The sequence below is a fragment of the Homo sapiens genome, chromosome 11 (assembly GCF_000001405.40).
Source record: "Homo sapiens chromosome 11, GRCh38.p14 Primary Assembly".
Classification (NCBI taxonomy): Eukaryota; Metazoa; Chordata; class Mammalia; order Primates; family Hominidae; genus Homo; species Homo sapiens.
Genome location: NC_000011.10, coordinates 134,711,281 through 134,827,241, shown reverse-complemented (window position 1 = coordinate 134,827,241; position 115,961 = coordinate 134,711,281). Strand labels below are relative to the sequence as shown.

The 115,961-nt window shown below is 45.2% G+C and overlaps 2 long non-coding RNA genes across 3 annotated transcripts, besides 5 other annotated features; both read right to left on the bottom strand.

Moving 5' to 3' along the window:
• Positions 24,978-25,478: an enhancer, noted in NCBI's record as "H3K4me1 hESC enhancer chr11:134671658-134672158 (GRCh37/hg19 assembly coordinates)". NCBI's record gives its function as "activates a minimal SCP1, AML or CMV promoter by ChIP-STARR-seq in naive H9 embryonic stem cells {active_cell/tissue: H9 hESC(naive)}" and the evidence as "EXISTENCE:reporter gene assay evidence [ECO:0000049][PMID:30033119]".
• On the bottom strand, positions 63,431-91,297 carry LINC02714 (long intergenic non-protein coding RNA 2714). Its single transcript, NR_147836.1, has 2 exons — positions 90,700-91,297; positions 63,431-66,168 (listed from the first exon to the last, which is right to left on the bottom strand). It is a non-coding gene; the product is annotated as a long intergenic non-protein coding RNA 2714 (long non-coding RNA).
• Positions 77,473-78,154: an enhancer, noted in NCBI's record as "NANOG hESC enhancer chr11:134618982-134619663 (GRCh37/hg19 assembly coordinates)". NCBI's record gives its function as "activates a minimal SCP1, AML or CMV promoter by ChIP-STARR-seq in naive H9 embryonic stem cells {active_cell/tissue: H9 hESC(naive)}" and the evidence as "EXISTENCE:reporter gene assay evidence [ECO:0000049][PMID:30033119]".
• Positions 78,191-79,390: an enhancer, noted in NCBI's record as "BRD4-independent group 4 enhancer chr11:134617746-134618945 (GRCh37/hg19 assembly coordinates)". NCBI's record gives its function as "activates an origin of replication core promoter dependent on BRD2, P300/CBP, MED14 and CDK7 cofactors, and independent of BRD4, by STARR-seq in HCT116 cells {active_cell/tissue: HCT116}" and the evidence as "EXISTENCE:reporter gene assay evidence [ECO:0000049][PMID:35650434]".
• Positions 83,953-84,247: an enhancer, noted in NCBI's record as "tiled region #2456; HepG2 Activating DNase matched - State 5:Enh". NCBI's record gives its function as "activates a minimal TATA promoter and a strong SV40 promoter by Sharpr-MPRA in HepG2 cells {active_cell/tissue: HepG2}" and the evidence as "EXISTENCE:reporter gene assay evidence [ECO:0000049][PMID:27701403]".
• Positions 97,250-97,866: an enhancer, noted in NCBI's record as "H3K4me1 hESC enhancer chr11:134599270-134599886 (GRCh37/hg19 assembly coordinates)". NCBI's record gives its function as "activates a minimal SCP1, AML or CMV promoter by ChIP-STARR-seq in primed H9 embryonic stem cells {active_cell/tissue: H9 hESC(primed)}" and the evidence as "EXISTENCE:reporter gene assay evidence [ECO:0000049][PMID:30033119]".
• On the bottom strand, positions 111,316-114,816 carry LINC02706 (long intergenic non-protein coding RNA 2706). 2 transcript variants are annotated; one of them, NR_183642.1, is made up of 2 exons: positions 112,462-114,816; positions 111,316-111,535 (listed from the first exon to the last, which is right to left on the bottom strand). It is a non-coding gene; the product is annotated as a long intergenic non-protein coding RNA 2706 (long non-coding RNA). The 2 variants fall into 2 exon arrangements; NR_183643.1 differs by having other exon boundaries at positions 114,465-114,816.
• Between the last annotated feature and the right edge of the window lie 1,145 nt (positions 114,817-115,961).

Below are 115,961 nucleotides of genomic sequence, written 5' to 3'. Positions count from 1 at the left end.
CTCACTCCTCTCCCCAACACATACAAACACAACTGTGGGAGTTCAGAAAAAAAGAAAAATCACTTTATTCACACACAAAAAAAAAACACAACTGTAGGAGTTCAGGAAAAAAGAAAAATTCACTTAATTTGAGGAGAGTAGCCATTTTGGCAGGACTTGAAGATAGTTTCTGAGTGCACAGAGAAGGGAAATTTGCAGGCAAGGGGATGGGAGGTGATAAGTAGGGTGACCACATAATGCACTCTAAAAACTGAGAGTGAAAGGGCCCACTCTGGGTAATTACACTCAGATGCAATCTGGACTATCAGGATCCTAAAGGGGCACATGTGTGTTCTCTGCAGAAGCAGCTTTGCTTGTGTGGTAGAGTGTGTGGGAAAATAGTATCCTCTCTGTTGAGAAATATTCTTGATCTCCATATTAGAAGAGGCTGTGCTTCTCTCAGGAAAAATAAATAATCTTGTGGACACCATGAAAAATATTCAGATTCCCATCTTTGCTGTAGCTTCTAGAAATCTTGGAGCCAAAGGTGGGCCAACACACAGGAAATACACAGGAGTATCCAGATACGAGCTCCACAGGCTTTGTATTCCACACCTAATTTCCCTCCTACCCTTCCCTTAGGTTTCCTACCCTTATTTTCTCTGTGTACATCTTTTTTATCCCAATAATTTAAATTTTAATTTAACTCGTTGAACTATGTGCATGTTTATTGGCTGCCTTAAATTGTTTCACGAATAAGTCAGGCTATAAACAAGTACATAAATGAGGCAGACAGGCTAGTGGATAAATTATAAGACTAATAATGGATTTTGACCTCATTTTACAAGGTTGCCACAATACTACCTTGTGGATCTGTCTACAGTGAAAGACAGACAAAGAATTTTGACTTATTAAGTTCTATAATCAAGGAACTGTGCTTGCTGTTTTTCTCATTATTCTGCTTAATCCACACAGCAACCCATGAGTTGGATATTCATTTCCCTAAGTTACAAATGAGAGCACCAAAGCAGTATATAATCTGGTTAAAAACAGCAGGCTTTGAAGTCAAAGAAACCTGGATTCAAAACCCAGCTCTCACACTCACTAGCTTGACCAGCCTAAGTTCCACTCACTTCTGTGAGACTCAGTTTCGGTCTGCATAAAATGGGGATACTGTTCTCCCTATTTTGAGGATTGTTCTGAGAGTTTAATTGCATGCTAAGTTTTTCTCCCTTCCACAAGATCACATCACTAAGTGGTGTCAGGATGTGAGTCCACTCTGTGCCCCTACCCTCCCTTTCCATAATTGCACTAGATTCCAGAAATCACGCCACAGCAATGAGACCCAGGACCAGTGAATTGTAAGTGCCAGCCCTACTGCATAATTGATGAATTTATTGCAAAGTATTTATGGGGCACGTACTATGGACTGAGCAACACTGGCTGACCTGACTGTCCTAACTCCCTCAGTGCCAGATGTTTTGCACATCCTCCCCAAAGAGGCGTGGGGTGGGCAGTGGCATTAAGATAGGACTTTGCTTCAGCAAAGAGATGATCCCTCCTAATTCCTAGGGGAAGCTAGACTGTTTTCCAATCCAGAACCTCAGAAATCATATCATAGACCAGTAGATTGTCAGCTCATTTATTGCACCTGTGGTGGTTAATACTGAGTGTCAACTTGATTAGATTGAAGGATACAAAGTATTGATCTTGGGTGTGTCTGTGAGGGTGTTGCCAAACGAGTATTGATCCTGGGTGTGTCTGTGAGGGTGTTACCAAACGAGTATTGATCCTGGGTGTGTCTGGGAGGGTGTTACCAAACGAGTATTGATCCTGGGTGTGTCTGTGAGGGTGTTGCCAAACGAGTTTAACATTCAAGTCAGTGGGCCGGGAGAGGCAGGCCCACCCTTCATCTGGTTGAGAACAATCTAATCAGCGGCCAGTGCGGCTAGAATATAAACAGGCAGAAAAATGTGAAAAGATCCTGGCCTAGACTTCCCACCTACATCTTTCTCCTCTGTTGGATGCTTCCTGTCCTCGAACATCGGACTCCAAGTTCTTCAGTTTTGGGACTTGGACTGGCTCTCCGTGCTCCTCAGCCTGCAGATGGCCTATTGTGGGACCTTGTGATTGTGTGAGTTAATACTTAATAAACTCATATATATATATATATATATATATATATATATATATATATATATATGTGGAATATATATATAGTATATATAATATATATAATATTCCATTAGGTCTGTCCTGCCAGAGGACCCTAATACAACCTGCATTTGTGGAACACACACTGTGTAGTAAGCAGGCCCCTAGGGAGCAGGTGTAAGGGGATATGTCCTAAATCCAGATGCCTCCTGGGCTACTTCCCACTTCACAGCTGCAGGAATAGATGTTTTTTCAGGGAGAGTTTTGGGACGAGCAAAGATCTGAAGACTCCCAAGGGTATTCCTCACCTCTTCTGGGCTACTTCGTTCTGATCATTAACTCCTCCAGGTCACGGCCTCCCGCTCACTCCATGCTTCCTGCTCGTTACCTCCCTTCTGGGAGGTGTGTGTGTTTCTACCTCAGAGGCAGCTGGAATAGTCACTTATGGCCTCATTTGGTGTGGTTAATTGGTGGAAATGATGATGCCTCTCATTAGTGAGCACCCAGCAGCCCTGGAGCATCAGAGGAGAGGGGCAGGAAAGTCTGAGGCTGAAGCAGGGGCACCTGGCCACTGGATCATGTCTACAGTTGACTTGTTGCTAGAAGTAGGAGGGGATCCTTCATCTCTGCAGTCTCCCAGTTACTGGGGAATGGCTGTTACCAACTAGCGAGAGAGTGAAGATTAGAGCATGGAGTTTAATTAGGAAATCCACTGGAATAGTTCTCACACATGCCAGCCACTCAGGAGTCTCTCTGTGTGTCTTCCACTCCCTACTCTACCTGTGCACTACCTACACTCAGAAACCTCTGTCTGGGAGAAGCCTCCGTGCTCTGAGTAGAATGCAAAGGGGAAGATTCAGAGACCATAATCCCCTCAACTGCAGAAGGGCTGGAGTATGCAGAGCTCAGCTGAGGATTCAACAAGGTGGGAAGGAATGGCCTGTGTGTGTGTGGATGTGTGCACATCCCTGGTGGTGAGCAGCCACTCATGCCATGCCTGGACCTTGCAGAGCTCAGGTTAGGTCAGAAATGGTCAGCAAACAAGATGAATGTGCAGAACAGGCCCAGGTGTAGCTCCGAAGTGTGCATTTAGCCGATTTCTTTGTGAGGATCTGTGAGCAGAGAGCGAAAAAAGTCATTCCTTGATCAAGGGATCCCTCAGTTCAAGTACAGGAGACACCACTCATGCCGTGCAGGAAGTTCCGGGTAATGAAGGCAGCATGGAGAAGGGGATCATTACATAGAGGGTGGGAGAGGTCCAGGAAGAACAGAGGGAAGGGGATGCTCCATGTGAGTTCCTGGGGCAGCAGAGGAGAAAAGGGCAGCCTGGACAGACGAGGGGCCTGGTTGGGGGGCAGGAGGCTCTCATTACAGCTGGGGTTCCAAGTGGTCCAAGATAAAACTGGAAACATCCTCAAGTATGAAGAGGCCGAATGACTCATTTAAAATGTTTTTGACTTTCATTTTTCAGCCACCAGGTTCACCTGAAGTGGCCTCAGCCCTGAAAGCAGGGATTTGCTCTCTAGCCTGAGTCATCCTTCAGCTTCTTCCAGATCACTGTGGGCTCAACCTCAAAGGAAGATGCTCGTGGCTGATGCCACCAAGACCAGGAGGGAAGCACGTGTCCCAAAGTCCCTAAGTGGTTGGCAAGCTTGCCGGTGGCAGGGCAGACTTCCCCATGGAAAAAGAGCCTCCCAGGGCAGCATCTGTAGCTCCAGTGCTGCTGACCAAGGGCTGGAGATGGCTGCAGTGTCCTGAAATGGACATTGAGGAAACCCTCTGCCCCCTTGTCCCTGGGGAGAGGGGCTGCCTGAATGCTGTGGCATGGGTGGGTAGGGGAGAGGCTTCTCAGCAAAGCTAATGAAATTTCAGAGTAAATTTCCCCCCACGACTGTATTTCGTTCCAGAGCCATTAGGATGCTGCTTCCATTCTTTCCATGCCAGTGGCACCTCTGCCTCATTTGCATGTCCTGCGAGCTCCTCCGCTCTGGTGCTGAGAAATTGCTCTGTCAGTAAAAGATGCTTTGAAAGGAATCAGCATAAAGCCATTTGCCAAAGCCAGACAAGGAACCGTCTGGTTCCTCTTCTCCACTCATCAGGGCCCTCCCCAGGCAGGGAGCTCTTTGGGAAGTCGAAGTGCTCACCACTCACACCAGTTAACCCCGGATTGATGTAAGATAGGGTCGCTTTTAAATAAATCAAACACAATCAAAGCACAGAGATCCAAAAAGGCCCACAGCTGGGAGCTGTGTACCTAGGGAGGCCCCTGTAAGGTCAGACTTAGAAGAAGGAGCTCAGGCTTGGTGTCAATTGTCAGAAACAAAATGAGTTCAAGCCCTACCTCAGCAACTCACTGGAGGTGTGAAATTCCCTGATTCTTCCTTTCCTCATCTATAAAGTGAGGATGGCCATTTCTGTCCCCTTTGCATTGCAGAATTACTCAGGATCAATTGAGAGAATGTAGAGCTGAGTAAACTGCAAATTCTGCAACAAATACTGAGTATCAAATGAGTTTGAATCCTAGGTGTACTGCTGGTGGGCTGTGTAGTCTTAAATGATCTCTTTATTTCTCTGTGCCTTGGTTTTAATGCAAATAAACATTACTAGTATAAATATTTGATAAGGATAAGTGCATAATATATGTGGTACCTGGTTCATGCTCAGTGATTTGTACATATTTGCTGTTGTCACTGTTGTTGTTATCGTCATGGTCCTGAAGACAGAAATTCCTGCCAGCCCCTCCCTCTAGTAGCTTATGGTCCCCAAGTCATCATGGGTGCAGGATCCTAGCACTTCCTTCCTGGTATATTGATGGCGTCACACGATGCTGGAATTGAAAGGGACAGTAGTAATCTACCACCTACACTGTGCCAGGTTGTGTGCTAATCCTCTCAGCAACATTTTGAGATCCGGTATTATCAACTCTGTTATAAATGAAGAAACTCTCTCAAGAAGATCAACAAAAAGACACAATGACCTAGTGCAGAGACACAGAGATAAGAATTGCAGAAAGTAGCTTCAATCTCCAGGGCAGAGAATAGCATAGAGATAAGCTGGGGTGACTAGAACCTAGAAGGGTGAAGGAGGCACCTAGCAGAGCTGGCTGGGCTCTGCCTTCTGAGGCTGAGGCTGTGCCGCACCTCTGGGGCTCAGAGGAGGGACCATGAGGGTTGAAACCCACCTCTGGGGAGGGTATGCTTGTCCCTCTGAAGAAGAGTGAAGAGACTGGCCCTGGGAGAGCTGGTAGGAGCAGGAGACCAGGACCCGTGGCTACTGCAGGCAGCCACTGCTGAGGGACCACCTGCAACTCCTGGAGGGAAGAATTAACTCTGGGCAGAGCTGGCAGGGCGGCAGCTGAAAAGGAAGGACCAAAAGCAAGCTAGCAAAGGAAGAAGGTTATTGGCAGAGCTCTGTCCCCAGCATGACATCACAAAGTGGCCTGGAGCAAGGTTGGTTTAAAGCTGCCAGTTGAGAGCTTAGCAACTGCAGTCCCACCTCGGCTGCATAGCGGCCAGGCAAATCAAATGACCACTAGGAAGTTCAGTGAGCAACAGTAACACCCTGAGGCATTCTCCAGGCAAGATGCAATATCCCTTCATAAAATGAAGATGCACTGATTCTCACCTCAAAATGGGACTTAAAATGCAAAATAATCATCGTCTTCACATTTGATGACAGCTCAGGTATCCATCTCTGAGTGATGTTAGTTATTCTCAAATTTAGTCAAAATAATCTGAATATCATTTAATCTATAGACTAAATTATGAAAAAAATAAAAACTTGTAACCCAAATGCTTTTTTAAAATAATTAGGGAAGAAACAGGAGAGGATGAGAAATTTGTAAATAAATACATTATGTACACACAAACACACACACCACTCAAATGAGGTATATGTTGCTTCCAAAATGCAAAAATATTACCAAGAGCAGTCTGCCATGTGTACTGGTCTCTTTATGGTTTTTTGTGTGTTTGTTTGTTTGTTTTGAGATGAAGTCTCGCTCTGTCACCCAGGCTGGAGTACAGTGGCACGATCTTGGCTCACTGTAACCTCCTTGAACTCCCAGTTTCAAATAATTCTCCTGCCTCAGCCTTCTGAGTAGCTGGGATTACCCGCATGCCACCATGCCCTGCTAATTTTTGTATTTTTAATGGAAATGGGGTTTCACCATTTTAGCCAGGCTGGTCTTGAGCTCCTGGCCTCAAGTGATCCACCTGCCTTGGCCTCCCAAAGTGCTGGGAATACAGGCGTGAGCCACTGCGCCCAGTGTGCCCATTTATGTATTTATTATTATTATTATTATTTTAGTAGTAGGTCATGCAAAATGATCTAACTTGACTTTCACCTTGAAGATGAGGCGACAATGTACTTCAGCACTGTAGATGCTCAGGAAGTACATGCAGTGTCAGGCCCATGATTTTTTTAAGCCTTCTTATTTTGAGATAATTTTAGACTTTCATAAGAGTTGTGAAAACAGTAGACAGAATTCCCATACACTTATCACCCAGCTTCGTCTTATGTCATCAATTTACATAGCAACAGGAGAAATATCAAACCTAGAAAATTAACCTTTACCTAACACTATTGTTTAAACTAACGAACATATTTAGATTTTATCAGCTTTTCAGTTTGCACTGTTGTCAGTTTTTTCCATTTCAGGATCCAGGATCACACATTTCACAGTTGTTATGTCTGTAAGTGTCCTCCAATCTGTGATGTTTTCTCAATCTCCCTTTACTTCATAACCTTGACACTTTTGAAGAGTACTGGTTAGTTATTTTACAGACATCCCTCCGTTTGAGTTTGTCTGGAGTTTTCCTGTGATTAAATAATGTGGTGTGCAGTCTTTCTCAGAGCAATGGTATCAGGGATACCTAAAGTCAGTATGTCCTTACTAATGATGTCGACCTTGATTGCTTGGTTAAGACAATGTCTGGTAGGGTTCCATGCTGTAAAGGTGTTATTTTTTTCTTTTTAAGTTGCTAAATGTTCCGGGGGAGATAGCTTTAAGCCATGTAAACACCAGTTGTATCTTAGACTTTTGCCCACTAAATTTAGCATTCATTGGTGGATCTTGCCTGCAGCAATGATTTTTCATCTGTCCCTCCTCTTGTAGCTGAAGATAGCATGGTACTGATAGAAGATTCGGAGCTCAGAACTGTTTTCTCCCCTTCCTCTCAGGGTAGAGGATTTCTCTCTCTCTCTCTCTCTCGCTCTGTCTCTCTCAACAATGAGTCTTTACCAGTACCTTGAGGGTGACAAGATTTGAGAGAGGGGTCTGCGCAGGGGGTCCAGGCTTCCAGACTCCCCACAGCCAAGTTGACACTTCTTCCACACCTGCACCACTGCAGGAGGCTCTCTCTGTGCCTCCACCAACCCCCATCTTTCTCCTGAAAGGCGAGATTCATGAGAAAGAGCCTGCGCCTGTGTGGGTTCCCAGGGCCTCGATGCTCACACTCAGCCTTTATAGGTTTATTAACACCATCGCTGATTTCTCACCCTTTCCTCTTGGCTGCCACCCCTTCCTCCCAGGTTGCACCTTCCTGTTCACCTCTTTTTGGGGCCAAGGAGATTCTCCTCCTTTGCATTCCAGATGAGCTTGTTGCCTCACACCCTCAGCTTTCTGATGGATTTAACACAAGTTTTGGTTTTACGTACAGGCTTTCCAGCTTTCTCTCAAGGCTAGGGTGGGAGAGAGACTCCTTCCACGTCTGCATCTTGGCTCTCCAAGGGCACATGAATTCATTTCCCATGGCTGCCATAAAAATTGGCACACACCGGGTGTATTAAAACAATAAAAATTCATTCTTTCACAGTTCTGGACGCCAGAAACCCCAGATCAAGATGTCAGCAGGCCAAGGCCAGTGCTCCCTCTGCAGGCTCTACGGGAGAAGCTTTCCTTGCTTCCGACAGCTTCTGCTGGCTCCAAGGGTCTCTTGAAGTGTGGCTGCATCATTCCAGCCTCTGCATCTGTGTTCACGTGGACGTCTCATCTGAGTCTTAAATCCTCTGCCTTTCTCTTATAAGAGCACTTTTCACTGGATTTAGGTTTCACTTGGATAATCCAGGATGATCTCATCTCAATTTTTAAAATTTAGTTACGTCTGCCATGACTCTTTCACTAAACAAAACAAGGTCACGTTCACAGGTTCCAGGGTTTTGACGTGGAAAAGTCCTTTGGGGGACTTGTAGCCCCCACATCTGAGAACAGGTTGGGCCTTTGTGTTGGTAACTTCTGTCCCTCAGTGGATATCAGGGAGGAGCACAGCAAGCACTAAACTCCAGGATCCCAAACGGTTTGCTTCCTCCTCAACAGCCTGTGCACAGCAGAGGTCTACACCTCCGTCTCAGCCTTTCCTGTGCAGGTCGCCCTATCTGCCCATTCCTATCCCGGGCAGTCACAGGCCCTGAGGCAAGACACATTCCTGACCTTTGTTCTCACTGCTGGTTTTTTTTTTTTTGAAACTTCTCCTAGATGTCTCCCTGTGTCAGCCTTTCTAGTTATTCCACTATCTGCTCAAACTTTACCTCCTTGGAGGGCCTCCCTGAATACACTGTGTACAACAGCACCTCTGTCCTCACCACTCGCTCTGCCCCCCACTCCTGCTTTGTCTTTGCAGCACTTGTCATTATCTGTCACTATATTCTCTGTGTTTGATATTTACTGGTTGATTGTCTCTTCTCCAATAGAATGTAAGTTCTAAGTGGGTAGGGAATTTGTTTTGTGCATGGCTTTCTATTATATTCAATACTTAATGAAGTGTCCAGGACATACTTGGTGCTCAAAAAATATTCATTGAATCAGCTAATCAATTGATCCATGCCATAGCCAAGTGCATGCCATCCTTCAGAGTGGACACACTGGAAGGTATATGGTCATTTCAATAATGTGAAGATGATGTTAAGATAGTTTAATACTATTTCCCATTTATGGTGCATCTGCTATGGGCAAGAAATATGCACACAAGCTCACACACACACACCATTCTCTATTCATCAAGTGACATTGCAAGGAAAGTCGTTTCATTCTGATTTTGATGTTAAAAAGCCAAAACTTTAAAAAAGTTAAGTAACTCATCCTAAGCCCAGTTTTCCTTGGAATGGGAAATTTATCCTCAGCCTTACATGATGTTATTACCTAGTTTCGATATCAGAGTTATGCTGACCTCCTAAGTTAGGAAGGGTACCTTTTCCTTTATTTTTACGTAATTTTTGCAGGATTGGTATTTTATTTTCTTAAATGCCTGATAGATTTTACTAGTGAAGCCCTCTGAGCCTGGGGCTTTCTTTTGGGAAGATTTTTAATTAGGAATTTAATTTGTTTAACTAACATAAATCTAGTCAAATTCCCTATTACTCTTTTCTATGTGTTTTAGTAAATACCGTTTTTAAAAGTGTCCCTTCCTCTATGTTGCAAAAAAATAATGTGGCATACATTTGTTCATAACATTCTCCTGTTTGTCATTTAATACCTGTAAGGTCTGTAGTCATAGCTCCCTTTTTCAATGACTATATAAATAATCTGTTCCTTCCCTTTTTCTTGATTATATCAGACAGAAAGTTTATCAATTTTATTGAATCTTTTCAAAAGAGTAAGTTTTTAAAAATTTTTCTCTAACATTTGTTTGATATCTGTTTCATTGATTTTGGCTTCTCTCTTTTTTTTTTTTCTACTTTGTTTAATGTGGATTTTTTCTTGTTAACCTAATTAGGTGAAAACTTAGATTGCTGATTTTAATATGTCCTATTTTTACTGTAAACTTTTAAAGTTATATACTTTAAAGTATTGTTTTAGCTGTCTTCCACAAATGTGGATATATGTGGTTTATAATTTAGTTCAAGTGTGTTCTCATTTTCATTATAATTTATTTTCTGACTAGTGAGTTCTTTAGAAATGTCTGGCTTAAATTTTGAATATTTGAGAAATACCTGGATATATTTTTCTTGTTGATTTTCTAATTTTATTTCATTGTGGTCCTGAATAGCCTCTCTGTCATGTGAACCCCATGAAATTTATTGACTTTGTGGCTCAATATATGGTCAATATTGTCACAACATTGTGTCTATGTACTCTCAATTAAAATGTCCATTTTGTGGCTACTGAGTGTCATGTTTTCTAAGTTTTAACTACTGAATGTGATTTCATAATACTCTTCAGAATGTATACATCACTACTCATTTTTAGTACAATAGTTCCATTAATTACTGAGAATGAAAATTAAAATCTCAAGTTGTAATTGTAAATTTTTCTGTCTGCCTTTTCTTGTGTCAGATTTTCTTCATCTACTTTGAAACTTTGTCAGTTGAACATACATTTAGAATTTTTTGTTTTCATGAGTTAACCTCTTATCTTTAGGAGAGGTCTAATCTCTATCTCTACATAATACATTGCCTGAAAGGAATACTTTTACAGATATTAATATAGCTTTTCCAGAATTTTTACAATTAGTGCTTGTATGGTATAGCTTTTCTTTTTCCTTTTCCTTTTAGCACATCAGTATTTATATTTAAAATCCATCTTTTTTAATCAATATATACTCAGGCTTGACTCTTTAACGCAGTATAACAAAACATTTTTAATTTGAGTGTTTAGTCCATTTATATCTAATACAAATATTGATATTGGTCCTTGCAAAATCCTTCTAACTTGACATTGTCCTGAAATATCTAGGCAATCTCAAGGACATATAACATATGAGGTTGGTTGATCAACCCATTTTCAAAGCCCATACTCTAACCCACATCTCTATTACTAGCTTAAACTATAGAGACTAATGAGTCAGATACTGCCTTTTCCAGCTTTTCTTGTACTCAGGAATACTTTTGACCGGACTCTGTATAATTAGAGGTTAAAAAAAATCATTTGAGTTTCTAGGGCAACCTATATTTTTGGTAGGAGTAAGAAACTGAACATAGGCTGGGTGCGGTTGCTCACGCCTGTAATCCCAACACTTTGGGAGGCTGAGGAAGGCAGAGCACGAGGTCAGGAGTTCAAGACCATCCTTGCTAACACAGTGAAACCCCATCTCTACTGAAAACACAAAAAATTAGCCAGGCGTGGTGGTGGGCACCTGTAATCCCAGCTACATGGGAGGCTGAGGCAGGAGAATCTCATGAACCTGGGAGGTGGAGGTTGCAGTGAGTCTAGATCACACCACTGCACTCCAGCCTGGGCAACAGAGCAAGACTCCATCTCAAAAAAAAAAAAAAAAGAAAAAAAGAAAAAGAAAAGAAACGAAACATAAAGCATTATTCCTCCACCTCCTTTTTCTGCATTAATTGTGGACTTAGTGATGTGTACTGTGGCAACCATGCATGACCAAGAGAGAAGGGACAAGAGACTTTTAGGTAGCTGCTCCTAAATCATTGATTCAGCAGCTACCTATTTCCAGACTTCTTATTCTGGAGAAAGATAAACCTACAAGCCGCTGAAAGGATTCTTGACTGATTCACCTACACCCCCTCAAAACTGTTGTTTATTTATTACTCACCATTGCCACCAGTGAGTAAGAGCGGTCTGGATGAAACACTGAGAGGTCCCCTTCTACCTGCCACTGAGTGTCAGCCACCACACAGCAATAAGAACCACTCCCCTCAAGTCCTCAATTCTGTTTCTGAGCCTAACCAGGGTACTTCTTCACTTATGGTAGGGGTTGAGGTGGGAGAAAGGGTCTCCCTCTTTCATTTGAAGGGAGCAGCTCTCACTTCCAATGCCCTGGAAGGGCCTCTTCCTTAGAAAGTGTGAAGATTGACTCTGAGGCAAGAAACGTAATGTTGGCACTGTTCATGTCACATTATGTGTAAATTACAATGCCTCAGCTCTTCCTTCTAGCCTTCCCAGCTTCCATCAGAACCGCACCAGGACCTCTCAGTTGTGCACATTGCCTACAGCCCTCTTGCAAAACAGTTCAGGAGTTAATTTCCCCTCATATCTCTCTGACTCCAGTGTACGCTGCAGCATGCATGCTTTTGCAGAGGGGCACCGCTGACCTTCCTGTATTGAGCTCATCTGAGTCCCTGCGCTAGTCCAGGACCTTCATGTGATGATGTCAGTTCCCCAAGCTTGGAGTTACTTCTTAGACTGCGGAGATGCTCCATTAATATTGGTTAGCTTAAAGAAGTTTGAAATGAAGGCTCATAGAAGTCATTTGCTAAAAGACTTTTTATGTTGATGAAAGATTCTGGGAACTTCTGCCCAGCCTGATTCAGGAGTGCCTCAAAGACCCAGAGCAACATGGAAGTCCAAGTCATGAAGGCAGAGGCTTCCAGGGCCAACCTCTGTTTCAGAAGACTCAGAAACCCAGAAGTGGCTACTTATGATGGCAGAGATCTCCAGGATGCTAATTAGCTGTTGACAGGACCCCACCCCAGCTGGAAATCAGGAGGAGCTGCCAGACTGGTAGTACCATTAGGGCAAAGGGTTGGCAGGCTGCTGTTGATCTGTTCCTTCCAGAAGTGGGCCATGGAGGGTATATGACCATCTACTCCCAGCCCTTGTCCCCTCTCTGGCCTGTGGAACTGCTAAAGTCTTTCTTCATTGAGGGCTCAGAGCAGCTGGGGAGACTCAGTCCTCCTAACTTCAGCTGTTTTTCTCTGTTTTTGTTTTCTGTGCTTATTTGGTTTCAACATTTAGCCAACATTAACCAGTCCTAGCATCTCCCAACAATCAGACACTGCAGTTAGAATCCTCCTAATTCTTTCCTAGCAGGTTGCAGCACAGTGTCCCTGCATACACTGGTCCTCATCTTGCCCATGAGTGATACTCTGATAATTTAAACATCTTCCTGAATTTTTCTCCCATGCTTCAGCCTTAGCTGTGAAGGGCTGAGCCATCTTTTCAAATTCTGCTGTCTCACTGACTTTTGGGGGTTTCTGTTTCCTTCCCCAAGTCCCTGTGCACATAGACCTTGCACACCTTACCCCTGAGCAAATTGTTGCATGAAAGCTCTGGGTCCAGATGTCTACTCATTATTATCAGTGGAGCAGAAAAGTCATGTGCTCTTGGTCCCAATATGTGGAATGCAGGAGAGACGGGGAACCAGATGGGGCTGCCTCTGTCCAGGTCAGGACCCTTTATTATGACATTCTCATTATTTCTCCTTCCTGCTCCAATCTGCCCCAATAAAGCAGCACTATATATACACCTATCTAGTCTTGGAAAACCCCTGCAAAACAAAAGACCCATGAAAGGCATCTGGAGATGAAAAGATAAGGAGAGAAGAGATTCTTGAGGACTTGCCTTCCAGATCCTATGTTTAGGTTTCTACAAGAACTTCAAAAAACTGCCATCAAGCTGTGTGTACTCCACAGAGTATAAATGTGGGGTCATAAAGGTTGAACACAAAGGCATGCTTTTCAAGGCCCAAGGCACTGGTGATACTAATAGGATATTCACCATTTCAGAGAATTGGTGGGTCTCGGCTTCCAAAGGGTCAACTTAGCTTGGCAGTGCAAGAAATGTCACTGTGAGCAAACATATAGCAGAAAACTCAAGTGAACATAATTATTACAGTTATAAAAATTTAGGTCAGCATTTCATATCAATATAGATCCTAGGATGTAGGCAAAAACGAACCCTGAACACATGCAAAGAGAGCAATATAACAAAAGGAAGCAAATTTCCAGCCCTTTCCCTCTCTGTCTCTTTCTCTCTCTCTCTCTCTCTCTCTATATATATATATATACACACACACACCTATATAATATAGTAGATATATATAAAATAGTATACATATACACACACATATATCATGTAATGGATATATATAAAATATTATACACACACACACACATATATATATATAGCTATCAACTTAATGCCAGAGACAGTCCTCTGAGACAAGCACACCCAAAAACTATTGGTGAGAGTATCATAAATTTTTATAACCTTTCTGAAAACAACTAGGCATTTATGTCAAGAACCATAAAAACATTTATATTTTTACCCACAATTATCATATTATTGCACTCAGAAATTATTAGAGATGTTTCAGAATATATTTAAAGTGGGGTTAAATAGAATTAAATGGCATAAAGAAGAGGCTAAAGGGAAATGTTTACATAAATTACAGTGAAACCACAAACTATTTGAAATGGTAATTTCTGCAAATGTTTAATAACAGAAAAAATAACTATAATTAATATTACGTCCAATGAACAGGATACAAAACTATAGATACAGAGTGATCTCAACTACCAAATGCATGTTTATTTTTGTTTGTTAGTATGTTTTTCTTGAGACAGGGTCTTACCCTGTTGCCCAGGCTGGAGTGCAGTGGTGCAATCATGGCTCACCGCAGCCTTGACCTCCCTGGGCTCAAGGATTTCTCCCATCTCAGCTTCTCAAGTAGCTGGGACCATAGGCGCACACCACCATGCCCAAATAATTTTTTAAATTATTTGTAGAGATAAGGTCTCCCTATGTTGCCCAGGCTGGTCTTAAAACTCCTGGACTCAAGCAATTCTCTTGCCTTGGCCTCCCAAAGTGCTGGGATTACTGGCATGAGTCACCATGCCCAGCCTGAAGTACATGTTTTTGCTTTTTGTTTTTGTTTTTGTTTTTTGGAGACAGAGTCTTGCTCTGTTGCCCAGGCTGGAGTGCAGTGGCATGATCTTGGGTTCTGCAGCCTCCACCTCCTGGGTTCAAGCAATTCTCTGCCTCAGCCTCCCAAGTATCTGGGACTACAGGCACATGCCGCCACAGCCAGCTAATTGTTTGTATTTTAGTTAGACGGAGTTTCACCGTGTTGCCCAGGCTGGTCTCAGGCTCCCGAGCTCTGGCAGTCCGCCCACCTTGGCCTCCCAATTGCTAGGAGGACAGGCGTGAGCCACCTCACCGGCCAGTACATGTTCTTTATGATAAAAACTTGATGTACATGCACCCAGCCACTAAGCATCGTCCTCTCTTGGCAAGATTATGCGGGGCTTATTTTCTTCATTATCCTTTAAGAATTATCGGATTTTCTAAAGTATGTGTGCATTATTAAAACTCAACTTACCATTTGGTCTGGAGAAACGACTAACCTCTAAGAATACCCCTAAGGCCATCGAGTAAGAGGACATTCACCATTCTATTGGCAGTGTTCCCAGCTGCATTTTTCAGAAAGATGGGGACAGTCTTCACGTAACCGTTGCGTGTATTGACAAATCATTGACAGAGTCAAGGAGCATGGCACCAAGGCTGGCTGTGTGGAGGCGTTTCTATGAAGGGTGACTAAGCTCTGGCCCTAAGACATCGCTTTGCCTGTTTGGAACGCTCGTGATTGTCATGTGGTTGGCTTTGGTAGAAGGAAGCCAGGTCTCTGCAGTTTCATCTTAACCTGATGATATTGGAAACTCACGACCAATGAATGCCCTGGTCTTCCTGTCTTCAGGTGGAGAGCTCAGTCTCTGACCCCTCAGCTCCACCCCATGCAGTCCGCTCCTGCCACCCTCATCTCCCACATCCCTCCTCCTCCAATTCACTCTCATTTGCTTTATCTCCTTGACAAGGCCTTCATATGCCAAGGGAAGTAAAAAGAAAATTAGCTTTAGTTTAAATTACCTAGAGAACTTCTGACAAGGACTATTTCTGAAAATAAGGCATACACCCTCCCTCTCCCCCAAGCTTGCCCCTCTATTGTCTGTTTATTCAATGCATTTATGTAAACCTTTTGCTGGTCACAGGATATATATGTGCATATTTGTATACATACATGTACTTACATAAACACAAACATATTACTGCAAATAAACATGTTAATCAATAAATGTATGCACATACATCTTACATGTGCAAGCATATACCCACAAACACATACACTTAAAACTGTGCATGTACCTACTCGTTGGCACATCCAGCACATCCAGTGCCCCCTGCATAACAACTTCTACCCTGAGTATATATTTGGAGAAGCTGTAATTCATATGGTGAAAGCCAGTATAGTATTCTGATTAAGAGTTCAGGCTCTAGAATAAGACTATAACAGCTCAAATTTCGACTCTGCCATTTGTTACCTGGAAAATAGTATGTAAACTCTCTGCACTTTTAATATGAGGCTCATTATACTATTATACCATAGGCTTGTTATGAGGCACAACCGAACGAACATATAAAAACCCCTTAGCAGGCTGTGCCACATAGTAAGTGCTCAATAAGTGTTTCCCATATATAGAAACCTTCTGAATGGAGCTTAACATATAACCCATGATGACATGCTTATGGCTCTACTAATGACTCAGTTTACCCCATCTCGTATGCAAGGCCATACATGGTATAATGTGAATCCACAAGTCTCCAAAGCGAGGTCTGCAGTGGAGAGATGTTCTGCTGTCTGACAGCAGGTCCATGGCCCAGCTGAACTCCTCCTCATATGAAGTACAGTCTCTATGAGGTAAAATCAGTGCTAAGAGTTCCAGTGGATGGAAGAGTGACCTTTCTCTAAAGAGCAACTCAGTCACTTTCAATTTTTTAGAGAAGAAAAGTTTTGCTTAGTAAGAGGCCCTCGATGCTGGGAGTCAGAAACTCAATAATAAGCCAAGAATTCTAAAAGCAAATAATCCCATTGAGCAGACCAAACAGATCAGGGATGTCATGTTAACTTTATACTAGAAATCAAATTTATTTATTCTTATTCTAAGAAGAAGGTCAACAACCTCATCTTCAGCAATTCACTTTCATTCAAGAGACATAAGTCTGTAGCCACAGCCATGAAGCCTGGGGAAGAGACCCATAGAGACATAGTGAACAAAACAATCCCTAGAACATGTCATGTTTCAATTTAGTTCTGTAATATATTTTAAACATTCAACAAATAAGCATTTTTCAGTACTGTAGTAGATTTAGACATTTCTGAGGCTAAGGGATGTCTTGCTCCATTAATGAAGAAAAGACAAATATATATATAATTCTCATGCTTTTTATATATCTGTTGGCAGTGGTCTCAAAGGACAATGAACATGCGGAATTATCTATCCCATTAATATGACTTGGAGGATTTTAGATTAGGTCAAACGTCATCTAGAGCTTTGAGGAATTAGTCCTATTTCTCATATTCACAAAAAGTGGACCAAGCCCAATACATTCACCTGCAGAGGGTACGAAGGAGGCCTGGATGGAACAGTGAGGCCTCCTGCCTCCTTCAGCTGGGTGCAGTTCCAGTGGCCTCCCACTGAGGTCTATACTTGTAAAGAAATAATGGCAGCCAGGCATGGTGGCTCATGCCTATAATCCCAGCATTTCGGGAGGCCGAGGCGGGCAGATCACTTGAGGCCGAGAGTTCGAGACCAGCCTGGCCAACATGGTGAAGCCCCATCTCTACTAAAAATACAAAAATTATCCAGGCATGGTGGCATACACTTGTAAGCCCAGCTATTCAGGAGGCTGAGGTGGGAGGATTGCTTGAACCCAGGAGGTGGATGTTGCAGTAAATAAATTGTGCCACTGCACTCCAGCCTGGGTGACGGAGAGAGCAAGACTCTTTCTCAAAAAAAAAAAAAAAAAAAAAAAAAAAAAGTAGCCAGAGGTGGGGGAAAGACATAATGCTTACAGGGAATACGTACATACATATATAGGAATCACATCAGATTTATCCTTAGAAACAAGGGTTTCTTTAGGGTCCAGAGTATACATTTTCAGCCAATCCCAGTCTTCCCTCAATTAATATATTACTTCAGTAATAGTATAAAAGCCATATGACAATATTCTTCTCTCTAACCTTTAAAGTGAGTTGACGATGTTTTGTATTTAACCACATATTTACAGTTCCCTGTAATCTTCAGTCCCTTGTGTTGATCCAGATTTCCAGCTGTTATCATTTTACTTCTGTCAGAAGAATTTACTTTAATATTTCTTGCAATGAAGTTCTCCTAGAATTGAATTCTTTTAGCTTTTATATATCAGGAAATATCTTTGTTTTTGAAAGCTGGTTTTCAAGGGTATGGAATTCTTAGCTGACGGATTATTTTCCTTCAGTAGTTTAAAAATGTTTTTGCATGGGCTTGAGGTGAAGGAAGGAGGGATGACCAGGTGGAGCACACGAGATTTGGGGGCAGTGAGATTATTCTGTATGATCCGTTGACCCTTGAACCATGTGGATTTGACCTGTGTGGATCCCCTTATACATGGATTTTTTTAAAAACAAATATAGTGGGCCTCTGTATTTGTGGGCTCCACATCCACAGCCAGATGCTGATTGAATTTACAGTGTTCTCAGGCAGAAACACCTGCCCATAAGAAAGGCCGGCTTTCTAGACCCCTCGGTTTCCCGGGGCCAGCTGCAGGCTTGAGTGTACATGGTTTGGGTATCAGTGGGAGGACTTGGAACCGATCCTCACAGGTACCAAGACCATGTAATAGCAGATACATGTCATTATGTATTTGTCAAAACCCATAGAATGCATAACACAAAGTGACCCCTAGTGTAAACCATGGGCTTTTGTTAATAACGTGTCACCATTGGCTCATTGCTTGTAACAAATGTACCACATTAATACAAGATAGTCAGGGAAGGTTGAACCATCTTGCATAGTGAAGGAGGTATATGGAAACCCTAAACTTCCCACTCAATTTTTCCGTATGCCTAGAACTGATCTAATAAATAAAAGCTATTAACTTCTGAAAGGGTTTGCACCTTGCCATGATTCCAGAGGGAGTGCTCAGTAGAAGAGCATTTCCCCATCTTGCTGTCCAGCCTGATGAGTTATTTATTGCTAATTCAAAGCTATTGTCAGGACTAATGATCTCTCAAGTTTTCCTCAGGAACTCTCGTGCCTAATATACTTTGGGCTCCTTAAGTTCTTGATCTGATTCTGCTTGTGTAGGGTCTATTCTAACCAAGCTCTTTTTTATCTGTTGCTTGCTTAGTCGTGGATGAGGAGCGCAGGTGCTCCATGTGGAAATGCCCAGAGCTGCTCCCTCCACTTGGTTGTGAGCTCCCCACAGATGGCTATCCTTATGGAGCCCAGTCATCCTTGGTTCTAATTAGCAAATCTGGAGACCTAGTTGATGCTCAGTGACAGCAGTGACATGCTCATCAGTGGATGTGCTTAGTAACACTCACTCCTCGAGTTATCTCTGATTCTATTTATCAATCATATTATAATCAGTTATTATCTGCTTTGTTTTCATTTCTTTAAGATGCTGTTAAACATTTGGGTGTGTGGTACATACACATATTAAATATGCTAATTAAATATCATTAGTAATTTATGCAAAGCCCTAGGCTCAATTTCTCTAAATGTTGTGGCATCTGATGTAGGTGGATAGAAATACATAAGGTCATCCAATCTTCCTCTTATTGCTTTTCCCAGAACTCTTCTTAATGGCATCAGACAAGACACTGATTTGCAGAAATTGCCAAGGTTCTTTGTGAAGCAAGGATAATGCATTTTATAAACAGCCACAGTAATTTTAACTAGAATTGTGAAAACTATTTTACCTCAAGTTAAACAAACTTAGAGAAAGGATCCCAGAGTGAATGCAATCTGAAAAGTAAATTAGGGGCAAACTAGCTGCTGGCAGAGGTCACTGGAGAAAAGTGACAATCAGAATGTCCTTCCTGGGCCATTCCCTTTGCCTAAATGAGAGGCCATCTCCAGTTTGATGGGATTCTCTACCAGAAATCAGAGCTGTGACTACAGCTACATTTCAGAGCTGGAGGAAAATTAAGGACATGGAATTCATACAGAACACGATCAGATCACCTCCTCCTCTCTATCTCCAGTGCCTCCTGTCTTCCTCTTGAAAGGACTGTTGTGATTATCTGGGCACACTTGTATAATCTAGAATAATCTCTACATCTCAAAGTTCTTGAATTTATCACACCTGCAGTGTCCCTTTTGCCATATATTATAAAATAGCATTCACAGATTAATTCACAGGGATTAAGACATGAACATCTCTTTTTCAGCCTATTACAAAAGCTGTATTTATAATGACCTGAATGTCCATCAACAACGCATGGATAAACAAATGTATATTCAAACAATGGAATACCATTCAGCCATAAAAGGAATTACTATCTGACATTTTGAGAACAATGACTTGACCTGGTAATAGAATAGCACTCCAGTTACAGCCAAGAAGTTTTTGAAGTCCACACTCTGTCTTCCTAATTTTGGCCCTCACAGCTACTCCAGTCCCCTAATCATAAACATTGCACCTGAGGATTCTCAGAACCACCTTCCCAGAGAGCAGCTGGGTTGTCCTCCTCAATCCAAGAAAATATTCATTATCCTGAGCAGCCACTGAGAGGAGGCCTCTATCCTGAAGGTTCCAGATTCTCAAGAAAGAAGAAAAAGTTGACATTTCTGGAGATGAGGAGGCTATTAATGAAAATTCAGTAAGAAAAACTGTAAGAGGATTCAAAAGCTATCCATCCACTCGGAGATGCTCTTTACAGGTAGCAAGTTGAGAAGGGAGGAGTGGAACAGCTGTGCCTCCATCAACAGCATCTCCTCGCTGCTCACACCCACCGTTCCCCAGGGCACGTCCGTGTGGCAGGATGGGAGGAAGGATCTCAGTCGCTGATCATGCCATGGCATCCAACATCCCTGTAGGTCAGCCTCCAAGGCCTTCACCCCCCTCCTTTCCTTCTCTCTACCATTTCCATTGCTTGGTCCTTTGCTTCTTCTCCTTAAGCTCCTTGAGCGCTTGCTGCTACAGCTGCTTTGATACATGTAGGGATATGTAGGGCTATGTAGGGCTGAAGTTCATTCAGCCAGGACCAAGTTTCTCTGACTTTACAAGAGGAGGCACTTTCTGGGGTGGGAGCCTGGAAGCTCAACTGAGTCCTGACAGGGAGATCCAGCTCTGTGTGTTGGCCATCACCCCTGTATCCTTTCCCAGTCACTGGGAGCGTGGGAAGAGGGCAGCACCAGGGAGGGCTCCTGACACCTGTGACTCTCACACAGGTCACTCAGCGGTTCCCATTATTTACTTCTGGTCAGGAGCCTGGGTCAGCATGGAGAGAAGGGAAAGACGTGACAAATGCTTTTGTGTTATTATGATTTGGGGCAGTTCGGTAATGTATTAAAATAATTACCTGTGAGAATATCACTGTAGATCATGCGAGCATTAGGAGAATAAGGAAATACCATGAACAGCTCTAGACACAGAAATTGAAAAATTAGATCAAATGAATCAATCCTCATAAAGCGCAAGCTTCCCTAACATGAAATAGATATTTGAAAGTGCGTAAATTACTTAGGAAACTGGGTTCATAATTTAAAACTCAAAATCTCCAGACCCAAATGGCTTCACTTAAGAATTTCACCAAACATTTAAAGAAGAATTAATACCACTTACATGTAGTCTTCTCCAGAAAGTAGAAGTGAAGGAACACTTCTTCCTAATTCCTAATTTCCTTTTCTGAAGCCTCAGATCTCCAAATCAAATAAAACAATACAAAATAGCTCATAAATAAAGATGTAAAAATCCTTAACAAAACAATAGAAAATAGAATCCATTTATTTGTTTGCTTATTCATTTATACACAATAACCATGGGATGCAAGACTAAAGAGCAATTACATGACTATGTCAAACACTGGACAAAAATCAGTACCAATTAAATTCGTAAAAAAAAAAAACTCACAATTACATGACTATGTCAAACACTGGACAAAAATCAGTACCAATTAAATTCGTAAAAAAAAAAAAAACTCAGAAAGCTGGAACTAGAAGGCAACTCCTATCACTTGATAAAGATCATCTCCAAAATTCCACAGCTGACAGGACACTGAATAGTGAATGCTGAATGCATCCCACTCCCATCAAGAGCGAGGTTAGGGTGTTTGCTCTCACCATTCTCATTCCACTTGCTACTGGAACTTCTAGCCATAAGTGGCATACAGATCAGAAAGGAGGAAATAAAACTCTCTCTACTTGCAAATCACATGATCACCTCAATAGAAAATCCCAAGGAATTTAAAACCCCGAAACAAAACAAACCCCCAAGAACGAGTAAGTAATTTCAGCATGGTTACAAGGTTAGCCATACAAAAATCAATTGCATTTCTATATACTAGCAATGCACACATGGAAAGAAAAATTTAAAATACAAAACCACTTATAATCACCAAAGACATGAAACACCTAGATGTAAATCTAATAAATCATACATGCAAATCATATGACGATAACTACAGCATACTGATGAAAAATTTAAAACACGTTTAAACACATGGAGACATGCTGTGTTCCTGGATTGGAATACTCAGCATAATAAAGATGTCAATTCTCCTCAAATTGGTATACAAGTTTAATGTCATTGCCAACAAATTCTAATTCTCAGCAAGCTATTTTGTGGATATAGAAAAGATTGTTATAAAATGTATATGAAAATGAAAAAATACTAGAATAGCTAAAACACTTTTGAAAAACAGTGGGAGGAGTCATTCTATCTGAAGTTAACACCTACAATATACAGATGATCCCCGACTTATGATGGCTTGACCTAGGATGTTTCAGCTTTACAATGGTGCAAAACCAATATGCATTCAGTAGAAACAGCACTTCAAATTTTGAATTTCTATCTTTTCCTGTGCTAGTGATATGCCCTGTGATACAGGGCTGGGCAGCAGCAGGGAGCCTCAGCTCCAGTCAGCCTCGAGATCACGAGGGTAAGCAACCGATACTGATTCGTGACATCTTCCTGAGGAACACGATTCCTGCTAAACCACCAATAAGTGTAGGTGCCCTAGAGCCTTCCAGCAGCAATTCCCAAGCCATATCAGAAAAGAGAGAGGTTGGTGACCCTGCAGCACAACCATCGTCCAGCAGTTAATTTTAGTTCAGGGCTTTGAACGTTCTTCAGGCCCAGCACGCTTCCAGCTGTGTATGTTGATGGTGAGAACCCATGCAACCATCTTGCTTTTCCTTTCAGTACGGTTTTCAATAAATTGCATAACATATTCAATACTTTATTATGAAATAGGCTTTGTGTTAGATAATATTGCCCAAACATAAGTCTTCAGAGTATGTTTAAGGTAGGCGAGGCTAAGCTCTGATGTTTGATAGGTTAGGTGTCAACTTACGATATTTTTAATTTATATTAGAGTTATTGGGAGAAAACCGCATCAACAACTGAGGAGCATCTTCGTCTGTAGTAATCAAGAAAGGGTGATACTGGACAAAAGACAGATCAATGAAACAGAAATGGAACCATGCAGATATGCTCATTTGAGTTTTTACTAAGTTGCAAAAGCAGCTACTGGAGGGAGGAGGGTCTTTCCAGCCAGTGATGCTTGACCAATAAACAGCATCGGGGAAAAATGAACCTCAACCTAAACCACACTCTTTACACAAAAATTACCTGAAAATGGATCATGAATAGAATTGTAAATTGAAAAACTATAAAAACTTTAGGAGAAAACAAAGAAAATTTTTAAAACCAAGAGCTTGGTAAAGAATTCTTAGATATGGCACCAGGACCCTGATCTGTTAAAAAAAATCAATAAATTGGACTTTATCAATATTTAAAACTTTTAATCTACAAGTGACCGTGTCAAAAGAAATAAAATACAACCTACAGGTTGTGAGAAAACATGTGTAAAACACATACATGACAGTGGACTACTATCCAGAGTATATAAGGAACTCTCTAAACTCACCATAAAAATAGAAACAGCTCAATTAACTAGTTAGCGAAAACATAGATATTTCACTGAAGAAGAGGTACAAATCAAAAATAAGTACATGAAAAGATGTTCAGTATAACTAGCCATCAGAGAAATGCAAATTCAGACCATAATGAGCTATCACTAAATACCCACCAAAAGAACAAAAATTAGCTACAATAACACTTGCTGCTGAGGATGTGATTTCTCATACATTGCTGGTGGGGTTATAACATGGTACTGTGGAGTACAGTTTGGAAATTAAAAAAAACTAACATATACTTACCATATAATCCAGCAATTGCACACCTGGAGAGAGAATTGAAAACCTATGTTCACACAAAACACAGAATGTAAGTGCTTATATTATATTAATTTGCAATAGTCAAACACTGAAAACTATCAAAATACCCTACAATAAGATAATGGTTAAACAAATTGTGGTACATCCGTACCATTACTGAGAATTACAAATAAAAGAAAGTTTTGATACATACAACCAGTTGGATGCCTCTCAGGGGCACAATTCTGAGTGAATAAAAGCCAATCTTTAAGGGTCACATAGAGATTCTATAACATTCTTGAAGTTATAAAAGTGTAGATATGGAGAAAAAATTAATGTTGATGAGGATTCGGGATTGTGGGGGGCAGGAGGCTGAATATGACCGTAAATGAATAAGACTAGAGAGATCACAAAGAGTGATGATGCAATGAGTCTACATCTTGATTCAGTGGCAATTACACAAATCTACACATATGATAAATGAACAGAGAACTATACGCACAGCATTCCAATGTTAATTTCTTGCTTTTTATATGGTGTGTAGTTGTATAAAATCCAACTTTTGAATAATACAGGGAAACTCTCTGGATTGTATTTTTGCCACTTCCTGTGAATCTATAATATTTCAAATTTTGTTAAAGATTAAAAATAGTCTTCTGTGAATCACTTATTTCGTGAGTCAGGTGGAGATCAACATCAGCACAAAGAATGAGCCTCCCTCGTCTTCGTGTACCTCCACGGACTTCACTCCCTTAACAAAGGCTGGTGGAATGACATTCTAAGCAAGTAACAGACAACAGCCTGCAGGCACCAGTGCCCTTCCAGCATCCTCTAGTGAGGAGCAGGAGATTCCAGACAAAAGAGAAGTCTGCTGCACACTAGCCACGGGTCTTCAGAGGAATGTGACACAGCACAACTGCCAGAGCTGGAGGAGGCTGTGTCACCGCACAGCAGCAAGCAGGCTGGAGCCTGTGGGGCTGAGGAGCTATGCAATGCGCTGACATGCAGGTTGATTGAAAGGCTTCATTCACAGGGTATTGTATAACCCAGTAAGGTACAGCAATGGAGACTCTGTTCAAATTGAAAATAGAGAAGAGCACTAGGGTCAGAGAAAAACTTTTCATCAGAAGGAAATGACATTCTTTGGTCCGTAGGAGCTGGGGGCCAGGGGATGAAACAATGAGGATAGACGGCCGCAAACATGCATTTCTCTTTGTATTTGCAGGTTGCTAATGAGCTCATGGCATTGCTGCTGTGTTTGTGTACAGATTGTGAATTTCTCAGTATCATATATGCTGTAATTGATTTTATCTGCCTGGGTCCACTTTTATTTGAGGGTATGCAAATCACATGCCCCAGACAAAAGCTCGTCTCCTTCTCCTCTTAGCCACCCCACCTCTCACATGTCCTCCACCACGTCTCTCTCCTCTCCCTCTCCTTTTCTTTCTCCCGTCTCTTGAGCTCATCCTCTTTTTTTTGCTTCCTGTCCAACCCCTTCCCCCACCCCACCCGCATCCCTCTCTTCCCCTCCCTCCCTTCCTCCTGCCCTGTTTCCTTCCCTTTCTCTGCCCTGACTTGCTGACTGGCCCATGTTCTCGAGTCCTCACTGCCTCAGCCTTCTCCCATTCTGGACCTGTAGGAAACATGGTCTTGTTGCTCCCATATCTCTTATTTTATAATCGTGTACCTCAAGCCAAAGAGGAGAACCAGGAAGCTTGAAAAGCACACGGGCATTTAGACTGGTTCTCCAGCCTGGCAGGTTCATTACTGTGAGAACTGGTAACTGAATTGCATCTGAAGTGGCCAAAGAGAGTGTGATCTGGACACAGCCTCCTGCCAGCATCGGCGGGGAGGCAGTGCTGCTGGTGTCGCTCGCTGCTTCCAGTCGGTCATTTTGTCTCCCTCACTTATTTGCATCACCTCATTTAGGAAATAAAGTTAACATTTCAGGGCTCACATCTAAGTCTTCTGTTTCTCTCATTCCTGCTGCAGCTGCTTCCACCGCAGACCTGGTGCAGACACTTGGGGCCACCCTGGATAAGGGGCCAGCGTCCCTCTCGCCCGCAGCTGTCTGTGAGGGAGGAATCCGTGACACTGGGCTCCCCAATTGCTCTGAAGTTAGTACTGCCCATTCTCATGAAAATCACGCAGGCACTCCATACTGAGCTCCTGAAAAATGTCAGTCTCCAAGCGCCCACTGCCCACTCAGTGAATCCAACCATTCCCCAGGGCTTCAGCTTCCGACAGCTGGTGCACGCAGCGCTGTCTTCCCTCCCACTCGCTGCTGTCAGCCAAATGCTCACAGACACAGAGGGCAATTTCAGACAGCCCCTTGGACCCTGCAGAGAAACTTAGACTTGGATAGGCCTCTTGATTAAAATTTTCACCCACGAAGTCCCCATTTTACAAGGTAACTGCTGAGGCACCATGGGGCCCTTTGTACACACAGCAGGTGCCCACACAGTGATGCTGGGAGTGAAAACATCTCTTATTATTCTGAATTCAGACCCGTGAAGGCTGCCTGTCTCAATTCTCTCATATAAGGGAAGGGTGCCGGGTCAGAAGAGGCACAGAGGCTTTCCCAGAGGTGGAAGGAGAGGCGGCGGCTCCATGGGAAGCAACCCCGGCCCTGCATCCTGGTCAGAGCTTCTTTCCCCAACTCCACAGCAAAGCTGCTCACTCACAAACATGATGAGTGAAAACAAGAGAAATCCATGGTTGTGATTTGTGAGGTGACAGGAAAATCCAGGTCTAGACGCCGTGGGAGAGGGCACAGAGACCTGCGCTGTGGCCTCCCTCGAGGTGACAGGCACCTGGGCTCTGAAAGAGGAGACGGGAAAGCCAGCGGGAGGTGGGGACCCAGGCTGTGTCCAGCAGGGTGGACAGCACGTTTCAGTCCTGAGGCAGGAAAGCACTGCAATCCAAGAGACCAAGAGCAGGCCACGGTGGCTGAGGGAGGTCAGCAGAGAGCAGCTGGCAGAGAGCAGCGGGGGGCAGCCGCGCCACACGGCCACGTTGACCGGGTTGGGGCTCCGGGCTTAGCGTGTTGATAAGAAGAGACTGACGAGTCTTCAGCAAAGAAGTAAATGGTATCTATGTATCTATCTATCTATCTGTGTGTAAAATATACGTATATATATGTATGTATATATGTGTATTATACACACATAATATATATACATACATATATATTTATATAAATATAAATTTATATATATATAGAGAGAGAGATAGAGAGAGAGAGACAAAGCCTCCTTCTATCACCCAGGCTGTAATGCAGTGGCAGGATCATGGCTCACTGCAGCGTTGACCTCCTGGGGCTCAAGTGATCGTCCTGTCTCAGCCTCCCGAGTTAACGTATACTTTGAAAGATCACACTGGATTTTCTATGGTGAATGAGTTAGAGGAAGATAAGGTTGGAATCAGGAGGAGCAGTGAAGGAACTATGCTTAGATTTGGCTAGGCCTCACAGCGGGAGCTGTGGTCTGCCGTGAAGGATGACTGTGGCTCAGGTCCTGACGGTGGCTGTGAAGGCACAGAGGGAAGGGAGTCTATTTTGGAGGTGGAAATGACAGAAATTGCTTATGGATTAGAAGTGAGGAGAAAGGAAAAGGAGGCGTCAAAGTGACTCTTACATTTCTGATGAGCAATTTCTGGCTTCAGTTCTTACATTTCTGGCTTGGTGTGATTTTTGGAGATAATGAAGGCTGAAGTAGGAACAGATCGATGAGGGAAGGAGGACGTGGATCAAGGCTTGCATTTGTGTGCTTTACGTTTGGAATGGCAGTGAGTTATTCTGGTGAGGCTGTCACATAAAGAGCCCGCAGCTCAGAAGATGGGTCTGGGCTGGGGTGAGGCTGCCACGTGGGTGGGCAGGGGCTGGGATCACCCAGGAGAGGCGGGGGTGGGATATGAGCAGGGGGCTGGGATCACCCAGGAGAAGTGAGGGTGGGATGTGAACCTGTGCTGTCCTCCCAGAATGCTCTGCAGAGCTCCACACTTTACCTTGGAAAAGCTTATTAGCCCTCCGCCTCCTGAAACAGAATGCCAATTATTTATCAGATCAGCATTGGTCTCAGGTCTCGAGGGCTCATCCTATAGGAACCTGCTGGCCCATCTCACTCTTTCCATCTGCAGGAGAGGAAAGAGGCAGGAAACAGGGTGGAAAGGGACCTCTGCTTATCAATGCTAACGACCTACACCTGGCTGCAACAATCAGTTTATTAAGGAAAGGAAAAGCAACTTTTAGAGTGACTGGGCGCATGGCTGTGTTAATCACATTTGCATATTGTGCTCTATTTCAGAAGACTCCAACGCAATAACTCACAGCAATCCATATTTATGATTTGAAAATTGCTGACTGAATAATTATACATTAAGTAACTTCTGTTTCCTTGTATATTATTGTTTCTAATTAGCAATGGGGGAAAATAAAGTCATTATTATTTATGGATACAGCTTAGGCTTGGCATTTCTACCAGGCTTGCAGTCTTCACATCAGTCTCCAGCTCCTGCTGGGCTCCTCCGTGCAGCCTCCAGGAGCTGGCCGGCCAGGGCAGGCAGGTTCCATCCTCCCTCCTTCGCTCCCCCTCTGTTCCTCTCCCCTAAGAGTTTGTTCATGGCCGGGCGCAATGGCTCACACCTGCAACCCCAGAATTTTGGGAGGCCAAGGCGGGCAGATCACGAGGTCAGGAGATCGAGACCATCCTGGCTAACATGGTGAAACCCCGCCTCTACTAAAAATACAAAAAAATTAGCCAGGTTTGGTGGCACGTGCCTGTAGTCCATGCTACTAGGGAGGCTGAGGCGGGAGAATTGCTTGAACCCAGGAGGTGGAGGTTGCAGTGAGCTGAGACTGTGCCATTGCACTCCAGCCTGGGCAACAGAGTGAGACTCTGTCTAAAAAAAAAGAGTTTGTTCGTACAGACCACAGCGTTCCTCCATCCACGTGGTCCACACCCCCATCCAACACCATCCTTATGGCCTTTGACTATAGTTTCCTGTGCCATGAGAAAGTCCTCGTTCTGAAGTTTAACTCTCCAACACTGTCACATGAAACTTGCTCATCACAGTGGACTAGTCCCTCCGTTTGCCATTGTTGCTCCAGAGAACCATTTGCTGGAGCCTTGGCTAAATAGACCGCATGGCCTCTCTAGCCCCTGCTCTTTAGACCCATGCAGGGTAAACAATACGCCTTAAGTGAAACACAGAATTTATCTATTTAATTAAAAAAAGAAAAGCCAGAGGGCGTCAGCTGGCCACACAGTGATTAAGCCCAGCCGCGGAGGCCCCGCACTGACACAGCAGCCTGCCCCCCGCTCGCCTCTCCACAGCTGCCCAGTTATGTGGCCGTTCCCTTTCAGCCACAGCACCTCTGAGGCATGTGGCTGGAAAATTCCGGTCCATTCGGCTGTCGCATAATAAATATTGCACAACACACTTTACCTGGTTCAGTTTACACTTAAATAAAGACTTTTGGCTTAAATCAATGGGTCTTCACCTGGGGTTGCATCAAATTCACCAGTGAAATTATTGATAATACACAGGTATCCTGGCCTCACCACCAGAAATCAGGGCTTGATGGACCTGAAGCGGTCCCGGGCGGTAGGAGAGTTGAAAAGTTTCATGGGAGTTTCTGATGTCACTAAGGTTAAGATACTTTGGTAATCTAGAAGCTTCTCACGTTTGGCTTCAAAATGGCATCACCGAGGCTGGGGGCAGACTATACTCCAGGCAAGTTAAACAGAATGTCCAAGCATGGGATTGGGCCTCACTGGTTTTTGTTTTATTTTAGCTCTCCAGGTATTTGCAATATGAAGCTAATGTCCTAATTACCATTCCATTCTGAAAGATCCTAAAGTACCTTATGATTCTCTGATTCTGAGAGTACAATCAAGACAAATTTTTTTAAAAGAAAAAAATCTAAATAAGTACATAACTAGAGAGCCTGTCTGATAGCAAGATCTGAGGTTCCAGTGTTCAAATGGAGAAAGGAAAGTTGTATAGCCTCTGGCTCTAGTCTAAGTCCCCTCAGTAGAGAAAAAAAATTCCCTATGTATTCCATTCCATACTTCTGAATTCAGGCTTGCAAGAAAGGCTCCAGCTAAGAATAAAATGTTACTTTTTTTTCTTGCTCCTGTGAACCCATGCAGATATTTTCTTTAGAGAACTTACGAGGAAGAAGAATAGGTAAAAACAAGGGATTTGTATATTTCTACATTTCTGGTACAAAACACCATCGGGATGGTATCAGTGGAGATGGTATCAACAGAGGGGTCCTCTGTAGGCATGCAGCCTGTCTTCAAGGTTACTGGATCCTCCCCCACAGCCCCGTGGAGAGACTTCACAAAGGATCCCAGCCCTATGCATCCTTCAGCCTGCACTCCCCTGATGCCGACAGGGAGAGACAAACACAGATCCCTCCAGCTGGAAGTTCTAAGATAACCTGATGGATACCTGAAGGAGACAGAGCTTCCAGGGTAGAGCTTTCAGGAGCACAGATGGAATTTACAACAAAAAGACAAATTCACTCACGCGTCGCTTTACAACGGGGGTGCATTCTGCAGAATGCAGAGACAGGTGACTTCATGGTTGTGAGAACACCGTAAAGTATACATATACACACCTGGATGGCATAGCCTCCACACCTAGGCTGCGTAGTGTGGCCTACAGTTCCTAGGCTACAGGCCTGCACAGCACATGACTGTGCTGAATACTGCAGGCAGCTGTAACACAATGCTAAGTATTTGTGTATCTAAACATAGAGCGGGGGCCGGGTGTGGTGGCTCATGCCTGTAATCCCAGCACTTTGGGAGGCCATGGTGGGTGGATCTCTTGAGGTCAGGAGTTCAAGACCAGCCTGGCCAACATGGTGAAACCCTGTTTCTACTAAAAATACAAAAAAATTAGCTGGGTGTGGTGGCAGGCGCCTGTAGTCCCAGCTACTTGGGAGGCTGATGCAGGAGAATTGCTTGAATCTGGGAGGTAGAGGTTGCAGTGAGCTGATATCACGCCACTCCACTCCAGCTTGGGTGACAGACCAAGACTCTGTCTCCCAAAAAAATAAAAAATAAAAATAAAAAATAAACATAGAAGAGGTATTGTTAAAAAAAAAAGATGGTATTAAATCTTATAGGACCACCCTCACGTATCCCATCCACCATTGAGGGAAACATCATAAGTGACAGATGACTGTAATATTCAGACAAACAGCCTGTGCCTTTCATTTCTCTCCAGAAGACAATACTCCCCCTCCAGAAGACAATACTCCTCCTCCAGAAAGAAGATAATACTCCCCCTCCGGAAGATAATACTCCCCCTCTAGAAGATAATACTCCCCCTCCGGAAGATAATACTCCCCCTCCAGAAGGAAGATAATACTCCTCCTCCAGAAGATAATACTCCCCCTCCAGAAGATAATACTCCCCCTCTCCTCCTCCAGAAGATAATACTCCCCCTCCAGAAGATAATACTCCCCCTCCAGAAGATAATACTCCCCCTCCAGAGGATAATACTCCCCCTCCAGAAGATAATACTCCTCCTCCAGAAGATGATAATACTCCTCCTCCAGAAGATAATACTCCTCCTCCAGAAGATGATAATACTCCTCCTCCAGAAGATAATACTCCTCCTCCAGAAGATAATACTCCCCCTCCAGAAGATAATACTCCTCCTCCAGAAGATAATACTCCTCCTCTACAAGATGATAATACTCCTCCTCCAGAAGATAATACTCCTCCTCTACAAGATAATACTCCTCCTCCAGAAGATAATACTCCTCCTCTAGAAGATAATAATACTCCTCCTGTAAATGTGCTCAGGCACTGGGAAGGATGTTAAAGTCGTGGGGACAAGAGGCAGCTGTGATACTCCTATCTCTAAACTGGAGACCAGGCTGGGCAGGAGGGTGAGGGCACACCCGGGATCTGTCCTGGGAGCTGCAGAGGGGGAGGGCTGCCTCTCCACGCATTCCCTGTCTCTGCAGGGGCAGATGGCAGACAACCAGGCCCCTCCACCCAGCACCCGGGTCAGTCAAGTTCTGCATTCAGAGGGGGCGATGGCAGCAACCACGTCCCTCTGCATGGCTGCTGGCTTCAAGGGGATATGTACATGTCAGTTCTCCTCTGGAAGGCATGTCCTCCACCCCAACCTGTGCCCTCTGTCAGCCTCCTGGGCCCAGGAAACAGTCAGAGAAAGGAACGGGTGGACAGAAGAGCGCCATGCCTGTATCTGAGCTGCCAGATGGGTCTGTGGGCTGGAGACATTTCCCTGCCCCACCTACCCTGATCCAGGATGGGGAACCCACCATCAGTGCTATGCTTCCCAAAGCAGCAGATTTTAGTTTGTACTTAAATGAAATCCAATGATGACAATTTCTAAATAATATACATCACCAATGCCACATTATAATAATTTTTGCAATGAATATATCCCATTGTTTTATCTTCTACACTGGGGGAAAATAAATGAGAGACCCAAATGTCACACATCAGCTAGAGCAAATTCGGGTCCCCAGAAAGACAACACAGGAGAGGCCAGGGAGCATCACTGAGAGTGTGAATTGCTGGGCTTCCTGTTTATTTCAGCAGGAATCTGGAATCATGCCTGCCCCGGTTAGGATTTTTCCCCTCTGCTCTCCAGACTCAGTTTATGATGAAGCCTCCTAGAGATCCTGTCTACTTGTTGAGGATGCGGCTCTGCCTCTGCTGACGACAGCCTGGCGAACAACAGTTCTACTGGACAGCCTTGGAGAGAGGAACCCGTGCTGCTGGGCTTGGGCAGAGCCTTTCCTAGACCCCTGTGCCAGAGCTGCTGGCAACGGGGGCCAAGTGGCACCCCCTGGATAGCCCTGAACCCCGGTGATCACGTGGCTCATTTGCAGTGGAGACTGGCAGGGGCTGCCCATCCCCATAGGGCCACCATGTAGCACTTCTCCAAACATCTACCATTTTCAGTGAGTTATCGTGTTACTTAATTATGAAAACACTTTTGTAATAACCACTCATTCTGATGAGTTGGCTGCGAGCAGTGCATGGTGCTAATGGCCCATGAGACACTTCAGAGGGACTGAGCACACCAGCCCTGCCTCCTCCAGGTAAACAGAGCTGCTCCCACCTTCAAGCAGTAGGTCTCACCTGGCAGGAAAGGCAATTGACGTGTGCCCTGGAGAAATGAACTATCTTTTCCTCCAAAAAGTACAATGACAAGGATATGACTTCAGGCCAGATTCATAACATCAAAGCCGTGCTGATTCCACCCTGAGCTGCACCTCAGAAACCCAGATGAGCAGAGAGTGATTAGGGAGTAAGGAGCCTAATTACCAGTTACTGTAGCAGCTGATGGGAAAGGGAGGCCTGGATTCTGAAGACCCCACTCTCCATGTTTATGATAGGAATAAAGCACCTTCGGAGGTAAGAAAGCTTGGCTGGCCAGGCACGGTGGCTCACTCCTGTAATCCCAGCACTTTGGGAGGCCAAGGCGGGAGGATCACCTGAGGTCAGGAGTTTGAGACCAACCTGGCCAACATAGTGAAACCCTGTCTCTACTACAAATACAAAAATTAGCCAGGCTTGGTGTTGGGCACCTATAATTCCAATTCAGGACACTGAGGCAGGAGAATCGCTTGAACCCAGAGGCAGAGGTTGCAGTGAGCCAAGATTGTTACAGAAAAGTAAACAAATTATTTCAATAAAATTAACCCTCCTCTCTGCCTCAGACTAGGCTGGAACAGGCCAGGAACCATGGGAAGGGTGGATCTGAAGTCCCCTGGAGTCCCACCTGGAGTCCTTCTGAGAGTCTTGGGAAGGAGAGTGGATGCAGAGGCTGGAACCAGGCAGGGCTGGAGGCCTGAAAGCAAGGGGTTGGCATTTAGACCCAGAAAGTTTGGCTACAGCTGCTGGGCCTCAATTCCTCATCCCAGAGTGTCCCGATATCCTTCAAGCCACGGCCAGTGGGGACAAGATTCTCCTGAGCCCAGGAGCCAAGCCTCTCGGACCAGCCAGCACAGGTGTGACCCTCGGAGTTCTAAGCTGTCTTTACAGTCGGCGTTTCCCTCACAGCCTCAGCTTTGACACGGCATTCACATCCCACAGCCTGGTCACTCTCAGCCAAATATTTTATGTTTTTTACATTTCTCTTAAAAGGTGGCACCCACCTTCAATAGTAAAATGTGATTTTTAAAAGGATTATTTTTCTGCTTAATTTCTTTAAAGTACATGTGACGCTTACAGCAAGAATCACACTGTTATACCGTAAGGCTTATAAGTATTCAGATGTAACACACGGACCATTGCAGCAGAATGGGAACATGACCTTTCTTAATACCTTGTGACACTCGGCAGGAGAGCCAGCTAAGCTGCTTCCTAAACAAGCAGTGTTAACTAATCCCATAAAGCAATTCAGAAACAAAATAGCACATGCATAGTATAGGCTTTTTTTAAAACACAATGAAGAAACCTGAGGGAAGAAATCATAGTGACCCTGGGATCCAGCAGGGCAAATTCAAGCCACACCCTCCAGGTAATGGTGAGGTGCCTGTGAGCAGCCGGTAATGGGTGCAGGTTAATGGACCTTGGGTGTCTATGAACTTGTTACTCTGAGAATATTAATGGGAAATCAAATAGCAAGTCAATTCAAAATTAGCTTTAATTATATTTTGAGATAGAAGCTGCCTCTCAAATCTTCCTAATGCAGATATTTCGAAACAAGAACAATACTAATTTTTAGCAAGTGCTGTTAAGATATGTTTAAATATCATTTCTCATCTGACAACCCTGTTTCAGAAGACTTGGGCAATTCACCTAAGTCACACGTGAAGACAGGAAAAGATGAAAACTTGGTGTATGGGTTTGAAAATATTAACCTCACCCGACAGCGCCCCATCATGCTGTCCCCAGAAAGAGCAGCTTCTGCAGAGGGCAGGAGGAGCCAACCCCATCAGTCATTGCTACTGCCCGTGTCATCGATGTTGTTATCACTAAGTATGACTCGCTGCATCTGTGTGCTGTGTTACAGGCTGGGAGAGGCTCAGGGCCAAACCACAGGTTTGCCAGGCCTGATGGTAAACCAGGCAGATTCAGCTCAAAAGCACAGGGAATCTGACACCTGCAGGGGCAACCCTCAGCCGGGGGAGACAGCAGCTGGTGTGTAAATCCCCACCTCTCCTCTCCTTCAGGTAAACAGCTCTGGCGTCGTACTGTAAGGGTCTCAGAGGCCCCTACAGAGAAGACCCCACGGTCCACTGCAGCTATCATTAGGGCACACCCTTGGTTGGCTTTTTAAAATCAACCTGAGTTAGTTCTAACTTTCGTCTGATTATGCACAGCCATGCACTGTGACGTGGTTTGATAAACGTACACCTGTGTGACCACCACCCGGTACAGAGCCTTCTCCTCACCCTGAAAAGTTCCTCATGCCCTTTGCAGCCCATTTCTCCCTATTCCTATTCATGCTCCAGGTAATTGTAGATGAGTTTTTCAAACCCTAAAATTTTACACAAACAAATCAGTATGAATTGATTAGTTCATACATCCCAACATACTGTTTTTGGGATTCATCCATGTCATTTTGTGTATCGGTGTGTTCCTTTTTTTATTACCAAGCAGTATATCGGTGTACGAATATATCGTTTTTCACCATTTGCCAGTTTATGGATATTTGGGTTGTTTCCAAGTTTGGCTGTGATGAGTAAAACTGCCTTGAATAGTCACATATCAATGTGATCTTGACAACAATTTGTGTCAAATTGAAATTCAGATTTTTCATCTATAGGAAAGTTAGATAATTATCATAGGTACATTTCAGGGTTATTGTAAAGAGTAAATAGAATAATGCATTCCACATATCTGGAACCTGGCCTGTGCCTTTTTCTTCCCACTATACAGGGACCTGGAATCTTTCAGGAAATGTCAGCTTCTAGGTCTGAGCAAGGAATGTACAAGATAAGCCTGGAAGCTATTATTGTGCCAGAAAGGATAAAGATGAATGAGCCTGTTAGTGTCATGTCAGAAAAGACACAAAATATGCTTAACGTTTCTCAAAATAAAATGTTTGAAAACAAAAAGACACAGTCATTTGCTGAAGAAAGCACCGCTGGCCTAAGATGTAACAATTTGACCATAAGATGAATAATGCCTGCAACAGATTGAAACACATCAAATTATCAAATATACAAATCCAGGAATTCTTAATAAATTATTTAAGTGTTTGATGGACCCAGTCATTATAAAATGAACACATTAATACAAAATTTGAAAACTAAAAATAATCTTTATTACACACATTTATGCTTTACAAGTTTAAACTTTACAAGTTTGTATTTCAAATTAGCCATAGTTGAAGAAAAATTTTCCTTTTTACAAATGTTTCATGTACTCACTTGTACCCACGAACTAAACCCATCAATCTCAAGGAGGTAGAGAGTGGAAGAATAGAATAGTGGGTACCAGAGACCGGGAAGGGTGGTGGGGGAAGGGGGAGAGATGAAAAGAGGTTGGTTAATGAGTACAAAATTATAGCTAGATAGAAGGATTAGGTTCTAGTGTTTCACAGCACAATAGGGCAACTATGGTTAACAATAATTTACTGTACTTTTCAAAAATAGCTAGAAGAGAATATTTGGGATGTTTCCAACAAGAAAGGATAAATGTTTAAAATGATGGAGATCCCATTTACCCTGGTGTGATCACTGCAAATTGTATGCGTGTATCAAAATATCACATGTACCCCATAAATATGTACAACTATTATGTATCAATACAAAGCTATTCTTTCTAAAGAAATACAATCTATGAATACAGAAGTAAAGTATAGAATTGGAAAATCAACATTTTGAAACTTCAAATAAAATAATACCCATTGATGGATGTTAAAACCACTAGTGGAAAAAACGATGGAATTTTTTAATGGAGAGAGCAGAGAAACACGGAGCACACTGATCTTTTTTTTTATTTTTTTAAAGGAATCAGTCTTTGAGTCACTGAAAGTGATACAAGCAGACAGCAGCTGGCTTACTGTGTGATGAGAGAGGAAGGTCCCAGCACCACCACGATGGCATCCCTGCCCTCGAAAATGGAGACTGAGTAGAGCCGGTCTAGCTCCAATGATCCGATTATAATAACTGCAGGGCTGAAAACACGAGTTGGTACACTACACAGCAAAGCAAACCACCAAATCCAGAGTGTGAGACCTTCTACATGGAAAATGATGCATTTCTCCAATAAAGCAGCAACAAAGAAAAAAACAGAGAGGAGTCAGGGACCGTCTCAGAGGGAGAGAGATTGAAGAGGTAGATGGTCAAATGCAGTTGGTGGGCTTTGGGCGCTGCTAAGAAACCAACTGCAGAAAGGCACCTCTGAGACAATCAGGGAAATTTGAACAGGGGCTGGTATCAGATTATATATTTATAATTAAAATGTTCATTTAGGAATTAAAGTTGATAATTATAAATTTATAATTAAAAATTGAAGTGTTACAATGGAAAGGAGTTTATGGGGAAATATTATGATTAGTTAGAGATACCTGGTGATGTACTTACAGAACAAATGATAGAATGTTTGGGGATTTGCTTTCAAATACCGCAGAAAAAGAAAAGTGGAGATGTCAATTAAATTTGGCAAATTTAATTGACAATTTAATTGGCAAATATGGAGAATTTGGATAAACTGTTGAAGCTCTGTGATAAGTACAAGAAGATTCACTGTTCTGTTCACCCTCTTTTTGTGTGTATTTTTAAAATCTTACATCATACAAAGTTCAAAAAATGAAAAAATCCTGTTATGAGTGCACCTTGCAGAGCAGGCACCCTGCACACATCACTGGAGGGCTGAGCATCGGGGACTTCTGCCCTTGACAGTCCCCTGATTGGAGCCAGGTGAGTGGCCTCTCTCCTAAAGATTCCGTCGCTCTCCTGCCTCCCAGGTGGTGATCCACAATGCTCAGCCCTAGGCTGGGAGCGAGATAAAAGCCCGGTGCTCACCACGCTCCCACTCTACTGATTGTCCAGCTTGGGAAGTGGTGGCTCAGTGCCGTGGTCCTTTCGAGCTCTCATAGTTGCCTGCGGCCATGATTTGAGGCCACTCTTCCAGGGCTAACAAGAATTCTGGACAGAAATATCGTTGTAATTAAAAATTCATCAGGTTGCACTTTGACCTGCTTCCTTGTAATTGAAAGCCACTTAGTATATAGTTTATTAGTATCATGTTCTACAATATATCGATCATTTTGAAGCAAATCACACCATTTTATTTGGAAGTATTTTTGTTATATAGCTCTAAAAGATAGAAAGATCTTCTTTCAATTATTATTAAAAAAACAAACATACACATGCATATAATCATGTATCTAAAGTATGTGAAAATCAAGAACACACATCAGGACAAGTTGGCCCTCAATGTGCCAGCATCTGTCTCCTAAACACAAGTGTTACAATACATACTCACACTTCAGTGGTTCCATTTAAGAAGCTTAACACTGATGTCTACTTACTATCCATATTCACGCTTTCCCAATTTTTCCAAAAATGTTAGCAAGAGCCTGTCTTACAAACATAACTACAGTACCATTACCACACCTGAAATTGTTAACAGTAATTTATTGAAATCATCAATTAACTCATCAGTTTCATATTTTCCACATAACCTCTTTTTTTTTTTTTTTTTTTTTTTTGAGACGGAGTCTCGCTCTGTCACCCAGGCTGGAGTGCAGTGGCACCATCTCTGCTCACTGCAAGCTCCACCTCCTGAGTTGACGCCATTCTCCTGCCTCAGCCTCCCGAGTAGCTGGGACTACAGGCGCCCGCCACCACGCCTGGCTAATTTTTTGTATTTTTTTTTTTAGTAGAGGGTTTCACCGTGTTAGCCAGGATGGTCTCGATCTCCTGACCTCGAGATCTGCCCGCCTCGGCCTCCCAAAGTGCTGGGATTACAGGCATGAGCCACTGCGCCTGGCCCACCTCTTTAATCTTCTCAAATTCTCTCTCTAATCCCCTCAATTTATTTGTAGAAGAAACCTGCAAATTTGTCCTGCAGTTTCTCAAAGTGTAGATTTTCTTGAGTGTTTCCTGATGGTCTGTTTTTGAAATATATTTCTCCATCTCTGTATTTTGAAGATATTAGTAGATATAACTCAAGGCTTGAAAAATAAGATTCAGTTTTCAGTAACCCTACTTTACAGGCAATGCTAAGTACATCAGTCATGTAGCACAAAATGTCTGACTGTCCTTGATTTGGGATCTGACCAGCTGTTACCTAGTTCCACTAATTTATTAGGAAGTTGCAAAATAGTAATATTCTACATATATCATTCCTTCATAATCTACCAACAATAACACTGTTAGGAAGGTTTCTAAAAGTCCTCATTATCTATTACATTAAATTATGCCATAACTATCATATATTATATTTAACCATTTTATACAATGGTTTATACAGAAAAAAAATAAATGCTTGGTTAGTGCTAGTTTTCAAAATAATGAAATTATTTTGTTTGTTCACAAACATCCTCCACTGGCAACAATTAGTTTTCCTAATATTCTTTTTAACATTTCATTACAAAATAACGAAGTCGAATATATTTGCTGGGTTTCATTCATTATGGTTATTAAATTTAATGATGTTTAAATTGTCCCATCTTCAGCTGGTGGGAGCCTCTAATGTTGCCTCCTGAGCCTTTCTGACACGATCTTATTATTCTGTAATCTCTTCCTTGCTTTCTAGTAGGACAAAATGTTTCAGGCTGAAATTGTACATTCCCTGCCTGAGACCTACAATCAGCCATTTTTCCAAGGAGCCCTGGGTCCGTTTGATGATAAATGATTTATAATGATCACAATTTGGATGTCACAGGTTTTCATCACTACTGAATTGTCCATTGTTTCTAGCTTCCAGTAGATGGAGATAGATAATATGCATTTATAAATTACAGGGTTTTTACCTCACTTCATCAGTCTTACATCTGATTCTTCTTTATCTTATGCTGAGAATGCTGGTTCTCAATGACACCACTTTAATTGATCATTTTCTTCTTATCACAATCAGTCACAAAACAGTCACACACGGCAACCTTAAATAACAATACCAGAATTAGGAAAAAATATGATTCTTGACTACAGGTGAAAATCTGATTTCAGTTCTTTTTTTCCTGTGTTGTATTCCATGAGACATATGTGGTAAAAATGCTGAGGCTCAAAGCCACTTGGAATAGTCCCTTCCTTCGATGCCACTATCTCAACGTCTACGACACACATGCCACCTTCCCCATCAGCAAACCCAGCAAACCCAAGGCTCCTTAAGTAAACTACATGGAGGAGACTGTCTGTATATTTTTCTCCTAATCAAAATCACAAGAGGAAGGATGACCATCTGTTCCTTTTGTGAGCATCTGCTGAGCTAGTGATGCTGGGAGCTGCTGGTCCTCTGCAAGCCTTTCGAGGCCCCAGTTTTGGCTGGACAGCAACCCTTGGCTGGTCAGAGCACCTGCCCGTCAGTGGTCCCCTCTCTGAGCTACATCAGATATAGTAGCTACTTCATATATTTCTTAACGTAACTGAGGATTTTTGTTCAGAGGTGTGACATGAAAAATAGGAACATCACTTTGGAAGAGGTGAGTGTTGAATTCAAGAACCAACGCATGGAGATATTTACTTTTCTTCTCAGGTTGAAGACCAAATGCCTGTTTGTGGCCAATGGAGCTGAGTTTGGTGACTATGCTGAAAATCTGCCATCCGCTGCTCCTGAGTACGGTCTGTATGCCATGTCCTTTAGCCTTGGTGCAGCTGAAAGCTGCAGATCTGGAGACAGGCATGGGAAAGGCTGGGATCTCAGGAATAATCTGAAGATCAGTGAGGCAGTGGCGTAAATGGGTGGAGAAAAACGCAGAGGGCTCCCCTGACGATGTCCATGCTGTGAGGAGGAGCACAGTGGGAAAGAACCAGGGTAGGGGGTGGGAAGCAGGTGCCATCTGTCCAGGCACAGGTGGGGGGAAGACCTGCAAGCCACCTTCCTGCAGCATGGCAGCCTTTTTCCCACTAAGGCTGGACTCCAGGAACCCTCTCAAAGTTGACAGGAAGAGGGCTGGCAGTCTGAGATGCAGGAGGAAGGGGGGCACATGCTGGGGTCCTGAGGGACCCACTCCGGTGAGCAATCTGGTCCACCTTGGGAGCCCCTGGACTCGGGTGAACTCATTTTGGGAAGAGGTACCTTTTCCTCAAGGCACCCGCAGGCCCCGTCATTAAGCCGATGTGGAGCCGAACACAGCGTCCTGCTGATACTGTGGAAAGTGCCAGAGTGAACATTTTTATCAAATGCTGGTCTCAAGAACTTATTTCAGCCTTGGAGGAATCAACCGACTAGCACCAACGAAGGAGGTGACTAACAGACTTCTGGTCGACCACAGGCATGCTGTCTGATGTGCAGCCTGCCCTGCCCTGGGAGTGACAAAGTGAGAACCGCGGCCCCCAGGAGGCTGCCTCTCCCTTCAGAAGGAAAAACCCAGCTGACCCGCCAGGACACAGGTGCATGGGGCAGAGGGCTTTCCTCTCCTCAAACTCTCCCTACCGGTCAGTTTTGTTTGGGATCACACCCACAGATTGAATGACAAGAACATCAATGATAATAACCAAACGAAGTGGTTTGAAGGCTGAAGGCCCAGGCCCAAGTCCCGGGGTCTCTCTGGACCTTGACACCTGTATTTTTAAATGGACATAATGATAATAGCTACCTTAGCAGGTCATGTCAGCGTTAAATGTGAAGTGCTGGAAAATACTTGCTCAGTGGCCTACACATTACAGATGCGCACGGAGTTGTGGGAGTCGTTACAATCACCATGTTCAAGACACAGAACTCACAAAGGTCAGAAAACCAACACTGTTCCCTCCTGCCAGCAGCCTTCAGTTCATGGCTTTACTCAGGTCAGGAAATTGACAAAGCATCTCTTAATTGACAGCCTGAATATTATTGACCCTGGCCAGGGTGCCCATCCCCAGCCCCCGATAGTGACACCATCCAGCCTCAGTGTGACATGATGGCAGCTGTGAGGACTGGACTCTGGGCTTCTGAAAACCTTCCCGGTGGTGAAGGCTGTCTTTGGTGGACTTGGTAAGCCATACTTTGCAGTTCAAGCCCCATTTTAGCATCAAAGGGACTCAGAACCCTTTAAAAAGCACACACTCACTCACTTCTACTTGAAGTTGAATTTTGAGCTGAGAAAACTCTGATCCTTTGGAAATTGGAAATAATTTATGTCCAAACAATCAATTAAAAAGGTCATAAAGCTCCATTCTATTCAAGGACTTCATTAGCATTGCTTAGGAAAAATTAAAATGAATGTTCCGGAGGTTTTTTTTAGACTTGCAAGAATTTTCAGACTGTATAAACATCAATGGGAAAATTATATTAGTGAGTGAGCATGTTGAATACATTTGCATTTTATGAATGAAAAGTGTTTCCTGAAATTACCATCAAACTTGAAATATGAAGAAGATAAACATGTTGTCGGAGGCCCACAAGGAAGGCAGAGAGGAGGGAAGCAGCGGGAGAGAGGATAGCTGAGCTCCCCTCAGCAACCCGTTTTCCCTCTTACTTGCTAATGCTGGAAGTCAGCTGGGGTGGGTGCAAGCCATCTGGCTGAGCTGGGTGAGATTGACCTAGGTTGGGAATATGTAAGAAAGTGACAGAAATAAAGGACTCTGCCTTGTCCATGAAGCTGGTTTTGTCATATGGTTTTGGGGAGAAAGAGGAAAGGTGTGTTTCTAAAGGCCACTCATGTATGTAATAGATGTAAACGTCAAAAGTCTGTGTTAACTGCCACCCCTCTCTCTCTATCTTGTGGAGACCTCTGCCCCTTAAAGCTCCTGCCTACAGACCCTCCAAAGCCCTGCCTTCCCCATCCTCACTGTTGTCATTCATTGTCATCCTACCCCACCCCCACATGGTGAAGCCCCAGCACCTGCTCACTGCATCCTCTTCATCCCAGATCCAGTTGTCATTCTTGGTCCTTCACCATCTACAGGATGCACGTGCTCCCTGGCCCCTCATGCCTGAAGCTCCATCTCCAGGCACCTTGGCTCCCACTCTGTAGAGGTTGCCCTCCCATCTCGTGGCCTATTCTGTCACCAGGGACAGCTTTGGTCCCAAGATGAAGTCCCATAGCCAAGTTGAACCACAAGCAGGTGTCCACCTACTTATGGAAGCTGACTGAAACCATTCTTCCACCTCATCACAATTTTCAGCCCACCAAACCTAAAACTTATATCCTACTTGTTCAGGCCATCTACTGTTTGTTTTCTTCATTATCTTCATTAAATCAAGCATTACCATTGCCTCCTCATAATTAAGATCAATACCCTTGCCCCACTCGATGTCCTTTGTAGTTATTTTGCTAAACTTTGGATCCTGGAAGAGCCCCACTGTCTACCTTCTTCATAACTTTCTCTCAGTGTGACCAAGAGAAAAATCCTGTGGAATAGACCCCAATCCACGATCACTATCCTAAAATAGTCTGGGAACCTGCTGCAGGTCTCGCTTAGCTCATTCTATCACGCCTCTTGGCACCCAGTCCTGGGACCTTCCTTCTACTTCGATTCCCAGTTTTACCACAGTTGTCCCGGCCTGGAACCAGCTCACACTGTTGCCTCTAAACTCTTGAGAAAATAAAATTTGTCAGTCAGAAATTCCCTCAGTCTCAAAGTGAGGGAAATGTATAAACTTAAACAAAATTCCTACTCCTAATAAAATAGAGGAAGCATAATTCCTTTTGCTAAAAGTAGTGGAATTTCTGGGGCCTCTGCCAAATGCCAGGCTCTAGTCTCAGCACTTAATTTTTTTTTATCTCATTAAATCATCACAACAGTAGGCAGACGTTTTTTAACTCTAGAAGAAGCCATGGCACAGAGAAGTTAAGAAATCTGCTCAGAAGGTACACTAGTGGTTCCCACGGCTGGAGGGGCGGATACTTAAGATACTATTCCCCCAGTTTCAGGGTATTCCAGTCCTGCCCTGGAAGGGAGAGTATATACATATCCTAAGTCATCACCTCCGGACAATACGGTTTACTCTACACACCTGCTTCACTTTGTCGCAAAGAGGACTAAGGAAAAGATGGTGCCACCTGAACCCATGCCTGCTGCAGCCAACAATTGTCACAGGCATGTCCCCCTCAGGGCAGCAGGAGCTCTTTCCGAACCTTGGGGAGTGATGGGAAGAAGGTGAGAAGCAAATCTTTAGTCGCATCATATTTGTTCAGAGAAAATATAAATCTTACACTTAATTTTAAGATCTTGGCAAACTCTCAAAGCCTAAAATAATTCCAGTAGTTCTCACGATGAGTAAGGACTAGACTGGGACCTGTCTTTGAGAGATGGAGGGGGAAGAACAGTCAGCATTCCCTGATGAACCCAGGCCCAGTGGTGTGCTATAGCCCCGGGCCCTTCGCACGTTAAGCTCCAGCCAGGGCTTCTCATGGGGCCACATGCCGGGGAATTGACTTCCCCTTCTCTGTCCTCAATTCATACTCTGATTTTAATACTGATGGAAAATGGAGACAAAAGAGGCATAGGAAGCATTGAAAACTAGAAGTGGGCTAGACTGGCAAACTAGGATCATGGGCTAGTAGACTGGAAGAGTCTGGGGGTCGTCTCATTCACCCTTGCCATTGTACAGTCAAGGAAACTGGGGTCCAGAGAAGTCACATAACTGTCCAGGTATGCACAGGGCCCAGGCTAGGACAGGTCGGGATGCCAGGTTCACTGGCCCACCCTGTCTCCCCTAACTTCAGGTTTCCATGAAAGACTCTGCTGTTCAAAGCTGTCTCATGCTCTTGTACTGTGCGGAAACTGGGCCCATTGCATGTTGAAGAAGATGCTAAAGAAAGCAGCTGGATATATTCAGTCTTGATTTTGATGTCATTGATTATTGTTGTTCTCTGGCAAATTTATCCCTGAGAAACAAAAGTGGCTTCCATAAAAGTGCACAATGCCAAGGATTGGGGCAATAATCTTTCACCCAACTCAAATACAGGTATTTTTAGTGGAACGTGATATTTAGCAAGAATGTCTGTTCTTCAATGCCCCTTAGAATTATCCAGGAAGGCAAGGGAATTTCCTTCCCTAAGATTCATCATTGGGAAGGAGGCTCCAGCCTTCATTCCCTCCTCTTCCAGGATAGGTCAGGCTGTTGGAGGTAGAGTGACCAATCACACAAATTCTGGAGGCCAGAGCCATCTTCTTGACAAGCAGAGTCTCCCAACCAAGCCTCCTTGAAGGGGGCTCTGCTGGCACAGCATGGCCTCCCTCTGTAGATCCGACAGAACCGAGCCCAGCCTCCCCTCTGCTCTCCACCCAGCACCTGCCAATCAATCACTGCCATTTCCAAGGACTGGTTAATCCCCAATGAGGGCTTTATACTGTAATTGAACCTGCTACCCCTTGGGTCATTTACGTTATTTCTCTGTTCCCTTGTCAGGGGCCTCTAATTATTCTCTCCCTGGAGTCAGGCCACAAATCTGGACATGCTCATTAAAGTGTCAGCGAGTTGAGGAGCATGGTGCTAAGTGGGATGAATTGATGACATAGCTCTCTGCTGTCTTGCACCTGGGTGGTGACTTATATCAGCAGAGGAGCAATTTCTCCTATGCCTACTTAGTCTCCATACCCAGGGAGCTTTGTCAAGGAGTTGGTCACATCTTGGCCGGGCTCTGCAAGTGGAAAAGAGGAAAGAAGAGGGCCAAAAGCAGACAGGGCTACCACCCCAGTGTCCTGGAGGCTCTGGCACTCTGCACTGACCACAGCTGGCTGCAGCTGCAGTCCCAGCAGTCAAGTTCTCAGCCTGTGTTTGTTCTCTGTGGAATTCCTGCCTGTCTCCTGTTGAGTTCACATTGATTTCAAGATGATTTTTCTGAACAAAGGAGAAACATTTCTCTGCCCTAGCATTTTGTATTCACAGAAAGGACAGAAATTTGGCCTGGGTGGGTCACATTTTTACCATAATTTCCAGTGCATTTGGTCTTACTTGCAAGTGGGACAGTCACTTTTCTCTGTTTTCCAAGCTTGATGTGAGGAACAAGTGAAATATGTATAAAAAAATTTGAAATATGTATAAAAAATGTTTTTTGTTCTCAGCATAAGAAACATTAATGAAAGAGTCATTTCTGAGGCAATTTTTATCATTGTCATTTCCATTTTTCTTTGATTTGTTGCATGTGGGAGTGGAATGAATGGATTCGGAGCAGAAGATCAATGAAGTCAGTGTCAGACCAAAGCAGCCTGCCGGAAATCCACAGCACTGCAAGGCTTCTCAGCTGCACTGTGGCTGGAGTCGCCTGGTGAGTCTGTTGAGAGGTCTGACCAGGGAGTTCTGGGTGGAGCCCAGTCTTCTGAATCTCTAGCAAGTTCACAGGAATTGCTGAGGCTGCTGATCCAGGAACTTCACATTGACTAGTGAAGACTGAGAAGTCTGGTTTTGAGAATGTCCTAAACTTACCTCCAGTGGGTAAGAAATCCCCTAAAGAAAGAGAAGAAGGAGAAAGAGGAGGGAGGGGAAGAGGAGGAGGAGGAAGAGCAGGAGGAGACCAAAAGAGGAGGAGGAGGAGGACAAAAAAGAGTGAGGAGGAGGAGGAGGGTGAAGAGGAGCCATCATTTATTAAGTGTTTCCTGTGCCCCAGACAAGGTTCTAAGTGCTTTCTTCACAATATCTCATTGAATTTTCAACCAAACCCATCAAATGAGATACCGAATCTAGAAAAAGAAAATGAACCAGCTTCCATCAGTTAATGAAAAGAGAATCAGGATTTATTCTTAAGCAGTCCGAACCCAGAACCTGGGCTATTATCCATTTCATTTATTTTTCTAAAGAGGAAACATTTAAAAATAAAATAAGAGACATAGAAAATAAGGAGCTGTTGGTGATTTGACCTCTCCAAATGTGGAAAAAAAAATGCTATTTAAAGCAAGTGTTACTAGCTAATGTTTGACCTGCTCCTTTTCAGCCACGAACAAAGTAGACATCAAATCACAACCCTGATTACTCCAAAACCAGCAGTGCCCCAAAAGTAGATTGTTCAGTCATTCATCGCCACATGCATCCACATTGTCTCCTTTACCAGTCCTCCATCAGCCAATGTCCCTCCCACTTCTACTCTTTGCTTTCAAACTTATCCTATCCTTTGAAAACAAAACCAAACGAACAAATGAACAAGCCACAAACCTCCCTGAATGAATCCCATATCCTCTTCACCAAAAGCATCATTCAGTTACTGTCCTCTTCTGAAATCCATTTATCTCCCATGGCATGGCCAGTGCTCTCCTCTACGCTTCTCCGCCAGAGAATGTCTCTTCCCACACACCGGATTTTCTCAGGCCAAAGCAGCACTGACAGCCACAGGCCTTGTTCTCCTTGAAATAGGGCATCAACATTATGAGTTTATTTCTATTTCCAACGCTTACGTATTTCGCTCAGGATGTCTGAAGTGCTTGAACCAGTTGACTCTGTTGTCCAGGAAATTTGACTCCCCTTTTCTCTTCACCCCCACAGCATTACTCTCTCCTCGATCTCGTTCTTGCCTGTTGTGAATGCTTCCACTGTTTACTTTTATTGTGATAAATTTACAAAACATAAAATTTACCATCTTAACCATTTTTAGTGTATGAATTAGCAGCATTAAGTATGTTCACAATATCATATGATCATCACCACTATTCATTCTCAGAACTTTTTCATCATCCCAAAAAGAAAGTCCGTACCCATTAAACAATAACCCTTGTCAAATAAAATCTCTAGGAGGCCACCGATTTGGACTGAGCTCCTGCACTAGGTGCAACAGACTAAGCCAGAATTGAGTCACCCAGGCTGAAGTTCCGAGCCAACCGGCTGAAACCAGATTGTTTATCTGACCTTCTTAGAAATCAAGAAAAAGAGAGATAATAGCCAAATTTCAAAACAGGCAAGTTATAGCCAGCATGATAAACAAGTCTGCTTTAACCTTTACAAGGAAAGTGACTTTGAGGTTACCAAATTGCTTTTTGTTCTGTTTCTGCTTTCTTCAGCTCTTTTCTGCCTGTAAAGACAACCTCTTCTGCTTAGCTTATTCCAACAGTCATTCTATATTATAGAATGTGGTATTGCCTGATTCTAGACTTGCAAATAAAAGCCAATTACACCTTTAAACTAAATTTGTTGTACCTTTGTCTTTTAACAACCCCCAAAATAATTAATAACTTTAAACAATATCTCATCTCACCCCCTGTCCCTAGTAATTTCTATTTTACTTTCTATCTCTATGGATTTGACTATTCTAGGCATCTTACGTAGGTGGAATCATACAATATTTGTGCTTTGTGCTGACTTATTTGACTTAGCATAATGTTTTCATGTTTCATCCATGTTGGAGCACTATCAGAATTACACTGTGTTTAAGGATCAACAGTATTTCATTGGATGTATAGACCGTATTTCGTTTATCTATTCATCTGTCAATGAACATTGAGGTTGTTCTTTGGCTATAATAAATAACACTGCAATGAATATTAGTGTACAAGTATCTGTTTGAGACCCCGATTTCAATTCTTCGGGGTATATACATAAGATTAGATATAGTAACTGTTTACTTTTTTGAAGAATTGCCAAACTTTTCTACAGCAGCCGTGTTAATTTAAATTCCTGCCAGCAATACACAAAGGTTCTAATTTCTTCACATCTCCACCAACACTTGTTACTTTCTTTCCTTGCTTTTTTATTTTTATTTTTTAAGAGCCATCCAAATGGATGTGAAGTTGTATCTTTTCATGTAGTCTTGATTTGCATTTGACTAATGATAAGTCATGCTGAGAATCTTTTCATGTGCTTTTTAGCCATTTGTATATTTTCTTTGGAGAAATACCTGTTCAAGTCCTTGGTTCATTTTTCTTTTTTTTTTGAATTGGGCTATTTGTTTTTTGTTGTTGAGTTGTAGAAGTTATTTATATGTTCTGAATATTAATTCCTCAGCAGGTATATGATTTGCAAATGTTTTCAATCATCCTGTGAGCTGTCATTTTATTCTGTTGATAGTGTCATTTGATGCAGGATAGTTCTTCACATTAAAGTCCAATTTATCTATTTTTTGTTGTTGTTTGTGCTTTTGGTATCATATCCAACACATAATTGCCTAATGCAATGCCATGAAGATATTCTCCTACTTTTTCTTCTAAGAGTTTTATATTTTTAACTCATGTTTGGATCTTTGATAAATTTCAAATAAATTTTTGTATGTGGTATAAGGTAAGGGTCTAACTTCATTCTTTTGCCTGTGGCTAACCAGTTTCCTCAGCATAATTTGTTGAAAAAATGATTGTTTTCCCATTGAATGGTCTTACTACCCTGGACAAATATTAATTAACCATGTATGCAAGAGTTTATTTCTGGGTTCTCTATTCTACTCTATTTTTCTAAATTTCTGTACTTGTGCCCATGACACCTTGTTTTGATTGCTGTAGCATTGTAGTAAGTTTTCAAGTCAGGAAGTGTGAGGCCTCCAACTTTGTTCCTTTGTAAAATTGTTTTGCTAGTCAGGGTCCCCTGAGATTCCATATACATTTTAGAATTTGTTTTAATTTCTGTAAAATGTATGCCATTAGGATTTAATACGGATTGCATGGAATCTGCGATTACTTTGGATAGCATGGGTATCTTAACAATATTCATCTGATCCATGAACCTAGAACGTCTTCTCATTTACTTTTGTCTTATTAAATTTTCTTTTAACATTGTTTTGTCATTTTCAGTGTGCAAGTCTTTCACCTCCTTGGTTAAATGTATTCCTAAGTATATTGTATTTTGATGCTTTTGTATTTATGGAAATTTTTTTAATTTTCCTTGTGAAATGGTCATTGATAATGTGTAGGATTGCAACTGATTCTTCTGTGATGAGTTTCTATTCTGCAACTTTGCTGATTTCACGTATTTACCTGTGTTTTTGTGCATGGAACTTTTAGTATTCATGTATGACCATGTTATCTGCAACAAATATAATTTTGCTTCTTTCTTTTCAATTTGGATGCCTTTTATTTATTTTTCTTTCCTAATTACTCTGCTTAAAACTTCCAATACTATGTTGAATACAAATAGCAAAAGCAAGCATCTTGTCTGGCTCTTGATCATGGGGAGAAAGGTCCAGTCTTTCACTATTAAATACAATGTTAGCTGTGGAATGTTCACTTATGTTGAGAAAATTACCTTATATTCTTATTTATTGAGTATTTTTTATTACTAAAGAATTTGTACTTTGTCAAATGCTTTTATTGCATTGATTGAGATGATTGGGTTTTATTGCTTTAGTCTATTTATGTGGTTGATTTTCATGTTTACACAAGTTTGTGTTTGGATAAATCCCACCTGGTCATTGTCTGAGTCTATTTTCTGTCACTAAAAGAGAATGCCTGAGGCTGAGTAATTTATAAAGAGAAGAGATCTACTTAGCTCATGGCTCTGCAGACTGTGTGAGAAGCATGGTGCTGGCAGCTGCTCAACTTCTGGTGAGAACCTTTGCACTGAGTGTAAATATAGTAAATACTGTATAATAACCCATTCTCCCAGAAACTAGTCCATTCCCCCAAGAACCAATCCTGTCACACCAGAGTGAGAACTCACTCATCATCACAGGGAGAAGGTCACCAAGACATTCATGAGGGATCTGCCCCTGAATCCAAACCCCTCTCAGCAAGCCCCACCTCCCAATACCACCATACGAGGCATTAAAATTTTAACATAAGATTTGGAGGGGACAGAGCCTATCCAAGCCATAGCAGTCATCAGACATAATCCTTTTCACATTCTGTTGGATTTATTTTGCTGGTATTTTGTTGAAAATGTTTTTGCATCCTTATTCATAAGGGATATTGGCCTATAGATTTTTTAATGAAACCCTTATCTAGCTGTGGAATCAGAATAATACTAGCCTCAGAATGAGTTAGGAAGTGTTTCTTCCTCTTCTATTTTTTAGAAGAATTTGAAGGATTGGTGTTAATTATTTTTAAAATATGTGGTAGAATTTATCATTGGAGCCATCTGGTCTCTGACTTAACGTTTGTTGGAGATTTTTGATAACTGATTCAATCTCTTGTTTTAGTTGTTTATATTTTCTGTTTATTCCTGGGTCAATTTTGACAGTTTTTGTCTTTTTAGGACTTTGCTATTCCATCAGATTATCTAATTTATTTCCATACAATTGCACAATGTGTCCTCTTAGAATCTTTTGGAGTCTGCGAGGTGAATAGTGTTGTCCCCACAGTCATTTCTCGTTTTAGGAATTTGAGTCTGCTCTGATTTTTTTCTAGTCTAGTTAAAGTTTTCTCAGTTTTATACATCTCTTCAAAACATCGACTTTTGGCTTGATTGATTCTGTTGTTTTTCTATTCGCTATTTCACTAATCTCCACTTTAATCTTTATTATTTCTTTCTTTCTGCTGCTTTGGGGTTTTATTTGCTTTTTTCCCAGTTTCTTAGATGTAAAGTTAGGTTATTGACTGGAGATCTTTATCTATCTATCTATCTATCTGCATGTATGTGTATGTGTGTATGTATGTATGTATTTTGGAAAGGGAAATCAAGGTTAAAGAAGGTGGAGTCCTAATCTCATATGACTAGTATGCTATAAAATGAGGAAGACACCAGAGACCTCTCTCTGCATGGACACAGAGAAAAGGCCATGTTAAGACACAGTGAGAAGATGGCCATCTTCAAACAGAATAGGCCTCACCAGAAGTGACCCTGATGGCACCTTAATCTTCAACATCTAGGCTCCACACTGTGAGAAAACAATACATTTGTTTTTTGGTTTTCTGTTGTTGTTGTTGTTATGGCAGCCCTAGCAGAATAACACATCGTTCTTCCTTAACTTGCTTGAGTTTTATTCTTACTGTTTTTAATGTACACATTTATAATTATAGATTTTACTCTGTGCACTGTGTTTGTCACATCCCATAGTTCTGGCATGCTTTGTTTTCATTTCTATTAAAGTATTTTGCAATTTACCTTGTGATTCTTCTTTGAGCCACTAATTGAGAGTATTTTGTTTAATTGCTACATATTTGTGAATTTCCAGTTTTCCCTCAGTTTTGTGTTTCTAGTTGCATTTAATCGTGGTTGGAGAAAATCATTTATCACTTCTCGGCCTTTTGGCTAAGATCAAGTGTGTGAGAAAATCATTTGTATAAGCTCAATCTTTTTAAAATTTTATGGAGACTTATTTGGGGCCTAACACGTAGTCTATACTGAAGAATATACCATGTATGCTGGAGAAAGTGTGTATTCTACTGTTGGTTGGACTGTTCTGTAGTTGTCTATTAGGTCTAACGGTTTAAAATGTTGCTCAAGTCTTCTGTTTCCTTGTTGATCCTCTGTCTGGTTGTTCTGTTTGTTATTGAAATGGAGTGTTAAAGACTCCAACGATTATGTTAAAACTGCCTATTTTATGCTTCAATTTTTGCTTCCTATATATATGCCTCTGTTGTTAGGGTCATATATGTTTATAATTGTCATAAGTTCTTATTAATTAGTCCTTTCATGAACGTATAATGTTCTTCTTTGTCTCTGGTAACAAACTTTGAATTAAAGTCCATTTTGCTTCACCTATTAGTATAGTTACCCTAGATTTCCTTTACTTTAATTTTTTTTATAGATGTGGTCTCACTATGCTTCCCAGGCTGGTCTCAAAACTCCTGGCCTCAAGCGATGCTCCCACCTTGGCCTCACAAAGTGTTGGGATTACGGGCATGAGTTACCTTGCCTGGTTCCTAAATGTCTTCTAGTTGCTTTTTGCATGGAATATTTTTTTACATCCTATTACTTTCAACATATTTGTGGCTTTGATCTAAACTGAATCTCTTGTAGCTAGCATACAGTTAGACAATGTTTTCTTTTTATTCATTCTGCCAGTTCTGCCTTTAATTTGAGTTTATTCCATTTACATTTTAAGTAATTACTAATAAGGCCTTGCTTCTGCCATTTTTCTGTTTGTGTTCTACATGTCTTATGGATTTTGGTTGCTCATTTCCTCCATCTTCCCTTCTTTGGTGCATAATTGATTTTTTATAGTGTGCCATTTTTATTCTCTTCTAAATTTCATCTCTAGAGGTTTTCATTATTTTCTTTGTGGTTACCTTGGGGTTGCAGTGAATTACTTCTAATGATCCACCTTGGATTAGTAGAACATAGCCTCAAAAGTATATAAAGCTGGCTTCTACTCACCTGTGTATGCCACCCCCTATGTGGGTAATGTCACAATTACCAATGTATAACATGCCACTTGTGACATTACAATGTCACAAATATTGATATCACAAGTAATGATAATGTATATCATTATACCTTTATACCAATTTGCAATGATTACATTATGTTTGCTTTCTTTAAATTACCAAGAACAAAAGGGTTACAAACCAAAATTAAATATGGCTTTTATGTTTATCTATGTAGTTATCTTCACTGATGATCTTTATTTCTTCATGTGGCTTCATAATACTTTCCATTCAGTTCAGCCCAAAGGACTCTCTAGCATGGTCCAGAATTTCTTGGAGGGCAGGCCTACCAGTGATTATCTCTCTTGGCCTCTGTTTATTTGAGATGGTAATAGCTTAATTATCTCCTCCTCCTCCTCCTCCTACTCCTTCTTCTTCCTCCTCCTCCTCTTCCTTTTCTTCCTCCTCCTCCTCTTCTTCTTTCTCTTCCTCTTCCTGTTCTTTCTTCTTTCTCTTCCTCTTCCTGTTCTTCTTTCTTCTCTTCCTCTTCCTCTTCTTCTTTCGTCTTCCTCTTCCTCTTCTTTCTTCTTTCTCTTCCTCTTCCTGTTCTTCTTTCTCTTCCTCTTCTTTCGTCTTCCTCTTCCTCTTGTTCTTTCTTCTTTCTCTTCCTCTTCCTATTCTTCTTGCTCTTCTTCTTTTAATAACAGCACTAGGTGTTATTGGAAAAATCCGTGGGCAGCACATAATACTAAATAGATTGCTTCTTGAGGGTGTTCACTTTTTTAAATAATGAGTTATGTGGTAAGAATTTTACATTCCTGCATGAATTTTTATACAGAGAGAATTTTTGGTTGATGCTTTTTTTGTTGTTTTTCTATAAGCACTTTGAATATGGCATCCCAAGGGCCCCTGGCCTCTGTGTTTTATAATGAAAAATTAGTTGTTTATCATATTGAGGATCCCTTGCATATAACAAGTCTTTTTTATTGTCTTGGCTCTTGACAGCTTGAGCATAGTTTGCCTAGGTGTGGATCTTTTTATGTTTTATTCTGCTTCAAGTTTGTTGATCTTCTTGAATGTGGGGAATCGTGTCCTTCATTTAGTTTTGGAAGTTTCTGGCCATTGTTACTTCAAATATTTTTCTGCCCCGTGTTTTTCCTTCTCTTCCTCCTAGACCTACCATTATGAATAGAATGGGTGCTACACATGCTTCTTTCCTCCTAGACCTACCATTATGAATAGAATGGGTGCTACACATGCCTCTTTCACTTCATTCATTGTTCTTTATTCCTTTCCTTTTTGATTCTCAACCTGGATAACATCAATTGACCTGTCTTTAAGTTTGTTGATTCTACTACCTGCCTGCTCACATCGCTGTTGAATATTTCATTTCACTGATTGTAATTTGCAGCTCCAGAATTTTGTTTATTGTATGTATGTATGTATGTATGTATGTATGTATGTATGTATGTATTTTGAGACAGGGCCTCGCTCTGTCACTCAGGCTGAAGTGTAGTGGCATGATCATGCCTCTCTGCAGCCTCAACTTCCTAGGGTCAAGTGATCCTCCCACCTCAGCTTCCTGAGTGGCTGGGACCATGGGCAGGTGCCACCACACCTGGCTAATTTTATTTTCATTTCTGGTAGAGACCAGGTCTCTCTATGTTGCTCAGGCTGATCTTGAACTTCTGGGTTCAAATGATCCTCCCACCTCAGCCTCCCAAAGTATTAGAATTACAGGCATGAGCCACTGTACCCAGCCAATTCCAGAATTTCTAATCCTTTTCTAAATTTACTTTAGGTTGTTATGGATACATAATAGTTGTACATATTTATACAGTATATGTGATGTTTTGTTACATGCATGGAATTCGTAGTGATCAAGTAAGGGTATTTAGGATATCCATTACCTTGAGTATTTATTATTTCTGGGTTGATAACATTTCTCCTCCTTTTACTGGCTATTTTGAAATATATAATACACTGGGCTTAACTATAGTTACCCTACTCTTTCTATTGAAAATTAGAACTTACTCCATCTAACTGTATGTTTGTACCTGGTAACCAGTCTCTCTTTACTCTCCCTGCCGCCCACCCATCCACACACACAAACACACACCCTTCCCAGCCTCTATTATCTATTATTCTACTCTCTACCTCCATGACATCAACTTTTTAAGCTCCCATATATTAATGAGAACATGTGATATTTGTCTTTCTGGGTCTGGCTTATTTCACTTAACATAATGAACTCCAGTTTCATCCAGCTTGCTGCAAATGACAGAATTTCATTCTTTCTTATGACAAAATAGTATTCCATTGTGTATATATGCCACATTTTTTATTCATTTATCCATTAATGAACACTTAGAGTCCATATTTTCCCTATTGTGAATAGTGCTGCAATAAACATGGGGGTGCAGGTATAAAAATGGGGGTGCAGGTTACAATCAGTAATGATACTGATCATTACTGCTTGTTTTTTCCTTTGGAAAATGCACAGTGTAAGACTGCTAGATCATATGGTAGTTCTATTTTTTAGTTTTCTGAAAAATCTCTATGCTGTTTTCCATAGTGGCTGTACTAACTTACATTCACACTGGCAGTGCATAAGAGTTCTCTTTTCTGCACATGCTCATCAGCATCTGTCATTTTTTGTCTTTTTGATAGTAGCCATTTGAATAGGGGTGAGATCATATCTCATAGTGGCTTTAATTTGTAATTCTCTGATGATCAGTGATGTTGACCATTTTGTCACACACCTCTTTGCTATTTGTCTACTTTTCAGAAATGCCTGCTCAGATCATTTGCCCACTTTTAAATTGTATTATTTGCTTTTGGCTATAGAGTTGTTTGAGTTCCTTATAGATTCTGGATATTAGTCCCATATTGAATAGTTTTCAAATATTTTGTCTCATTCAGTATGTTTTCTCTTCACTCTGTTGATTGTCTCCTATGCTGTGCTTTTTAGTTTAAAATAGTCCCACTTGTCCATTTTCCTTTTTGTTGCCTGTGTTTTTAAGGTCTTAGCCATAAATTCTTTGCCTAGACCAATGTCCTAGAGTGCTTCCCTCATTTTTTTTTCTAGTAATTTTATAGGTGGGGGTCTTGCATTTAATCTTTTAATCCATGTTGATTTGATTTTTGTATATGGTGAGAGATAGCAATTTAGCTTTATTCTCCTGCACATGGATATCCAGTTTTCCAGCAACATTTATTGACAAGGAGTTTCTTTCCTTAATGTATGTTCTTGGTTCTGTGTCAAACATCAGTTGGCTCTAAATATGTAGACTTATTTCTAGGATCTGTATTCCATTTTATTTATCTACATGTACGTTATTATACCAGTATCATGCTGCTTTGTTGAACAAATTTTGATGCCTCCAGCTTTACTCTCTTTCATCTGGATTGCTTTGGCTATTTTTTTTTTTAATTCCATATATATTTTAGGATTGTAGTTTTATTGCATCTGTGAAAAATATTAAATGTATTTTTATAGGGATTTCAATGAATCTGTAGATTGCTTTGGGTAGTATGGTTATTTTAATGATAGTAATTTTTGCAATCCATTAGCCTAGGGTATCTTTACATTCATTTGTATCCTCCACAACTTCTTTTAACAGTGTTTTGTAGTTTTCCTTGTAGAGATCTTTCTCATGCTTGGTCACATTTATTCCCAAGTATTTTATTTTATTTTTTATGGCAATTTAAATGGAATTGCACTCTTAATTTCATTTTCAGCTAGTTCAATATTGGGGTATAGAAATGCTACTAATTTTTTTAGATTGATTTTGTGCCCTGCAAGTATTAATATTTGCTTTATTTATCTGGGGTCTCCACTACTGGGTGCATATAGGTTTAGAATTGTTATATCTCATTGCTACATTTATCCCTTTATCATCATATAATAATCTTCTTTTTCTCTTTTTACAGTATTTGACTTGAAATCTATTTTATTTGATATAAATTTATCTACACATGCTCTTTCTTGGCTTTAATTTGTAGAGAATATATTTATAAATTCCTTTACTTTCAGCCTATGCATGTCTTTATAAGTGAAATCAATTTCTTGTGGGCAGCATGTAGCATTAGTTGGGCTGTTTTTTAATCCCCTCAGCCTCTATATATCCTTTAATGGGAGCATTTACATTCCATGTTGTTGTTGAAAGGTAAGGACCTCAGCTGCCATTTTGTTATTTGTTTTTTGTTTGTTTTGTAAGTCTTCTCTTTCTTTTTTTTCTTTCTTACTGCCCTCTTTTTTGGATAAGTGATTTTCTCTGGTAGCATATTTTAATATCTTGCTTTTATTTTTGATGTATATATTACAATTTTTTGTTTTGAGGTTACCATTAGGCTTTAAAAACATCTTAGAGTTATAACAAATTATTTTGAACTAATGACTCCCCTTAACTTTGATCATAAAACAACAAACGAGCAAAGAAAAAAAAACTCTACACTTTGAAGCCATCCCCTTTTTAATATTTTGTTGTCTCTATTTATATCTTTTTATAGTGTTTATTAACAAATTGTTAAGTTTATTGCTATTTTCAATAGATTTGTATTTTAGTTTCCATACTAAAAATATGAGTGGTTTACACACCACAGTTACTGTATTGAGAGTATTCTTAATTTCTCTGTGTACTTAGTTTCACTAGTGAGTTTTATGCCTTTAGGTGATTTTTATGCCTTTAGGTGATTTCTTATTGCATGTTAGCATCCTTTTCTTTCAAATTGAAGAGCTCCTTTTAGTATTTCTGGTAAGACAGGTCTGGTGGTGATCAATCACTCAGTTTTTGTTTGTCTGGAAAAGTCTCTATTTCTCCCTCATGTTTGAAGGATAGCTGTGCTAAGTATAATATTCTTGGTTGAAAGTTTTCAAATCTGTCTTCCTGCTCCCTTCTGGCCTGCAGGTTTTCCACTGAGAAGTCTGCTGTTTGGCAGATCAAAGCTTCTTTACATGTCATTTGCTTCATTGTTCCTGCTGCTTTTAGGATCCTCTCCTTGTCCTTGACTTTTGAGAGTCTGATTTTTATGTACCTTGAGATAGTCTTATTTGGGTTGAATCTGTTTAGTGTTCTTTAATCTTCTTATCCCTGGATATTCATATCTTTTCTTAGGTTTGAAAACTTCTCTGTTATTGTTTTTTTTAAATAAACTTTCAACCGTGATTTCTTTCTTTACATGCTCTTTAAGATAAATAACAGATTTGCCTTTCTGAGGCTGTTTTCTAGGTTTTGTAAGTGTACTTTATTCTTTCTTATTCTTTTTTCTTTCTTCTCCTGTGTGTATTTTCAAATAGGCTGTCTTTGAGCTCACTAATTATTTCTTCTGCTTGATCAGTTCTGCTGTTGAGACACTCTGATGCATTTTTCCATTGGTCTATTGCATTTTTCAGCTCCAGGATTTCTGTGTTTAATTATTCAATCTTTTCATTAAATGTCTTTGATAGAATTCTGCATTTTTTCTGTGTTATCTTTTAGTTTATTGAGCTTCCCGAAAACAGCCATTTTGAATTATCTATCTAAGAGGTGATATATCTTCATCAGTCCAGAATTCCAGATTCACTGATGCCTTATTTAGTCCATTTGGTGAAGTCATATTTACTTGGATGTTCTTGATGCTTGTGGATGTTCATCAATGTCTGGCCACTGAAGTTAGGTATTTATACTGGTATCTGCTGTATGACCTTGTTTGTACCTGATCTTCTTGAGAGATCTTTATCTTCTATCATTTCAAAGAAGATTAAGTGTTGTTACCTAAGTTTGTTGTCACTGCAGCCCTTTCAGTGTGAAAGGGTGCGTAAACCCAGGTACACTGCTACCCTTTCAGGTTTATAGATATATAACCCAGACAGACTTGGGAAATATACAGGAAAATTCCCTGGGTTCCCAGGCAAAGACCCTTGCTTTCTTCCCTCTCTTTTCCTCAACTGGAAGGAGTCTTTCTCTGCATTGGGCTGCCTGGAGTTAAGGGAAGTGACAATGGACACTCTTGTGGCTGCCACAGCTGGCAGTAAGCTGGGTCACACCCAAAGCTCATGGCCTCCCACACCATTGCAGTACTGGGACTTGCCCAAGGCCCACAATTGCTATGGCCTGATTGCTGCTGATGTTTATTCAAGGCCTGAGGTCACTGTGGTCAGCAGTTGGTGAAGCCTGCCTGGACTCAGGTCTGGGTTTGTCCCATCAGGGCAACAGATTCTCTTATGGCCCAAGATGGTTACAGAAATTGCATCTGAGAACAACAGCTTGGAATTGGAGGCTTTGGGCTTCTTCCTGGTGCTTTATTTTACTCTGGCTGAGCTGGTTCCTGTTGCGAGACAAAGTCCCCTATACTCTGTTGTCTCCTTTTCCCAAGAAGAAGCAGTTTGTCTCTCAAGCTTCATTGCCTGGAATTATAGGAGAAGTAATGCAGGCACTTTTGTGACCACCACAGCTGGTGTTTTACTGGGTTGTACTCCAAGCCCACAGAGCAGCACAGCACCGGGACTTCCTCAAGGGCCACAATCCCTACGGCTTGGCTGCCACTGAAATCCATTCAGGGCCCCAGGCCTCTTTAGTCAGCCAGTGGTAAAGTAGGGCAGAGCTCAGTTTCTTCCTAACTGGGCAGTGGGTTCCCCTCTGGCCCGGGGCTCATCTAAATGCCCCTTCTGCGGGTGTCAGTGGAGTTTGGCCTGGTGGGCTGTTCCACTGTGACAACGAGCTCTGAGTTCTAATGCAAAGTCCCATCCTCACCTTGCTCTCCCTCATCCAAGCACACAGATTTTTTCTCCCTGATGCACTGCCTGGGGCTGGGGGAGGGATGGTGTCGACAATGAGAAACTGCCTTCCTACCCACTTCAATACATCTTTCCATCTTATGCTAAAACTAGATACTGTGATCTCTCACCTAGTATTATGAAGGGGCTTTCTTGCATGGATAGTTGTTCAATTTGATGTTTCTGCAGGATGGTCATTGGAGAGTTCCATTCAGCCACCTTTCTTCATTTTATGTTGTGCCACTTTCCTAATCAATTCATTTTGATTTTCTGTCTCTTTATATGTTTGCTATTTGTTCATGCGTTATTCTAGTCATGTCCTTTAGTTATTTGTCTGCAGTTTCCTTTAATTCTTTGAGCACATTTAAGACTTCTGATTCAAAAGCTATCTAGAAAGCCCAATATCTGTGCTTCATCAGGGATAGTTTCTATTTTGTTTTCTTTTCCTGTAAATTAACCATATTTTCTTGCTTCTTCGCATGCCTCATAACTACAGTTTTGAAAATTAACATTTTGAATATCATAATATGAAGCCACTTTGTGACTTACTTCATATGTTCTTTCACCACTAATACATTCTGTTTGTGACGTATCTATTTAAATATTTTCCCCACTTTTACTGGGTTGTTTGTCTTTTTATTATTGACTTGTAGTTCTTTCAATATTCCGGCTACCAGTTCTTCGTTAGGCTGCATTTTGTGAATATTTTGTCCTTTTTTGTCATTTACCTGTACATTTTCTGAATATTCCCTTGATGGGCAACATTTTTTATTTAATCAAGGTAAATTTATTATTTAAACATATATTCTTTTCTGTATCCTCTCTAAAAAGTAGTTACTACCACCAAGTCTCAAAAATATTTCCTAATAGCTTGAAAAATCTCTAAAAGCTCTACGATTTAGCTCTGGCATTTAGGTCAGTGCTCTGTCTTGAATTAGTTTCTGTATACAGTGTGAGATAGGAGGGCAGAGAATAAAATATGAGACACTCGGGTGAAAGACTGTCCTCCAGGGCTCGGTGAGGGCACAGAGAGGCAAAGCTGCAGGAGGACTTCATGAAAGTGACTCCAGCTGAGCCTTCAAGAAAGAAACCTGCAGTCGGCAGATCACAGGGAAAGGACATTGTGGGAGGAAAAAACACCAGATGCAAATGCGTGGAGAATTAAAAAGCCTGAGTGTGGCGAAGGAACTTCTAATAATAGAGTCAGCCAAAAAGTGTGTGTTTGGTGAGGCGAGGAGGAAGGGTCGTATTTGAGGCAGCGTTTGAAGGGCATTGGAAGAGTTGGACTCCACTCCCAGGGCTGTCATCCTCCCCTTATCTAAGCACCCACCCCACCACCATGCTAGTCTCTTACCTCCAGCCTCATCCTTCCACCAGGAATTTGCCATTTCAGCTAAGCTTTAGCCAGAACAGTGTAGGCAGGTCCCTTTACTCTTTGGCTCATGATTTCACCCCATCCTCCCCCATGCCTCCGTTGGGATTCCCAGCTCAGTTGTTCCCAGAGAGGTTTCAGGCCCAAGGCAGACAACTCCCCACCTGGCCCAAGACCAGCACTGAAAAAGGCCTCACCCATCTCTCATCTCAGGACCGTGGTGATCTAGAAGTGAAAGAAACTGAATGCATTCAGAGTTAATGCAATGTCTTCACAGATTAATTGGCTGTCTAAAGAAAATTGAGTGTGTTCTTTTGTTTCTGGTGGAGCACAGCAGAGGTGGAGAAAACTTCATATGTACAAAAAACAACAAGATATTCCACTGTCTCTTACTTTGCAAAGCTTTAAAAACTTATACGAATAGAGAGCAGGCATGCTGCATGCTGCCAACAGATTTAGTATTCATTTTGAATGATTTGTATGAAATTCAAGGCTTTCCTGTACATTTTTCTTAATTTATTTCATTAAATAGCTTTTTACTTGCCTTAAGTATATTTATATCATTGCAATGAGATCATTGGAGAAGCCGCTCTGTAATATGTGAGATAGATTTCTTTTCTAGAATTCCAATGCCACTTCAAGAGACAGAGTAATGAGGGACAGAGAGGGAGGGAGGAAGTGGGAAGGGCGCCGGAGGGAGCAGGAGGTAAGGGACACTGAAAGCTGGTCATTCAAAAGGGGGAAAAGGTGGAAATTTGCAGGGACTGTCATAAGCTTTTCCAAACTGGGGCACACAGATTTGTTGTTTGTTCTGCAGGGTGCTTTGCACAGCGTCAGGCATTGGTGGACTTACCTAAGTACAGGAGTTGGGGCAGCTGAAGCCCAACCCAGGGAGGAGAAGAGGGGCTGTGGTGAAGTGGGATGGAGAACAGAGAAGGCACAGAAACAAGGTAGAACAAGCAATAGACAGAAGAAGGCAGGGAAGAATGGAAAAGGGGATGAAAAAATAGGTCCCCAGAGACGGGCTGTGGCCAAGCCCCTCAGGTCTTCACAGGCCACCTCATTAGGACACACCAACCTCAGGACCCACGGAGGCCTGGGACTCTCACCCCCTCCATTAGCTTGGAGGAACTCTGCCCATGTGGAGCCAGTCCCTGCCCTGCACAGCTCTGAGTCCACGGGAGATCCTGCACCTTGAACCTGCCCAAAGGGACCTCCAAAAAGACCACAGACCTCCCACCTCAACAGCAGGTGTTTGTCCCCCAAGCCGTGACTGTGAGACAGGCACAGTCCTGCTCTAGGGAGGCAAGAAGCCAACTCTTGGGGATCACACCCCGTCTCCAACTCGATTCAGAACAACAAACCCCAGCAGACCTCTCGGGGGTCAAGGCCTTTGCTGGATGCAGCAGGGAAGGGAGAAAGCCGTCTTGTACAGTCTGGCATGTAGCAGGAGGAGAATGGGCATTGAAGGACCTCTGTCATGGACCAAACGCTGCGCTAGGTGCTTCCTAGCATCACCTAACCTGCAGAACTACGTGAAACAGGACACATTATCCCAATTTTTACAGGTGGGTAAACTGAAGCTCAGAAGTTCTGCATAATGTGCCTAAGCCACAAGTGACAGAGTATAGATGAAGACACGTACCTGAATGGATATAGCACAAAGCAAAGCCCTACCCACAGCTCATCCTTCTTTGTAACCCCATGTCCAGTACAATGTCTGCAAAATTGCAAGATGCTTAGTAAGTATGTATTGAGTGAATGAGTAAAGTGGCTGCCTACAGTATTTAAGATGAAAGGAGATCAGATTTGGTTTCGGAGAACAGAGCAGATGTCGTGGCGTCAGTAATCACTAGGGTGTCCCTTTAAGGATATGAGGACTGTGGTGAGCAGGGATGGCTATGAGGGCAGAGAGGAAAAATCTCTGAGTATAGGAGAGATTGGAGCTTTTGTCCAACATAATTCCCCACGCTGAACGTCTGTTTTGCCCAGGTCAATCTCATTTGTCTTTTCCAACTGCATGACAGATGACATTTATTAGCCCCGTTTTGTGCAGCCTATTTTAAATAGATAAAAACAAGATGAATAGAGAGTGCACATTTATTTAATTGTGGATGACACGGCCTGTTATGGGTCACTAATAGATTGGATTACAAAATAAAGATTCAAAAATAATTCAGAAAACATAGGCCAAAGTTGATAACACTGGCAGCTACAGGGATAAACGTAGAGTCATTTACTGAACACACACTGTGGAGGGCACCAGGGTTTCGGGACCCACGCTCGTGCCTGGGGTCGAGAGAAGCTGATATTTGAGCTGAGCTGTCAAGAAACAAATAGTTTTTTTCTGAGAGAGAAGAGCACACGGCGCTTATGGAAGAGATGGCATGAGCCAAGTTGTGGAGGGACAGACAGAGCTTCTGGGGGAAGATGGAGCAGTTGATCTACTCGTTTAAATGTGCGCTGAATGTCAGCCGTGTGTCAGGCAAGGGCCGCGTGCTAGGAACACAGCCCTGAGCAAGAGGACCTCACGTTTTGAGAACAGATTGGTGTTAATTGCCGTAAAGTAACTGAGGAGCAGAGTGAATGAACAGTGCGAACCGGGCCTACATTAGACAAACAGGGCTCAGGAAAGCCACCACCGCCGCCGGCTCCCAGGCCGCTCCAGGAACCCACTCAGTCCTGGCAAATCAGGGTAATGAGTCACCCTGGCAGAGAAGGCTTCTCAGAGCAGGTGGTAGCTGAGCAGAGACCTCACTGATGGGGCAGGTCAGCTGAGCTCGCCAGAGGCCTGTGGAGAGCTGCGGGGCCGAGGGGCGCGCTACCCACGGCCGTTCTCACTCTGTTACCTCTCTCTGGAGACCCCGGCTTCTCCCCTGAAGGCCTGGGGGCCTCACCCACGGCCTGGCCCGGAGAGCGGTCGTGATGAGGATCAAAAGAAGCAAGGCTGTGGCTGGGACAGGGCACTGCTCGGAGGCCCGCCCTGGAGGCAGGCGGCCACCAGCCTTCTCTCTCCTTCCCGCACTTTCTCCGGGCCCCGGTCGCAGGGACCAGCGGGCAGCCTTGGCTCTGGGGCGCCCTCCTTTCTCCCTGCAGCCCCAGGCGGGCTTCCGGGGGCTGCGCTTCCTCCCCAGCCAAGGACAGCGCTCACCCGCCCCCCAGTCCCCACGCACCAGCTGTGCAGCCGCCGCCGCCTCTCTCGTCTCCGTCCAGTGAGTTCTCCGCACTGCAGAGGGCGAGATCCCGAAGGCCTGGATCCGCGCAGAAGCAGGGAGCACCTTCCATGGCCGCCGCCATCCTCAGCACCGTCCCGCGGCTGCCGCCATCCTCAGCACCGGAAGGAAAACCAGGCCGCCGCCATCCTCAGCACCGGAAGGAAAACCAGGCCGCCGCCATCCTCAGCACCGGAAGGAAAACCGGGCCGCAGCACGGCCTTGTTGGGCTCCCTCCGAGCTCTCTGCCGCCTTCATGATCCAGCCCCGGTCTGACCCCCGCCTCCTTTCTGGCCTTTGTTCCACCCCCTGTCTGAGCCTTCCCCAGTCCGGACTCGAGGCCGCTCTGTGCAACTCCACCCTTCGCTACCCCGCCTGGTCCAGCGGATCCGCCCCCAGCCTCTCCAGGCCGGCGCCTCCTCTACCGGGACTCAGCTGCGCGCTCCTCAACGGGCCTCCCCGGCGGCGTCTGCGCTGCTGGAGTCGGCGTCCGGCTCCTCCCGAGTACCGGGGCTCCTGCGGGCTCCGCGGCCGGCTGTGCTGGGCCCCTTCTGCTCCCACAGCTGGGGAGTGGCCCCTGCCTGGGTGCAGGCCATGGCTCCTAGCCACTCTGACACGTCTGTGGCAGCATTTGGGATGCCCAGGCTGCTTTGTATTCCTCTTTACACAACCTTCCCAGCCACAGTTAGCTCGTACCCTGGCGTCTCGAGGCCTCCTGAGGCCTCCCTGGCTCAGTTTCTCAGAGACTGGTTGGGGTTTGAACCAAGTGAAATCTGACCCTTCGAGATCTCTGACTCAGCCATTCGTTCACTCGGCAACCACTTATTGATCATCTACTGGGTTCTGGGATGGAGAACTGCTGATTACTGAAAACCAGAAAGGTTTCCAGGAGTGATGTCTAAGTGACATGAAAACATTAATTCAAGCAGAGGAAAGCAGGACGCATTAATTATCACATTGCTCTGCCACCGTCAGGCCCTCTTGTCGGGTCAGCTTCACTGTGCATCTGGCAGAGGTGGGGACTTTTAAATGAACTTACTAGAGTAAGTACCAATTAAAGCATTAGGGGGACTTAGCGTTGACAGCTTGCAGCTGGCTTGTTCCCGGAGTGAGTATTAAGTTAGGCATTGCTGTGCTGCCGAAATGCTGTGCGCAGAGCCTGCTGGGCCACCTGTGACCCGAAGAGCGGAGGACCGGGGCCTGCCACTCCATGGGGCCAGGCCAGAGGCAGGTCTGCAAGAGGGGTCGGTCTCACGAGAAGGAAGTGGCTTTACTGCTCTCAGATCTCACTATCCTCAAGTGAGGACTTTATTTCTTGGTCCTTAAGTGTTTTACTTAGGTTGACTTGACTGCTTTATCAAACAACTCTGATTGCCAGTGGTTTAATACAATGGCAGTTCATTAGTCCCTCTCCATATTGCTCCTGTAACAAAGAACTAAAACACAACTTTATTATCAAGTTATGGAGGCCAGAGGCCTGACATGGGCCTTGCTGGGCTGCAATCAAGGTGTCTGCAGAGCTGGCTCCTGTTCGAGGCTCCAGGAGATCCCGTATCTTTGCCTTTTCCAGCTGTTAGATGCTGCGGCAGAGGCCTTGGCTTGTGGCCCCTTTCTTTCCTTCAAGAAGGAAGGGAGGAAGGGAGGGAGGAAGGAGGGAAGGAAAGAGAAAAGAAGAAGGGAGGGAGAAAGGAAGGATGGAAAGAAGGAAGGAGGGAGGGAGGGAAGGAGGGAGGGAGGGAGGGAGGGCAGGCAAAAAGGAAAAGAAAGAAACATTATAAATAAAAATTAGTTTTATAACAGTAAGTATATTTAGTGCAGAGAATCACAACTAATTACTAATTTAAGAAAACTGGCCAAGAAACGTCATAAAACCAAGAAAATAACATTACTTAAGTTAATCAAATATCTGACACTTTTGCTAACGTTTTTGATTGTTCGTTTGGCTAAATACTCTTTGATTACTTAATCCTACAACAATGATTTTGTAAAATAATTTTCCACAACCAGGACAGAAGATAATATACTCCTTGTTCTAGCGTGGTTAATTTGCTTACTTTTTGGAGTTTGATAAATTCATTATTACTAAATGATGTACATTTTTCAGATTGTTGCGAAATTAGGGGAACCCTCCATGACCTTCCTGCTGTGCACAGGCCGAGCTCTGGTGCTGAATCCTCAGTCACATTGGAGGCGATGGCTCACACGGGGCCCTGCTGTGCACGGGCTGCGCTCTGTGCAGTGCCAAGTCCTCAGTCACATTGGAGTCGATGGCTCACAAGTCCTCAGTCACATTGGAGTCGATGGCACACACAGGTCCCTGCTGTGCACGGGCTGAGCTCTGCGCACTGCCAAGTCCTCAGTCACACTGGAGTCGATGGCACACACAGGTCCCTGCTGTGCACGGGCTGAGCTCTGCGCACTGCCAAGTCCTCAGTCACACTGGAGTCGATGGCACACACTGGTCCCTGCTGTGCACGGGCTGAGCTCTGCGCAGTGCTGGGTCCTCAGTCACACTGGAGTTGATGGCACACACGGGGCCCTGCTGTGCACGGGCTCAGCTCTGAGCACTGCCAAGTCCTCAGTCACACTGGAGTCAGTGGCACACACTGGTCCCTGCTGTGCATGGGCTGAGCTCTGTGCAGTCACATTGGAGTCAATGGCACACACGGGGCCCTGCTGTGCATGGGCTGAGTTCTGTGCAGTGCTGGGTCCTCAGTCACATTGGAGTCGATGGCACACACAGGTCCCTGCTGTGCACGGGCTGAGCTCTGCACGCTGCCAAGTCCTCAGTCACATTGGAGTCGTTGGCACACACGGGGCCCTGCTGTGCATGGGCTGAGCTCTGCGCAGTGCTGGGTCCTCAGTCACACTGGAGTCGATGGCACACATGGGTCCCTGCTGTGCACGGGCTCAGCTCTGAGCACTGCCAAGTCCTCAGTCACACTGGAGTCAATGGCACACACTGGTCCCTGCTGTGCGTGGGCTGAGCTCTGTGCAGTCACATTGGAGTCAATGGCACACACGGGGCCCTGCTGTGCACGGGCTGAGCTCTGCACACTGCCAAGTCCTCAGTCACATTGGAGTCAATGGCACACACAGGTCCCTGCTGTGCACGGTCTGAGCTCTGCACACTGCCAAGTCCGCAGTCACACTGGAGTCGATGGCACACACGGGGCCCTGCTGTGCATGGGCTGAGCTCTACACACTGCCAAGTCCTCAGTCACATTGGAGTCGATGGCACACACAGGTCCCTGCTGTGCACGGGCTGAGCTCTGTGCACTGCCAAGTCCTCAGTCACATTGGAGTCGATGGCACACACCTGCCAGTTTCTCACGGGTGCCCTCGTTTTGTAATTTACTGTTTTATCTGATCTTTATTGATAGCAACATATCTAGTCAACTCAGAAAGATATTTATGCTCTTCCCACAGATGGTTCCTAACTAATGATCTCACAATCCAAGAGTTTATCTGTCATTTGCATTAGACGTATATGTCTTTACTATACTCTACACTTGAGTGCCTGCAAACCACATAAATATACCCACCAAACCCAAACCAGGTAGAGTTTATTCAGACTCTCCATGATTAGCCCCCAAATCCCTGCAGCTGCCCCAAACCCTCAGGCCTGGAGGGGAAGTGGGGGAAGGCAGAGTGCAATGTCAGGCTCGGAGGGGCTGGATGCTGGTCACCACAAATTCTGCAGTCTTTCCTCACTTTGTGGTCCTGGGTAAGCTGCATAAACTGGCTGCACCCAGCATTCTCTTCTCTGTCATGTGTGGCCATTCAACGTTACATGGTGCAGTGAGAACCAGATGAGTGATGTGTGTGGAAGGCCCTGGCTTGGTTTGTGGCGCATAGTAGGTAATCAATGAATAATGACTTCCACACACCCCTCTGCAACTGTCTCTTCTAGTGATTTCATCAGAGCTTCCTAAAGGAGCTTATGATTCTTTCTTGGGCTGGCCGCCCTGAGGGCAGTGCTCTGCAAACAGGGAATGTTTCTGCTGATGTGAAAGTGATGCCGGATACCTGGCCTTCCACCTCCATCAGCCTCTTGTTGACCAGCTGTCTTGGAAGCTTGGCTGGGGGACCCTCCAGATGCCACAACCTTTCAGTGGAGCACTCTGACTCCCAGGGGACCCTCCGGGGCCAGGCATGGGAAAGAAGCCCCTGCTGAACCTGGAGAGCAGACGGCTTGTGCCTGTGCCGTGGATTCAGGATGCCGCCAGGCCCACTGGGCACAACAGAGACACGTGCTCTCCACCTGTCCCTAGCAAGGGAACAGGGTCAGGGACAGAGAGCAAGCACAGAAAACTGCAGTGACTTCACGGTGGCTGTTTGCTTTTGCATGGACACTTACAGCTCAGGAAAGCATCCCGTGATGCTGTCTCACAGTAACTCACAAAGCTCAGTGAGCTGGTAAGACACGTGCTATTACTCCTGTCTCACAGAAGGAGGAAGGAGAGGCTCTGGAAGGGAAAGAACCAGGTGGATGTGTGGAACTGGGGGAAGGGCTGGGACTTGAGGTGCAGTGAACCTACCCTTCTTGCCTTTCCTCCCTCTCCTTTTACCCCTCCCCTTGCCATGCTGATGGACCCTCAGACCTTGACACATGGAAACAGAAAGTTCTCTGCAACTTAGAGGTTCTCAAGGAGTTCTCAAATGAGTGTCAGCAACACCTGGGAACACTGATAGAAATGCAGATTCTCAGGCCTCGCCCCAAAGTCACTAAGTCAGAAGCCTGGGCATGGGACTCAGCAATGTGTGTTTCAACAACCCTTCCAGGTAACCCTGATGCATGTGAGGTTTGAGAGGTCCTGCTGGAACTGAAGCAAAACCTCATGTCCTCTGAGGCCCAACATGAGAAAAATTCCAAAAAGACACCGTGCTAAGGTTGCAACAGTCAGAGCCAGCCTTGTCTAGGTCCCCTCCATCCCAGAATTCTGTCATGTTGATTCCTGCATCCACCAGCTTGTTCACCCCTGAGATTATGCTGATCATAGGCTATGTCAAGGGCCCAGGTGTCAACAAACCGCCCTGTCTTTGGTTTTCTACAGCACAGTTGTAATAGACCAAGACTTTCAGAAAGACCCTTCCTTAAATGCTTGCAAAGTGAAGCATAAAGTGCTAGAGAAACTATAGAGGGCACAAAGACAGTGGAAGGAACTCCCTACCCTTCTGTCCAGCCCTGGCCTGCTCAGTGGCCACCACCAGACGCTCTGAGCTCTGCCATGCTCCAGTTCTTTCTCTGCACCCCCCTTTCCAGAGCTGGGAGGGTGTGACACAAATCAATCCCCTCAGTACTCCTGGAGACACCAAGGGCAGGGTGGGGCCAATGACAGCCTTGAGAGGCAAGACACACCCACCTCTTCAGAGCAGGTAAGCACATTTGAGCTCCGGAATGCCCCCCTTCCTCCACCTCGCAGGCGGGGTCAGGCTGCTTTCTTTACCGAAGTCTGTGTTTCCGAACTCACACCTTCATGGGGATCCCTTGTCAAGGGGGCCTCTGCTCCTGCTCTCAGCTCAGTTCCACCTTCTGACCTCACTTTGCCCAGCATGACCTCACTCTGTCCACTAATGCCAGCCTTTGATATTGGGCATCAGCTGCCCTGTGTGCCTATGACCCTGCGTACACCAGCTCTGTCTCCCTCAGTTGGATGGCAATTCCTTCTTGTGTTTTACATCTGTTTGTATCCTCTGAAGGTCTAGTGAAGTGGTTTTCAGCACTGGCTACCTATTGGGATCACCACGGGGAGCTTTTAAGAAATATCACGTCTGCAACTTAGCCACAGTTATTCTGAGTCAATTGGCCAAGTGTGTGGCATAGAGATTTGTACTTTTAGCCATGCAAGCATGACAAAGAATCACTGGCTGACCTCTTGGACGTATACTAAGGCACTGAAAAATATTTACAGTAGCTGCTGCTAATGATAATGGTGATGACTACCACATATGGAAACCTTAGTATGGGAATGCACAGGATCAAATATTGTGACTGTGAATGGAGAAATGAGCTTAGATCCCTCCTGTGGTGGTGGAGGAAATGTAATGCTTTTCATGCTGAGGGGAGTCAGGCAGGGGTGCCTGCTTGCTCAGTCAGGGCCCTAGAAGCCTCCCTTCCTTGGGGTTACCCTTAGCAGCCATGTTCCTGCACTCAAGCACTTGGGAAGCAATGCCATCAGGATGACGCTCTGATTCTGAAGTGAAGATTCTAATTTGGAGAAGGGGTCTATCAGAGAGCTCTGGGCACTGGAGTAGTTTAGCTGATGAGACAGAGGGAGCTTCAGAAAATGGACTCTTCCTTTCACCACAGTGCTTTCTGGAGGCAACACTGCCAACGCCCACAGCAATAACATTTGTGAGTGATCTATAATTTCCAAACCCTCCCTCAGCCAAGAACTTGATCTCCCAACATCAAAAGGCAAATTCTTGCCCCACTTTTACAGATGAGAGCGCTGAACTTAAACTGGATTCGAGTGCATTGCATAACTAGTAAGTCCTTTGGTGTGGCCTATTTTCCTCCTTTCTCTCCACCACATTGTTACTAGATTGTAGCAGAACACCACACACAAGGAATGTGTTACTACAGAGCAAAAATGTGGATTCTGCTTGATACACACTTTTACAAAAGAGGAAACTCTGCTCTCTGGGATGGATAAGGTGAAATTCTCCCCCAACATAACGAGGGTGGCACATGTGTCCTCCTAGTCTTTTTCTGACTGTGACAGTCTAACTACAATGGTCTTAACAACGAGAACTCCCAAAACTCTGGGTTTGTCCAGTGACCATCAGCAGCGGGTATTGTTGCTGGGGAAGTGGGTCACAGACACCTTGGCATGCCATGCCCTGCCTAGGACACTGCTGCCTCGCCTCCCCAGTCACCTGATTTCCTTGTGATATTCTTTGCATTAAATGATACAAATGAATTCACACACGAAAGAAGACACTGCAGGTAAATTCATAGCTCCACGGCTTGCCTCGCCTTCCTCACAAGGCCCCACTCAGTGTGCTGACTCTGAGAGGAACCGTTCAGCAGCCGTGGGGAGCTCTAATGCTCCAGAACCCAACCGTCCCCATGCTCTACCCAAACCTTGGCCTGGTCATTCATCCACGGGACACTTGGCTTGAAGCACCCAGTGCCCCACTCCATCCTGTCCCTGTGCTGGGCATCCTGCTCTAAATAGACAGGTCTCCCTGTCTCTAGACCCATCCAATCCATCCATGCGCTGCTGCCTGGAGCACTATTCTGACCACACTCCCCTAGTTCCAAGTTCTCCCATGATTCCCTGTTGCTGATAGAATCAACCTCATTAAACAAGGTCTTCACAGACCTGCCCCAGTCCAGATGCAGCATGAGCAGGGCTAAAGGTGCAAACTCTGGAACAGGAGCCAGTCTGGATCCTGGATCTGCGTCTACTAGCCCTCAGCTCCGAGCACGCTATTTAACTTCCCGTGCCTCATGTTTCTATCTGTGAGGCAGAAGCTGTCACAGAACTCATCTCACAAAGTTTCAGAATTGCCAGAAGCATTGCCTACGAAGCACAGGGCATCTCTTAGCATCCCTGCACCCCAGCATGCACACACACAGCCCATACACAAACACGTGTGCATGCATGGCTGGCCCATTCCTGGCCCCCGGTTCTCCCTGCACTCCCCACAGATGCTCCATGGTTTCCGGGGTGCGAGCTTCCGAATTCAGGTTGTGTCCCTGTAGACACACTGCTTGTGCTGCACACTGGGCAGCCTAATCTAAAAACCGTGCTGTTTTCTTCATCAGAGGGTCAGATGGCCCCAGTGAGGAGGACTCAGCCACCCCTGAACACAGATTTTGGGTCCACGCCGGGAAGTTACAGAGGTCCTAAGCCCGTCACCTTCCCTAGGGATGCTAGTACTGAAACTTATGGATGGTACAATTGCAGTGAATCTTCTGGGACCTCTTAAGCCACTGACGTGCTTCTTTGTCCGCAGAACAAAGACAAGCATTGTGCAGTGCGTACACCCAGGCTGGCCGCGACCTTCCCCACCCAATGTCCAGGCTCCAGGGATGACTACATCCTCAGTTCCAGGTGGGTGGAAGCCAGGTGGCTGCAGCAGGCGGGATAATGTCCCCGCCCTAATCCCCAGGACCTGTGAAGACACTGCTTTAGACCGTGAGGCGCTGTGCAGATACAGGTGGTGCTAAGTCCCTGGAGATGGGGGTACTCCTGGATGTCCTAGTTGGGCCAACTGGATGCGGTCATATGATGGCGGAAGTGGAGGGTAGAAGAGTGTGTCAGAGGCCCTTAGTCCTACAACAAGCAACTGAATTCCCCCAGTGACCTGAATGAGCAGAAGGAGCAAGGAAACAGACCCTCAGCACCCTCAGGGAGGAATGCGGCCCTGCGGGCACCTTGACTGGAACCCATGAGACCCACGTCCAGCTCTGATGACAGAACTGTCATCTTTGTGTTGTGTTAAGCCACTCTGTGCCATAGAAAGCTGAGGTAGGGATAACATGAGCCGGGGCTGTCACCAGTGGGGATGCAGGCCAGGGGATGGCAGAGGCCGCTGCAGCACTGGCAGGAAAGCTGTCTCAGTGCAGACTGAGCTTGGGGGAGGAGTGGGATGAGACGGCCTTGGAGGTGCTTGAGAAAGTGAGTGTGAGGGAGAGACAGGTCAAGGGCAAGCCCTAGGCTTCCTGCAGCTGTTACGGATGAGACTGACGGCCTCCATCCTACCAGGGGACCGCTGAAAGGGCCAGGTTTGGGGAGTGGAGGTCCACACTCAGCTCCTGGTGCCTTGAGACACCCTCCCCCAACCCCAGACAGGAGGCTGAGTGGGAGTTCCATCCACAGCGCTGCCTGGCAGGATGCAGAGCTCCTCCTGAGCTGCTCAGCTTGAGGCTCTCGGCAGCCGCTCTCGTCTCCTCCGTGGCAGCAAAGAGGCCAGTGCCCAGCGGTGGGAAAGGTGCCTGTCTGAGAGTTTCACAACAACTTTGAGAAGATTCTATCAGGTAAGGAGAAGGATTGTGGGCAAATAAAAAGCAAAAGCAAAAGAAGCTGACACCCTCAGGGCCACTGAACTGACAGTCCCCCGGGCAGAAGCTTGTCAGGCATTTGGAGGAAGTCAAGTCCTGCTCCTTGTGAGGCAAGAAAGGTCACCTCCAGGACACTCTGGGGAGACACCTGCCCTCTGCGATGGGGAGACTGATTTGAGGATAACTTGGAACCATCACAAGACCATCTTCTCTCGCCTTGGTAATAAGCCATATGTCCTCTGGGAAGCTTTGCCTCCTTGGGCTTGGGTGGTGTTGGGCAAATCTCCAAGGAGAGGAGTGAGAATTGGAGACTATTTTTGTTTCAGGAACTAGAGAATTGCAGATGCTCTGGCACTTTTAAAAGAATCCATCAAGAGAGGAGGATTATGGGCAAACGAACCTTCAAGGAAAGACTCTGGCTTACTGTGGCCTGAAACTGATGCCTTGGTGGCCCGCAATGCTGGCTTTACCGCAGTTGCCCTCCCTAGAGGACACTGCCGCTCCTCGGAGAGCCACCCTCCTGCCTGTCCCTGCTCGTTTCTGCAGCAGTGTCCCCTCTCCATTCACCCGTGGGGCCTCTGCTGCTGCTGATCCCTTTTAGAAGTCCTGCAGCAGGAACGTCTTCATTTTCAATTCTGTTTCTTCCCAAAGGCATGTTTCTTTGAAAAACAGCATTACCGGGGCTGAAGATGAGTTTTAAAGATGAAGCAATATCCTCCAGGATGTAGAAATCCTTCCCACTTGGTCTCCACAGCACTCAGCTCTCAGAGCCCCCCAGGATGGCCCAGGCCCAGAGGCCCACAAGCTCAAGGTGGAGGTGGCCTTCCCCACCCTGACGTCCCAGCTCCAGGGATGGGCACATCCTCAGTCACAGTGACCAGGTGCTCAGAGAAGTGGGAGAGTTCCCCAGCCCTGTGGCCATACAGACAGGTGTCCAGTAGGGAGGTAGAGGACAAGGCCACGGCAGGAGGCCATTTCCAGGGCCTATAGAGGAACAGACAGCCACGGCATAGGGAAGTCGAGTATGTGTTGAACAATGGCCTTAGGTGAACGGGCAGCCTTTCCCAAAGAATCTGTCCTTGAGGTATTATGTGGGCCAGAGGCAGAATTTGGAACCTCGCATCTCTGGTTGGAGTTAAGAGTATAAAATAATTAGAAACCCTGGTTCGGCTCCACATCAGCCTTTGCAGTCCACCCTGAAGCTTGGCCAGTGGTCAGATGCCCTCTCCCTCCCTAGCGTGTGAGGGTCTTCAGGACAAGGACATAACCGTATCCCAGAGCGTCTCCAGTCAGGCTCCATCCATGACTGAAAACAGCAACACATTTTAGAGTTGAAGGAGCAGCCCATGGCTCAGTCACACTGCATGGTTTCTTTCCTCATGGTGACTATTTTTCTGTTACTCTCTCAAAAAAGCAGTGAAGTGAATTTAAAGATAACTGCAAAGGGTTGCACAACCCCCCATGGAGAGGTGGGACTGCGTCCCCTGCCCTGTCCTGAGCAGACGATGAGACAGCTCAGCCAGTGGAGAATGGTAGAAGTGACCGTGTATCTGTTTTGCTGCCCAGATCTTAAGGAGCTCTTATTGTAGCCAAGTCCAAAGCTCACACCGCCTGCTGCATGACAGTCAATAAGTTCAGAGGCAAAGTGCTGGGGCAAGAAAGATGATTTTATTCTAGGAGTCAGCAAAGTGAGAAGACGGTGGACTAATGCCCTGAAGAACCATCTGACGCTGATACATTTTTAGGCTCCTTCTATGTTAGAGGACAAGCAAACAGGGAACGGTTAAGGTGCGGAGGTGACAGGTGACCTCTGGATGTCAAAAGGGGCCTGAAGAGGTTGCAAAACTCTTTTCTCTTTGCTCCTGGTCTACTACTTGTCAGATCCACCTTGTTCCTGTAAATCTTTAAAATAGCACTGTTGTGTGTGTGATTCTTTATGTCCTCGGGGGTGTGTTTCAACAGAGAGACAGTCATTAGTGCCAAAGTTAAACTGCAATCTAAATTCTTCCCGTGATTAGCTTGGTCTACATGCAGGAATGAGCAAAGGCAGTGGCTTGTGAGATCAGAAGCAAGATGGAGTCACCTATGTCAGATTCCTCCCGCTGTTCCTTTGGCTTCCACTTCTGGCTGTTACGGTGATTGCTCTCAGAATGTTTCCTCAGGATCACTCTTTTTCTCCCTGGGAGTACAATGCTCTGAGAAGCCCAAGACTCACGTGAAGGCCACAGGCAGGCTCTGGGATTGAGTCCCCCGGGCCCAGCCTTCTATCCTCACCAGGCACCAGGCACATGAGTGGAGCCGCCCTGAGCCCCATTCCAGACCATCCTCCACTTCATGCCTCCAGGGACCTCTGTCAAAGCCATGTGGATCAAAGCAGGGCCTCACCAAGCACGGCTCGAATGCCTGACAAAATCATGACGTGTAATAAAATGTCTCTTGTTGTAAGTCATTAACTTTTGAGGTAATGTGTCACATGGTGCCACTTGATTTTAGCAGCAGGTAACTTACTCACATGGGTTGAACTCTGCATTTCCATAGGCTTCTGCTGACAGCCTAGTGGTCAGGCCACTTGGGATTTAGGCTCCTATTTCCCTTCTTTTCCTTACTCAAAATTGACTTTTGTTGCCAAGCATGCCATAGCATTTCTGTGGAGAGCAGTTCATCAGCTGGGTCCTGTTTCACTGACATTGCAGGTAGTTATGAAGAAATCAAATGTGGTAGAGGAGAAAGGAGAAAAGTCCAGAAGGTTTCTGCTCCCCATTGCCCGGGGCACATAGGGTCTGTGAGATTGGAAACTCAGACCCCAGACTTCTCACCCAGGAGATAGGACATGCAGGCCCCACCCCTGCCATCGTGGCTCTCCAGGTGAGGGGACAGGACCTGAGTACACAGGCTCACCTTGCACAGCCTCATGACATCTCTTTCAGAAGCCAAAACTGAGAAGCAACATTGAGGCAGCTAACTACTCAGATATTTTAGCCACATCCTGCAAAGCAGTTGATTATTTGGGAAAAGCCAGGTAATTATCTCAAGTTTTACTTTCTCACAGAAATGTGTTGGAAAAGTCACCTCCAGCCCTTGCACTACCTTCATCAGGGACCCCACCAAACCTGCCATAATGAAAGACTGGACTCTGTTTCCACAGCAGCAGAGCTGCCCTTCTCACACTGCCACTGCCAAAACAGAGGGGTGTGTTTCTCTCTGTCAAAAATATTATGGTAACATTTCAATAGCCAAGAGAATCTGGGTGTCAGGGGTTGGCTTCCTCTGACACTAGCAGGTGATGTCTGTTGGCAGAATAGGGTAAGAATGAGTTTCTTCCTCCCAAGGGGACTGCAGAAACTGCTGTCCTCATGTCACACATCATGCAGGGCACTCAGCATAGCTTCCTCAAGAAGTTTCATCATAACCTAAAGATGCAGTGATTTTCGAATCCAGCTCATGAAGGAACTGAAGGTCTGAGAGGCAAAATCAGGACTAAAACCCAGGTTTTCACCTCCAATACCACATTGCCTTGACTCACACCTGGCTGGCCATAACACCATAACACCACCACCACCAACAAACCAGCTGCCATCTTAGCCCTCACCTCCTTGACTGTATGGCAGTAGAGAGCCTTACTCACCTCCTGGACTGTATGGCAGTAGAGAGCCTTACTCACCTCCTGGACTGTATGGCAGTAGAGAGCCTTACTCACCTCCTTGACTGTATGGCAGTAGAGAGCCTTCTGACCTGGTGCTGACTCCTTGGCCCACCTTGCCAGGCCACTAGCTTCACAGAGCTTTCCTATAACTCCTAGGACCCAAAAGTAGAGCCTTTACACCAGCCCAGAGTGACTGTTTTCTGGATCAGAGGGGACCAAATGACCAGCTAGGGTAAGTCAAATATATTAGATGAAAAACTTCACAGTAAGAAATAAAGTATGAGTGCTGAGTTCCTGGAAAGACTCCAGCTGCCTGCAAGGGGAAGGAACAAGTCTCTTTCTATTGAGATTGATTCTGATCTGTCAGTCTCCTTCACACACATCAAGGGTCCTGAGGGGAGAGCCAGTATTAACATTGCTAATTACTTGTTAAAATGTACAAATGGTCCTGGGGACAAGCTTATCTGCATGTGAATTAGGTGTCCAGAGTAGTTATAATCACTTAATTATGTGCTTGTGAGGGGGAGAACAGAATTTGAGACAGAAACAACAGGACTGTCTCAGGTTACTGGGATGTGTCTAAACTGAGGAGGTTGGTGGGGTCCAGAGCCTCAGGAGACAGATCACCTCACATTGCAGAACAATTAACGTTCTGCTACTGAGGGAAAGAACTGTCTGATGAACACCCAGGATGGGCCAGGGGGTGGATAGGGACCCGCAGCATGGCTGAGTAGTCACTGAGAAAATTGCAGCTGTTTAGGAACACATGAGGGAGGAGCTGCAGGAGGGAGCCTCTTAAACGTCCCTGAGCGAAGATTACAAGAGTGAGAGGATTGTAGCCTGGCTGAGTCCACCTTGCTCTAGCCTCACAGGTGGGCTGCCCTCGCTCATTCCTGGGCACAGGCCAAGTTAACCATGGGAGGAATTAGTTTACAATCTAATGTTGAAGCAAGAATGATAATAGTCCCTCCCTAACTCTGACCCCCTCCTTGTTTGGTAACTAAAACTGTCTTTGTAAAACGAAGAAAGGGCACAAGATTAGGATTATGGGAGAGCTCTGAATTCTGCTAAGATGCAGGCATAGCTTGCCTTTCTATAATCATTTACTCCACCAGAGATCACAAGGTTTGTGACTTCCCCAGGTGCTCTTATAGATAGCATCTCTGTTGTAGAACCTAAGATTTGTCTTTCAGGATGTTTTTTAACCGTTTGCATCCTGGCACCACCCAGACCCATGACTCATGATTAATTAGTCCTGGGCACCACCCAGGGGCAGACTCAACTCATGAAGATCATTTTCCACACCCCTGTGATTTCATCCCTAGCCAATCAGCAGCACCCATTCCCTAGCCCTCTGCCCACCAACTTACCCAGAAAAACCCTAGCCTCTGAGTTCTGGAGGAGGCTGATTTGAGTAATAAACTCCAGTCATTTCACTTGGCCAGCTCTGCATTAATTGGATTCTTTCTCTACTGCAATATCTGTTCCAGTGAATTAGTTTTGTCTATGCAGCTGGCAAGATTACACTCACTCCTGAATGGAAACACCTGGGAGGTAAGGCAGAAGGACTGTTTCTCTTCTCCAACTTCACCCCTCCTCCCCCATCTGCTTGGACTCCATGGTGTTCCAGGAGCCCCTTACATGCACGACCATGGCCCAGATAGCCCAGAAGGAACCTCAGAGAAATAAGGAAAACAGCCACTCATGAAGCAGATACAGCCCAGCCTGCCATGTGTGTGGTAGGAGGGACAGTTAAGGGTCCTTTTGTAGCCTTTCCTGGAGAAGATAATAACTCACCTGCCCCCTCAATACTGGGACTGTGTTTTAGTTTTCTGTTTATCTTAAACACTTTATAAAGGGGTAGAAATGCTGTGCTTCCAAAGAAGGCTTCAGAATGCCTTTGGAAAACCTGTTGAGCCATGCTGTTATTGTGTAAGACAGTGATCCAGCATCTTTTTCTCAGTGCTGTAGCAAAGAGGAAGAAAAACGAACTCAGAGATGTGGAGGCATGTGAGACCTGAAAGAGTTTGTGGCAGTCAGCAAAAGCCAGCCCAGAGTCCCATAGATCTCAGCTAGTTCATCCGATTGAGGCTGTAGAAACTGAAATACAGCCCTCTCTTCTCGTTATGAAACTGGGGACAAATACATCAGCCCATTTTCCACAAACTGTCTTATAAGAGGAGAGAGAGGCCTGAGAGTGCAAATCCAGATTTTTTTAACCAAAATAATTTCCTAGATTCAGTGTATCCCAAAGAAAAATTTCAGCATGATTTTTGTAGACCAATGAGCTGTCTGTAAAATTCTTATAGGAACACAAAGGACTAAGAATAGTCAAGATGATCCTGAAGAAAACAAACAAAATTTTAAAATATGACCAGCCATCAAGCCATGTTATATCAGACAACATGCCATTCACCCAAGAGTGTTAAAAATATGACCAGCCATCAAGCCATGTTATAAGGCTAAATTAATTCAGACAACATGCTCTTCACCCAAGAGTGAGCAAACGAACCAATGGGATAAGACATAAAATTAAGACAAAAGTACACACATGTAGTATCACCTAGTTTCTGACAAAAAATAACACTGCCCTGCAGCTCAGGAAAGGATAGTGTTTTTCATAATCTGTACTCAGACAATGCCTGTGTGTGTCACTTACATCATCCCATTTGCAGAAATCCATCCCAGATGGATTGCAGAGGCAAACATTGTAGATATCTCTAAGACTTTGAAATAGGAAAGTTTCTTCAGTAGGACACAAAACAGACTAACCATGAAAGAAATAAAATTAAAAATTGATAAATCAGACTCTATTAAACTAAAGCTTCAGGCAATGGCGGAGTAACATATCAGACTAGTCCTTCTGACAAAATAATCAAAGGCATTGAAAGACACACACAGAGGTTTGAAGGCATGAAAGAGGATGGCGAAGCAGGCAGGAGCTGGAGTACTACAGCACAGGACGTCACGCTGGGTGCGATCACCATGTATCCAGCTTTACACCAAGGATACACTCCTACTTTACACAGACATGGAGAATACACCTCAGGAAGAAAGCAGAAGTTTCTTGGAAGTGAAGAGTTGGAAGTCCATTGGGAGACAGTTCTCCATGGATTTCTGACACTTCATGTATTATAAGCAAAACAGTGATCACCATTGTTCCAGACAATCTTTTCAAGAATGTGTGTACAGCAAACAACCTTGGATGATAAAAATAATGTCATCTTTCAGAGCAAAGGGCAGGCGTCTTATTGCCCAATGCAATGAAGATAATGTCTCTCCTGGAACAAAAGACAGGCATGGTTAATCCTATTATAAAAGTTTCCAGTTCCCTCAACTCAAGAGTTCTGAGTTCTTCTCCTGTAATACAACGTACAGCATGTGAAAATGTCATCTGGCCCTTTTCACATCATCCTGTGGAAATTGGAGCTCATGGAAGTAGCACAAAATGCCACAAAAAAATATTCTATCTACTGCTTTTGCTGTGAGTAATAAACTGTCCTTTGTTTCTGACCCAGGAGTCTCTTGTTTTCTACCACCATCACTGAAAATGCGGTAGGCTACCTTGTTAGCTTCCCTGTAGGGTAAAGTCTCAGATCCTTCAGTTTCTGACAGTTGTAGTAAAGAGGATGGGATGTTGACCACAACATGGCTTTCTGTAAAAGAAACTATGAGGACCTCAAAGGTCTATTAATAGGATTTAAGGGAAGTCCGTAGAAATCAGTAGGAAACATGTTCACTAAATTGTATAATTGACTGGGAAATAAACAGTCCTTCCCACTATTGCCTGTTAATTAAGGAGTTGTTCCCTTTTTGCTGGTGCAGATCTTTCTTCTCTTTCTATCACCCCAGTGCCTCCCTAACCCTCTCCCCAGGCCTCAGTTGCTTTAAAGAAAAAGACTATTAGAAATGAGCCAGTCTCCCTGCCCCAAGGGCAACTGAAGGTCCTAGGCACCAGCATGCTGGGGAACTCTGGGGCTGGAAAGTACTCAAACCTTTCTACTGATATTGGTGCAGGTACAAAGCCACCATTCTATGCAGTCCCATGGTTAAAAATTTGAGGGAAGACCGAAGGTCAACTGAGTGGGTTTGGACCAAGTTTATGGTGGACAAGGGAAGTAAAGTGATGTTGTGAGTGGAGGCACAATCTCCACTAACAATAACTCTAAGCATGATTTTAGATGTTTTCTTTTCCTTCTCAATCTCTTTGGGTTTCAGTTATCCTAGTTAGTAAGTAGTCAATGTCTACTGAACTCCTGCTATGTATCAATGCCAAACTGGAAAAGTAATGCATGCCTTGATTCACACAACTGTCATGATGCAGAAATGAGATAGATGTGAAAATGCTCTGGGAAAGAATGTGTGTAGCAGAAAGGAACTACAGTGGGCTCTGGGACGGGAGGTTTAACAGGGTTCTTGGCCAGCAAATGGTGCTCTCCATATGCCGAGGCAGGGAAGAGCTCCCCAGCCAAGCCTGTTCCCAGTGGATGTTGCGGAGCTCTTGGTGCCTTTGTCCATGTCCTAATCAATCAGCAGTGACACCCCATGACCTGCTTCCCCCCCCTGCACACTACAGGTAACTGTCACGTAGCATGTGATGAGAGGTGACCTGTCTTACCCAAAATCTTCTGTGCCAGAGCCTCCACTCAGCCCTCTTCAGGCACTTTATCCCGAGATGTGCCTGGCAGAACCGAGGAAGCAGAAAGGAAACAGCCTTCCCCCCACCAAAAACAAACAAATGAAAAGAAAAGAACAAGAAGAAAACAAGTTTTAAAATCAAACTGCATGGGGAATTTCACCAGAAAAGTGAGGGCAGGTGATGCGTGAGGAGTAGGATGGCCATAGCAAATAAATTTCATTATTGATTTATGTATTTTCGAATAATTCTGAGGGAAAAGTGACTATTTGGGCCTGTTGAGTTGATTTTCGATGTCATACTATGTGTGAAATTATCTAGTCATGAGAAGAGAATAAATAATGCTCAGATTTTCTTGCCAGTGATAACAGCACACCATGCATATTGAAAACCATGGTAATTTGATAAGAACTGTCACATTCCATGCCATGGTTATTTCTTGTCCCTACTTCTGTGTGTGTGTGTGTGTGTGTGTGTGTGTGTGTGTGTGTGTGTGTGTGTGGTGGGGGGGAGGTTCTGGCTACCCTTCTTGCTATTTTTCTTAATCCTTCTTTTGTGTGGCTATCCTACATTTCTCCCTGTCCCTGTCTCTCTCTCCCATTCCCTCCTTCTCCTCCCGCTTCCCTCCTCTCTCTACCCCCTGAATCTCCCTCTCCCTCTTTCTCTCTCTCACTCCCTCCCTCTCTTCCCCCTTGCCTCTTCTCTACCCCCTCTATCTCCCTCTCCCTCTCTCTCTCTCAGCAGTTCCCGATGCCCTCCCTGCTTCCTTCCAAAGCATCTTCACTCTGTCCATCCACTTCTCCAGCTTGTTCCTTCTCTCCTTTGCTCTCACTTCTCGTGGCTGACCTTTGTCTCCCACCTATACTGTCTATCACCACTTTGCTGACCTGTCCCAATGGCACCACATGTCCTAGTGGACTCTCCTTGCTCCTGTGGAGAGGAGACAGGGGTGGCACAAGCCACCCTAGAGGCCTGAAGCTGTGAGCTCTGAGAGCAGGTGCTTAGCTGGGAACAGCTCGAGGCAGCAAATAGCCCCCAGGGCCAGGGATGACAGGAAGGACCTCAGGTCCACGAATTCCACTGTAATTGCTTTCCTGATGAAAGGTACAACCAAAAGCTACCCTTGGAGTGAGGGAAACCACTTTTATTCAGAAAGGAGCTTAAATCTTCCTCAAGCACTGAGCAAGGACTTTTCCCATTCAAAGATACTTCATAGTGTCTTGTGGAAAGGTAAACACCCACATTAGGTTCTAGCATCAGCCTTACCATTTATTACCTCAGGATTTCCATTTTCTTAACACAGAACCAAGGAGCATGCTCACCAGATGTTACAAAATGGTGGCCTCCACCCAGATCTAGACTGCAAACGCGGTGTATGGCATCACATCCAGGGTGAAGCTGAATGCTTTCTGTAAGCCATGTGGAGTCCAGTGGGCACAGCATCCGTTACTCTTTACTGTTTAATTCACAGCAATTTAATACCCTTACACTAGGCTGTGCCCGCAGAAGACCAGAACCCTGGTGAGAGGAAGGGTGTTATTCTCCCTGGGATGGGGAGGAAATGGTGGGAGACAGGGGGAGAAGACAGGGCTATGGACACACTTGGCTCAGCTGCTTGGAGGACCTTGCCGGGGAGTGGAGTTGCTGCCGCACCGCAGAGCTGAGCCTGACTTCCAGCCTTCTGAGCCAAAATATCTTAATCAGATCTCAAGGGAATCAGGAGGAAAAAAAGGCATCAGAATTTCTAATTTTGCTGTGCCAAGCATATTCCTGTTTATGTGAGAAGTCAGAACGCGGAACATAAGAAGGGAGGATGATTCGCACAGGACAAGGAGAGTGGTGCAGAATGAGGAGGCAGAAAGGGGAGGCTGTGGGGGGCACCTCGTGAGGACAGCTTCTCACCAGTGGAACCCTTGAGGTCTGGAGGAGAAACACAGTCAGGAGGGGAAGGGCAGCTACTGATCTTCCTCTCAGACACGTGCAGCAGCCACCAGCCACCAGCAAGAGCACAGGATCCACAGGCAGCAGCTTTGTCTACTTTGTGCCCAGTGATAACCCAGCACCATCACACAGGGCCTGGCAGTCACTCATCCAGTAAATATTATTGATGACCGACTAAATTGTGAAAATAAGTAATTCAAAATCTAAGCTGCTGGCACTCTAAATTGTTTTGAGACTTAAAGGAATGTAAGGGGCCTGAGTCACGTGACAGGCAGCTGTAACCTTTGTTTCTCTGATTATAGATTAGCCTTAGTCCTCACATACACTGTTTGGTTAAACGTTGCAGATAACTAAAGAGCACAAGGGGCAACCCCCTCCCTCTTCACTGTTGACCTTCATCATAGATTATCTTCTCCCTTATCTTTCTCACACAAAACTTCATGATTATCACAGTGTCGAAGATGAAACATTAAATACACACTTTTAAATTGGAAAGGAAATGAAAACCAGTTGTAAAGGAAATAAAAAAAGACCTAAAGAAAACAAACTAATTAAGTTACTGTGACTCATAAACCAGCCTTGTATAAAAAGTTATAATCCTGCTAAACCTCTGTTCTCTGCCTATGTAAGCAAGGACTTAACATTTAACTTAGAGCCCTGACCCTATTTCTCTGGAGTCTTTGTCTCCCATCCCTAGCTTTTCACTTGCATAAAAGCTTTAAACTGGATTCTGGTATTTTTGATTATTTTAGGTTAACAGAACAATATCATATACATCTGTTTCCCCAGCACCTGTCATGCGAAAATAATTTAACATATTTGTGCACAGATGCTTGAGTGTTTTTAAAAAGTCATATGTAATAAACCTTTGGAAGCCACAGACCCCAGTGCCTCTGAGATGAGACTGGCATGTGGTAAGGCTGTGAGCCTAGGAGGCACGCGTTTAGAGCTTCAAGGATGTTAGTGGTTTCTTTCTGACACCAGATCTCAGCAAGCTTCACTCCTGGCACTAGGAGCCTCCATATTTAGCATTGCCGGAGAGGATGACGATGGTGGTGATGAGCTCAGAGAGTTAACATCTCAGAGGTTAAAAACCTCACTGCTGGCTACACAACAACGTGAATGTACTTAACGCTACTGAACTATGTACCTAAAAATGGCTAGGATGGTAAATATTCTGTTATGTGTATTTTACCAAATTTTAAAAACAAACAAACCACTAGTTGATGGTGGAATGTCAAATCCAGCACTTTCTGATTCCAAGGCCCACATGGTATTTCTTGCCTCTGGGATGTGGCATTTTCAAGCAGCCTTTTTATCACATATCCTAAATAAAAATGATCTCTTCAGAAGTAAAATAAACAAATATTCTCATCCCACCCTGGTATGGCAAGACCTGGAAATAGAACAAGCATCTGTGGAATTTCCCTCTAGATAAGACATTGTCCGCCCCTTTTAAAAGCTGATCTGAACTGGAGGCAGAGCTTGCGTGTTGAATTTGGAAGACTTACATCAGTCCTCAGGGTTGCAGGCAGCGTTGAGTACAGCACACACTACTCCGGCCTGACCTGTCCCTCCTCTGTGGCCAGAGAGGGTGGGTTGTCAAACAGGAGGTAAGGATTCCTCTGGGTGCTTCTAAGAGCATCTATTTTATTTATTTTTTTATTTTTCCATAAGTTATTAGGGGCACAGGTGGTATTTGGTTACATGAGTAAGTTCTTTACTGGTGATTTGTGAGATTTTCGTGCACTCATCACCCAAGCAGTATATGCCGCACCATATTTGTAGTCTTTTATGCCTCGCCCCCTCCTCTCCTCCCCCCAGGGAAATGCAAATCAAAACCACAACGTGATGCCACCCGGCTCCTGCAAGAAAGCCCATAATCAAAACATTAAAAAACGGTAGATGCTGGTGTGGATGCATTGAACAGGGAACACTTCTCCACTGCTGGTGGGAATGTAAACTAAAACAGCCACTATGGAAAACAGTGTGGAGATTCCTTAAAGAATTGAAAGTGGAACTACCCTTAGATCCAGCAATCCCACTACGGGGTACCTACCCAGAGGAAAATAACTCAATATTCAAAAAAGACGCTTGCACTCACGTGTTTATAGCAGCACAATTCATAAGAGCATTTATGTTAGAAAGGAGCTGAAGCATGATGATCTGCAGGCAAGCAAGGAGTTATGGGGGAAACTAAAATGCTCCAAACACAGGGGAGAAAAGGCCCAACAGAGAAGACAATTTCCCCATCATAGGATGGCAGGGTTTATGCATCCTACATCCTTTAATCTCCAGCACCACCCTTGAGGCACGTGTGACTTTTATCACCGTTTTATTGATGCCATAAAGAGTCAGTGGTAAAAGGATTTTCTGAAGGTACCACTGACATTGTTCTGAGTCCTCCTCGTCCTAGTCCCTGTCAAGGCCACGGTGCAAAGGTGCCTTCCATGACCCTCATACGTGTCTTCAAACATGCTCACACAGACAACCACGCTCAAAAGCCGTCCACACATGCACCACACACAGCACAACACAGACACACACACCAGACACACATGCAGCAGACACACCACATGCACCACACGGCAGCACCTCCATACCACACACTGTACACACACTACACACCACACACAACCCACACACACCATGCATCACACACACCACACACACACCACACACTACACACTACACACAACCCACCCACATCATGCATCACACATACCACACACACTACACCCCACATACACCATACACACTACACACTACACACACCATGCATCACACATACCACACACCACACACACTACACCCCCCCACATCATACACGCTACACACCACACACCACACACAACCCACATGCACCATGCATCACACATACCACACACCACACACCACACCCACACACACTACACACTACACACAACCCACCCACATCATGCATCACACACACCACACACACTACACCCCACATACACCATACACACTACACACTACACACACCACACACTACACACACCACACACACTACACCCCCCACATCACACACGCTACACACTACACACCACACACAACCCACACACACCATGCATCACACACACCACACACACTACACTCCACACACACCACACACACTACACACAACCCACCCACATCATGCGTCACACATTCCACACACACTACACCCCACATACACCATACACACTACACACACCATGCATCACACATACCACACACCACACACACTACACCCCCCCACATCACACACGCTACACACTACACACCACACACAACCCACACGCACCATGCATCACACATACCACACACCACACACCACACCCACACACACTACATACCACACACAACCCACAAACACCACATACACACACCGCACACACCAAACACATACTATAAACACCATTGACACCACACACACACCAAATACACCACACACCACACAACCACACATCCACACCACACACATCAAACACAACAAATACACACCACACAAACTACACACACTACACACCACACGCACCACATACCTCGCACACCACATGCACACTACACACCAAACATAACCCACACACACCACTCTCGCACCAAACACTACACACCACACAAACCACACATCCACACCATAAACACCAAACACAACAAATACACACCACACACAGCACACACACTGCACACACCATACCCACCCACACCACACACATCACCCACACCAAAAACACACCACACACCACACCACACACACCACACTCCTGCACATCATACGCAACACATACCACAAACACCACACACCACACACATGCCACACACCAAACACAACACACCACACACACTACACACATACACACTTATACATAGACCACCCACCATACACACACCTTACACACACTACACACACACAACACATACTCACAAGTACACATCATACGGTGCCTTAAAAGTAGCAGGAATGAGGTCAGGAAGACAGGCTGTGCCGCAGCACTTGGTAAAGAGGGCACAGGCTCTGCCCGCACCCAGGCAGTCCACCCATGGAGGTGAGGGGTGAGGGAGACAGTCTCCGGGAGCGGCCTGTCGGCCTTGCTGCTTCTGGCTTCCTAAACCAGTTCCTCTTATCAACCCTGCCTCCGCCAGCTCCAACCCAAACCACACGCAGACACACACAGACATAAACACAGACACACAGGCACACACAGACACATAGGGACACACAGACACACTGCCACACATAGAAGCACTGGCACACACAGACATACAAACACGCACGCCCACACACAGACACGTATAGACTTATATGCATACAGACACACACACACACACAGACATACACAACCTACAGATATGAACACAGACACACAGAGAAAGACATAGATTCACAGACATGCACAGAGAGACACACAGACTCACACAGACACGCACAGAAAGACATAGATTCACACAGACACGCAGGGAGAGACACACAGACTCACACAGACACGCACGGAGAGACACACAGACTCACACAGACATGCACGGAGAGACACACAGGCTCGCACAGACACTCACGGAGAGACACACGGACTCACACAGACACGCACAGAGAGACACACAGACTCACACAGACACGCACGGAGAGACACACAGGCTCGCACAGACACGCACGGAGAGACACGTGGACTCGCACAGACACGCACGGAGAGACACACAGACTCGCACAGACACTCATGGAGAGACACACGGACTCACACAGACACGCACAGAGAGACACACAGACTCACACAGACACACACGCCATCGCTGTGAGCTCAAGGAATGCTCATTTTAATGTTGATACAGGCATAATTCCATTAGGAGGCAAATTTGACGATAAAGATCAATACAGAATGAAACCAAATCTAAATGTCTTCAGGATGATTTTTTTTGTCCGCAGAGCACACACTCTAATGGCACAGGTCACGCTGCCTAAGGACAATCTCACACCTCTGGAAGAAATGGGGTCTAGTGATTGACAGTGGGAGATTTTAAGATGTGTGGCCCTGGACAAGTCGTTTTACAGGTTTGTGGCATCAGTGAGTGGGAGGAATCCAGGTGCCTCCAAGGCCGTCCTGGGGAGTAGGTGATGGAAGACCTGTGAAAGAGGCAGGCAGACCCTGGCAGGAGGCGCCACTTCATGTTCATTCTGACCACACTCTTTACACCCTTCTGGCTTGAAAGTGGGGAGGAGGGAGCCTGGGCCTCATTTCTCAGGATTTTCCCCAAACTCCCAGGATGTGAACAGTAGGCGGGAAAGCCTCAGGGTGGAGCCCAGGCCTGGGGTGAGGGTGCAGCTGCCTCACGAAGCAGCTTAGCCTTCCACGCGCTTTGCCCTCCCTCTGAGCTGAGAAACTCACTCAGGCTCAGGCCCACCAGCTCCTGCCTCACCTCAAAGCCCAGCGTTCTGCCGTGAACAGCACCAGGAACTTCAGAAACCTGCATTCCACAAGCATGACCCTAGACGTGTGCCCCTCATTCAAGGAAGATCAGGGCGGGACAAATCAGCTAGGGGATGTCAGGCACCATCCCAGGGGCCTGGGGAGAAAAGAGGGGGCACCAGCCATGGCACATGGCTCCCAGGGCAGCAGGAGGGCTGGGAAGGCATCTGCCCTGTGCCTGGGCCTGCAAGTCCTGAGGACAGGCAACGGGTCCACACACGTGGCCTCCGGGACACCTGTGCTCGAGGGATGGTCATGCCAAGAACCCTCCTCCAAGGTGGGACCTGGGGCAGGGACCCTGTGAGAGCCGTGGTCCCTGCCAGACCCGGTGCCATCAAGGCTGTGCTCTGCTGAGCCTGAGGCTTCGGTATGACTTTGCCTGTCCCTCCCAGGAGATCCCACAGGTGATGACCGCCTGTGCCTCCTGTCCCTCCCAGGAGATCCCACAGGTGATGACCGCCTGTGCCTCCTGTCCCTCCCAGGAGATCCCACAGGTGATGACCGCCTGTGCCTCCTGTCCCTCCCAGGAGATCCCACAGGTGATGACCGCCTGTGCCTCCTGTCCCTCCCAGGAGATCCCACAGGTGATGACCGCCTGTGCCTCCTGTCCCTCCCAGGAGATCCCACAGGTGATGACCGCCTGTGCCTCCTGTCCCTCCCAGGAGATCCCACAGGTGATGACCGCCTGTGCCTCCTGTCCCTCCCAGGAGATCCCACAGGTGATGACCGCCTGTGCCTCCTGTCCCTCCCAGGAGATCCCACAGGTGATGACCGCCTGTGCCTCCTGTCCCTCCCAGGAGATCCCACAGGTGATGACTGCCTGTGCCTCCTGTCCCTCCCAGGAGATCCCACAGGTGCTGTGGTTGTGCTGATGGAGGAGTGGTGACAGGGACGCAGGCAGAGAGGGGCAAAGTCTCACAGGGGCAGAGGGTGTCTGTGCCAGGTGGAGGGGCCTGGGGAGGAGATGGAGTGGCCTCTCGTGGAGGGGCAGGTACAGGAGCCAGGCAGAGCCCAGGGACAGGCCCATGCCAGCACCAGCCTGGGATGTGAAGGGATGACCTCAGGGCAGAACTCTCAGTGCAGAGCTCAGCACAGAACAGGACACCATCTGGGGAGAGTGGAGGTGCCGCTCATGTAACTGAGCACTGAGGACAGAGGACACATTCCCAGGAGCCTTCTGCTGGAGTCCACACAGGGGAGGGAGGGAGAGGGGGAAGTGCCCTTTTTCTTGTTTATCCTGTGATTCCATGGCTCACTGCCGTTTCCACAGCCTTTCCACTCCCCAGAAAACTGTGCAGCTCCGTTAATGATTTTCTCCAAGACCTTGCAGCTGATAACTGAGCCAAGGCCCAGTCCTGGACTCTGACTTCAGGATCCCACATGGGCTCCCGTGTACCATGAAGCCACCCGGATGGCCGTGGACAGACCCTTCAAGAGACACTTACCGCTGCTCTTCATTGAGTTCCAGCTGCAGTCCTCAAGGGGGATGAGGGGCATTTGTCCCCACCCTCAAGGGACATTTGGCAATGTCTGGCGTCGTTTCTGGTGGTTGCACCTTGAGGAGGGGCGCATATGCTCCTGGCATCTGGTTTTCTAGTGGGGAGGCTGGGGATGCTGCCAAGTGCCCTCCAATGCACACAGCGGCCACGGTGGAGACTGCAGCCTGAAAAGTGGGTGGTGTTGAGGCCGATACTCTGGCCCACCACGATGCCATGTCCTCCCTCTGACAACCACAATCAGGAAGACTTCTTCAGCTCGTCCTTGTGCCCCCAAAGTCCTCGTTCCCACGGGCCCCCAGGAATGGTTCTGGGAGTCCTTCGTCGCTTTCATGGGGGTGGTATGAGGCACTCCAGCTTCGTCGTGCCTTGTCTGCACCTTGTTCCCAGCACCGTCCTTCCTGAGCCCAGGGAGTCAGAATCCACAGTCTTAGAGTCTCCACCAGCAACATCTCAGCTCAGCTGAGGGTCATTCCTACTTTCAGAACAGGCTGACAGTGGGGCAGCCAACCACTCTGCCCACGAACCCCAGTTCTCCGTCGCTCACCACTCTGCCCACGAACCCCAGTTCTCCGTCGCTCACCACTCTGCCCATGAACCCCAGCTCTGCGTCGCTCACCACTCTGCCCACGAACCCCAGTTCTCCGTCGCTCACCACTCTGCCCACGAACCCCAGCTCTGCGTCGCTCACCACTCTGCCCACGAACCCCAGTTCTCCGTCGCTCACCACTCTGCCCATGAACCCCAGCTCTGCGTCGCTCACCACTCTGCTCACGAACCCCAGTTCTCCGTCACTCACCACTCTGCCCACGAACCCCAGTTCTCCGTCGCTCACCACTCTGCCCACGAACCCCAGTTCTCCGTCGCTCACCACTCTGCCCACGAACCCCAGTTCTCCGTCGCTCACCACTCTGCCCATGAACCCCAGCTCTCCGTCGCTCACCACTCTGCTCACGAACCCCAGTTCTCCGTCGCTCACCACTCTGCCCACGAACCCCAGCTCTGCGTCGCTCACCACTCTGCCCACGAACCCCAGCTCTCCGTCGCTCACCACTCTGCCCACGAACCCCAGTTCTCCGTCGCTCACCACTCTGCCCATGAACCCCAGCTCTCCGTCGCTCACCACTCTGCCCACGAACCCCAGTTCTCCGTCGCTCACCACTCTGCCCATGAACCCCAGCTCTGCGTCGCTCACCACTCTGCCCACGAACCCCAGTTCTCCGTCGCTCACCACTCTGCCCACGAACCCCAGTTCTCCGTCGCTCACCACTCTGCCCACGAACCCCAGTTCTCCATCGCTGCGGAGATGCTTTGGAGCCACCGCTGGGGGGCCCTCTCCAGCCCACCCCAGCCTCCTGACACAGTCTCCCCCGAAGACTCAGCTTCAGTCCTCCCCACAGAAAACTCAGAAACAGGAAATGAATAAAGGACCACAGGCTTGGCTGATTGGCAGAAGACAATGGAGGAGCTAGTGTTTGACAAAACAGTAACGACACCTCTGATGGCAGAGCCGCGCAGTTAGCATCTTCTTCCCAAATACAGCAAATTACCCAGCAAGGGCAGGAAGCTTTGGCAGAATTAATCACTACCTGGAAAACAATTTCACACTAGAATAAACAGGAGAGAGAGGGAATAACAAATGCATTGCATTGTCCAGTTGTTAACCTGGGCCTTGATATATATTAAAAAACAAGGCAATTACTTCCAGCAATGACAGAAACTCATCTTGTTTAGCAAAATAAGATAAAGAAGTCTGGGGGTGGAGAGCCAGCGATCTGAGCGAAGACATCCTGAGATGATAAATATCTCATGTCAAGCCCGCACTCAGCCGCAGGCTTCTTGGAACAGAGGCAGCCAGCTCCGTTCCATCTGAGGGAGCAGAGGAAGGAGGAAAGGCACAGAACATTGGAAAGGGAGCGGGCGTCAGCTACCAAGGAGTTGTTATAAAATATAGAAGCAAAACATTAAAAATGCACTGTTATTTTTCAATAAAACCATCCCATGTCTTTGCAGAAGGGTTTAGTTCCTGCATTCACACTCTGTGTGGTGTCTGGGAAAGGTACTTGACTTTCTGTGCAGAACCATAACGGGAGACAGGAAGATGAGTTTTTTTCCCAAGACAAAGCTAGGTTGTTTTTCTTTGCTGTCTGCTGGACAGCTGGGCTTTCTGAATTGATAGCAAGTCACTCAAGAGGCATTTGAAAGAAAACACTTTAATCCTAAGTGAAAGAAGGGTTTTCGTGTGTACAGTTCATGGTTCAAATAAGTAGAAACCACTTTACTTTTGATTCCCAGGTTGTATGTACCAGACAGACTGCACTTTCTGGAGTCTGACACCAGAACTTGTGCAGGAGGTGATCAGATTATATTCTGGGCAGTGGAGGCTTTTTGTAGTCGACCAGAATTGCTTTTTCTGTGTAAAATGATGGTTGCAGTGCTTCCTGGAGTATAGATAATGTCCTTGAAAACCACTTAAGTTGCCCTTACAAACTTCAGAGTCTGTAATTCTCTCATGCCCTGTAATGCATGACCCTCGTTGGTTTCCTTCCTGGGATCTGTGAGAAGAGTGTGATGTGCATCAGGTTACCGCCGGGCATCTGAGCGGGCCTGGGTTGGCTGCCTTTAATACAGCCACCAGGACGTGTCAGGAGTGTGATGTGCATCAGGTGAGTGGGCCTGGCTCTGCCTTTAATCAGCCACCACGACATGCCAGATGTGCTTCAGCATCACTCCCACGACTGACCTCATTCACACATGGAAATTTACAAGGAAAAGTTTTGTTGTGGACGTATCCAAAGAAAACGTGTCTATGCAGATGTAGTGGCAGAAGGGTGTGATGCCTTTACTCACTCATCCTAAGGCTCACAGCTGACACTCCTACAACAGAAGACAGGCTGACGAGAGAAAAGCATAACAGATTTACTTAAAGTTTCATATAATACAGGTGCCTTGAGAAATGAAGATCTGAAGCTGCAGGGGAACCATCTGTTTGTATCCTTAGGTTCCATGAAGAATGGACACTGTGGAGAAATGTGCTTGGACAAAGGGGGATGGTCTGTGGTGCTACACGGAGGCCTCCAAGGCCTGTCTGTGTGGCTTCTTCTTGGCTTTTCTGCATAGCATTTCGGCCTCCTGGGTATGGGCAGGACCCCTCTGGAATGAGGGCTCTCAAGGGAGAAGGGAGAGAGTGAACTTTGTAACCAAAAATAAAATTCTGAGACCCCACCGACTGTATAGACCCTCCTCTTGGCTTAGCGGACCTCCAAGAAACCTGAAAAGCTAGTTCAGGATGTAACCAGAAGAGGGGATCAGACACGCCTCGCTATCCCCTCTTCCCTTTGGAGTTTAGACACAACTGATCGGCACTAACACAAAAACAGAGATCTGAAGACAGACAAGCAGACTCTTTGTAGCCATGAGATTCCAAATTCTAGCCTGACTCTGGTATAGCATCATATGACACATAGCAGGCCCTGGAAGAAGTCAAAGTATTTTATCCCAAAATACATTTATTTGACATATGTCGAAGATGTTGAAGCGGTTCTGCAAAGCTGTCTCTTGTGGGGTAAATCTACATTCTATAGAGAGTCTCCTTCCCTTACTAGGTCTTTCCAGAGAGTCTGACACCTTTTGAGGTGTGATAAGAGACCTTCCACATCTATTCTCTCTGAAGCCTGCTACCTGGAGGCTTCAACTATAAGACAAGAACCTTGTCTTCCACAACCCCCTTATGTAAACTTAAGCATTTCTTTATGCTGAGTTTCACTCTCCAAGCAGGACTTAACTCTTTCAAACAGCTACCAATCAGCACATCTTTGAACCCCCCTTGACCTGGAAGCCCCCTTCTTCGAGCTGTCCTGCCTCTCTGGGCTTGCCAATGTACATCATACAAGTATTGATTTATATCTTGGCCTGGAACTTCTGTCTCCCCAAAATGTAGAAAACCAAGCTATCACCAGACCACCTTGGGCACACGTTCTTCTGAGGCTGTGTCATGGCCCATGGCATGTGTACCCGAGGTGGTTGGACAAAACAAACCTCTAAGTGGATGCGGACCTGTCTCAGATACCTTTTGGTTTACACTTGTCTATTGTCTACGTAAAGAAGGAAACTGTGGCAAATTTAATGCAGAGAGTTTATTTGGGCCAAGGTTGAGCACTTCACAGTCCGGGACACACTGTGAAGTGCTCAGGGAACAAAGGAGAGGCTCAAATTTTTAAAGAAAAAAGGATGAATCAGGAAAGGGGGTGATTACACAAGTTGTTGGTCAGGAATTCTAATTGGCTTGCAGAAATGACATTGATTAGTTATTGGTTATATATTGTTGAATGACAGGATGTGAGTTATGGTGTCCAGTGTAGGATGGCCATTCTTGTTAGATTAATTTATAGCTACTGGTGGCAACACTCAGTCCTGAGTCCACACACCAGGTGGCTTTGAAATGATTACTTACCTCAAGGTGCCTGCGGCATGACTCCTCTCTCATTTTAACACCTCCCAAGGCCTGATAATTTCTCATGTTCCTCAGATTGAAACTTTATTTTCTTTCTCACTAGGTTTCAGGGCTCGCTTTGTGGGAGAGGAGGTCCTTGCTTCCATGGCTGCCATGGGGAAGAGGATTCTGGCTTCTGTGACTCACGTCAGCAGGGAACGGGTCTGAGGCAGAGGCACTCAGAGCTCGGCTTCTGAAGCCTGCCAGGCTCCTTTAGCTCCAGTGCTCAGCATGCCGGAGCCCCACACTGTGGGCTATTGTTCTCCAGGTTATTTCTTTGTTAAGCTACATGCTGAGTCGTCTAGGCGCAAAGCCTCTGCCCCTCCTCCCCAAGGTATGTGCAGCACCATGCAGGCACATCATCAATGGTTATTAAATAAATGAATACATACCTTTTATTCTTTGCAAGAAAAGTCTTCTGTTTCTTTGTCCTGGCTCTTACCCATCTCTCCAGGCTTTTCTAGCCCCAGAGCCGACAGTCCAGCAGGAGATGACAAACACAGTCAACTTTTGGCCAAAGATTCTAAACCATGGAAAAGGGCCAGCTGGGGACTGGTCTTGTGAAGTGCATGGATTTGGGCTTTTATTAAGGCCAAGGAAAGACCAGTTTCCTCCTAGGAACAGGATAAAACTGAGCAAGGAGAGGTTTGGCTGGGGCTGGCAGAGCAGCAGGTGCTGTCCACTGGAAGCCTGTGTGCAATTCAAAGAGATGAGAGAAGCCAGACCCCAGGGAGGAGATCTCAGCTGGGAAACTCAAGGGCAAGGATGCTCTCAAAGATAACGGCTGCATTGTTTCCAAATTTTCAAAAAACTCTGTTAAATGTTCTATAAACCTCATTAGCCTTACAAATCATGAGCCTTTAGCCATGCAGACATAAGAGACTTTTAGATATGCACGTCTCTGGCTGACCCAGGAAACCCTACCTTAAAATGACTAAAGAAACTGCTAAGAGGTAGCTCAGCACAGCCCCAGACTGAGACAGGCTCCTGTGAGGCATTCAGGAGAGGGGCAGCCACCAGGAGGGCCTGCCTCTTGTTTAGGCTGAGAGGGCAGAACTCTGTGCTGTGAATTGAGGAAGCTGGGAAATATTTTTTCAATTAAATATTTCAGCTGTCAGCCTGCCAGAATACCTGAAATTCCTCATAAGAATCCATATTTGGATTTCATACCTTCCCTCCCATGTGTCTGCTACCCTCAGGGCCATATATTCCAGAAGCCGCCCTGCACCTTTGGAACTTGCCTTGTGAGTTAATGCTTTCATTTTCCCCAGCATTGGACAGCAAGCCAAAAGCAGTATCCTGCTGGAATGGAAAATGAAGGAAACATACCTTACCGTTGGGAGAAACCCAGTAAAGATAAAACAGGGGCACAACCCGGAAATCCAGACCCTGGGAAAGCGAAAGCCCCTGGGCACCCAGCACACCTGGAAAGAGGTTGTGAAAGCACCAAGGGGAGAGAAAGCACGAAGGGGCGACGGGGGCTCCCAAGAACTTCCCCAGGCCCCAGCCCTCTGTTCTCACTGTCTGCCCCTCTCGCACCACTCACAGGTGCTCCTGGGTGAAGCTGCAGGCTCCAAGGCCTCATCTGAGTCCCTTTTAACTGGGCCTTTTGCAAGTCACACGGCTCCAAGACTGTTAAAATGCCTATCAAGTAAAGATCAGCAAGCATGAATTATGATGCAATGAAGGCAGCTGACACCTACGAAACCAAGGTGTGCTTGAGCTGGTGGAGAGTCCTGGGGCTGCAAATCCAGGAACCGCCCTGCCTTATGAGCTGGAAACACTGTGTTTGCACAAGCAACATGGAGAAGGGCTCTGGGCCCTGCTGATGGCTGAATAGGGGATGAAAATGAAGGATTCTTCCTTTTCCATGAACCTGTGTTCAACCATGAACCTGTGTTCAAAGGGCCAGTCCACCTGCGGCCACCTCTGAAGGAGGCATAGCCCAAATGCACACACCCTGGAGAGGAGTGGCTCATTCAAGGTCAAGACAAATGTGGGTGGCAGAGCCCCAACAAAGGTTCTTAGCCAGTGACATCCAGCTGCTGATGGAGGCCCTCTCCAGAATCAAGGGTATGGTCCTACTGCAGAGCCCTGGCCTCCTCTGCACCCTACATGTGCCTCAACATCCCAGAGTTCATCCGTCACTGAATTCTAGTCCCAGTGTGCATGTCCAGCCTAGAGCTTCGCCTCTCCTGAGACAGCCTCGCCTGCCCCTCCATCTGCCTGTAAGCTCCCTAGAGCAGGAGAAGCCACTTATAATTTTAATGGGGTATGCACATTCAGATATTAGAGGCCACTAATTTATTGGGGTTCCAGGATGAGAGACCCAGGAAATCATTGCTGTTTGGTTCTATGAGGCCCTTTAGCATAACCCCAGAGAGAGCCTCAGCGACATCATTCGGTGTGGGTGAATCTGCCTCTCCTTCCTGCCCACTCCCGGCAGGAGGTCCCTGTGTGTTTTGCTTCCATTCAGCACTCCCTGTGCCTCACCGCACACAGGCAGGCCTCACCTCCTCTTGGTCACCATGGCCTGCTTCTCATATCTTTGGGCTCAGTACCAACCGTGTGATGGAGTGTGGCCCATCTCCTGCAGGTGCTGGCGGATCACAGGAGGTTCCAGGCCCACTGTGCATGGCCCCTGCACCTGCTCCTCAGTCCTCTGCACCTAAATTTTCTTGTTTTCTCCATATCAGAAAGTGGGTCTTGCTACACCAGGTAATCTGAGGCTCCGCCCAGCACTTGCTGTCACTTGCTTTAAGACAGTCACACGATGAGTGGGAAGCCCTCTGAAGTTTCCATGACAGGCAGCGTTCACCATGGTCCCCGAGACCCAGCACGGGAACCAGAATTCTGGTCTGGAGGAGACAGAGTTGTGTAGCCAGAAAGCAGCCTGGGAATCAGAACCAAAGAAAAATATCTCAAAATAAAGAGGAGAAGTCCTGGGCGGGGTGGGGGCGGGGGCGCTGCGTAACAGGAGAGCCCGGTGCGTGGAAGCCCAGAGTGCCGTTGTCCCTGCCCACACAGGCAGCTCACAGAGCACCGGGTCATGCAATGTGACCCACGGCTGGCCAAGGCCACGGGCCCCTCAGGCCAGGCAGGGGACACTGAGAGGCCTGGGAGTTTATCAGGAACCGTGATCTGGAGTAGCTTGCAGGAGACCAACCCATTTAGATGAAGACGATGCTTCAGCTCATATTTCCCAAAAAGCAGAGTCCGAGGCCAGGGCTTACACGCTGTTGCCTTACTAAGGAGCACAGTCTTCAGATGAGGGAAGTGAAGTGGGCAGGAGCAGGGCCACACACACGTGTCATGGAGCTGACCGGTGGATGTTATGACTTAAGTGTACCCGGGACCATCCCTGACACGCCATACAAACGTCACCTCAAGACCATGTCTCAGCTGGGAAAAGGTGAGACTGTATCCCCCTTCTGTCTCCCTCAAGCTGGCATCTTACCCAGGGCACATACTTCCCTCACACTTCCAGATGGCCCCGGTGGGCTCCACTCTGGTCTCAGGGCATTTCACCCTCTTTCTTACCTAGACTCCCAGGGCCAGCACGGATGTGAGGTGCTGTGAACTCAGGCCTCCTGAGGTTGACCTGAGTGCTTGCAGCATTGGTCCCACAGCCACGACTGGGCTGGAGCAAAAGGTCAATCGGCCCCAGAGACACACAACGGGGAGAATGCAGCATGGCTCCTCAGAAGAGCCTGCGGTGGGCACCGCTGTGCTGAGGACCCTGAGTCCTGCAGGACTGATCTCCACCAGGCCCAGGGCGGGAGTCACCCCTGCTGCCCCAGCCACCACGGGAGGAGGGACACATGTCTTCCATCTGAAGTCACCCCTCAGTTGCCTGCATGGCAGGGAGGAGAGGAATCGAGGTCCTGGAGACTCCAGGAGGTTGTGGCTTTGAAATAAGCAACTTGCCTCCTCCTGGGACCTGCCCCCCTGGGTTGTGCAGCACTTAAATACTGAAAGGATCACTGGGGTTTTTTTATTCAATATGTCCAGAGAAAAGAAGTAGATTAAGAATTAGCCATGGGCAGACAACAAAGCCTGGGGACAAAGCAGGCTGTCAAATGGGAGGTGGCCAGTCCCTCCAGGGTAGGACTCAGGATTCACTGTTTCCCATCTGCTCCTGAAGCAGCACCTGGGGGCTCTCGGAGAGACCTGGCCTCCCCTTCTGCTGCCAGAGCCCGAAGGCACAGCTGGGAACATGCTGCCAGCGACCCTTCCCCCAGGTCCTGCATGGAGTGGGAGAAGCTTGGGCAGGGGTTGCCTTGGGCTCCAGCAGGCCCACAGTAGGCCCCGGTCTAATTCAGTTTATACCCATATCGGGCACATTTTAAGCTCTGTATGCCCATATAGGGCACATTTTAATCTCTTTTCCTGTGGTGAGGGAGCTCACAGGTTTCCTGAGGAGACTAGCTCTCCACTGAAATCCCATCTAAGCGTCTGAGCTTCACTCACCGCCAGGGAGCAGAAGTCGTCTTGCCACAGCCTCCCCTTGGAGGGAGCCTGACGGAATTGTGGTTTTGTTATCATTACGGCCACAATTATCGAGCACTAGCCACGTGACAGAGATTCGTTTGCTAACACTCACTCTCACACTGAAAGAAAGGAGTTATTCTTCCCATTTTACAGAGGAGGAAACTGAGTCTTAGGGGTGTTAACTGCGTGGCCAGTGGTCAAAGAGCCAAGGGGGATGGAGACCGGATGTGTGGCCAATGTGCAACTCCAGAAGCAGAACCCACGCCACCGGGGGCTTCCTGGGTCTTGAACAACAGCGGAGAACACCACATCACGGAGGTAGGATTTAACAAGACCTGTCTATGAAAAGGAAGAGTCGAGCTATTGATCTGTTCTTCAAGTAAATATCCACCCACAGTTACAATAGAGAGAGTTTATCTTCATGCTTTTTTAAAAAATCCAGCTTTAAACAACAACTAACAGATTTAACTGAGGGTAGTAACCGAGGGCAAATGTGTTGTTCGCAGGGAATGCAGCTGCAGGAGCATTTTGGTGTGTTCATGTTCAAGGGTTTGGTTTTCTTCTTTTCTTTTTCAAAGCAAAAGTAGCTTCCAATTTTTCATCTTAGTGCGTCCAGTGTATCAGTCCCTCTTGTGCCTGCTAGTGCTCAGCAAAGTTTCAATGCAGCTGCCCTGGCCCTCAGGGATCCGCAGACTCTGGCTGGATGATGGTGAGGGAGACCTCAGGCCAGACAGCAGCAGTAACTTCTCCCCAGGTGCTTCTGCACTGGCTGCTTGGACTCAGTGGTGTCAGCTCTAATTGACTCTTTATGTGGTGTGGTGCTGGTGTGTGTGTGTGTGTGTGTGTGTGTGTGTGAGACAGAGACAGAGAGAGACAGAGACAGAGAGAGCATATGCAAAGGACTTTCTTCTCTTTTGAATGACCCAGGTGAGGGAGCTTCCACAGCACACCTGGTGACCTCAGCTGAGGTCAGGTGAGGAGCTGCTTCTCTTCTGTCCCATGAGCCTCTCTCTGGGTGTGTTGCCAACCTCATCTTTTTTGTGATCACAAATGGAATGTCTACGTTTCTGCCACCTGTCCGACTGCAATTTAATCCTCAAAAGGTATTTCCCGAGATTGCTTGTGCCCAATTCCTGAGCCTCCCTGGTCACAGAGCAGCACCTGGGTATAGTAGTTGGCATGATATGACCACAGAATGCCAGCATTGGGAGTTACATTGGAGATGATAATCCCACACCTGCCCTGAATCCTGAAAAAGGTTTGCTCGTGGGAAAACTAGGGCGAGACGTGTACAGCGGATCTGCCGGTCATGCCTTGCCCTTCTTCCATCCAGCAGGGGGCCCCTTCTCAGGAGCCTGACAGTGACAGACGCAGAGCTGGACAGGTGAGTTTTCCGCACTGCGGAGCTGTCGAGACGCAAGGCTGGCGGGGAGCTTGGGACACACGGGAGGACCCTACTCCCACCTTGTGTGAGCTGCCGAAGCCTGGGAGCAGAGAGAAGGGTGGAGCAACACTCTACCCTCCCGCACAGAGATATACTTAACGTGTGTTCCCATAGCTACACTCACAAAATGCCACAGAGCCTTCCAAAACCCATCTGTTTGAAATACATCCAGGGTTTACACTGAAAATACCAAAATCCTTAAAGAGACTTCAGCCTCAGAAGGGACTGGTGATTTGTAAGTTTGCATCCAGCATGAGATCTGGACGCCACGTTCCCATCTCGGGGGAGACTTTATAAGTTGCCCCTAAACCCCCTGCTCTGAGCTGACTGAGCAGTCAGCCAGTCATGCTCCTCAGGCCCCCTGAGGCCAAAGTGCCAACAAACTGGATTCAGGCCCACACTTATCCTCATGTCCTGCCTCTGTGCTCATCCTGTCTCACAGACAGCGCGGCCTCTCCCCAGGTGCAGAGATTGCTTTTCTCCATTTGCTTTTCATCACCCTACCCCACACTCCAGGTGGCACCCAGCCTGTGCAGGCCCTGTTGACGCCCAATAAATGCCCGTGCCCAGCCGGCCAATGGTCCAACCATGTGTAACCCCCATCTCCCCCACTCTCAGTCCATCTGCATCTGTCTCCCGCCTGCAGGATCACAGCTCACACGAGGCAGCTTGGTCCCTCGGGGCTCACACAGGAGCTTGCCTGTGTGGACAGCAGCACCAGCACCGGCCTGCGGGGGCTTTGGCAGCCCCCATCCGGGGTTGGGTATGGTCATGTGGGAAGGAAGGACGGGGGCAGGAGGCCAAGAAGGACGGGCACATCAGGGGCAATAGGGAAAACGTTGAGCCTCCAAGTCATGGCCTCAGGCCCTCCTCCAGCTCTCATGGCCCCACATGGCCTCCCTGGGATCTGAAAGCCTGGCATCCAACAGACAATGCTGTTCTCAGCTCTCAAATCTCCCCGGTCCAATCTCAGAAGTCAGCTCTGAGGCTCGGAGTTTATAATCTAATCATTCCAGCCAGCACGGAAGCAAAGCAACATCCCTGAGTACATTCCTATTTGTGTATTTACCTGTGAGGGATGCAGAAAGCACGAGGGTTAACGCCCCGTCTCCGCTCGGGCCACACTTAGTCATGCCATCTTAGCCACGAGGTGCCTTCCTGTCTGCTCTGGCACCCACTCTGACTCTCAGGGCTGATCTGGAAGAGGATTCCAGGGGCCCCTATCAATGCCTGGGGTGAGCAAAGCATCCCCTCCAGATAGGCAGGATCACAGGAAGCACCTGCAGGGCCCCCAGCAGAGGCAGGGCCCAGACTCAGGAGTGTGGCCACAGTGCAGTTGCCACTGATTCAAAAAAAACGATAGAATCTCTGTAAAAAGTAATACCTCCTAGCCTCAGCCCAGACCTGCTTCAATCACATTGTCTTATCTGCCAGGACCGGTGTCCCAGTGAAGCAAAGCCAGAGACTGCTGCCAGGTGACAGTGCTGTTCACCACCACAAGGTAGCGAGACCGCTGCTGCCTCCCACCAGAAAACCCATCCCCTGTGCAGCTGCGGAGGCTGACTTTCTTCCTAGCCTTGCTGAACACTTGTAAATCAACAGCAAGGATTTGATGATCTGCTCACATTTGACTTATGCCAGGACCGTGTATCTAGTGAAGCTGGAGGAAGCAGTCAGTGTGCGTCACCGTGCCACAAAATGTCTCACCAAATCCTCATAACCACCTAACACACCCTTATGCTACATAGGGAAATGCAGACTCCCGGTGTGAGGGAACTTACGCAGTCTCTCAGCTAGTGGGAAGCAGGGCTGTGAATGGAACTCGGTTCTCTCTAAAAGGCAGAGCGTTTCCTCTCCACACCTTGGCTCACTTTGTGATTTATCAATGAGACACAATCATATCTTAAAATAGTAATTTGTGCTGTATTCTAACTTTTTTTCCTCCCCATCCCACTCACCTATTCAGGCAGAGTCAGGCCCTTTTCTAGCTACCATTCAATGGCTGGTTTTTTTCTCAAGATAAAAAGCAAAAGAAGGCTGTCATTAATTACTATTCCTGTCCATTGTAAAAGATGCCACCAATTTAAAAAATGCTGCTAAGTACCTAGGTCAGGGAGAAAGAGGGGGAGATGTGGAGAACAGGTGGTGGCTGAGAAGACAGATTGGGAGGAGAGACATGGAGGCATGCAGCTGGAACAGCCGGTCTCAACCCGGGGGAGATGTCTAAGGAAGATGGGTGGAGAGCAGAGGCATGCTGCCTACAGCATCAGTTCTATAAAGGCATCCACAATAATAATGGGAGACTTTAACACCCCACTGTCAACATTAGACAGATCAATGAGACAGAAAGTTAACAAGGATATCCAGGAATTGAACTCAGCTCTGCACCAAGCAGACCTAATAGTCATCTACAGAACTCTCCTCCCCAAATCAACAGAATATACATTCTTCTCAGCACCACACCGCACTTATTCCAAAATTGACCACATAGTTGGAAGTAAAGCACTCCTCAGCAAATGTAAAAGAACAGAAATTATAACAAACTGTCTCTCAGACCACAGTGCAATCAAACTAGAACTCAGGATTAAGAAATTCACTCAAAACCGTTCAACTACATGGAAACTGAACAACCTGCTCCTGAATGACTACTGGGTACATAACGAAATGAAGGCAGAAATAAAGATGTTCTTTGAAACCAGTGAGAACAAAGACACAACATAACATACCAGAATCTCTGGAACACATTTAAAGCAGTGTGCAGAGGGAAATTTATAGCACTAAATGCCCACAAGAGAAAGCAGGAAAGGTCTAAAATTGACACCCTAACATCACAATTAAAAGAACTAGAGAAGCAAGAGCAAACACATTCAAAAGGTAGCAGAAGGCAGGAAATAACTAAGATCAGAGCAGAACGGAAGGAGATAGAGACACAAAAAACCCTTCAAAAAATCAATGAATCCAGGAGCTGGTTTTTTGAAAAGATCAACAAAATTGATAGACCGCTACCAAGAGTAATAAAGAAGAACAGAGAGAAGAATCAAATAGACGAAATAAACATGATAAAAGGGGATATCACCACCGATCCCACAGAAATACAAACTACCACCAGAGAATACTGTAAACACCTCTACGCAAATAAACTAGAAAATCTAGAAGAAATGGATAAATTCCTGGACACATACACCCTCCCAAGACTAAACCAGGAAGAAGCTGAATCTCTGAATAGACCAATAACAGGCTCTGAAATTGGGGCAATAATTAATAGCCTACCAACCAAAAAAGTCCAGGACCAGACAGATTCACAGCCAAATTCTACCAGAGGTACAAGGAGGAGCTGGTACCATTCCTTCTGAAACTATTCCAATCAATAGAAAAAGAGGGACTCCTCCCTAACTCATTTTATGAGGCCAGCATCATCCTGATACCAAAGCTGGGCAGAGACACAACAAAAAAAGAGAATTTTAGACTAATATCCCTGATGAACATCGATGCAAAAATCCTCAATAAAATACTGGCAAACCGAATCCAGCAGCACATCAAAAAGCTTATCCACCATGATCAAGTGGGCTTCATCCCTCGGATGAAAGGATGGTTCAACATATGCAAATCAATAAACATAATCCAGCATATAAACAGAACCAAAGACAAAAACCACATGATTATCTCAAAAGATACAGAAAAGGCCTTTGACAAAATTCAACAGCCCTTCATGCTAAAAACTCTCAATAAATTAGGTATTGATGGGATGTATCTCAAAATAATAAGAGCTATCCATGACAAACCCACAGCCAATATCATACTGAATGGGCAAAAACTGGAAGCATTCCCTTTGAAAACTGGCAGAAGACAGGGATGCCTCTCTCACCACTCCTATTCAACATAGTGTTGGAAGTTCTGGCCAGGGCAATCAGGCAGGAGAAAGAAATAAAGGGTATTCAATTAGGAAAAGAGGAAGTCAAATTGTCCCTGTTTGCAGATGACATGATTGTATATTTAGAAAACCCCATCGTCTCAGCCCAAAATCTCCTTAAGCTGATAAGCAACTTCAGCAAAGTCTCAGGATACAAAATCAATTGCAAAAATCACAAGCATTCTTATACACAAATAACAGACAAACAGAGAGCCAAATCATGAGTGAACTCCCATTCACAATTGCTTCAAAGAGAATAAAATACCTAGGAATCCAACTTACAAGGGATGCGAAGGACCTCTTCAAGAAGAACTACAAACCACTGCTCAATGAAATAAAAGAGGACACAAACAAATAGAAGAACATTCCATGCTCATGGATAGGAAGAATCAATATCATGAAAATGGCCATACTGTCCAAGGTAATGTATAGATTCAATGCCATCCCCATCAAGCTACCAATGACTTTCTTCACAGAATTGGAAAAAACTACTTTAAAGTTCATATGGAACCAAAAAAGAGCCTGCATTGCCAAGTCAATCCTAAGCCAAAAGAACAAAGCTGGAGGCATCATGCTACCTTGCTTCAAACTATACTACAAGGCTACAGTAACCAAAACAGCATGGTACTGGTACCAAAACAGAGATATAGACCAATGGAACAGAACGGAACTCTCAGAAATAATACCACACATCTACAACCATCTGATCTTTGAGAAACCTGACAAAACCAAGAAATGGGGAAAAGATTCCTTATTTAATAAATGGTGCTGGGAAAACTGGCTAGCCATATGTAGAAAGCTGAAACTGGATCCCTTCCTTACACCTTATACAAAAATTAATCCAAGATCGTTTAAAGACTTAAATGTTAGACCTAAAACCATAAAAACTCTAGAAGAAAACCTAGGCAATACCATTCAGGACATAGGCATGGGCAAGGACTTCATGTCTAAAACACCAAAAGCAATGGCAACAAAAGCCAAAATTGACAAATGGGATCTAATTAAACTAAGGAGCTTCTGCACAGCAAAAGAAACTACCATCGGAGTGAACAGGCAACCTACAGAGTGGGAGAAAATTTTTGCAATCTACTCATCTGACAAAGGGCGAATATCCAGAATCTACAAAGAACTCAAACAAATTTACAAGAAAAAAACAATCCCATCAAAAAGGGGGCAAAGGATATGAACAGACACTTCTCAAAAGAAGACATTTATGCAGCCAAAACACACATGAGAAAATGCTCATCATTACTGGCAATCAGAGAAATGCAAATCAAACCGCAATGAGATACCATCTCACACCAGTTAGAATGGCAGTTGTTAAAAAGTCAAGAAACAACAGCTGCTGGAAAGGATGTGGAGAAATAGGAACACTTTTACACTGTTGGTGGGACTGTAAACTAGTTCAACCATTGTGGAAGACAGTGTGGCAATTCCTCAAGGATCTAGAACTAGAAATACCATTTGACCCAGCCATCCCATTACTGGGTATATACCCAAAGGATTATAAATCATGCTGCTATAAAGACACATGCATATGTATGTTCATTGCTGCACTATTCACAATAGCAAAGACTTGCAACCAACCCAAATGTCCATCAATGATAGACTGGATTAAGAAAATGTGGCATATATGCAGCATGGAATACTATGCAGCCATAAAAAAGGATGAGTTCATGTCCTTTGTAGGGACATGGATGAAGCTGGAAACCATCATTCTCAGCAAACTATCACAAGGACAAAAAACCAAACACCGCATGTTCTCACTCACAGGTGGGAATTGAACAATGAGAACACTTGGACACAGGAAGGGGAACATCACACACCGGGGCCTTTCTTGTGGTTGGGGGAGGGGGGAGGGATAGCATTAGGAGATATACCTAATGTAAATGATGTGTTAATGGGTGCAACACACCAACATGGCACATGTATACATATGTAACAAACCTGCACATTGTGTACATGTACCCTAGAACTTAAAGTATAATAAATAAATAAATAAATAAATAAATAAATAAATAAATAAAATAAAAATAAATAAATAAAGACACCCAAAGCCCTCAGCACTGAACGGCTGCAAGGACTGAGATGTGGGCTATTTCTGCAGAGACCAGTACCAACAGATAACCAGTGGCTGGAAGGCCCCCCAGGGCTTTGGCAAGACATACCCCGTGGGAACTTTACCTCATTGAGAAGAGCCATGAAAATGAATGAGGTTGGAATTTCAGCCAGCCCAGTAGAATGGAACTAATCGCAAAAGTTCAGGTGATTAAAAAAAAATGTTGAGTTTCTTGTTACCTTAGTGCAAGGTTTATATCTGCTTATTTAATCCTGATGGAAGCACCTTGCATAAGTGAGCCAGCCCAGCCTGTACCCTTCTGGAGCACCTGGACTCTGTTTTGGTTATCTTCCCTTACCAGAATCTAAAGGCATCAGGCAGGTTGCCTCTTTTCCATCCAGATGTGCTGGCTCCATGCCTCTTGCCCTCTGTGCTGAGCTGGATAGACGGGGAAACCACGGTGTGAGGAGAGCTGTGCCTGGGCTCGCAGGAGGGTGGGGAGGCAATGTGAGGTGGGTTGAGGTGTAGCATAAGCAGCCCTTCAGATCTACCTAATGCCTGGCAAGAAACGGGCATCACCAGGACACAAATGGCACAGACATACCAGCGGGCATTTGCTTTGAAACAAAGCTACAGCATTGTGATTTCCATAGCAAGGAATCTAGGACACTAGGCTGGAATCATAGTATGCTGTGGTCAAGATCAGGAGGAGGGGTAACACTCTGTTAACTTTCATCAAAGTTTACCCAGTCACCTCAGAGTGTCTGCCCATGTCCTACAGAGCTCCAGGAAGGACAGACACATAACTTCACTCCAGAATTACTTCTAGTATATAGTAACCCTACTATGGTAGGTTGTACAACCCTACTGTTGCTCTTTCTGAAGTCTGGCTGAAATCAGGGTATGGTTGCAACGTTGTCTGCTGTCAGGAATTCAGCACAACCATGGAAATATATAAATCAAATGTGGTGGATACACATTTAGGAAAACTACCCCATCGTCAGAGCTGATGAACCAGACGTACCCTCAGCAACATGAGCGATGGGGTAAAAAGGAAAAAATAAGAAAAGGCAAAACATGATCCAAAGGGCAGCAGCCCTGAGGACCACTAACAACAAACAAATGGAGACAGGCGTCAGCAAGATGGCGGACTAGGAAGCTCCAGGTCCTTGAGCTTTCACAGAAACACCAAATAAACCACTGGAGATGGGCTAAAAGAACTTTATGGGAGCTCTGGAAATCATGAGACACTTTTGATTTAAAGACACATAAGTTGAAAGTGAAAGTATAAAAAAGGATAGTTTATACGAATAATAACCAAAAGAGAGCAGGGGTATCAATACTCATGTCAGGCAAAATAAACTTCGAGTCAAAAACGGATACAAAACACGAAGGATAAGAGGCATCATATGCCCAGATGATCAATTCGCCAAGAAGATAAACACTTACAAATATTCCTGTACCGAACATCAGAGTTCCTAGTCATGTAAAGCACACACTGGCATCATTAATGGGAGGAATAGACAGCTCTGCAATAGGAATAGGAGGCTCCAATGCATGCATATATATATCACTCATAGTTGTTCTCAACCAGAGAAAAATGCTTCTAAGAGTATCAAGGGTGTCTGCCTATAGAAAGCTATCTCTCAGTCCAAGCCAGAAAAGTTCTTGAGGAAATTTGTGTGCCTTTGCTAATAGAAAGCAAGATATTTATATAAAATAACATAGAATCCCACAAAGTTTTCAAGATAATTGTACTGGTAGATGCACCATCCACTTGAACTAAAATAAACAAAGAGAGACTGTTTGAGATGAAGAGTCCTCCAGGTACACAGCCTTTTCTGGACAGAACAAAAGCTAAGAAAACTGCCCAGCTGCAGACACAGGTCATTTCTCACAAAGGGAAGGATGATCAGAGGCAGGAAGCAGAGCCAGGAGCCACGCTCATTCCCAGGCAGCATAACTGAACCCTCACTAAGGAATGGGCAGAATGGGCCTGACTGGATTTCAGAACTGCTGTGATCCCTGCCTTCTCCTGCTTTTTGAACTGGAGTGTCTATTGTAGATTTACAGAGAACAACTGCAGATTTACTGTATCTGCCCCACCACTGTCTGCTGGGTGTGAAGGGGGCAGAAAATGTGTCTCTTTAGGACATGAGTCTTCAGAGTGAGAGCAACATCATATGAGGAAGTACATCCAGGAGCCTCACCTGCTCCTGAACCTGATTTAGATAATGATTTCTGGATTAGGATAGTGATATCCTACATTTTAGGTAATGATATCTAACCATTGTTATTGCAGTGCCAGACATAAGTGAAGCCACCTCAGACCCTCCAGACTGGCCTCTCTGGCCCCTAAGAACCAGCAAATGACCTCAGTTAGCACTACAAGGAATAGAAGAATCACCCAGCTGAACCCTGCATGAATTCCTAACCCACAAAATTATGAACTATAATAAATTGGTTGTTTTAAGCCACTACATTTTGGGGTAGTTTGTTACACAGCCGGGGAAACTCAGAACACAAGGCTTACGTGTGCACTACATGTCTGCAAACTAATTTCATCCTGCCTCATAATATACCTGTTCCTACCTGTGTTCCATTACTGGAAAGTAGCGTCTTCAAAAGAATCACTGTTGTCCTAATCGTGTCTGTTTCCTTCACAGCTTTGAGCACCGTCTCTGGACAGTGGCAGGTATCCAATGTGGAAAATGAGGACCACAGCCCAGGTATGTTTCTTTTTATCATTTCTTCCACAAGCAAATTTTAGTTCTCTCTATAATTCTAAGTACTGTGTGGCAGCCTAGGCACATCCTTCCTTCACAGAGAAGGAAGTGAAAAATTACAGAGCAGAGTCGCCAGTGTTGTTTGTGGGGATTTAACCCCAGTAGGGGAAGGTAAAGGAGTGAGGACATGTTTCCTAGAGAGCCACATGATCTGAGCCTTGAAGGATGATGGGGGATAAAAGGGTGCAGGGTGGGAGAGGAACAGTTTGTAAAGAGGGAACAGCACACACAGTGGCAGAGAGGTGCCAGCGAGCATCTTCTCCTTGGAGGTGTCAAATGGACCATGATCCTTCACTGGAGCCTGTGGCATCTGGGGAAGGTTGGCAGGGGATGGTACAGGAAAGGTCAATGGGACTCTGCTTTCCATACTCAGGATTTTATATTAAAGACAACAGAAACCCGTTCTAAGGTTTTGAGCAGAAGGTAGAGAAGAGCTGAAGAATGTTTGAAAAAGCTCACCCCAGCAGACACAGCAAGAGCTGAAGCCGTGACAGCTGCACAAGCAGGACTCTCAGAGGGTTTGACTCAGACAGCGACAGGGCAGAGGCACTGATAAAGCCCAGCTGGCAGGAGTTGGTGTGCAGTCATGAGAAGGGAGCTTCCAGAACTAACCCCAGGTTACTTTCTGGGGGAAAAGAGAGGGACTAGAGAAAGAAGAGAAGATGGGAGATGGGAGGTGAGACACAGGGCCAAGGTGGGGGCATATGCTGGAGACGGGGCATAATGTGCTTACAGTTGGAAACCGAGAGGAACAATAATCCCATCTCAGATAACTTGCATTTAGGTTTTCTGCAGAGCATCCATCTGGAGATGAGCAGCAGGCTACTGGAGTTTACAAAAAGCTTTGAGGCTATAGATTATGATTCAGGAGATAGTGGGGCATTGGTGGTGACTGCACCTGAGGTTTTGGAGGAGAACACTCACGGAGAATGCAGAATGGAACAAAAGAGACCTGGGGGGATGCATCGGGAAAAAGCACTGGAAATTACGGAGAAAGCAACATCACACAGGACGGGGAAGAGAGACAACATTTCATAAATTGGATACAGTCACAGGCTTCAAACTCCATAGTAAAGCTGAGTATATTCAAGTGGATTTGGCAAATAAAAACAAATATATACTTTGAAAAAGGCAATGCCAATTGCGTAGTGTGGAGAAAAACAGTTTGCAACAAAGACAATCAGCAAAACTAGTCTTTGGAGGAGAGCACATTTTGGAGACGGCCATGGGACCGCAGGCAAATGATCTGGCTGAGAGTGCATGGGCTGGGAAAGCCTGGGCCATCCCTCCAGAGAAATGCCACGAGGGATCCACGTTCTCATTGAGGAGGGGGTGACAGGCAGACAGAGAGGGGACCAGAGGAGAAAGGAAGGGGGTAGATTATTGCTTATTTTGTTTGTATTTATTTTACTTAGTGACAGAGTAACTTTCTGGAGCAGACAGTTGAAATGTTGAGAGAGACTGCAGCAGAGGAGTAAGGGGACGACCTCAGGAAATCCGCAGATGGAAGCCTCTGAGGCAGACAGGACCAGGACGTCTCCTACAAGGGCACAACTGATGTCAGCAGCAAGGAGCTCCGAGGCCAGTGCCTCCCCATTCAAACCTGGAAGACATCAGGTCAAAAAATGAGCTGGGAGTACTTTCCTTAGAAATCAACTTTTCCCCAGTTGATTTGATTTTAGGGCAATCAAATCACCATGAATGTTCCACAATTCACTGCACTCTTTAACTTTTATAAAACACAATATTATGAAATTTAGTAGCAGAGGTTCTAGGATCAAATTGCTCATGGTCAAATCCTGATTCTCAGAAGTTTCTATAGAAGGCAATGAGATCTGTTCTAAGTTTGGAGCAAGGGATAGAGAAGAGCTAATTAATGTTTCAGAAAGTTCACCCCCGCAGCCATGGCTAGAGCCAATATATGTTATTTTCCGTAAACTTCCTTGTTTATAAAATAAATAATGTGCCTATCTCAAAGAGTTTTTGGAGTATCAAATGAGATAATGACCAAAAAGCACTTAGAATAATGCCAGATCTAGCCTGAGCATTTTGTAACTGTTGCTGCTCACAATTATTAGTACTTATTAATTAATAGTTATTCCCCACTGGGCCTCCATAAGCTTTATTAAGCATTCACCTGTGAACAGTAAGGGATGGAAGCTGTTGAGGACATAAAGCAAGCCAGAATGTCCCCTGGCACGATGGGAGCTGCCAGCTGGCTTCCCTGCCCATGATTCTGACTCCAGCTGCCCTCTCCATTCTGCTGATCTGACTCCCACACAGTCAAAGCAAACCAATAGGAGAGTGACAATGCTAACAATTTCTCTAGGTAGTAAGGAAATCTTTTTGTTCCTTGATGTCTCTTGTACTCAGAGTAAACAAAATCATTCTCCTAAATATGGACTTTCAATCACTCTCAGAAATATTATTTTACTTTATTCTTAAAACAAACTTGTCAAGGAGGTAAAACAAATACACTACCCTGTTGATAAGTTTCAGAAGAGCTGGAGGACATGGTAAGAATCCCACCTTATTCATCCTTGGTGGCTGCCCCAAGGAATATCCATGGTCCCAAAGCAAAGCAAAGTGTCTTCCGGGTGCAGGAAAATCACCATGAGATCATCAGAAATTCTCCACAGAGCAACTTATTTTGGTAACTAAAAAAGGTATTTCCTTAATACTGTCAAGGAAGTTGAGCTTGGAAAGGGAGGGTAGAGGAGAAAAGAAGGTAGAGAAAGTAGACAGGGGAAACTACTACATCCTCTCCCACTTCCTCTCTCCTCCTTCTCTCCAGCATTCAGAGCCCAGGCAGAGCCCTGGCCTGCGCAGCCCCCAAGCTTCCTGAGGGTAAAAACGAAAGGGGCTCAGGCCAAACGCGCCACTGCAGGGTCAGCCCCGCTCCAGGTGGAGGGAGCAGCGAGGTTCTGCAGCCATTGAATCCTTCTGATGAGGTGCTCAGACAGGTGGACACTTTAATGAGCCTGCTGGAATTTGTGGCTGACGCCAGGGCAGAGGGAGAGAGAATGACTAGAGGCCCCTGCCTCTCTAACTGTGCACATGGCCAGAGGGGCAGCTGGTTCAACTAGACCATAAACCTGTCATGGGAATAAGTGGCTCCTTGGGGACGGGATGTGAGAGGCACGTTATGGGGGAAGAAAGGTTGCAGAGCTGCAGAGAGGGAATGTCTAGCTTTGCCAGGCCCCACAGAAGGCTCACATTGGCTCAGCAAGACATTGACCTCCACTGCCTCCAACACTTGACCTGTACTGCTAAGAGCAGAGTTCGTTGATGTATTCTCAGTCTCAAGATGGCTCTCCAGGAAAAAAATCCCCTTGCCTCCCTGGAGAATCGACTCTAGCTCTTAAGTGGCAGAACTCCCTGCCAAATGAATACATCCAGAAATAGAGATTGCATTCAGAGCAGATGAAATATTACCCCAACTCTTGGTGTTAACACCTTTATGCACATCCAGATTTGTGACTTGAAGTTTATGTGCCATGGAAGGAGTATATTGCCAAAACTTGCTTTTATTAACCCCACTCTGCACATGGGGTGAATCCAGCTTCCGTCCTAATTCAAGGGAATGTGACAGGTATGCACAGCATAGCATGTAGAACTTAATGTTGAAGGTGGGTAGTGTGAGGTAGTGACATGAGCACTGGGCAGGAGTCCAGTTGGGCCTCCTGTGCTGGGTCCCACACTCACGTGCAACTTCAGACAGCTATGCAGCCTCCAATAGAAAATGTGGTGTTTTCACCCAAGGGCACAAAACTGCTGTGAGCAGGAACAACATAGCTGCACACAACCGTGTGAATAAATTTCACAAACATGACGTTGAAGGAAAGAAACCAGATATAAACACATACTGTGACACTCAATTTAGCTAATGTACAAAGCTGGCAAAACCAATATATGTTAGACACACTGTATGTGTTACCGGGGAGGAGTCCGACAGCAGAAGCGCTCCGGGAGCTCCCAGGGTGCTGCCGCTTTTGGTTTCTCCATTTGAGTGCTGATGCTATGGCTGTGGTTGGTTTATGAAAGTTTACCAAACTGTGTGTCTAATGTGTGCACTTTTCTATAATTATAACATACTTCAATAAAAACTCAAAAAGTGAAGGATGAATTGATAACTTCTGGGGTTTCATTCAGTTTCAGCAGCCTGTCATTCTAGTCTGTCAATCATCCCAGCTTCCAGTTTCTCTTCTTTTCCTTGTTGCCTCCCTTTGGCTTCTCTCATCAGTATAAAGAGAGGTGGAATGGGCAGACTGGGTGGGGGCGCCACTTTCACTTGCTCCCTGCAAGCACCTTTCACTCCAGGCCCCTTAGGAACGTCTGATGTGACCGGCAGGGCTCCCTTCAGGCAGTGCCAGACTCAGGGAATGGTACTGCAGCCAGCCTGGCACGCCTCCTCCGCCCTTGTCACTCACTCACAACAGACAAACGCCCGGCTTCTTCGCCTTAGGTGGAGTGCTAGGTTTCCTGACCACCATCAGAAAGAAAGGAAAGTGTGAACATCTGTTGACACCTACCAAAGGGTAGAATAGCAGTAACGGGCAGCAGATTTAAGAGAGAAAGCAAAAGGATAAGGCAGCCTCGGGTGGAGGGGCAGAGTGGGGTGGCGGGGTCCTGACGTGGGGAAGAACCGGCCTAGTGGGCCGCGAGGAGCCGGCCAGGGCGGGGCTGCGGAAGGGCGGGCAGCCTAGGCTCAGCGTGTCTGAAGGATGACCCCTCCCCGAGGTGTCTGTGGAGGAGGAGAAGAGGCCACTCGGGGCGCAGACAGAGCACGTGACGATGCCCAATTCTCCCCGACTCAGAAGAGCCCGCTCTCAGGGCGGAAACAGAGGAGGCTGCGCACGCAACCCCCTGATGGGCCAGTAGGCAGGGCGCTGCTGTCCGCAACAGCGTAAGAGCGTGCGTGCGTGCGTGCGTGCGTGCGTGCGTGCGTGCGTGCGTGCGTGGTATCTCACTAAAGGCAGCCATAGTCGTACCCAGCCTCTGCTTTCCCTGTACAGCCTCTTTTGTACTTCATGTTTATTGAGCTTAATACTCGTTTGGTGATAACTTCAGGAAACCCTCTCAAACAATAAATTGTAAATGTGGCCAGGTTGCCATCTCATTTTAGAAATATACTTTTCCCATTTGGGATTAATTGCCTAAACGTCCTTACAAGGTAAAAAGGGAACTGTCTCTTGAACATTAGTTATTAAATTATGTATCACCAATTCATTTGCTGCACTGATTTGAGCTTTGTGACATTTCTTATTGATTGTTTGAAAGCAAACTTCCAATTATCAAAGGATCAGATACTGTCTGCTTAAAATCCCTCTTAGAGTAGCAGAGAGCTGCTGTGATAGTTTAAAGATCCTGGGTCTTTTGTGACCGAAACGTGACTTGAGCCCTGATACGGGCATCAACCAAAGGAAGCGTTTTCTTAAGGAGAAGGTTTTGAGAAACCCAGAATCTGATTATCGAAGCCATCACAGTGTGGCTGCCCTGGCAGGAGAGCATTTCGCTTGCTTGCATTTTGAAGCCCAGTGCACTGAATGTGGTCTATTGTGTTTAGGCTGGAGATAAAGAACTTCATTTGGCAGACATCCCGGCACAGATCCTACCTTTTACAAAGGCAGTATACTGCAGGTTCCCAGAGGTGAAGAAAGAATAGCTGAAATAGTAGCTTACGGTTTATCCTTCTTATCTCAAATGTCTGGGGAATAGGAATAATGATATTTACAATTTGTTGAAAATTTTATGTGCAGGCATTGTGTAAGGACTTTACATATTATACATATGAATGTCTTTATAGATGTATAAACGTATACATATAAATATATATCATAAGTAACGACTGATACAGATAAAGGTATCTACATCTATCTATTTAAATAGATGCATCAATCTCCATTTTTAACCCTGCCACCAACTCTCTGACATAGATATTATAATGGTCCCCATTTAGAGATCAGGAAAATGAAGCAAAAAAAAAATGTCAATTTGTTCAAAGCACATAGCTAGTAAAAGTTGGCAGA